The sequence below is a fragment of the Protomyctophum parallelum genome (assembly GCF_964188405.1).
Source record: "Protomyctophum parallelum genome assembly, chromosome: 2".
NCBI classification, from domain to species: domain Eukaryota; kingdom Metazoa; phylum Chordata; class Actinopteri; order Myctophiformes; family Myctophidae; genus Protomyctophum; species Protomyctophum parallelum.
In genome coordinates, this window is record NC_139699.1 from 51,831,980 (window position 1) to 51,956,979 (window position 125,000).

General features: G+C 42.2%; 3 protein-coding genes across 5 annotated transcripts; all 3 read right to left on the reverse strand.

Moving 5' to 3' along the window:
- Positions 1-1,699: 1,699 nt before the first annotated feature.
- ppm1g (protein phosphatase, Mg2+/Mn2+ dependent, 1G) lies at positions 1,700-21,549 on the reverse strand. 3 transcript variants are annotated; one of them, XM_083793183.1, is made up of 14 exons: positions 21,437-21,549; positions 20,759-20,901; positions 19,935-20,004; positions 19,491-19,576; positions 16,825-16,954; positions 15,260-15,371; positions 14,733-14,932; positions 13,082-13,263; positions 12,248-12,370; positions 11,540-11,642; positions 10,706-10,837; positions 9,019-9,148; positions 8,613-8,712; positions 1,700-4,075 (listed from the first exon to the last, which is right to left on the reverse strand). In XM_083793183.1, the coding sequence occupies exons 2-14, from the start codon at positions 20,867-20,869 to the stop codon at positions 3,875-3,877; spliced, it is 1,680 nt and encodes a 559-aa protein (XP_083649309.1). In that variant the 5' UTR covers positions 20,870-20,901; positions 21,437-21,549; the 3' UTR covers positions 1,700-3,874. The 3 variants fall into 3 exon arrangements, with proteins under 3 accessions (XP_083649309.1, XP_083649311.1, XP_083649310.1); XM_083793185.1 differs by having other exon boundaries at positions 12,248-12,357; positions 13,075-13,263; XM_083793184.1 differs by lacking the exon at positions 21,437-21,549 and adding an exon at positions 21,078-21,317.
- Positions 21,550-26,775: 5,226 nt separating this feature from the next.
- Positions 26,776-30,412, reverse strand: LOC310855201 (uncharacterized protein). The gene is made up of 3 exons (XM_083760126.1): positions 30,225-30,412; positions 28,565-29,401; positions 26,776-27,192 (listed from the first exon to the last, which is right to left on the reverse strand). Exons 1-3 carry the CDS (start codon positions 30,391-30,393, stop codon positions 26,903-26,905), a joined length of 1,296 nt encoding a protein of 431 aa, XP_083616252.1. The 5' UTR covers positions 30,394-30,412; the 3' UTR covers positions 26,776-26,902.
- A 29,006-nt stretch (positions 30,413-59,418) lies between these two features.
- On the reverse strand, positions 59,419-119,577 carry tspan15 (tetraspanin 15). Its single transcript, XM_083760127.1, has 8 exons — positions 119,435-119,577; positions 108,391-108,576; positions 104,951-105,025; positions 98,807-98,902; positions 79,198-79,314; positions 64,191-64,241; positions 63,665-63,781; positions 59,419-60,425 (listed from the first exon to the last, which is right to left on the reverse strand). The coding sequence occupies exons 1-8, from the start codon at positions 119,531-119,533 to the stop codon at positions 60,249-60,251; spliced, it is 918 nt and encodes a 305-aa protein (XP_083616253.1). The 5' UTR covers positions 119,534-119,577; the 3' UTR covers positions 59,419-60,248.
- Between the last annotated feature and the right edge of the window lie 5,423 nt (positions 119,578-125,000).

Genomic DNA, 125,000 nt, shown 5'->3' on the forward strand with positions numbered 1-125,000 from the left:
CCTACGGGTCCATTTGATTTCATTTAACGCCCTCAAGACAAGAGTTACATTATTGCTAAACATCTGCATTACTAATTTACAAGTAGTCTACACAATTAGAGAATGTAGAAGAACTGTTATTTTGATCGTTTGCCTGTTCTCTCTTGATTGTACCAATACAGCATGCAGGAATTGTAGAAAATCTTAACCAACAACAAAATATTCTACGTTTTGTGTCTGAGAGGCTAAATTGCATCAAATGGTGATCTGTGGCGTGGCTAAATTTCAAATGCAGAATAAATAATGGACCTTAAATTTATATGATTGAATACTCAAAATGTTGTTCAATGTTACCCAAAAACGATACAACACATACGACTGGATACACTTTAAACCCTAATAGTGAGTCAGTCAGTGACAGTCCCAACATTCCAGAAGTAGGGGAACATTAAGCAAAAATAGCAGATCTACCAGCTTGAAAGTAACTCATTAAAGGGTTAGTTCAGATTTTTGTCTCCACCAGGCCGAAGGCATGGGGAGAGTATGTTTTGCACTCCCGTCCGTGTGTGCGTGTCCTTCCGTGTGTCCGTTACCAGCTAATCTCCGGCACCGTTGGCCTGATCCATGCCAAACTTTGCACAAACACTCCCTATGCAAACGATGAACTCGGCTCTGCGGCTGCCCCAAAGTTTCCGGCCTGTTATAGCACGACCAGGAGGCCGACTTTTGTAAAACACATGTTTAGCTATTACTCCTCCAGATTTTGTCAAAAAATCCCGCAAATCGTTACACCGTATCAGTCATGTGCTCAAGACGGATCTGTCCGATATTTCATATTCCATCTTAATTGGCTAACATTGGCTTTCAAAGTTTGCAGGACTGGCACGTTTTGAACAAAAAGCCTCAAATCATGAACGCAGCGTGCAATTTACGTGAAATCTTTCACGCACTTTCCTACTAGGTTGAGGAATATAATATATCCCACCCTTTTCACTACTTAAAGGACCACTTCACCACTTTTCAACCTATCTTCATTATAAAATGGTAACCGTCTCACGAGGGCTGTGGGCAGTTCAGAAACCTGTCCACCAGTGACATCGATAGGGAATTCAAACTAATAGAAACGGCAGGCTTTCTAATCCTTAAGTTGCAATGCGAAAATGGTACATTTGTAAAGAAATCTTGTTTAAAAAAACCTGCTTAACGATGGCACTGGTGCAGTTTCTGAACCCACAGCCCTCCTATGAGACAGACTAAGTAGAAAAGAATTGTGCAATTTTAGCATTAGTGAGGACCTATTATAATTATGAAGATAGGTTGAAAAGTGGTCCTTTAATTATATTCACCAAAACCAGACCAGAACTCCCACCACAGGACTCAAGCAATCAATTAACTAATTAACAATTAATACCTTTGCAACCACAATATATGAATGGCATGTATTTCCTACAGTTTTAAGTCAAACATTTTTAACTAATCCTAACAGATAACTGGTGATGGAAAAGCCAGGATTTTTGTCTGCGGCTGCCTTAGGATACCTCTAGCTTTGTAGTCAACATTCAACATAGTCTTATTATACACATTTTTGATGTCTCACAAGCGGTAACGAGGAAAGTGCTTTTTAAGTACATTTCAATTCACAGGCTTGCCAGCACAATCTCGTCTCTGTAGTAGCTTGGTCATCTTACTCGGATTGTCATCTTTAAAGAAGCACACGAGATTTGGGGGGTTTCATTATTTAAAAAAAAAAGTTATTTGTATGTACTTACATACTGGTGTCAAAAGTGTATGCACCAAAAATGTCACAATTACAAAGAAAATGCATTTACTTTTTCTTCAACTACAAGTACTAAGAAAAAGAAAAAAATATATATGTACAGAAAGAATGGCATGGCAATGAGACGGTACATTAGAAACAGACTCACAGTCACACAAGAAATTTTAAATGGGGTTTGGGGGGCAGCTGTTAAGTGTTATCAGTTGCGCTACTTTTTTGCAGATCCGAATGGAAATCAACCGATAATCACCAGTAGGTTACTTATCACTCCAATGCAATCAAGCCAGCAGAATCGCCTGACTGGCTGCGATTAGGAAACGTGGAGACGTCTGTTGGGTCGTGTTGTCTGACAATTACTAACCCTAAATCTACGGCCACGTAAGTCAGTTTCACAAGTTATCGCTTCGGTGGCAGTAATTTAACTTCCGCGTTTCCTAATCGATTGCATTAGTGATAAATAACCTACCAGTGATTATCGGTTGACTTTTAGAGCAGTTCCACTCAAACATACATTTTGTATACCTTCTCCACTGTTCAGATAGCATCACAAATCTTATGATTCTTACACATCAGAAGCTATATTACCATGTTCCACACGTTTACAAAAAGGGGGTTTATTCAAACGAGTCTAAAGCACTGACTCAACAGTAGAGCACGTACAAATATATTTTTTGAGTGGAATTCCCTTTACATCTATTTTTTCTTAATGAATCTTTACAACAGAGATGAGAGGAAAATGAGACATGCAGAGGGTACCGGCCAAGGGTGACAGGCTAGCTATAGCTGTGAGGCAGTGGTTTCATGACATAACATGTTTACAAGACCACACAAGACTGGGGATCGAGTTTACAGGCCTATATCTCGTGTCCTTGATGTCAAGTGTTTTTTGGAGGGAGGAAAATCATAGTAGCCTTTGGCTATAGGAAGAAATATCAGGACAGCAGAAAGCGGAAAATAAGAAGCATATTAATAGTAATCTCTTGTGAAGTGGATGGGATGTGTAACTATGAGTTTGACGTCCCCTACTCCCACATTTTTAGGATTTAAATGAAAACCAACCAAAGAAATGGCAACAAACTATACCTGCAGGGCTAGTGCACAAAATCCTTCAGCTTAGTTTCATAAAATGTGTAGGACACAGCGTCCGATAGCTGGGTATACATTTTAAATTCTAACAAAATCAGAGTGCAATGTCTTGGTCCACAAGAATGTACACAAATACTCTGCTCTTTCCCTGTAATGACACAGATCTGTCTACCTACTACCTTTAGCTCATGTCACAGCTTCCATCTTCACACATCTTGTGTTCCATGTGTTAAACATTCATTTGGGGGATGCAAAGTGGCAGGCACAAGGGAGGGAAAAAATAAACTAAGAAATGGGTTAAAAGGTAGATGGTGTCCATTTGTGCCTCAGTCCCCGACTAAATGAGCACCCAAATACAAAATAGAGAAAAGAGGAAGCGGCATATGCACAGCGAGGGTTACTCCAACATGTGCAGTTTTTAAATTGGCAAGATGTCACTAACCTGCACCCACTGTGCAGTGTGTGCACGCCATAACCCAAGACAATTATCCAAAAGAAATGCATGTGAAATGTAAACAGAAACTGGAGACATGCATTTACAGCAGTCTCCACAATGTGTTTACAAGCATGCAGGTAACACTAGTTTTCTTAGCGTTTTCTTTTATGTGCTTACATACACATGGAGATTTGTTTGTCATTCCAATTTGGTATATTGAACCGGCCACTGAGTAGTGGGCCTATTCAATACTAGCCAATGAGTGGCAGGTCTACCTGGTCTCTCTCTTTTTTGGTCTCTTTACAATGCTGCTTCTTCCCAATAACACCAAAAAGAAGAGAACAAAACTACAAAACAAAAAAAAGAAAAAAAAGATGAGGCCTCTTAAGTGAAAATGCACCCTAAAAGAGAAATTAACTCAAATTCATTTCTATAACCTCAATTGATTAGGTACTCATAGGAACAGCATAAGTGATAATTATATAGATTTTAAGGTGGATTTATCCTGAAGAGGCGTAGATTTAATATGAACAGAACACGTGTGGCGTTTCTTGGGCAACGTGAGGCTAAAGCAGCTCCATCTAGAACAGTTTCTTTTAGTCACATTTAGCCTTTTTGTTGTCATTTCCATTTGCCTCTGGCTCTATCGCCGCGTCCTCCTGCTTCCTCTTCCTGTTGTCGTCTGATTGGCTCGGAACTGCAGAGGGGTGTGGCCGGAAGGTGACGATCATGGAGGTCATGTTGTCACATCCTGTCCCATCTCCTGACGTGTCAGGGGCTAAACAGTGGTCCAGCAGCTGTTGGGGGAAGGAACGACAATATTAGAGAGCAACGCATAGATGCAGCCTTGCGTAAACTGTATCTATTAAAAATATCCCAACATCGTGTGTGTGTGTGTATACACACTTTTATTACGATACTTGGGGGCCAAACATCCCCAGAACTATCGAGGGCCATACATCCCCACGAGTATAGTTGAATTTGAGATGTGGACATGTTTATGTAATTAAATCGTTTTGCCGTAATTATGCAATAAATTGTTTTGCCGTGTCCAATAAGCCAACAAGGTAAATATGCTGCTACAGGCTTAATTTATGACTAAAGTCAATACATTGTGAAAAAGGTGTATTATTTCAGCAGTAAAATAAAATGTTTGCTATATGGCTGTGCGACATTTGATCACAAGTGAATTAAAGAGTAAAAAATAATTCAATGTCACAAGTCAACTGACTTGTGACATTTATTTAGGTTGATTTGTAATGTGTCTTTTGTCCAGAACATAGGGCTGCCCGATAAATCAAATTTTTGGATTTGGACAAAAAATGAAAATCAAAAATAGTTTTTCCCTTTAACTAGGGTATTTACGGTAAATCTCTCGCACTTGCGGGGCTACCGTAGTTACTTCCTCCTCCCTCTGCCGTGCAGAGAGAAAACTGCCACAGGGATCGATAGGAATGACGATTTAGTTGCTAAAGAAGGCAAGACAATGTCAGTTCCGACACACTCGCCACTCAGTCCCTGTGGGAGACGGCAGCATGAGTGGCTTGTTCCAGCGCCTGGAGAATGGACACGGGCATAGCAGCGTGTAGCCCCTCTCGGAACCCTCCGTAAAGCTTTTCTGAAATTTGGATGTCACTTTGCGTAGGTTCCCTGTGCGTATCTATATTTTCCGTATGGGAATGTTGGAACGCGGACATAAATATCCTCGGTAACATGGAGTTTGCGCCGTTTGACGTCTTCTTTTCGTTTGCGTTATTCTGAAGGTGTCAACTATAAGTACCTATACATACCGCTGCGAATTCTCTTGTGTTGCGGAAGCCGTTAAGTATTTTTAATCTTTGTTTGACCGATTTGGTCGCTTTGATTCTTCTTGTTTATTTACCGTTTATTGTACCGCCTCCCGCTGCGGGGTTGGCTTGTGCCGGCTACGTTCCTGCCTCTGATCTGCTCTGTCATAGCTATAGCGCCACTAGCTAGCCAGATAGGCGGTACAATGAGGTGTCAATAAACAAGGAAGAAGAGAAGAATCAAAGCGACCAAATCGGTCAAACAAAGATTAAAAATACTTAACGGCTTCCGCGCCACAGGAGATATTTGCAGCGGTATTTATAGGTACTTAAAGTTCACACATTCAGAAGCCCTCACACGAAACAAAGTGCTCAAAGAGCGCAGAAGGACTTATCCGAAGGTGTTTACGTTTATTTATGTGTGCGTACCCGGTGGCAGGGTGGAGGTGGAATAGGACCCCATGCTCTGGGTCTAAAAAATGTCAGAAACTTCAGTAACATTGGGTTCTGCTTGTAGGGCTAAGCAGCGTGTAGCTCTGGTCCACAGCACTAATACTAATTCTACCCTAGCATTAGGGCTATGGACCAGAGCTAAGCGGCAAGTGGGTGCTGCTGCACAACATGCATCTTATCAATACTGTGTCCCGACCTACTGTCCCTTATTATCGTAAAGTCAGGTAGTGTACACTGTTTATTTTGTATCGAAGAGCCATGTGTGTCTGACTGTGTACGTCACCTCGGCTAAAAACAAAAGGGAAGCCCTGTCTTATGTTTCGCCGTACGACCTGTCGCAAAATAGCTGATCTGCAAGCTCACAACGTGTCACCTCCGCAACACGTTGTGAGCTAGTAGATCGGCTATTTTCAGCATGCGTAAAAATGGAGGATGAGACGTTCAGAAACTTTTGCCTTCACAGTACAAGCATCAGCTGTCACAAGTTGAAAAGAGAGATGTGGCATCATTATTTTTCACATGGCCCATATGACGAGACAGAATCAAAATGCAAAAGGATTAGGCCTACAAGGCACCTAAACATTAACCCCTGGGCTACAATTAACGGAAAAAACAGATTATTGGTAAAAATACAAACCTACCGTTAACGGAATGTCAATCAATGTCAGTTATCGGGGGTTAAACGAAGCAAAAATTTGCATGTTTTCGCTAATTCCGGTAATGTTGGATATAATTTACCAAAAAACGGTCGAAAATTAAAACACTATTCCTTCCCTCTATAACTAAAAATAAAAACACCTTAAATATTTGTATTTCTTTCATAAATACAGAATCTTTCACTCAATAGGAACTGCTCCTGTCACAAGTTGAGGATGTTATATGTCCATGTGTGGTCCAGCCCCAGGGAATGTATGAAATGCACATGCTAATAAAAAGTATTTAAATATTGCTTTGATGCTCATATTATTCTTAGGAAGTATTAAGTTGTTTTTATTAGCATATCTGCATTCCGTAGGGCTGGACCACACATGGACATATCATCAACCTGCATCGGAAAAAGAAAAGCGAATTGTCTGCTTTATCATTAAACTGATAAAATGCGCATATGAAATAAGTTCATGAAATATGCAGTAGGTGGTAAAGTTCTCAAAGTCTGCCCGAACCCTACCAACCCGACTTCTTTTTAAAAGAGTGTTATTATAATAAAAATAGCAATTCTGTTATTTGTGTAATGTGATCGTGTATACATGTATGTATTTATTATGAAGAGGGCTGCGCTAGGCGATTCACTTGTGACAGGAGGAGGACTGAAGACGTGGGTCGCATCGCACTGGCATTTCAGACTCGTACACACATGTCAAACCACGTGACTTCCATTGGAAAAGCATTGAGCCTGAGGCGGCCATGAAACAGACAGAACAGATCATGTCCGTCCGGCATGTGTGTACGAGGCCAGAGCAGCATGCAGCCTGCCCCGCAGTCCTGCACTGCGCGCAGGCAGTACAGTAGAGAGAACAGTGAACGGTGTGAGACTTGCTTGCTTGCCTTGCTACCGTTGGTTTCCCTCTGGTTTGCGCACCAAACGAGCTACTAACCACCAGTTAACTTGCCAAGTTGCCATATGCTTAAATATTTTATAAAATCAAATCGGATTATCACAGCTGAAGAAGCGTCAGGTTTTCGTCATGTTGCACCGAGTCTCGTTAACCCAGCTGGCTGCAATGAATAAAACCTAATTATTAATAAACGTCACCAAACGATCCATGGTGATATATAACTTACGCTACACGTAAAGCAACTTCACTTCAGAGGAAACTAAGTGAGGGAGCTGCAGCAGCTATTCGTGTTTACTCACCAGTCACCACCACCAATGTATGGAATCCATTAGAATGATTGGAAATGGAAGTTATGGAACATTAATAGCCTATTCTAACGTGAGTTACATACATCCTTTATTTCGATAAATCCGTTGATCTCCATTCTCACATTCTCACCTTCTCACTTTCACACTGAAACACGGCGCCGCAATTTAGTGCTGCTTTTTTTCCCTCTTTTTGTTTCTGTCTGGCTTCAGGCTTAACATTATGGTAATTTTTAGGGTTGGGCAGAGCCTCGGGCCGACACAGTTAGGGTAGGGTTGGGCCGGGCCATCATTTTTGGGCTCGTTGAGAACTTTAGTAGGTGGCACTGTTATGCCAGTAAAGTGAGGCTCATGTAAAGTAGTCCTAATCCATGTTCACATTTGATGCGCTTCTTGCATGCTCTCAGTTTAACGGACAGGACCCCATATACTGCACTGTAATCTGATCCCTGGTCAGACCAATCTACAGCAGCTAGCCCGCGGGCATCTGCTGCTTTCACAGTATTGACGACACCTACAGTCAAAGAACGTACAAAGAACGATTTGTTGTGTAATGCTTGTCTTAATATATTCGGGGCACATGTAGCATATATGTCGCGGGACTCGAGCATAATACTGGTCGTTTTTGATGTAAATTGATTGATTGCAGTTGCAAACAGTTGTGAATAACTTATTTCGTCGGCTATGTGTGTGTTGCATCCATACAGTAGTGATCCAGATATCAAAATGATCGGAGCGCCCCGATCAACGGGAGGATTCAGACTTCATATGGGATCTTTGAACACACTACACAATTATTAATCGGACGGGTCGGGTAGTAGTAAATTGGGACCATATATGTATCCACAACATCACACCTTCTCCCTCTCTAGCCACCCTCCCATGCACCGTTCACTCCACTGCCTCCCCATCGCTTTTTTATTTTATTTTCCAACTGTTCAAAAGCGATAAAATGCGAGTTCAATGCTTTCTAATTAAAAACCTTTTCCGCAAGTTTTTCCACACACTATTTGCGCATTTCCCTTTTTTCGAAAAAGCCGAAATCCGTCACTTTCAAGCGAAAAAGTGTTTTTGCTAAAAATGGACTTATTCACATTTTGAGGTGTTTTCATCCAGGAGATTTTGCGCAAGAGCACCTAGAGACAATGTTTTAAGCCACCAGGATAAGCCTGAATAACCCGACCATGGAAATGGCCCAGTCCCATGCCTGCTCTATAACATGGGATGCCTTACCTCTTCCACTATGGACGAGAGGGGTCTGGCTATGCCAGTGTGGTCTGGTTTGATCCTCTCACTGATGAAATCCACCACCTCCTGGCTACTTAACACATTCCTGTAACCAGACAGAGACAGGGTGAACATTTAGAGTTTCAGATTCCACAAGTCTAAAAACACTTCAGCATGACGATGACATCATGGTCATAACCATTGTATTTTAATTCCAGCATTTTCAACTAGCTTACAGTGTCCATGCTCGCAAGCATGATGCTCAAGTTGCTAAAACAAAAGCAGAAAATCATCCAATTTTTAAGCAGACATTTGAAAATAATTTCTGAGCTCAGATTCAAGCCCTAGGCTCAAGAGCTTTAACCTGAATTGAAACCTTAACCATTAGCAGTTCAAATTGATATCCACTCACCAGATGCCATCGCAGGCAATGACCATGAAGTCATGGTCCTCGTGGAGCGTCAGTACTTTGACATCGGGCATCGATGAGATCATCTGCTCCTCCGGGGGCAGTGCCTTGTTTCTCTTATAAAAGTGGTCACCTGCATGACGGACATAAAAAGAGAAATGCTCAACCTTTTTTTCCCGCCGACACTGAGGTAAACCGCCAAGGTAAACCACATATCAGTCCCGTCTACACAAGGTCTTTCCTTAACTCTGACAGTATACAAATGTAACCAAACGTTACAGATTTGTATGGGTTAATTTAGACCCCCCCCAGACTCCCCTAAAGGAACACTGACAGTGCTTGTTAACAGCGGGAGAATGCGAGCGCCACATTAATTGAATTGGCTATTGCCTAATCTCCCACTATCGCCGGCGTTTGCCGGTAGTTGCACTGTGAGAGTCCCTGGAATCCACTTTGAGAACCACTACTAGTGGCGGGTAATTGGCTGCAACCTCACGATGTATCATGATTCAGAGGCCACGATACAACGCTAACAATATACAATATTATACGTGATTCCAAATAATGACCATGTATTTACTACAAGAGCTCTTTCTTTATTTTGGTATTCAGACAGCCAGCAATGGGTAAACGCTCCCAAGAAATAGTCTCTGTGCAGTGTTTCCTGCAGGAAAAGGCCTTGGCATGGTGCTGGGCGCGGGGGGACCTTTGATTAATTAATTAATTAATTTGATTAATAAATTAAGATTAATTTGTATTATTGCTCTTGTATTGCTATTGGAGACACTGGGGGGACACTGGGGGACACTTGGGAGGCACTGCAGAGGCACTGGGGAGACATGGGGAGGCACTGGGGAGGCACTGGGGGGACACTGGGCAGGCACTGGGGAGGCATTAGGAAGACACTGGGGAGGCAATGGGGAGACACTGGGGAGGCACTGGGCAGACACTGGGGAGGCACTGGGGAGAAACTGCAGCCACTGGGGAGACATTGGGGAGGCAGTGGGGAGGCACTCAGGGGGACACTGGGGAGCCACTGGGCAGACACTGGGGAGGCACTTGGCGGAAACTGGGCAGACACTGGAGGAGGCACTGGGGAGGTACTGGACATTTCATATCACACACACTATGATTCTTTTGAAGCTTGGCATGGCGCGATTTATTTCAAGCATGGCGCAGCGCCATGCCAACAACATTGTGCAGGAAACCCTGCTGTGACGCATCTAGGGGCCTCAATCTGCATTCAAAGATTTTCCTAGAAGCTTTGTCATTGGTCGATTTGCCTGTCTACTTCCTTCCTGATAGTCATTTTGACCGGGTTTCTTTCCTCGACCAAGTTTCTAGGAACATCTTTGAATGCAGATTGTGGCCCCTAGATGTGTCACAGAGACACAGAGCGTTTTACTTATTGCTGGCTGTCTGAATACCCAAAAAAAAGAAGAAAAACATTAAAACATATTATTGCTTATAGCTACTTTAAGTATTGCACAAATACAATACAACACTTTCAGGCCCACAGAGAGCTTTAAATTAAAATAAAAGCCACCTCGTGGCCACCAAGTGACATACAGTACAAACACACAATCGATACAGCAGCCTCTATCGATTCACATATCGTCTGGAGTAATAGTATATATCGATTAATTGAACACACCAGACCACTACTCTACACCCAAATATGCAGTCATACCAATAGCCCTGGAGAGGTTGAGTCCTCCATTGACGCGTCCATCCATTGTAACCTTCCCTCCAGCATTCTTGATGCGAGCCAGTTCCAGCTCGTCCTCAGGCTTGTGGTCATATGACATGTCAACTGCCTTGCCTACAGGAACAGTCACACAATGGGTTTATCATCACATTTCATACGTTCCAACTCTCATCTCATGACCTAGGTTAGTATTAGGGCACATTATACATTTTGCCCTTCAATGACACTGTAAAATGCATCATCAGGTACTATTACACTAGGAAGATGTTTTTCAAAAAAAGTGTACAGAAAGTGTTAAAATTATGTTTTTATGTGGCCACACACACCAGTTCATTAAGTATACCTGGTTTTCACCTTAGCACCAACCTGTGTTGGACGGATGCACAGATATGGGGAATTAAACGGGTGAGCTTCATTTGTATTGGCTTTCATCGATGTGGGCCTCGACACGTCATCACGCAGTACGTTTTCAGGAAATAATTCAAATTCGATTTGTATGGACTTTTGATATAAAAATACACAAAAATTAGAATTTATGGCATCCATTGTTAGGTATGCTCATATGATGACCACGGATGTGGTCTAAAAGTGTGAAAAACGTATTTTTCATTTCACTACGCCTTTAACTCCATAGACGCATACAAAAATCACAGCACTCCATCTTTAAGATCGTTTGTTCATGCTCACTCATGCCACCATTAGTCGTTTGAGCACTTACTATTAGTATGTTTAAATGCCACGACTTGTTGACTGAAAGTAAAGTCCACGGGGACCGTTAGCAATATTTTTTGGAAGGTTAACCGATAGTGGTCTTACCTCGCTCAGACACCACGCAGCGAGAGTCCCCAGCGTTCGCCACAATCAGCTGCTTCCCTCGGATAAGGGCAACTACTGCTGTGGTGCCACTGTCTGAACCAGGCTGTACACACACACACACACACACACACAGAGAGCAGTTAACCACTTATAAACCCAAATATACCATAATTTGTTGTACCTTTTTTCCCCTCTATACCAAATCTCTTCACCGAAAATAGCCAATTTAAATTTCTCTTGATAGTTTGCCTATTTGCACTGAATGTTCGACTATCATGAGACTCATGGCATGCCCAGAATAGGGACGCTAGAGTAGTCAAGTAGAGATTAGATCAGTTAAACGCCAATGACGTCTACTGGACACAAATGACCACAGGACCTCTTGGTGAAAGTAATGACCATTCATGGATTTCACCCATCTACACTTCAGTTAGGAATGGCAGACTGTTTCATGGATTTCACCCATCTACACTTCAGTTAGGAATGGCAGACCGTTTCATGGATTTCACCCATCTACACTTCAGTTAGGAATGGCAGACCGTTTCATGGATTTCACCCATCTACACTTCAGTTAGGAATGGCAGACCGTTTCATGGATTTCACCCATCTACACTTCAGTTAGGAATGGCATACCGTTTCATGGATTTCACCCATCTACACTCCTACACACAGATCGTTCATCATGGAACTGGTCCATCTCATACATACCTCCTCCTTGCCGTCCATCCCGGGTAGGCACATTTCTTCTTCATCCTCAGAGTCTTCCTCGCCCTCTTCTGTATCCTCTTCCTCTAAGTCACTGCTATCACCCCCCTCCTCTTCACTGCCGTCCTGATGACAAAAACACACTTAGCTTGGTGTCCTGCTCCAGACAGGATGGTTGGTGAATGGGATGTTGAGCAAAATGAAGAGCAAAATGAAGTCTCGTCAACATTGAGACATTTATTTAGATTATGTGAATGGGGAACGAAATGGGTTAAAGATATCATATTATATAAGATATTATTCTGCTTCAATCACCAGACAGCACAGGGAGTGTGTGTGTGTGTGGGGGGGGGGGGGATGACCAAATGCTCTACCTGAACCATTAGCTAAATATCTAAACAAGCACAGAAATGCTGCTATCCCTTCCCTCTCCTAGACTCCTACCTAGAGTTGTCCCGATACAATCTTTTCAGACCAAGTACAAATTTTTTAATACTTGCCGATACCGAGTAACGATATCAGTATTTTTGCTGAGTAACCACACATTTTACCCCCCTTTTCTCATAGATGCAGATGGATCTCCGATATAAACTACTGCTTGTAGATCGGCTGTATTTGGCGATTTGCTGCAGTGTCGGGTCAGACTTGCTCCCGTTTCTGAGAGAAACGCATTCATTCAGCCTAGTGTCAATTGGATGTGTTGTTACTCGGGTCAAAGTACCGGGAGCCGGGTCAGAGTACAGAGTAAGAGTACATGAGGGCGGTATCGGTCGACGTACCTTTTTTTTTAAATCCTAGTTTTAAGTAGACGAAACCAACACTACTGCTACCCCTCACCTCTTCATCATCACTGCCCTCCTCCTCCTCTCCTTCCTCTGACTCATCACTATCATCAAAGAACACAGACTTGTCGTCTGCTGGAGCCTTGGAGGAAGATGAGCAGGAGGGACCTGCGTCCCCCCCCGCCTTGCCGGCCTTCGCCCCTCCTGCGCTGCTGCTCTCTGGACCAGCGGCTCCACCTAGAGAACATGGAGAGAGGGAAAGGTGTTGTTAACACTATACAACTAGAGGTGCTCCGATCAGGGATTTTGTAGCCTCTGTACACAGAAATCTATTTTCATTTCGGCCAAAAAACGAAAGCCTGGGGGAACAAGACACATTTCCTGGTCTAGGAGTGGGAGTGAACAACTGTGCAGAGGGGCGTCGCTCAAAAGGGTGACATCAGTTTTCTCTGCTGCCTTCTACCAGGGAGGGGGGTATGGGCTCAGATTGGTGAATTCATACAGCTCTTGCTCCATGCGCTACCTGCCCCACTATACCAGAAAGCAGGCTGACTGGGCCAGGCTAAGGTTTTTGGGACCGATCGTGTTTTTCTCACGATTGACCGATACCGATCTTGTGCTAAGGGGAAATTTTGAATATTTCTAATAGAATTATATGTCAAAACCCACATCAAAACTGTTCCTGTGTGTGGGCAGGAAGGTAAGAATGTTTCGGCCTGCACAAAGATGCAAAACAATATGCTATACATTTGATTTAATGACTTTTATACCACTTAAATGGTATTTGGAAATTGGTACCATTGGTAAGATCGGTTTCTCTAGATCAGGTAAATCACCGATCTAGTAATTTGGAATGAAAATTGTCCGATCACCAATCGTTGGCGGATCGATCGGAGCACTTGTATATACCCGTCTGAAAAACAGCAAAAAAAAACAAAACACACACACACACACACTATATGTAAAATATCAAAGCCTACCGATATGTCTGGGGAAATCTACATTCAGACTGTCCCAAAACACACTGTTGTAGCCCGTTCATTGGAGTTCCATGTCTCCAGACGACTAAGGTCTAAACTTTAGACTTTTCTAGGCAATGCAATGTATCCGTCATGGTCTGTGGAAATCAAAAAGATTGCATTTGATCCTCGCACATCTCGTTAAGGCCGTTACATTTAAGTGGTAGTAGCTAATGTGTGTCTACTACCGAGACCCCACGACTCACCTTAACTTACCTTCATGTGTGAATGCATCAGTGAATGCATCAGTGAATGCATCAGTTCCAGGTGCCAGCATACACGTTCCCTTTAAAAAGTCGGAGTTTGCCCGCCCCTCCGCCCCCCACACACTCTAGTATCATTGGAACACGCACACACTCTTTACCTCTCAGAAGCGTTTACATGGTGGTAGCGTCTCGGTACAAATTAAATCCTAAATGTGGATGGCAGAAAATCCACCAAGGACTTATGGCGGTTTGAAAATCCTCCTTTAAACACTTGGGAAATTATGGGAAATGATGCCACCTAGCGTCGGGGGGAGGAGTTAAACAGACATTCTCCATGTGTGAAAAGGCCAACACCGGACAATGTCCCGCACTGATCCCCCAGACATTTCCCAGTGTTCAAATAAGAAAGCAGCTTGTATAAAGACGAAAGCAGGGCTGTCTTTCGGTTTTACAGATTCAAGGTTTCCTTTGGACAGCCTACCTGAGGAGGAGTCTGCACTGCCAGAACCCCCTCCAGACGCAGCTCTGCGGCAGGCTCGCAACTTTGAGAATGCTTTCTCTCCTTCCTTCACCTTCCCGTTGCTCTCTTCCTCCACTTCCCCATTCAGACCTGGCTTTTTCGCTCCTCCTCCTTCCCCTGTGGCTTCCGGGTGAGGGCAGGAGGCCTTCTTGGCAGCCGCACTAGGAGCAGAAAGCAATGAGACTTAGCAGAACTAACAGAGCCTGCTCAACAGCAGCAGGGATGTGATTAGTGTCCAAAACCTTCTTGAATTAAACATAATAACCATATTACAAATTCTCAAAATGTCTGCCCTCCAGATAGACATAAACCTTTAACTATGAGATCCCATAAATCCCGTAAACAAAGGCAGTAACGAGGCAACAGTTTTCCAACAGATGACACCCCACTGTAAATATAGAACAGTACAGGGACAGACTACATGTTACGTTTGCCAAAAATAACCATCACTCGTCACAGCAGTTTTATTGAGACAGGCTCTGAATTACCTGGCTGCAGCAGCGTGTTTGACAGCGTTGAGGTTCTGGCCGTAGCGCACCAACAGATCCTCGATTGACATGGTGGCCTCCTCGTGAAGCAAAGCCGCCTCCTCCGTGTCCACTGCACAGGGAAAGAAGAGGGGAAGGAGGGTTGAGTCAGAAACATGTAATGTTAGAACTTAGACATGTTAGGGTTGTATGATTATTACTACTATCTTAGTTACTCCTGAAGATGAACAAACAATGAAAGTTTAAGCCTATTTTATTTTTTTAATTTAATCACAAGATAATGTGTTTAGGCTGTCTGTTCTCCTGTTGCCAACAAACAAAAAGGTCAAAGTCCTAAAGAATGATTGCTTCTGTCCCAACTTGATATCGTATGGCTGTTGATGGTAGAGATGTCACAGAATTGTCGACTGTCAAATCCACAAGGTGACACATCATTGTAGACAAACCTAAGTAATTGTTTCTGTGGTTTCATCAGCACAGTGCAGTACTAAAGCAGTGGCCTTGCATATACAGCAGATTTGCAGCTGGGGTAGTTGTTGACATTTGAGTTATAGTTGTCATGCGCGATGTTAACATGTTGCAGTCAGTGTGGGGCGCTGACGCCTGACGGTGAAGCAAGAAATGCAGAAAGAAAGAATCCCGCCATCACTGGACGAAAACAGTCGCTCAGTCAAACCACATCACCAGCTCGAGACAAGCTAGTTGGGAGTTTAGTCCAATGAGATCACGGCCCACTTTTAAACAGTCCATCAGTGCCAGTCGCGGACTCTGCCATGTCTAATCTCGTGTCACCCAGCCAGCCAGCAACCCACCCAGCCACACACATAGCTCCGTAAGGGAGTGGTTGCACCACTCAAAAAGTTTGAGAACCACTGTAGACAAATCATTAATTCACGAGTACTCAAAATATATTATATTTATGTATAATGTTATGCTATATTGGTATTTAATTGTCTACATAATTAAAATAGACAAGTTTTTATATGTATAATATGGATGTATGTGTGTAAGTATATGGGATAGTATTAGGGTGTACATATGTATACTGTTTTATTGGCATATTCGAAATAAACATGACAAACAAACACTATGGAAGAGAGCCTTAATTAGCATCATCGGTAAGGGATTTAGTTGAATTGCATGTCTGTTATAGCTTAGACATTACGCACGTTATTTATGACCAGCTTATTGTATACCGTCTGTAGATGAATCTGTACTCAATACCATGTGAACATGTTCTTGATCAATGATGATGAAAATATTATATATCCTGCAATTACCCTGACTACCAGTAGTTGATCACTACTAAAATGCAGCAGTTTTGAATGTACAAGCGCTCCCTCTCTCACTGGATGAGATGAGCATTTCAACGTTTTCTGTCACCTTATAAACAACGGATCAATAAGACCATCATCATAGTCTTATTTGTCTACACTCAGCGACACAGTATGGTAGCCTGGAAACCATAGAAATCTTTAATTCGCCCCTTGGAGATGCAGGTTCCAGACTGATATCACAGTGCTATTAGTCTGGCCATGTCAGGCCAACTGTATGGGTCCACTCACCGTCGTCCTCCTCTGCCACCGCCTCATTGGCTGGCTCTTCAGTGGGTCGTCCAGCAATCAAGACCAGCTCTTTGATCACTTCCTCGGTTGTAATTATTTTATCGATGGCAAGGAAGGCTTCCTCCAGAGCCTGAAAATAAAATAAACAGAGATAAACATACATATATACAGACAGCAGACATGGGACTAGGGCTGACCCCCAAAAAATCGATTAATCGACGTTCAATCGATACGCACGGGAAAAATTTGAAAAATTCAACAAAAAAAAAAAAAAAAAATCAAAAAAAAATGGCCGCTTTTGGTCCGCGAGACGGCCCCATTTGGTCCGCGAGCCATGCTTGCGCCTCGCAGCACCTCGCAACGCCTCCTCTTTTCGTGTTAAAAACAAGGAAGCGCACCACAGCTCAGTGGACATTAAATATAGGCTACCATGTTTTATAAGTCATATAAAAACATTACTTACACCCAAATGAAAATATAAACTTCACAGATTATAGATCACATGGAATTATAACAATCTGTTGAGTATTGCCTGAATAATGCCACTATAAAATCTAAACTTTTATCGACGCGCCATTGCGCTGAGAACCTTGTGGAGCCTGGCGGTGTAGGCTACATTATACTTGTGAGGACCTGCTTGGATTCACATGGTGAGTGCGCGCACCGAAAATTCAAAGATCTGCAATCTCATGCGCTGCGTTGTGCATATTGGCTGAGTATAATGGCACGAATGAAACTAGGCCTATAGATTTATTTTGGCGATGCGGAGAATTGATTTTGCCGTTGCCAGCGATATCTTTTTTTTTTTCTTGTCTGAAGACTGACCTGTTCCATCACTGTGAACTCCCATGCAGCAGAGCAGCTCCTACAGACCCAGACCAAAACACCTTTTCTCTTTGGCATTTAATTGCACCTGATCGTATTATTGTAATTATGTAGCCTATTTGCCTGTGTTTTTTCTTTTAATTATGTTTTTTTTGTGCGCCGATGGTGATGCTCCACTTGTTTCAGCCTGTAGGCCTACAGCACTTTGGTCAGCTTTTATTGTTTTAAATGTGCTATATAAATAAAGTTTGATTTAGGCCTATATTGGAGCAGGTGCTGGCAAATAACTAATTACTGTAATGCCATGCAGTGAAGTTGCGCAAATGTCAACTCAATTAGCAAGCGGAGCTGCTCTCATGCGCTCTGCACTGTCTGCAGAACAATGACTGCAGATATCTTCTTAAAGTTTACTTATTATGGTTTACTTTCAACCATAAACCATAATATGATTGACAAACCTTGGATTATAATTCTTCGACCAACAGCGCATGCAGCATGACTATGAGGTAATTTAACTATGTGGGATTTCTCCATCGGCATCGCATGTCGATAAAAATGGGATTTCACTAGTGGCATTATTCAGGCAATACTCAACAGATTGTTAAGTGATCTATAATCTGTGAAGTTTATATATTTTTTCCCATACGCACACTCACAGTCACATTAACTTTATGATCAATCAAATTAACCGTGGTTGATTTTATTTCTGACAAGTGTCAGGCTTGAAGAGTTCATTTATGTTACCGTTCGCTTACAATTGACAGAGGAGTTTGGATTATATATTTTTTTATTTGATGGAGAGGTAATGCCTGTTTCAGGCGCTGTTTAGTTGTTAAATAAAAGACCAATCCAATATGCGCTCCTCTCTATCTTCTGCAGCTATATCGCCGTTTTATTTTAAGCCTATAGTTCATTGGTCAGCCCTAAAGGCTTATGGTTTAAAATAAATGATACCAATCCAAGCATGCCTTTCTCTCCGCTATAGCGTTGTTTAAACCAAAGAGTCACTGCTCGCCTCGCATCGCACACCCCCCCCCCCCCCCCCCCCCCCCGTTGGGTTTTGAAGCGTCGAAGATCGAAACAAATTTATATCGAAGCGTCGATCATCAAAAACGTAATCGAAGGTCAGCCCTACCAGGGACCACACAACCATTCAGAAATACAGACACATAGAAGCAGTAACCATGGCATGCTCAATTCACCTTTTGACAGCTGCTGAAAGTTTGGGTACATCAACAAGGCAAAATGTTCTAAATTTCATTATGTTTCAAGTAGCATGTGACATGTCAAACTAAGGGGTTTTCATGATTTTGAATCCATTCCAAGCATTAGTTTTGCACGGAAAATACTCCTTGGGCTAAAAAACGGCCATAGCCGTCATCACAAATGTGCACATTTAGGCAAGTGGCTGTGGTCAAACTAGGGGATCTATGGCCAAACTTGGGGGTTTTCATGATTCTGAACCCATTCCAAGCATTTGGGGGCGGCGGCTCAGGGGTAGAGTGGCTGGATGGTAACTGCAAGGTTGCCAGTTCGAACCCGGGCTCCCCCAGAGTTAGTGTCGAAGTGTCCTTGAGCAAGACACTGAACCCCTAATTGCTCCTGATGTGCTGGATGGTGCCTTGCATGGTTTCTTCCGCCATCGGTGTATGAATGTGTGTGTGAATGGGTGAATGTAATGCACAATCTATGTAAAGTGCCTTGGATAAAGGAGCTATATAAATGCACCCTTTACCATTTGTTTTGCACAAAATAACACTCCTTGGGCTAAAAACAGTCATAGCTGTCATCACAAATGTGATGGGGGTCAGCCCATGTGGCTATGGCCGCATTTTTTTCACCTTTTGCAATTTGCCATCCTTGTAGGTCTTCTGCTCCTTGATGACATCAGGAAGGTACTTAGAACAGTACAAAGCCACCTCCTCGCCTTTAGAGGACAGAGAAACAAAGTTGTAGGAGTCAACTGAAATTGTATTTCTCTGATGTGTGTGGACCTGTTAAGTTTAGTTGAACACATACTGGAAAGCTCGTCTCAAAACACAGTCACCATCATACAACCGGTGGAACTGCTCAGCTTGGTATTCCTAAACGTAACTATACTTAAACGGTTAAACCTAGCTAACCTTATTCCTAACCTTAAGCCAAGTAAAATGGTGCCAAAACCTAATGCTATAACAAACTTAAGGAGAGTATTCCAGGTACCATTTGAACAACTTTTAGAATGCAGTTTATGGGACATTTTTGAAGTACAGTACAGAAAACGAGTGCATGTGTGGCTATTTTACCTCCATGGCCATCATAGACAGAAAACATGGCCGTCTCCTCGTCAAGCTCTGGGATACAGTTATGAGCATCCTGTTGGGACACAAACAAATCTGTTGACTTTAACATACAGTCAAGTTAGCTGTAAACATGTTGTATAACTTGTTATATTGTTATTGTTAAATAACTGTTCATGAGCCTCAATTGTGTTACTACAGACATGTCTAAAAAATGCCTTTGCATTTTCGGAAATCACCTGCTGTATCTAAACGGTTGTTATCCCATTAAGAGTATTAAATGAACAAACATGTCAACTGCAGCCATGTTCATGAGTTACCCTTTTCATTATTTATTCTGCATTTGAGCCACAGACCACCATTTGATGACATTTAAGTACCTAGATCTCAGACCCAAAACTTGTGTTATCGTTGGATAAGATTTTCTCCATAATTCCATGCTGTATTGATGCCAACATCATCTACCATTAGGAGAGACAGGCAAATGTTGAACAAAAGAACAATTATTTAACATTCTCTAATTGTGTACACTTGTACATGATTTATAATTTTACTCTAGAGAACATATATAATAATAAACAATAAATCAATCAAATGGTTTAATCTTACATTCTCAAGAGTTAAAGATATATAACAAACCACACCAAAGGGTCGGATTAGGACAAAACCGTTTTAGGGTAAAACACAATGAGTTGCATTGGTGTGGTCTACCCAACCCGACCCTTTGGTGTGGTTTGGGCTTTAAGGTTCATTTGGTTACCACCATTTAGCTCACAAGGGGACCACCTGGAACCCCCTCACTAGTTGAAAACCACAGCTCATTCATTCACCTCCATGGAGACCCTCCAGCCCTGCATAGCAGAGAAGCCGTAACTCATGATGCTGCTGCCGCCATCGGCAGATGTTTTGGCCGTGTTGGGTTGCGACAGATATGCCCCCATGGTGGTGGTGGTCGGCTTCTATGGCTTTCAACCTGGCGAGGAGGGAGGTGACAAGAAAGGGGGGGAAAACCGCTGGACTTTTACTCGTATTTCAACAGAGGCACAACAACACCAGCAGCACCTTTCTTTCTTCCACGCTATCAAAAAAGCCCCGGTATATACTTAGTTTGCGCGACACCGGCCGGCGAAAACGAAGTACAAAAATCACCTTTTATAAGCGCAGTATTGTTTGACAATGGACTGCGTTTCGTTAGCCCCGCTTGCTTTAGCAGTGTTGCTGCTGCTAAATGGCGTTAGCGATACATCAACAAAGTGGAAGCAGGCAGCAGCAGGCAGACAGTCACTAGCTAACTACCAAGCTAGCTTGAAAAAGCTAACCCGGCAAGGCTAAAGTTCCAAGTCGTTCCTTGTATGCCAGCCTCCCTCCCTCCGCTCATATCACAATGGATCACAATGTTATTATTAAATAAATAAATACAACAAAAAAGATGTCGATAACCCAGGCCGTTGCGAACCCAGCCCCGCAGTTCATATATAGTTCCTAGTTCCTGAGTGGGTTATTATTACCTAGAAACGATTGTGCACGTGTGAAAGCAGCAGCAGCAGCGATCAACACAGAGCTTCCACTAAAGACTCAAGAGACAACCCTGCACGCAACGTACGCACGCAGCGTATATTCTTTCTACGTCCGAGCATAGACATGGTAACGCCCCGTCTCACTATGATTGGCCTACCGAGATTGCCGCTCTTGCCTGTCCTCCGAGATGCAACCGTGGTGGGAAATAATACAAGTTGGCCTACAAGTGAATGGCAACACGCGACAGTAATTTGTAACTTTAATTTTTGTAGAAAGTAGAAGAGGCAAAGTAATATTGTTTGTGCCGTTTGCTTTGATTGAATAATTGATTGAACACGTAGGCCTACGACTATGATTTGATTTGGCTGTGTTCTAAATTAAAGTGTTAGTGTTGATTATCGTGTATTAATCTAAACTAACACTAAACTAATACTACTCTACTAATAAAGATCAAGGGAAAAGTAATTTTTTTTTTTACAGTACAATAATGTTTAAAGTTTACACATGTATACAAAAAACAGCCTGGCCAACGGCATAAACAATATTAGTTTACCTCTTCTACAAAAATAAAAGTTGCTGTCGCGCGTGCCAAGCTGTCATTCTCTTGTTGTAGCTATTACATATCGTACTTGACTTGTATTATTTATTTATTTCCCACCACGAAGTAACCTCGCGCAGCAGACTATCCAGCATGTATCTTCCACCTCGGAGACACCGGCTGTGTCGGTAGGCCAATCAGAGGCAGCCGGGGCGTTACCATGTCTATGCTCGGACGTAGAATGCTCGGACGTAGAAAGAATATACGCCTACACGCAGCACAGAGGAGAGCACTGGACAGGAGCCCCTAGAGGAGGAAGTGTGAACTTAAGCCCAGTGTTGCCAGATTGTGTGAATCAAGCAACCGGCTCTATGAAAACATGAAGCCCAAAATAAGCGAAGAATTGGAATCCCATATGCTCCCACCGCCGTTCCAGGATCCAGCCATATTCTGATTGGCTCCCAGGCAGGCATAGTTTTTTACTGAGGTTAGGTCTTAAGGTTAGATTTAGGTATAGTTTTACTGAGGTTAGGGTTAGAGTTAGGTTTAGGTAGTTTAGGCAGACTGTAGTTGCAAAAACGATAACTGTCAATCACAGCGACTGCCAATCACAGCAGGGTTTCCTGGAGCTGCGATGGGCATCCATCCATCTTCAACCGCTTATCGGTAGTCGGGTCGTGGAGGCAACAGCTCCACGACCCGACTATACCGCAACAGCTCCACCACAGACTTCTGTCTCCACAGCAACATTAGTAACTTAATTCTGGGGGTTCCTGAGGTGTTCTCTGCATATTTTAGAGATGTAAACCCTCCAGCTCATCCTGGTCTTCCCAGGGGTCTCCTTCCAGCAGGACGTGCATCAAGGACCTCCCTAGGGAGACGCCCGAGAGGTGTCCTAACCAGATGCCCGAACCAACAAAGCTGGCTCCTTTCCTAGCGAAGAAACAGCGACTCGACTCCGATGAACTTCTTACCCTATCAGCCACCTGTCTGAGAAAACTCATTTTGTCTGCTTGTATCTGCGAGTGCAGTACATAGGATATTTGAAAATCTTGACTTGAATACTTTTTAAACCACGTACAAAGGTCTCTTAAACGGATTTCAGATAATGGTCCATGTGTGTAGGACGTTTCACGCAAATTGCTCAAAAATCGAGGCAGAAAAGGTATAAGCATTTTTCAAACTGCTCAAAATGGCGGAAAACCTGAGGGGGAGCTTACTGGTCAAAGTGACAGAGTCAAGGCACATGTGTAAACAAGTGCCATGGTTTTTGGACAAACTTCTTTTTTTTTACTACCGATTATTTTGTCGATATTGGTCCAAAGTTTGTGTGTAGAAATGTTCGTGAATTTGAACTGTTTCATATAATTCAAAATGGAGGGAGATCCAAAGGTCAAATGTCAGCCACGTAAGTTGTTCGGCATGAGGAGACGCATGTGTGTAGGCCTATCGACGTTTTATTGCGGACAGTGACGAGGACGTCCCACATTAACATATGTGGATGTACTCAGGAACGATGTGGCAGGGCTCGTCTAAGGACGACCTCCTAGTCAAAGGCTTCATGAGTTATGCCTGTTCAAAGTTTGCATTTACAATTGAGTGATATAGCGCCACCCAAAGCCAATGGTTGTGGGCTTCATGTCCTCACTGTTTGGCATAGCCCTCTACCATATTGCCAAGTTTCGCGAAAAACTACTAAGAATGGAGAAAGGAAAAGAAAAAACCAAGCAACCACAGAAAAACAAGCCCAAATTCACTTATAATTAACGGACATGGCAACACCGAGTGAAGCTCGTCTCGCGCGACGTTAATAGCAGATGTACAAGCTCACGTCGCGTCACATTCATCTACGAGTTGTGAACGTGTAGATCTGCCATTCTCATAACTTGAGCGCATGCCTCTTGGATAGAAGATTTTTTTTACACATCTTTATTTACAATAAAGAAAACAAACAATTAAGTAGCAGAGCAGATCTGTACTACTTTCAACTTGGCATCCCAAAGTGAGTTCGACATCCCTGCCTTACAGAGTTACCGCTAAACTTTTCAGGACTTTTCTTTTTACTATTTTGAAAAACATGTTCTAAATAGTAGTAAAATGCCTAAAAGGTTTAGCGGTATTGGTAAAGGCATGATGTCAGCTCCCTTTATTTTTGAGGGGCGCTCACCTCACCTCACATTTTCCGTAACCCCGGAGGGTCGTTGGGGCACCACAGACGATCTGTTGACCAGCTCTCTCCATCCCTCTCTGTCCTCGGCAGCTCTCATTGCCTCACTGCAGAGTTTCAAGTGTGTCCATTCTCCGATGTTATCACTTCCCATCTTTTCTTTTGTCTCCCTCTTCTCCTGCCACCTCGTACGGTGCCTTGCAGGATGGTCTTTGCAAGGCCTGAGGATCTGGTGATGTGTCCATACCATCTCAGTTTACGCTTTATGACAGTTGTCAGAAGGTCATCATGTGGGCCGATGGCTTGGCTGATCTTTTGCCGTACTTCCTCGTTTGTGACATGTTGGGTCTAGGAGATACCCATGAGTCTTCTGTAAAGGGGCACTAGTCCCTCCTATACACAGGTTTAATGTTTGTCTTTAGTTCAAAGTTTGTTTTTGTAAACGCATTGACAATGAAGGGAAAATCTACGTCATAATGTGTCGTTTATGTCATATTGTCTGTTTATTGTTAATGGCGTTTAATGTTTGTGTTGGCACCGTTTGTTTTACATCACCATTACATCGCCTAATCAACATGAGTTAGACTTTAATATATTAGCGCCCCTCACTTCACACAGGTGTGATTTTTGTTACTCTCCTCTGAGTAAGTACGGGCCAGAGGCTCGATGGCACCACCCGGTTGACCCTCTTAAGCCACGTGGCGCACGGGATCCGCGACGCCTGGGCTACTTGAATCCTCAGCCGCAGACCTGGCAACGTGACCACTGACCAGGTGGCGGCAGGCCGAGGGCAACATCAGCCCAGATGTGGGCAGCGGCCTCGCCAGCCCGCGAGGGCGCTCGAGGGCGAGGGCATAGCCGGCGCCCCCCCCCCCCCCCCCAAGTACCCAAATAACCCCCCAGGCACAGCCTGAGGGTCTGGGGCCGGTGGTGGGCAGATTTTCACAGCAGCACCTGAATTACTGGGCAGACCATGCCAGAGATGCATGGGTCGTTACAACAATGTCCCAAGGTTACAGGTTGCAATTCCGCCGCCGACCCCCACCACCTTCACGGGTCAGGGTGACTTCAGTCACAGACCCCGTGAAGGCCCAGTGTTTGTCTCAAGAGGTGACCAAGCTCTTGGACAAACGAGCAATAACAACGGTTCACCCACGTTCACAGAACGAGGGGTTCTACTCCACCTACTTTCTGATCCCAAAGAAAGATGGGTCTCTCAGCCCTATACTAGACCTAAGAGGGTTAAATGTGCACCTCAAGGTCCTTCCATTTCGGATGCTTCGCACAGTCGACGTCCTACAGGCTATCACACAGGGGGAGTGGTTCACCACAATAGACCTCAAAGATGCCTACTTTCATGTGCCCATACATCCAGAGCACAGAAAGTACCTCCGCTTTGCCTTTCAAGGCAAAGTCTACCAGTTTGCCGTTCTGCCGTTCGGCCTGTCTCTGGCTCCCCACATCTTCACAAGGTGTATGAGGGCAGCCTTAACGTTGCTATGCCTGTCGGGAGTGAAGATACTTCCCTACCTAGACGATTGGCTCATTTGCGCCCCCTCGTTCAGGGAGGCGGAACAGGTGACGTCCAGAGTCCTCGCTCACGTCGAGGCACTGCTTGGGACCTGCCTCTGGTCCTGCAGGCACTGAGCGAGGCGCCCTTTGAGCCTATGGCTGGGTCGTCCTTGAGCTCTGTATCGATTAAGACCGCCTTTCTGTTAGCGGTTACGACAGCTAAGCGTGCGAGTGAGCTCCACACATTTTCTATTATCCCCGCATGCCTTCGGTGGAAGGCTGGCGGGACTGGGGTCACACTTTGGCCAAATGTGTCATTTTTGCCTAAGGTTCTGCCCCCCGATTATGTTAACCAGGCACGTTCCCTTGCACGTTCTCGAGGTTCTATCGCCTTGATGTGGCCTCCGGATCCTCACTGACGTCGGCGATCCTGCCACTGGCTGCTATGGCAGTTTAGTAGGTGGGTTCAATTCCTCGTGACACTTCTGGTATGAGTCATCCACTATTGTTTACTGCCTACTGGCAGTCAGTAAGGAATGAAACATAACGCAAGTTACGAATGTAACTATGGTTATGAGAATTCCTGGATGACTGCCAGTAATAACGGTCACTCGGAATCTTTCAGGGCGAGAAAATTCTTAAGAGGCCGGGTGTGGGCTGTCACGTGCTTATATAGCCTACCGGGACGCACGGGCAGCCTACACGTCACATGACTTTGTTTATATTAAGACTCGACCTGCGCGGAGCGCGAGAGGGCATATTCACTATTGTTTACTGCCTACTGGCAGTCATCCAGGAATTCACATAACCATAGTTACATTCGTAACTTGCGTTGTTTGACTTACCTACAATCTAAAGAATGTATCAAGGTCGTCAGTAAAACGAGAGTAAAATCCTCATTGCTCAATTATTAATTTATACATTTGTAATTGTAACTAGTGTGTGTGAAAATGCAACCAAATTAACCTGAGTTCCGTTTGAAATAAAAGATTGGTGCAATAATTTGAGATTTCACATAGTCAGGTGTCTATGCAGCAGGTATATTATACACACCTCCAAATATCAATCTTTGACCAAACTTTTATTGGTGTACAAGGTTTCTGTTGCTTTGGATGCAGAATCATAGCCTGGGTTGGTTCCAGCCTGAATCGTTCCGTCAATCTGTTTTGTGAGTAGTGAGTGACAAAAAAAAGACTCATAGAATGCAGCGATTCAGGCTGGAACCCAGAATCCATTTATTTATTGAACATTTGGCAGAGTTTCTGTGTGCTGTAGTGTTTGGTGGAGCATCCCTTTGTGGTGGTGGTCTGCAGTATGCCTGGCAAAGACCTTCTTGCCGTTCTGTGCATACACAATGTTCTTATTACAAATCTTACACCAGGCCATACCTGGGATGTCTACCTTTGCTAACCACACATCATATCTCTGCCCTTGTGAATCGGTCTCTTCTAGCCACTGCCACCTCCACTTGTTCTTTAGGCCACGTTCCAGGACAGCTGTGTCAGCGTTCTTCTGCAGATATTGCATACCTTAAAGCAAAAAACAAAACAAATGACCTAGTGCCTCTTCATAATTTAACAGAAATTGGGATGGGTATCATTAGGATTTTGTTGATACTACTACTCTTATCAAAACTCCTTCTCTGTTTATCAACACTCTTATGACTTCTATTTTCATAATACATATAATGACCATACAAGAAGCAAGTCTTTGTGTTGTATATTGCAATTACACTCTTCCTGTGCAAATCATGATGCACAATGGTACTGTATGTCCACTGATCAAAAATGTATCATTCAATATGTTCAGATTTTTGAGTGGTGCACACCACTCCAATGACTGGCTTTGAGTGTGTCTATGTACAGTATAGTATGTCTGTTTGACATATGAACATCTGCAATACCGCTGGGTGAAATCTGAAAGTTTGATGGGGCATTTTTTACACGTGAGTGCAGCTAGAACTTTTCCATTGCATCTTATGAGAGGCAGGGTTCTTCTGCTGCCGGTATGCGCGTGCATGCTGTTTCTTATCAGTGTGACGTCGTCTGTTAAGGCGTCTACCGTATTCACACTGACCACTATAACTACCAGCAAGACGCCTGAGGGCGAGAAGCGTGTGTACGCATCCGAGATCTAAGAGTGCACAGTGTCTTGAGTGTACAGGGTTTGATGAGGGCCCAGGTAGGGCCGGGCCTAAATTTTCAGGCCTGTTGAGAAATTTAGTTTTCGCCGGCTGCCGGGCGCGGCTGCACTAATAACTTTGGGGCAGGCCCATCTAGAGTTTAAATGGACAGGTAGTAGGTAACTAGGTATCAGTCAAAAGGGAGTCATCGAAGAGGAAGGATGGATGGTGAAGGATCAACATATGGAATGTCAGAACAGGTCAGCTCCATATGGAGATCTAAGGGTTTGAGGTGATGTAGAGATGTATCTGGCCAATATTGATGTCACGAGGCATGACCATATATGGGGCGTGAAATGCACGATTTCATAGTTAACTGCGACCTGTGGTCGCAATAACAATAAATACATAACTAACAAAACCGTACAGTACAGTAACTATCACAATAAAAGTATATTGTTGCACCGCTCAGTTCACACAGGTGTGATTTTTGAATCAGGCAACACTAAAGTTTCTCTCCAGCATGGCAGCATGGGTCTTCATGTGAATATTTAGATGTGAACGTCGAGTGAATTTCTTATCACAAACACTGCAACTGTATGGTCTCTCTCCCGAGTGAGTTTTCATGTGGCGTGAGAGATTAGACTGAGCACTGAATTTCATACAACAAACAGTGCAACCGTATGGTTTCTCTCCAGTGTGAATAATAGTGTGCTTGAAGAGATCTGACTTCAGCCTGAAACCTTTACCACAATCAGTGCAACTGTGTGGTTTTTCACCTGTGTGGATCCTCATATGGGCATTCAGATTTCCAACTTGTGTGAATCCTCTGCCACACAAACTACATGTATAGGGTTTCTGATCTGAGTGCGAAATAATATGAGTCTGCAAATAGGACTGCTGAATAAAATGTTTCCCACAAATGTTGCAACTGTATGGTTTCTCTCCAGTGTGCGTCTTCATGTGACGTGACAGTATGTACTTATGCCCAAAGTTTTTGTTGCAGACACTACAACTGTATAGTTTCTCTACCAAATCTCCCAGTTGCTGTGGTTTCTTTGTTTTCAAACATGTCTTATTATTGCTCCAATCTTCATCACTGCCACTGTCTTCACTCTCTACAACAGAACGCCGTGAAGAAAAGGACGAACAGTCACTGATTGGTTCTATTTCTTTGCAGCCTTCTTCATCAGGCTCTGTTTTGATCTTGTCAGTTGAAGTGCTAGGTGCAGGGTCACATTCTGCATTTTCTTCACTTTGACATAGAGGTGGGCACTGTCTTCCATCTTCATCAAGGTCACTTTTTAGACTTTGAGCATAAATTATATTGAACATGGAGTCTTGGGCATCAACATTCCCTGACTCTTGAAGCTGCTCTGCTGCCTGACTGGTCCAAAGTTCCTCCTGTTCCTCTTTGATCTGTGGAGGTCCTGGATCCTTCTGGTACACACAGGATGTCCTCTCCTGTGGAGGTCCTGGATCCTTCTGGTACACACAGGATGTCCTCTCCTGTGGAGGTCCTGGATCCTTCTGGTACACACAGGATGTCCTCTCCTGCATGCAAAGCTGCTGCTCGTGGACAACATCCTCATCACTAACAGGAAGCAGAGGAGGGGCTGGAAGGAAAGTATAACAAACCAAAACAGAAATGTAGCCTTAAATTATACACAATATAATTTACTGGACAATTGGCCAAATACACAACAGGTAGGCTAGAAAGCATAGTTACGCTGCTGAAGATATTTCCATCTGGATTAATAAAGTATGTGTATCTATCTATCTAAAATATTTTAATTTATTTTTAATTAAAAAAAAAGGAGATCAGATTTTGATTGTGAATCAAATATACTTACTGATATTTAGAGGTTCACATGTATGGTTAGAGAGATTACGCTACAGCTGCATTGCTGTGCAGCCATTCATTTGGCATCCCTGGTGATTACCTATCATTATGGTCTAGCCCAGTGCTCCAAACAACAGTAGATGGACAAGCTTTGAAGCTTATTAGGCTATGCTTCAAATGAGCATGTAGATCTGTAGATCAAGCTCTGGCTTGATATCAGGCTTGAGCCCGCTTGACCCTCCCAAATAGATCATTAGGGTTAGGGTAATTGACTCTCCCAAATCCCAAATAGATAATTAGGGTTAAGGTTGACCTTGACCTTCCCAAATACATAATTAGGGTTAGGGTTGACCCTCCCAAATAGATTGGCCTACGTAGGCCTATTTAATAACTGTACAGTTATTTTGAGGGATGCAAAATGGCGCATTTTAAGGGATGCTGACTGTCGAATGACATGGAACAAAGTGACCATTGACTTTGAAGCTAACATAACGCTATGCTTTAGTACGTCGACGCTATTGTTAAGAATCAGAACCCATCCAAATTTAAGTGATGACACAAAAACTTTAAAACTACAGAATACACTTTTCTTGTACCTCTCCCTCCAGCAGCCAGCAGCAGCTTATTGTGTTGGCGTTCAATCTCCCGTTCTTCCTCATAGTCGACTAGCACTCTTTCAAAGAGACCAAATATCTCCTCAGCAGCCACCATCAACCGCTCGTTGACCAACGCTTTGAGGTCCGTTTTGGACATGGACATCATCATCACTGTACTGTACTGTACTAGTATACAGTAGGTAAAATAAGATGTCCACACTCCACAGTAGGACCGTCAGCCATGGGGAAATAAAGAAGAAAACAATAATAATGCACGGGGGAGGACTTCTTCTCCCACTCTATTAACGGGCTAGAGGGGTTTTGCTGCCATCTTCTGGTCTGGTTTGTGAGTGAGTGAGTGAGTGAGTGAGTGAGCCTAAATACAATCCCATTAGAACAAACAAAACAAAAAAACGATACCTACCTCTCGCAGGGGAGGATTATCCAACAGGCTTGTTGGGCCCAGGCCCAGGGGCCCCAGAGCTAGGGGGGCCCCTGAGCTTGAGCGTCCGCGTGACCACAAAGAGGCTCAAGCTCAGGGGCCCCCAAAAAAGGGGTAACAGTGACACACACAGTCCTTGTCACTGTTATTAACAATGGGCTTATTCATTTGTGTCAATAAAACCCCAAAAGTCCTAAACCATCATGATACATAACTGCAAGTGTTTAAACCCTCAGTTTGCATTTATTTGGCTTAGTTTTTGTCTGTTTATTATTTTTAAGCAATCCCTTGCTGTAAATCTGAATATCGCAGGCCTATATGTCATAATTGTTATGCGTACATGTGTACAGACAGTAGCCTATGCGCCACGTCGGGAAGAAGGAAAAAAAAGCTCCGGGGTGGTGGGGGACCTTTTGCATGGCGGTGGCCCAGGGGCCCATCATTTCTAGATCCGCCTATGACCTCTCGGACTAAACATCAGCAGCACAGAGAACTTCAACCAAGCTGACCTGAGAGACAAGGCAAGAAGGGTCTTCTATGCCATCAAAAGTAAAGAAACATACAAAATATAGACATCCCAATTAAATTTTGACTTAGATCTGGGGACCATTAGCAAAGCAAGACCTCAAAAAATCTGGGATAAACACAAAACCGAGACCCTATATTAAATTCTGCAAATCCATTCTCCGGACTAATGCAAACATCAAAATAGTGCATGCAGGGCAGAATTAGGATGATACCCACTCATAAAAAAAAAAGAAGAGAGCACTTAAATTCAATAAATTCTACAACCACCAAAAAGAAAGTGGCCCAGATGCATTCCATAACATAAGGCATTCACACACAGCGAAACTAGAGAGATATGCCCCCTCATCCAGCTGCTCCTGGAACACCAGATGGAAAACTCATTCTACTACACCCAATTATAAAACAGCAAAACGAAAGCTATCTGACACATTGGAAAGATCAACCCGAGTAAACTAGAATGATAGCTGGCCCTTAACAGAGAATACACTGTCTGTAGGAGAATATCTATAAGCACCATGACCGACCCAAAACAAAGAAAAATCTTGACTAGGTAGGCTACACGGTACAGACTCAGTGAGGCACACTGGCACAGTCTTGCGATTGAGAAAGGCCGTCTGTCTTCTCCCTAGAGAAGACAGACTATGCACCCACTGCACACACAATGAAGAGGAAACTGAGCTACATTTCCTAAACGCCTGTGTCCACTGTACCAAGACATCAGAGGCACATACTTCCGACAGATTACAATCACACAAGGAGAGCTTGAAAACATGACTAATGACAAAAAACTCCCATATCTGTTGGGTGAAGTACAACAATGTGCACATTTTCGCAGAATATGGCCCAGACTGGCCCACCACAACATATGAGTGAGTGAGTGAGTGAGTGAGTGAGTGAGTGAGTGAGTGAGTGAGTGAGTGAGTGAGTGAGTGAGTGAGTGAGTATTTTTTGGCTTGGGCATATGTACTAATCTGGTGTTATGAGTCTGACACTTCTTGGCCAGAAGATGGCAGCAGATGTTTGATTTATTTTAGGCCCAGTCTACTAGAGGCTTTGCCTTTTTACCAGGCTGCTGCCATGGTAAATAAAGGTTATTAAAACAATACAGTGTATAATTTGTTGAAAGTTATAAAGGTGTTGGATGACACTGTTCTGTTTATTGCGACCGAAGGTTACTATGACAACCTGCAAAACCGTCATTCGGTTCGTCGGTCACACCTCCATATATGGTCACGCTGGTGACCAGGTGACCTCCATATATGGTCACGCCTTGTGACATCACTCCATATATGGTCACGCCTCGTGACATCACACCTCGTGACACGTCACGCCACCATATATGGCTGTCTCCATATATGAAGATTGACACTGACCTCATCTAACCCTGGATAACCATACATGGAGAAGACATCGACCATCACCTAGATCTGCATCATCATCATTTTCAGATCATGGATTTCGCAATGCCACACCACTGACGCCAGACTTTCCGGTCCTTCATTGCCATCCCCAGTTCCTGCATACTGATCAATGTGTCCCAACTCCCTAGCGATGACTAGCGATCAGGGAACGACAGTTGTCTACCTCTGGTCTGCTTTGAGGCAGGATTCCAGAGAAGAAGGGAAGATATAACCTCTTGATCAGCTCTGTAGCAGTGGCCAGCTAATTGTGTTCTTCTAGATCGGACTAGTCAGTGAAGAAACACAGGGAAGGTTGCTGTATATTAGAGAAGTCGATGGGTGGCTCTTCCAAGAGAGATTTTGCACTCTCAGTCATTAGAAGGTGGGTGTAAGTGCCATCCAGCCGTTTCTGTAATTTCTTTGAAAGTGTCCATGTCTCGGAGCCATAGAGTAGAATCGGCTCGACGGTCGTCCTAAATATTTGTACTTTGAACTGCATATATGGAGCCGGCCAGCAACACTAGATCTGGCCTCAAACCTCAAACCCTTAGAACCCCATATATGGAGCTGACCTGTTCAATCCATATAGTGATCCTTCCCCACCCGTACTTCCTCTTTGTTGTCTCCCTTTTGACTGATACCTGTCCATTCAAACTCTAGAGTTATTTGTGCAGCCGTGCCCGGCAGCCGGCGAAAACTAGAGTTCTCAACATGCCAGAAAATTAAGGCCCGGCCCTACCTGGGCCCTCATCAAACCCTGTACACTCAAGACACTGCCCCCGCTGCTACCCTTAGATCTCCGTATATGGAGCTGACCTGTTCTGCCATTCCATATGTTGATCTTATTTGTATGTTTGTTGATCATATCAACAAACTGAGCTAGATTGACAAAATAATTTATGTTTGTTACGTAGGAAGAAAACCAGGACAGGGCCGTACCAGACAAGCCTATCCAGTGCTCCAGACGTTGTATTAAAATGTAATTATCAATCGTATCGAATGCATCCAGAACGGATAATCTTTTCTTGTCAGCAGACACCCTAAGATCATGAATTACTTTTAAAAGTGCTGTTTCTGAGCTGTGACCTTTCCTAAAGCCAGATTGGAATTTGTTATGCACCTTATTGTTCTGTAGAAACATCCAATTGATGCATTTTTCTAAAACCTTGCCCAGAAAGGGCAGATTAGAAATAGGTCGATATAGTTACCCAACACAGATGTCACAGACAGTATGGGCCTAAGCACAATTTAGATTCCTGCACGGACAGAAGAAGCTGTGTTTTACGTCATTTTCAAGATTTTAGACAGCTGGTGGATGGAAAAGAAGCTCCAAGAGCGTTTCCGGGAATCTGTCCGTCGCGGCAGTCAGCCGCGGGGGTGGAGCTTCTTTTCCATCCACCAGCTGTCTAAAACGCCGGAAAGACGCCTTTGGATGCTGTATGTGGATTGTGCTGTGTGTGGGCGTCGGCTTTCCTCCCAGCTTCCAGTCAGTCACCTCTTTGCACTCAATTGACACACCTGCCGGCCATCAACTCATCAGCCCTGACAGTATTTAAGCCAGATCACTGTACAACCTTTCATGGTAGTAACTTGTCTCTAAACCAGTGTATCCTGGTGTCCTAGTAGTGAAGTTATAGTTTAGTAGTATTCCAAGTCTTAGTTCCTAGTATTCATAGTGTTTTGCTCCTGTGTGTTTCCTGCAACTCAAGCTCTTCTCCTCTCCTCCAGAACCCAGCTCTCCTGTTCATCCGCCTGCTTGTTGTCTGCCTGCTGCCTGGCTGCTCTTCTCAGCATTCATGTTTGTTTTATGCTACCTTCCCATTCACTTATTGTGAATAAATACCTTAACTTGGTTCCTGTGTTTGGCTCTGCTTTTGGGTTCAACTTTCTGCATACCATGACAACAGAGGGATCAAGATTGTGTTTCTTGAGTAAGGGCCTAACTACAGCCGTCTTCAGTGAGTCTGGAAAGATGCCTGATTGTAGAGAGCTGTTTACAATTTTTAGGTTATCTCCAATCACACTGTCTAAACCTCTTTGAGAAAGGTGGTGGGAATTGTATCCAATGAACAGGAGGATGATGTCATCTGTGATATGGTTTTGCGGAGTTCGTCTTCATCAATTAAGTAGAATGACAATACAGTAGGCTCTCCCTGGAGAGATCTACCCTGGCACCATTAGCTGCTGTTTGAGGGTTTATGCTAGCAGCAGCACCATTCATAATAATAATAATAGTAGTTCCCTTTGTACACAAATTAGTTCTAAAAAAAATCACAGCCATATAAGGAATTGTTGGTTCAGAAATGGGGCTTCTGTTCTGACACATCCTTTGTTTTGGTAAAGGACAGAAGGTAACATACCAATGAGGGGCCCACAGAACGCACGCATGCACGCACACACGCACGCACACAGAACAGAAAGCAGAACAGTGATGTCATGTAAACCTCATATGTCATGGTATCATGATTCATGACACATGCCTCCATAAGTCCATGCCACCAGTGCGCGCTCTCTCTCTCTCTCTCTCTCTCTCTCTGCAAACGCCATGCACAGTAAACAGTACCACTGTTTTCCACATCTGTGCATTGGAAACATAAAACATAAAATGCTGAACTACCAACACACATAAAAGTACATAAAAAATATCAGATTCATGTCTAGATGGCCCTGTTCAATGTACCTGATTGGGCTGATTCTACAAATGCCTTCTAAATCACTAGTTCTTAAACGTTTTCGTGCCATGGCCCCACAAATATATGATGTGTGTGTGTGTGTGTGTGTGTGTGTGTGTGTGTGTGTGTGTGTGTGTGTGTGTGTGTGTGTGTGTGTCATAAGAGAAGATTTGTGTTAAGTTGTTCAAGAAATATCACACTTTCAAGATATTTCAAATATAAGCTCACAGTGTACTGTACCGCTGTTGTAAACCAATGTTCTAAATCTTACGAATTGAAAACGTACGTTGTCTAAAATGACATTATTGCTTTCAGAGTATTACAAACTTCTTAAACAAAATAAAAACTTAAATTACTATAGCTGTTCCCAAATCAAACCTTAGTGTTGCACCGGTGAGACGCTGGTGTATTTATTAGGCTGTAAGTAGAGCCTAGAGGCGCTGACCCAGAGGAACGCCTTAGCAGTATAGGCTGGAAAATTAGATGCACACGCACACACACACACACACACACACACACACACACACACACACACACACACACACACACACACACACACACACACACACACACACACACACACACACACACACACACACACACACACACACACACACACACACACAATAATCAAATAATGGAACAAATAACTGTATCCTTCAGTAACTACTGCATTGGTGTGGTGGTGACACAGTGGCACTCTGCCTGGAAATATCTGAACATCTAGACTAGAGGGTATAGTGGGGCCCATGATGAGTTTATAAAGTGGGATATTGGAGAGCCAGAGTTCTAGCTTAGCAGTGATGATTACACAGAGGGTGAAGCTTTTCCCCACTATCTATATTTATATTCTCCCTGCCTCCTATAAAAGGTTATACAAAGATTACGATAGAAGTAAAGAGCATGAGGCACAAAGAAAGAGGGGAACAAAATGCAGAGATGAGGGATAATTCAAAAGTAAGAGTGACAGGGGGAGAACATAAACTAGAGACAATTTGAGGAAAGAATGACTGAAGACTGAGGAAAAAAATATGGTAATTCATTGGAATAACTTGGCCTTTTTATCTTTCTACATATTAATGACTGAGCTAATTAATATACACAGACACCTGTGCCTTATTCACTCAGCCACAGCTAAAAAAAAAGGCTCTGAGGCAGACTGGAGAACTGCTCCCATGAGATTGATGTGATTTAAATTGAACTTTGTTGACATAACAGAGGCACAGTATTGAAATGCTGTCATTGGTGAAATGCTGTCGTTGGTGAAATGCAAATGGCGCAATTGATTAGAAGTGATTAAGAAGTGAAAGCTTTGTGAAACTTTTGACTATAGCTTGGCGACTCTCAGGGAATCAGATGCAATCTATGGCTAAGTCAGTAAGTATTTATGCTCAATAAATATAGTATATTATTATATTATATATTTAGTTCATTCCCGGGTAGGGAATGAGGCATTACCCCAGGTGAAGGAGTTAAAGTATCTCGGGGTCTTGTTCACAAGTGAGGGGAGGACGGAGAAGGAGATCAGCCGGAGAATCGGAGCGGCAGGGGCGGTATTGCAGTCGCTGTACCACACTGTTCTGACGAAGAGAGAGCTGAGCCAGAAGGCAAAGCTCTCTGTCTATACCGAGCAATCTTCGTTCCTACTCTCACCTTTGGTCATGAAGTGTGGGTCATGACCGAAAGAATAAGGTCGCGAATACAAGCGGCCGAAATGAGTTTTCTTCGACGGGTAGCCGGCATCTCCCTTAGAGTTAGAAGTGAGAAGTTCAGTCACACGAGAGAGACTCGGAGTAGAACCGCTGCTCCTTCACCTGGAAAGGAGGCAGCTTAGGTGGTTCGGGAATCTGGTTAGGATGCCTCTCGGGCGTCTCCCTAGGGAGGTCCTCGACGCACGTCCCACTGGGAGGAGACCCCGGGGCAGACCAAGGCGCAGTTGGAAGAAACTGGCCTTGGAACGTCTCGGAATCCCCCAGGAGGAAGTCACTAATGATGCTCTGGAGAGCGAGGTCTGGAGCACTCTGGTGGAGCTGTTGCCCCTGACTACGGATAAGCCGACTACGGATAAGCCAGCCACCCGTCGAAGAAAACTCATAGATTAGCATAATTAGCTAATTATTCCCCAAAACAAGAAATTATTATAACTTTACTTTACTTAACGTAGAAAGGTGATCTAAGAGTCTAAGTCTATGTTTGTGATGTTTAGAAACATCTACACTACACACTACAGCCTCACACAAAGCATCAAAAATAGCAGATCTACAAGCAATTGAAACGTGGCGTGAAGCGACACGTTTTAAGCTTGTGGATCTGATTCAAATTCAAAAATCGCAAAAGTATTGCGATTTTTTAATTTGAATCCTGAAAAGATATAGCTACTGTAATAGATTCTCTCTCAGTCCATCAACAGATGTACTGCCCCACCCCCGCAGCAACCTTTGAGTTTTTATACTGCATTATTATACTGTAGACAGGTTGCTGCCCTCCTTTTGATTTGAAAAGAAAAAAGGCTTATAAGCGAAGATAATTGTTTTTTTGTTCAGGGTAAATGCAAGTCCAGCAGGCCCACAGCAATGTGTTTCAAGTTCAACGCTGTAATTCAGGTAAGCGGCCATGTTTGACCCTGCCTCATGGGCAGCAGCATTCTTCATGTTCATGCATTAGATTAGGCTACCATGACCCTTGTTGAACTGTTTCTGAACAAAAAGGATTGGGGTTGAACACATTGAAGTGGGTCAAGGCCAGGGATATTCTGACCAGGACAGAATTCTAAATGATAAAGGAATAGTGTTTTATTACATAGCAGAATCCAATAGACAGTACTGTAATATTCTATACCATGTATTTCAATATATTGGTTGTGGAATAGGGCATACATAAAGTGAATGGCAAATCGAGCGGCAAAGTGAGAGGCGAAGTGAGTTTAACATTGTTTAACGTTGTTAATTAGATAGGACTTTTCTGTTTGGATGAATGGGCAGTCAGAAACTATTCTTTTTCCACTCAGTAGGCTTTCCTGCATAACTTCCAGGTTTGATGATGATGTCACGCACATACCCTCTATTCATAGACAACGCCAAATTGAAAATAAACAAACAATAAAAAACAGCCCCGAAATAGCTAGGTTGGTCAACATGACCTTTTTCAGTTCGTAGAATAGAATGGAACACAAACACAACGTTCACAACACAACACACAATGCCAGCTAACCAAAAATAATAATAAACAAATGAGGAGAGTGTATTATTAAAGGGAAAAGATGGAGCAGACACTATACAGAGTTGTGGTTGTGAACACTGTGTTCTCCTATCAGCTGTATTTGCTCTGCAAGGTCAACACTGACATGTGGCTGTCACACGACGCGTGCGTGCGTGCATGTGTGTGTGTGCATGCATGCGTGCGTGCGTGCGTGCGTGTAGATTTTATAGAAGGCATTGTGGAGGGTAGATTTTATAGAAGGCATTGTGGAGGGTAGATTTTATAGAAGGCATTGTGGAGTGTAGATTTTATAGAAGGCATTGTGGAGTGTAGATTTTATAGAATTAATTGTGGAGTGTAGGCAGGCAGGATGGAAATTCCAACAGCTGGAAGTTTCTCCTAGCTAGCCTCCAACCACAGCAGTCCTTTATTGGGTCTTCATGATTTGTGGTTTAGTGTACAGGTATAGGGATGGGTGGCCCTTTTTTATCAGTTTCTTTGTGTTTCCTGTCGAGTAGGTACTGTAAGATATGTACTTTTGTTTGTTTAAAGGTAAGCAATAAGCATAGGATTGTTGTTTTCTTTGTCCAGCAGCTCACCCTGAGGAGATTTACCTGACCTTTTTACCTGTCTGTTCACAGGTTGTGTTAAGACGTGAGTCCATTTTTATGTTGCACCTGGTGACCCCTAGGCTGGGTCGTAACGCAAACCATCTCACAACTAGGCTACTATATCTCACATATTTATATTTGGTAGCCTGGGGCAGAAGTTGGTTGTGAGGTAGTTAGCGAAGTACTGCTCATTATCAGCTATAATAGGAAGTCACTCAATTTTGTATCCATGATTGATGTCTGCTGTGTCTGACAATTATGTCAACTAATACTGTAAAAATGTTCTAGTTCTAAACTTCTACCGTCTCTAGGCACTGGCTGTTCTCTTATTGTCTTGCTGCATTGGCAATTTATTTGTTTAACAGGGACAATGCACATTAAACAACAAGTCATTTTTCAAATCCATGTAAATGGGTCAGAGTTTGCCAGAAGCAAATTTTCATCTGTATTCTCTGAACAGGCTCTTAAAAGTGATGATAAAACAATCCATACAAAAACATAATACAAAGACAAATAAAATTATATACATTTTAAGTACTTTTTAAGTACATTATAAGTACTTTTGAACTATATGGCAGTGGTAACGGTAAGTAGCCTGGTTTCCAGCCCATAGACCCCGCCCACTCCACTGAGTCTGACAATCAGGCTAAACGGTATAAGTGATTTTAATGTCTGTTTGTAAAGTGATCCTATAGGTTTTAAAGTTGTCAGATTTGTCTGTCCACATACTGTATATAGGGAGAGAGAGAGAGTCCAGGCGTTTATTTTTCTTGTGAAAACGAAACGCCTGCGGCTCTGTAAAATCTGAATCCCCCCCCCCCCACCCCATTTCCCCTCACTGTATATGTATCTTTTCCCTTTTTGCTTCCTGTTCTGTTCTTTAGCTACATAGAAGTGTCTATTTGTATGTCTCTAAATGTTTTGATGAATTGAACAATGTGGACCCTGTTGTAAACAAGTGTAATGCTTAATTGGGTCGTCCACTCACAGTTAACAGTCTTTGTATTGAGTTTGTGCTTAAAATGTACTGTAAATTCTACAAACTGTTAATAAATATTTCAATCAATCAATCAATCCTAGGCTACTATAGCACCTTAACTAACGTTCACACAGTAAGTATATCATATACACAGTATACATCTATGCTCACGCACATTTCTAAATAACAACACGATGGGAACTATGCAAGAAGACGAATTTCACTATTCACAATTTGTTCGTGTGCACGTACGCATATGTGTATGTATGCACCCAATTAGAGAATCGCCCAATAGAAATCCCCCCTAGGGATTGGCTCTGTACCGGTAATGGTAAGTGATGGAGCCATTTCGCCTTTCTTCTCTCTTCTGAAGCCCCAGGTATTCCTTTCTCTCTCTTTTCATTGCACCTATAACATCCTCTCTACTGGTGGGGAGCTCAACGCACAAACCATTATGTGCGATGTGTGTGTGCTGGTCATGGGCAGGGGGTAGGAAAAGTGCGTTAGTGACATTGACCGATTGACGTGTCTGGGCCAGTCTGGCTGATAATTAAAATGTCACCACGCACGCACGCACGCACGCACACACGCACACGCACACACACACACACACACACACACACACACACACACACACACACACACACACACACACACACACACACACACACACACACACACACACGGCTCTTTAACCATCACCCCCAACTGTGCATGTACAGTCACTACAGTGAGTCAGTGTAACGGTTTCCATAAGAACTGGTCACCAACTGATATTCCAGAATCTATATGCACTACATCAAGAGCGTCACACAACCCACACACTGTGACACATGCTTGCACAGCTTGACCTGTACTGCAGTACATACGTACTCCCCTCATTAACACAGATCATATCTGCCCTGCTGTTGGGCCCAGGGAGTCAATCCATTACATTTAGGGACCTGTCCTGCATTACATACTGTACATGTACTCCCCTCATTAACACGGATCATATCTGCCCTGCTGTTGGTCCCAGGGAGTCAAACCATTGCATTTAGGAATTCAAATGGCAGTACTTCTTCACTTCCCCCTATATCTGTGAACCATGACACTTCTTAGGGGCAATTCCCTTTTCCTTTGTTCCTTAAACTTGGTCTATTTCTCTGCATTTACATCCTCATTTGAGGAAGATGGATTTCTCCTTTTCCACGTGAACATTTATAGCATCCATTTTTGGCCGTTAGTTGCAGGGTTCCTTGCAGTCTAAGGATCCTTGACACGACTAACTGCTGCTGTCTTCTTGACGACAGCAGGTTGCTCGACAGACTTCTTCTTTGCCTCTGTTGCTTTCGCCTTCTTGAAAGAAAAAGCACACACTTTATTGCCCTCTTCTGGAGCCTCCTCCTCTTTCCTTCCATAGTCCCTTGCTTGCGTGTTTTAAGGTGAGCATTTCGAATGACCATATGCTGAGCTGAGCTTTGACCATGTACCGATTCTCAGTTGCTTCCTCCCACGATGCGCTGGGCCATCCGCACCACCCGAAGAAGGGTTTTCCATTCGCGACTCGCAAGCAGTGCAGTTCCCATTCCAAGCTGTGACTGATGTATATTTCTGTACCAAGTGACTCATGTGTGTAATAGTATAGCAGCGATGGTGAGTGGAAGAACAGGAGTCAATCAGCAGCTGAAAATAGGTTGACTGACATGTACATGTGTCCAGATCTTAGAGTATATATGAATAGAGACGGCACCCGGAGGAAACCCTGAGGCGAAATGGACATAGTGGCCGAATTTGGTATTGCAGCTCGAGCCAGCGCTGGTCCGTTGACTATCATTCACAAATGAATGAATTGTATGTGTGTGAATTATATTTTAGATTCTGTTATAGTGTCTATAGTTTGCTCATGGTTCGACACGGCAACTCATTCGCTTTAGCTCACTCGGTGGTGTCTCACGTGGCTCAAGTTCACTTGAGACGGCGGGCCTCCGTCGCAGTCAGAAACTATACTTTAGGCGAAAGGCACTAGGTGAGAAGCGGGGTGTGATTTTACATCCACAACCAGTATAATAGGCTTTCGAATGTCGCCGCTAGGACTCAAAACTGTGATTTAATAATCTGGCATGGGTCCCTTACAATGAGGTGTGAAAGACAGGCTCAGTTGTGTATGAGAGTGGATGAATCCAGTGGCTAATGTGAAGCGCAAGAGACAGAGATTTTGTGTAAATTTGTGTTTTTTTGGCTTTCTGTCATAAGCAATTACCCATCATCCATTGATCCGTACAGGTATAGTTACAGACCAACCCACCACTCAGAATGCGATCCAATTTCCCAAACTGTTATGTGGTAATAAGTTATAACTCAGAAGTGAAAGTAAATTAAGCTGTAATGGGATCATTGAATGTGACAGGCTTGTGCATTATCTTTAAAGATGCGCCGCATTGCCTACACTTTTAACTTAAAAAGAAAAGAAAAACGGAATCCATAATGCAATTGTTCATAATGCAATTGTACCACAGTAAGCCAAAGCGAACTGAGTGTCAGCGAAAACAACTGGCTGACCTACACTGTGTTTAGCATAGCTGTATGACACAATTTATTCATTACTTTTTACTGTTGTTTTTTCTCTCCGTTTGTACCCCCTTGGTAATGTTTATTGTACTCTTTTTGTTTTGTTGCCTGTTTTCTGTTTGTTCAGGGACTACGGATGGAAATAGCATCCTACTATAAATGCGCCACGTCTCTGCGTGTCTGTCTGTCTGCGTGCGTGTGTGTATGGTTGTAATGCATATAACTCGAGAACCGTTTGCCCCACCGACTGTGTGTGCAGTGCCCGGTATCGAGTCGGTCGGACCCACGGTTCTCCAGAACCACTCAGGCTCTGCCTAATCAGCATAAGTCCCCTCACCTGTGCAATTCCCAGCCTCTGCCTCAGGCAATTGATTGCCATCATGCGATGGCAACCCCACACCTGACACACTACACTTTTCACAGTTAGTATGCACTCTTCAGGCACAGGCAGACAGACAGATACAGAGATCTCCATATACAGTATGGGCACAAAAGGGCTATGACAAGTTGACAACGGGTATTATTAGGTTCCCAAGTTGCCGTTCTCAAGTAGGCCGGTGCATGCCGACGAGCACGTAGCCTACAGGTCTAGTCCTTGCTAAATCCGACAAATTTACATTGCACTGAATGTGTGTTCATTAATATGTGCTGTCCCGTCCAAATAAACATATAAACTAAACTAACTGACTGTTCAGGAACTGTGTCAAGTCATGCGCAGTATAGTTGCTACCAGATTCAGTGTGTGAAAGCCTGAGATACATGTTCTGATGTTACAATTTACAATTTAGGCATTTAGCAGACGCTCTTGATCCAGAGTGACTTGCATTTAAGCAAAAACAAAAGCATAGCATACATCACATAATAAAAAGTAGTTATCATGAATCATGTATAAACTAAGAACGTAACAGTGGAGTATCTATGTCAACTATAGATACTTTACTATATTATATACAATATACTACATAAAATGCAATTCTAGTGCTGTCTACGTAACGAGCTATAAGTCTGTCTAAAATACTATCTACGTAAGTCGACATAAAATGCTATCTAAGGGGCTAGGCTAGGGCAAGTGCTACAGGCCATGGTGGAGTCTGAAGAGGTGGGTTTTCAGACTACGGTGGAAGATTGGGAGTGAGGCTGCAGTTCTGACTGTGATGGGAAGTGCATTCCATAGTTTTGGAGCCAGAAGGGAGAATAATTTGGGACGTGTGGGGCGTTGTCCCGGCGTTTTTAGTGAAGGTACCTCCAGCTTCCCTGCGTTAGCTGATCTGAGTGCGCGGGAGGGTTTGTAGGGTACGATCATACTTGTGAGATATGGGGGAGCCATGCCTTTGGTTGCTTTGAATGCCAGCATCAGAGTTTTGTATTCTGTGCGGGCAGCGACCGGGAGCCAATGGAGGGAGCGGAGAAGGGGGGACACGTGTGAGAATTTTGGCTGGTTGAAGACCAAGCGAGCTGCGGCATTTTGGATCAGTTGGAGGGGCTTAAGTGCACATGCCGGTAGGCCAGTAAGGAGGGAGTTACAATAGTCAAGTTTTGACAAGACTGTTGTCTGGATTAGGAGCTGGGCTGACTCCTGGGTGAGGAACGGTCGTATGTTATGGAGTGTAAACCTACAGGATCAAGTGACAGCTGTGATGTGTGTTTTGAACGAGAGCTGACTGTCCAGGACAACACCAAGTTGCCTGGCTATCGGGACAGACTTTACCAGGGCGTTGTATGGAGATAGTTAGCTCCCGCATAGGGCAGGACTTAGCTGTAGTTCCTCTGAAGTAATAAATCTACATTGACCTGGAAATACGGGACTGTTTATTCTATACATATATTCAGTGAAGATTTCACAATACTGATGCTAGATAAACCCAGGCTTGTTTCCATTTCATGTAGACAAAACAGGAAAGGGCGCACACCAGTGTTGGTGAGGTACTGGCCTAAGGCAGTAAATAAGTAATGCCAGCTTAGGAAATCAACAATGGCATGCCATTGTTGATTTCCTAAGCTGCAGTCTTGGCAGACATTGTAAACAAAGTGGAAATGCTAATTTGGAATTATACAAAGTAGGTTGATACTGATGACATAACACAACCAAATCAGTTGAGCTGTTCCTGAGAGCAATTTCCATAAAAGCCCCTGTATGATGAGTAAGCCTGATTGTTCAAAATTGCGTATTTGTTGGGATAGAAAACACGTAAAGGAGCGCAAAAAACACCAAAATGTTTTGAAAAGTTGAATTTCATGTTGTAGGCACTTTAAGATATTTGAAAAATAATTAGATAAATCATAGTGTAATCTGTTGGCTTCATGTGTTGTCTTGGGGATAGGCTGTTTTCACGAGGCTCATTCCAGACATGAGTCATTAGCAGGCAGAAAGTGGCCAACAATCTCACTCCATTAATGAATCCATCTCCGTGTTGTCATTTAGCTGCAAGTTGTGTCCCACGATTAGAGCCTGATTCACCTTTGACCCGTTTGGATAGAGCTTATTGTAACAATCTCTTGTCATCCATTCTTGTGTCATTCTCCAGACTTAATATTTGATTACTTGTTCTCAGTGTTAAAAGGCCAGTGACAGATCAGATAGATGGCCAGAGAGTCACCAGACTAATGAATGAGGAATTAACATTTCCATGCCAAGAACCCACAAACAGCCACAGCATCTGGCCTCTAAACCTCTACCAAAGTGTCATTGCACTTTTAATTTATTTCTAATTCCAACTTTCACCCCCAAATGTATTGTATCCTTAAAACTGAAATATATATATATATATATATATATATATATATATATATAGCAAATTAGCTCCACTTTGAGAGATTCTCTCAGTCTTTGCATACCCCTGCAGTATTATAAAAAAATTATAATAATGGATATAAATATTTTTGTTAAATGGTCGCCACTGCCATGACCAATTGGTCGAGACGGGGCGAGACGTTTTTTAAGGGCGACCACACCGTTGCATTGGTGTGGTTGACCTTAAAACGGTTTTGTCCAAGAGTGGGAAATGCCCGGGACCGGATGGTTTCCCCGCTGACTTTTATAAAAAGTTTTTTCACAAGTTGGGCCCATTATTATTGGATATGTTTAATGAAGCGTTTGAATCGGGTTGTCTTCCACAGACTCTTAATCAGGCCTCCATTTCCCTTCTGCTAAAAAAGGGCAAAGACCCCCTTGATTGTACGTCCTATCGCCCAATTAGCCTATTGAATGTAGACTTTAAACTATTGTCAAAACTACTGGCAACACGCCTAGAATACCCTCTCCAACTACTGATTTCTCCAGATCAAACGGGCTTTATCTGTAACAGACATTAATTCTCCAACCTTAGACAGCTGTTCAACGCCATTCACAACTTCCCCTCCCCCGACACCCAGGAGGCGTTGATATCGCTTGATGCCGAGAAGGCGTTTGACCGTGTTGAGTGGAACTACCTGTTCTACACCTTAGAACGGTTTGGTTTTGGTGAACGTTTTATCTCCTGGGTCAAATTGCTGTACTCCTCTCCATTAGCCTCGGTTAGAACGAACAATGTTCAATCTGAATACTTTACGTCTACAACGCTCGACTAGACAAGGCTGCCCATTGAGCCCACTGTTATTACTAATCCACATATCACCGGTATATTTAGGTTTGGGTCGGAGTTAAAGGTTTCTCTCTATGCAGATGATCTCCTCCTGTATGTCTCGCTGCGCTTACTACTCTCAATTCATTTGGTAGAATATCTGGATACAAATTGAACTTGAACAAGAGTGAACTATTTCCTGTTAATAGAGCCGCCAGGACATACCCTCTTCACAACTTCCCCTTTAGGATTGCTCCTGATGGGTTTACGTACCTTGGAGTTTATGTCTCGCGTGAATATGACGATCTATATAAAACTAACTTTGCTCCCTTAATGCAAAGAGTCAAAGAAGACTTTGACCGTTGGTCTTTGCTCAACTTATCCGTGGTTGCAAGAGTTAACACTGTAAAGATGAACATTCTCCCTCGATTCTTATACTTGTTCCAATGTATCCCCGTCTTTCTCCCCCTGACCTTCTTTAGTAAATTAGATAGTATGATACCTACAGAGGCCCAAATCTCTTGAGGGAATGGCTCTGCCTAACTTTAGATTTTACTACTGGGCCTCCAACATTAGGATTTTCCAATATTGGATCTTATATGAAATAGCGGAACCCCCTCCAACGTGGTTAGCTATGGAGGAAAACTCGGCTGGTCTAGTGTCACTGAAGGCTTTAACATACTCTCCCATTCTCTCCTCAACAGCCCTGTACACTAAAAATACTATTGTTAAAAAGACTCTAAAAATATGGATCCAATTTAGACGCCATTTTGGATTGCACTCACTCTCTATTAATGCCCCAATAGCAGCCAATCATATTTTCCATCCCTCTTTGATAGATGGTGCCTTCTCAACCTGGAAAGGTCTTGGGATTTATACTTTCAAGGACTTATATATGGAGAAGGTCTTTGCATCCTTTCAGCAACTCTCATTTGAATATACACTTCCCAAACAGAACTTTTTTAGATATTTACAGGTCCGTAGTTTTGTTCAGAAAACATTTCCCACGTTTCCAAATTTACCTAATGACTCTGTTATAGACACCCTTCTGACTCCGTTGCCAAACTTGAAGGGTGCAATCTCATGTATTTATGATGAGATTTGTTGTTTGCGCCCAGAGTCTTTGGATTCATTAAAGGCTCGTTGGGAGGTGGATATAGGAGAGGAGATAACTGAGGAGGTTTGGGATACAATTCTACATCGGGTACATGGGTCCTCTATTTGTGCGAGGCATGCTCTTATTCAATGTAAATTACTACACCGTGTCTACTACACCAAGGCCAGGTTGTCTAGAATATATAACGATGTGTCTCCTGAGTGTGATAGATGTCGGCAGGCTCCCGCAGACCTCATCCATACGTTCTGGCTCTGCCCTTCTCTACACAAATATTGGACCGATATCTTCAATTCCTTATCAAAGATAGTCGGGCAAAGAGTGGAGCCCACACCTTTGGGGGCCCTGTTTGGTGTTTTTCCCTCAATACCGTCGCTCTCTAAACCAGAGAGGGATGTTTTGGCCTTTGTCACTTTGTTAGCGAGGAGACTAATTCTGACCAACTGGAAATCGCCCACTTCCCCTTCTCACACTCATTGGGTTAGGGACACCTTGTACTGTGTAAAACTGGAGAAGATTAGACACTCCTTGAATGGTTCTTCCGATAGGTTTGGGAGGATATGGGGTCCATTCTTTCAATTCATTCAGAATTTGAATCCGTCTCTGCTTGGGGATGAGTGAGGTCTGCTGGACTTTTGTTTTAAAAGTAGCTTATACTGTGATTGGATTGTATGGATTGTATTGTATTGGAGTATGGATGTATCATGTACCTATGTTTTTTTATTTTTATATATAGGATGTTGTGTACTGTTTTGTCTGTTTTTGTCTGCCTTTTATTTTTCAACTTTTACTGTTCTTGTATTTAAGGTTAGTTTGTCTTGTTTTCTGTTGTCCTTTTTCTTTGGGGGGAAAATTTAATGTCTTCTTCTTTCGTGTAACGTTAGAGGTCCAACTCGGTGTCGTGGAGCCACGCCCGCATCTCTGGTCCCAGGTCAAAGAGGCCGGCCTCTGAGGGCGGTCTGTGTAAGGGGCAGGTGAAGATGACATGGTCGGCGGTCTGCTCAGGGGCGCCGCACTCACATGCCGCACTGTCTGCCAGTCCCCACTTCTGCAATGATGCATTGAAGCACCCAACCCCAGTTCTTAAGCGGTTCAGTGTGGTCCATTGCTTGCGAGGAAGATCATCTCCTCCTATGGCGCCAGCTCCTGGATCCCAGATGAACCGATGCATGCGGGAGGGCCCGGCTGACTCCCACTCCTGCTTCCACGCTGCTAGCCATGCTGCTAGCCATGCATCTCTGATCTCTGGAGATGGCCTCAGGGGTGGCGTTGAGCATCTCCTGTGCTGCCCTGTTGTAGGGGTGACGAGACCTGAGTCTGCTTGGAGGCGCTGGAGTTGTGGTGGTGCCATGCAGGATGTGCCAATCCTGCTTTTGGGCTTTCCTGGCCAGGACGAGGGTGGCAGCTTCCCGTCGGAGGCCGGCCGGAGCTATTCCCGCAAGGACTGGCAAGTGGGACACAGGGGTGGGCTTCAGGCATCCCGTAATGATCCGGAGGGCGTTGTTGATTGCCTCATCGACCTTTCTTGCATGTGGGCTTCTGCTCCAGACTGGGGCGCAGTATTCCGCTGCTGAGAAGACCAGGGCTTGGGTGGATATACGCAGCGTCTTAGCGGAGGCTCCCCAGGTTGTTCCAGCGAGGCGGCGGATGAGTGCAACCCTAGATGTCACCTTGGCCTTGAGACCTTGAAATTGAATGTGTTTACTCTTATGTCATACTTGTGGGGTTTATTTAAGAGAAGCTGTTAATGTTAATTATTCTTTTTCAAACTCTATCTCAATAATGCTTCTGTGAAAAAAACCAATAAACAAAGTTATTTAAAAAAAAAAACGGTTTTGTCCCAAGGAGTCCCTACTGGTGTGGTTTGGGCTTTAGAGCGCCCCTCACTTCACACAGGTGTGATTTTTCACAAAACATTTTTTATGTTATATACAATATATTTATACAGTCTTAGTCTTAGTCCACTGCCTAAATATCAATCTGACCTTGACGCTTTTGTGACGCTTCTGGCATACATACCCCGCTTCACATTCCCGTTGGATATCTGACATACTGTATTTTTTTAAATTGGAAAAAATGTAATATACATTGCGTGGCTCAATCTCCAAATTCAGTAAAGCATGGCAGCCTTTTCTGTCTCATGTTGACCGCCTTACACTTCTGCCCCCGATTGAACCTGAATAACTGTCGCCTGACTAGCCAACCTGTCTTGTCTGGATGATGTTTGTGACCATGATCTGCTTTGTATATTGACTATATTGAAGTGCCTTTTCTATCTCATGTTGACCGCCTTACACTTGTGCCCCCGATTGAACCTGAATAACTGTCGCCTGACTATAGCCAACCTGTCTTGTCTGGATGATGTTTGTGACCATGATCTGCTATGTATATTGACTATATTGGACCGTGTGTCCAACACCGGGCACTGCACTTCCTGTGGGGGTGTGGAACGCGTGTGTCAAATTTAAAGGGTGGGGCGAATGGTTCTCAAGTTACTTGGATTACAGACATACAAACGTACAGATGTAGAGACTTGGTGCATTTATAGTTAAATGTTCCACCACTGGGATTTCTTGATATGTTGTTACTAACATTTATGAAACAAAAACAGTTGAAATAGGTCATTAGCGCCCGTTTGGTACAATTCTTAAAGAATAGAAGGTGGTCCAATTAAAGGCCACATTATTTGTGGTTTCCTGCTGTCACACTGCAGACTGTAGCAGACACCATCCATTCCAAATCTTATTATTTAAGTCTGTTGCAACCCGCAGTGCTAAATGTCAGCATCAGGCTAGACTGACAACCAGACTAATGACCAACACACTCCCACAGGCGTAGCGCAGGTGTGTGTGTGTGTGTGTGTGTGTGTGTGTATAATTCACTGGTTCTCAACATTGGGTCCAGCAGGGACCAGACTGTATACTGTTGACTGGGGTCCCAGAGAAGAATATGGTATCAAATAGGGGTCTGTGGCCTAATGCATGGGGTGCTTGAAATTCAAAAGGTTGAGGATCATTGGTATAATTCATACATGCCTAAAATGACTGTATTGTAGTTCAGTCAGGACAACTCATGATTGTGATTGTCCTGGATGGAATATAAAATGAGCAATATATTTATTAAGCTTTGGCGATTCATTGGATCCGTTTTTGAGGGGCGCTAATACAGGCGCTATATACAGGTTTAATGTTTGTCTTTAATTCAATGTTTGTTTTGTAAATGTCATTGACAATGAAGGGAAAATGTACATCATAATGTGCCTCATTACGTCATATTGTCATGCTAGACATATTTAGTACTCTTTAAACTTTAAGCAGACAGCAGCGCAGCAGTATCAGTGTGTGCAGCAGCAAACAAGCAAGCAGGATGAGCAGTGCAAACTTCCAGTTTAAATAGCCGTTATGAAGATGTAATGAGTGTGTGAGATGTGAATGAGAACGTGATGCTGAGGAGACCCAATGAACGTCAGCTGGCAACTGCACTGAGTTTCCTGACTGAACTTGCTCTGCTCTTTGAAATTGATGTGTATGAATGTTTGCGCTCTTGTAGGTATGTATCAGACGTGTTACACGGACCTCTAGTCTTTGTGAAACTAGCCTTGGAAACCACAGGCGTTACTAGTTTCACTATATAGTGAAACTGACTTGAGTTACTGTTACTCAAGTTAACTGTAATCAGACTGTGTGCCCCCTTCAACAAATCTCTCTCTTTGACAGAAATAGCAGTATTTTGAGCTTCGCAGGAACGTTTTGTTCATAATATGATATAACAACATCCAAGAGGAGTCAATGGAAGCTTTCAAGGCCGAAGAGTTCAAGGCCGTTGCTCTCCCCATGTCCCCCATATATGGGGACTAGGTTGGCGGAGGGTGTGCAGAGCCCAGGATCACATCAGATAATTGACACAGGGGTGAAAAATGGGTTACAAAATTGTGTGATAAAAATTATAATGAGCAAGAGGAGTCAATGAAGGCAGAGCATCGAAACGACACTACTTTAACATGGGCTCCAAACAGTGGACAAGATTGTGCTAGCACACAGGTAATTAGCATTACCATAATCTCCCTGGAACTCTCTTGGTGCAATGCCTGAGGGAAATTCATCTGCCTGACCTGAGAAATGAGAGGGCAAGTAACTCAGAGCCCTGAGATGTGGCTTGCCTGTACTAGTGGGGCTAGCTGCCCCTTTAGTCTGACAGCTCATTATTCTGTTGTCCGACAAATTATAGGCTAGTGTGAGGTTATGGCTTAAGGCGACTGCATACTGTACTTCACAGAGAGTCCAACGGAACACAAGCCTTTTTTCGGCTGGCCTGTCTGGAAGAAAAAAAAGTCACACCCGTGTGAACTGAAAGAAAATCTGCCAAACGATGATGAAAAACGTTAAAGCATTTTGAATTGGCATGCCTTTTTTCTAGACAATTTTTTTTGCCTTTCCTTGCCCAATAGTCATTGTGAAGTTCTCCTGGCACTTATACTTAGCCCCAACCATTAACCATCACATTTTCACATTTTGGTCGTATGTCATACGTCTTAACATTGATGTAAGAGCAATTGATTGAAATCTTTATTTCAGACACACTGGGTCCATATACAAAACAAAGAAACAAGACACACAATAAAAACACAGAGATAGCCTTTAAGTAGCAGACTATTTTCACTCCAAAAGGTCTATATAAATTAAAAACATATAACATATAAACAAAATCGCTGCCGCATGTATATGGCCAGTTAAGTATAGTTTAAACAGTGAAAGTGAGTCAAGTCTGAATCATATGAAATCGTTTAAGTTTTTCATGGCATTAAATGGCTCCACTTTTAACTCTAGCCTATTGTTTATTAGTTGGCAGAGCTTAATGGGAAGATTGATTAAACATGCAAACATGATTATTGTATAAGAAATGTGCACAGCACCTTTTTGGTGCACATGTTTTAATAGCAAATTGATCTGGGCCGGCATTCCTCTCTTTATACACAAACATTTGTCTTTGAAAGAAACTCTCCCTCGAGTCCCTTTCCTTTACAGCCAAAGTAATTAGAAGAGGACCCTTTAATTGGCTGTGGCCTTTCTGAATTTAATTAGCTGTCTGACTGCTCTCATTATGCATGAGCTAATGGTGAACACAATGACAGTAAATTTGAAGTAATTAAATGGAATTCAAGTACATCAAAGTAGCCTGTGGATTTATTCAGCAGCAGTATGTTGGCCAGAAGAATTAACTGCCGTTTAAACTTTTAGGTCTTGCAGACACTTTAGGACACAGCTTGTACAAAGGAAGGATACATTTAATGACAGATGGGATGCGTTCAGCATTTTCAATACATCTGGTGATTTAGGCTACCATATATGGTACACCCGTTTCCAACTACATCAATGCATTGAAAGGGACAACATCATGTTCAGAGCATTGGATGCTCTCAGCTGGGCTGCATTCTGTGCGGTTGATCATCACGGCTACTATTTTGACAGCGATAATGCATGATACATGATTGACACTTTCAATGAATTGGTGGCATTCAAATCTGCAAAGTATAGTGACAATTTGGCCATGGTGGGTGGGGAAGCGTGATGTAGAAGGGTGAAAGAAACAGCATTGTTCTTTTTTTAATATCTTTTTATTGGGTTTTTTTTAACATTTTTTCCCCTCCCATGTGGGGTCCTTATACATGTCACTGTCAGCATATACATTTGTTGATACAGTACGTACGTCTTAAGGCACCCCTCATTTTCCTCCCGTCCACCCACTGAGCCCAGAAACAGCATTGTTATCCAGTTTCCTTGTTCACAAGATGTTATTTAGATCAGATGGATATATGCTTTTTCTTGTCCAAGATGCTAAGTATGTTATTTAGACAGGTGCTAGGTTCTATGTCTATAGGCTACCAGCTGGCCTTATACTTACTTACTTAGTAGCTCCATTGTTTCCTTGGCACTGACTCGATTTACTTGATCACTACTTGATCGCCAGACCAACGCGCAACCAACCTGTCGTGCCAATAGGGCTGAGCCCTGCAGGCTGGGTCTTGGCTGGGGGCTACAATCACCCCCCCAGTCTTTGAGGCGCTTCTCACTTCACACCGCGGACTGCTGCACACGATGTTCCTCATGTCCCTCACGAGAGGATATCACGCTTCACGTCCTGCCAACTACGCCAGATTGTAGCAATGTGCGGAAAGCGGGGATTGAACCCGGGCCTCCCACTCGCCAGACCAACGCGCAACCTGTCGTGCCAATAGGGCTGAGCCCGATTGGCAGGGCTGTTGCAGGCTGGGTCTTGGCTGGGGGCTACACAAGACTGAAACCAATACATATTCTTTACAGTTACTAGTACATCTACCGTACTGTCTGCAATAACTACAGTAGACAGTAGCAGTGATAACAGCTCAAAAAGCAGCTGTAGCGGCGGTTTCCTTGCCATTATATTTTATTTATTTAGAATTACCATTGCAATCTGCTTTTAACGTTTTAGCTTCTGCTGAATCAATAGTCTAGCTCACTCACTGCACCACCTGGATACTGTTAGCCTGTTCATCCAGACTGACATCAGTCTTTCTGAACATTTTAATAGTCGGACCAGGAACATTAACCTAAAACAAGTCCATTAGAACAGGCTGAGTGAATATAGGATCAGGCTCAGGGGACTTTACGTACGAGAGTGGACCGTTTGTGTTTTTCTACTTTGTGGGCTTCCAATTTCCCTGGGAGAATGGAAAGAGATAGTTGTATGTTGAGTTTTGTATGTACAGTATTTGTGTTTCATATTTGTGCTGAGGTTTAACAGAAAGGCTACATTTGGCTACAAGATGTGCCAATGAGATAGGACCAGACCGCTCAATTTCACAGATGTGAAAGCGTGTGGAGAGGTGGATGGATTGTATAAACTCTGCCAAGCAAGACACACTATATAAACAGAAACAGACATGCATGCACGCACGCCCACACACACAGTCACACAGAGATCTACAGGTGGTGGCAGATTGATGCTGTGGTGCAAGCCAGATAAGAGTGTACTATGGTTTGTGTGAGTCGTTTGTGGATTTTTGCATGCAGCAGTAGAGGATACCACCTCAGGCTCCTATCGAAGAGAAACCAGTGGAGAGGTGTGCAGATTTAAGTACCATGGCATGGACATGCACTTGTCATGGTCAATGCACACCGAACACTGTGGTGAGGAAGTCTAGGCAGGGCCTGTACCATCTAGGACTACTGAAGGACAAGCAGTCGCACAGAAGGTCGGCACAGGGGTAGAGTGGCTGGTAGAGAGGCCAGATGAAAACGTGAGGTTCCCAGTTCAAACCGGGCTCCGAGTTAGTGTCGAAGTGTCCTTGTGTGTGTGAGAGAGAGCGATAGACGGGTAGAGCGAATAAAAACTTCTGAAAGTCACACAGACAGCCAGGTCCGTCCTTCAGGCACTCGTTCGTGACAAGGATTCTGGAGGGAATCGAATATAGGCCTATTGCAACATACATCCAGAACCAAAATGGTTCACTTCACTACACTGTAAAAATAAGCCGTAAATAAATCAATGTTTCCAGTTCTGGTTCAGTTTTCCCATATTGGTTGATTGGCGTGGCAGCATATTTAACACATGAAGCAAATAATGGAGAGATGACACACACACACACACACACACAATGTACCTTGGTCTTTAGATCACTAGAATCAAAGGGACACATCTGCATCACTTATATTTTTAATACCTTCAATCATGAAAAAAAAAGAAAAGATATTGTCTACTCTACAGTACTTGTTTTCCAAGTGCATATATAGCCGTTTTCACTCAATGGGTTGAGAGCCACTTAACAGTGCAATAAAAGCTTTGATGAACACCTATTGTTTCCCCATGCTGAAAAAAGCACTTTAAATGAACGCACCTGACAAATGGCCTTCACAAGTGGCTTACAAAAATTATAATAACTGGGCTAAAATATCCGGGTGACAATTCAAACTTTTACAGAATGAACAAAAACAACTTTGGGATACATCTGTTAAAGCTCTCTAAAGTTTGTAGAGAAAAGGCCTTGTGTGCACACCTACAAGGACAGGTGCGTAGGAGCCGGCAACCAAATGCGAATCATGAGAAGAAAAAGGGTCCCGCACACCGTATTCACTTATAGAGCAGTAGTTTTATTCAGATGACAACGTTTCGGTCTAAACGACCTTCATCAGGTATCTCTCCAAAGGGAAAAAAAAGGAAAAACAAATATTTTGGGTCTCTTAAGAATTTGATGTCACACTTACTAATGTCAGTGCAGTGTAGGTGCAGAATACATGTGCCTCTGTTTTCTGTTTAGTTATTGAGGAGGAAAAAACAGCAATGGACAATTAAATATAAAAGAAAGCTATTCCTTCTAAAACTCAAAAGAAGGTCGCATCTGCACTTTGGTGTTGCATGAATAATGGTGATGTAGTCAGTTAAAAAATTAAAAAACTAAATTAATGTCCCACTTCACACCAAGTAAAACAAAACACAATAAAACTCCAGTAGTACATTTTGTACACAGCATGCCTTCACACCAAGCAAAGGAAAACAATCAAAATCCAGTAGTACGCACATACAGTAGCATGTCTGGTCTGTGCTCTCATTCACAATTTTTTTCAATCTAAGGAACACACACACACACACACACACACACACACACACCTGAAATGCAATTTCTCGTCAGTGCCATTACATGGAATTACATGGAATGTCATGTCAGTTGTTGTGTGGTAAGAATAATGTGTCCTGCATTTACTTTTGCACAAGCAAACCTTTGCGTTTAAATGCACGAGCATTTTCTAAGCTTTAAAAAAAAAGATACATGTGAATGACAGGGTCAGTCCTTTTTGTTACATTGTTAAGGCGACAGACAGAGAAGCTGCCATTGATTTTGATTGATAATGTGGGAAAGCATGCCACTATGCAGAAGAAACAGGTACAGTGCCATTATGGGCACTTTGAAATGCACCGAAGCACTGGGCTATTTGAAAAGCACCGAAGCACTGAAGCACTGGCTAGTGGCTATTTGAAAAGCACCGATGAACTGGGCTATTTGAAAAGCACCGAAGCACTGAAGCACTGGGCTATTTGAAAAGCACCGATGCACTGGGCTATTTGAAAAGCACTGAAGCGGTATAACTGGTGGTTTTATAATAACTCTCGGGGGGTGGGGGGGTTATAGAACAAATGTTCTATAACCTTGCCATGGTGGAGTATGTCAAAACACACAATTATTTTCAATCAAACCAGACTGTGTGGGCAGTACATATAATCGCTGGCAGGCAGAAACATTGTATCTCTATTTTTTTCATAAATTAATGCCCCATTTAATACTTTGTGTGATGAAAACATAGCTGATCAAAGTGCCTGTGACACTAAACTGCAGTGTTGGACAGCACGGCAAGGTTTCCGCCCAACAGCGACGATATAGAATTCATGTAAAATGCTGGGTTTTCATACGTCTATACAGTGACTGACTTGACTCAACCTATCTTACATTGCATGGATCTATGCGGTAAATGCTTTGACAACATACTGTAAAAGTTTTTAAATATCAAATCATCTATAAAACTTCACTTGGTTCTACAGTAGTGGATTAGATCTGTAGTTAATCCAGACCTGTAATGCGTCTGTGTCACCTTAGCTTTTAACCACTTTAAGGATTATTTTAAACTTTAGCTGAAAAATTAGGAAAATGAGGCGCAAATCTTTGAATATATATTCTGTCACAGCAAACATTTTTAACTCATAGCTTTATGATTTTCAGATGGTACGAAAACATTAGCCACTTGAAACGCCCCCCCTATAGAGCGTTGCAGTCCCACCCGCTTTCATGGCAACGAGCGGCCCGGAAGAGAATTTCCCATTCATTATTCCCATAGACGTTTCAGAAAGTATTTATTTAAAGACCTTTTAAGATCGTGACAACTCATGACAATAAACACATTTTTTTGTGCCAAACAAATAATTAGAAAAAGGAAAAACAACATATAAAGTGTTGCCCTTTTTTTCTTCTTTCTAAATATTTGTTTGGCCCAAAACCTTATTTGTTCTCATGAGTTGTAACGATCAGAGTTGGCTTAGTCCGAGGCGTAAAGGTCTTTAAATAAATACTTTCTGAAATGTCTATATGGGAAAAATGAATGGGAAATTGTCTTCCGGGCCGCTCGTCGGGGGCGGGGCTGCGACGCTCTATTCTGGGGAGGAACTTTTACCAGAAATGGTTTATCTACAAAGTGTTGCCCTTTTTTTCTTCTTTCTAAATATTTGTTTGGCCCAAAACCTTATTTGTTCTCATGAGTTGTAACGATCAGAGTTGGCTTAGTCCGAGGCGTAAAGGTCTTTAAATAAATACTTTCTGAAATGTCTATATGGGAAAAATGAATGGGAAATTGTCTTCCGGGCCGCTCGTCGGGGGCGGGGCTGCGACGCTCTATTCTGGGGAGGAACTTTTACCAGAAATGGTTTATCTACAAATCTGCCATTTCCAGAGAAGAGTCACAGTATGTTTTAACAGCGGGCGACAGCCTGGCGTATTTTCCGAATGACATCATCCGGTGATAGCCAATCAATTCAGCTCTGTTTCACTAAGAACAGAGCTGGGTTTAAGTGGTTATAGGGAGGTAGTACTTACTAACCCTGAGGGTGGCTAGGGAACGCTGTGATGGGAGGTAGTACTTACTAACCCTGAGGGTGGCTATAGGGAACACTGTGATGGGAGGTAGTACTTACTAACCCTGAGGGTGGCTAGGGAACGCTGTGATGGGAGGTAGTACTTACTAACCCTGAGGGTGGCTAGGGAACGCTGTGATGGGAGGTAGTACTTACTAACCCTGAGGGTGGCTATAGGGAACACTGTGATGGGAGGTAGTACTTACTAACCCTGAGGGTGGCTGGGGAACGCTGTGATGGGAGGTAGTACTTACTAACCCTGAGGGTGGCTAGGGAACGCTGTGATGGGAGGTAGTACTTACTAACCCTGAGGGTGGCTAGGGAACGCTGTGATGGGAGGTAGTACTTACTAACCCTGAGGGTGGCTATAGGGAACGCTGTGATGGGAGGTAGTACTTACTAACCCTGAGGGTGGCTATAGGGAACACTGTGATGGGAGGTAGTACTTAGTAACCCTGAGGGTGGCTATAGGGAACACTGTGATGGGAGGTAGTACTTACTAACCCTGAGGGTGGCTATAGGGAACACTGTGATGGGAGGTAGTACTTACTAACCCTGAGGGTGGCTGGGGAACGCTGTGATGGGAGGTAGTACTTACTAACCCTGAGGGTGGCTATAGGGAACGCTGTGATGGGAGGTAGTACTTACTAACCCTGAGGGTGGCTATAGGGAACACTGTGATGGGAGGTAGTACTTAGTAACCCTGAGGGTGGCTATAGGGAACACTGTGATGGGAGGTAGTACTTACTAACCCTGAGGGTGGCTATAGGGAACACTGTGATGGGAGGTAGTACTTACTAACCCTGAGGGTGGCTGGGGAACGCTGTGATGGGAGGTAGTACTTACTAACCCTGAGGGTGGCTATAGGGAACGCTGTGATGGGAGGTAGTACTTACTAACCCTGAGGGTGGCTATAGGGAACGCTGTGATGGGAGGTAGTACTTAGTAACCCTGAGGGTGGCTATAGGGAACACTGTGATGGGAGGTAGTACTTACTAACCCTGAGGGTGGCTATAGGGAACACTGTGATGGGAGGTAGTACTTACTAACCCTGAGGGTGGCTATAGGGAACACTGTGATGGGAGGTAGTACTTACTAACCCTGAGGGTGGCTGGGGAACGCTGTGATGGGAGGTAGTACTTACTAACCCTGAGGGTGGCTATAGGGAACGCTGTGATGGGAGGTAGTACTTACTAACCCTGAGGGTGGCTATAGGGAACACTGTGATGGGAGGTAGTACTTACTAACCCTGAGGGTGGCTATAGGGAACACTGTGATGGGAGGTAGTACTTACTAACCCTGAGGGTGGCTATAGGGAACACTGTGATGGGAGGTAGTACTTACTAACCCTGAGGGTGGCTATAGGGAACACTGTGATGGGAGGTAGTACTTACTAACCCTGAGGGTGGCTGGGGAACGCTGTGATGGGAGGTAGTACTTACTAACCCTGAGGGTGGCTGGGGAACGCTGTGATGCTGATTGTGGATTTGTCCATGACGACACTGGAACCGAACGCTAGAGCAACATAGCACTGCCATTTTTAAAGACGTATACAACAATGTTAAAAAAATAACAAAACTAGATGATCAATTAGGTCAGTTTGGGTTGCAAAGACTGGTTTCTGTGCTGTGCCTTTAAGCCGATTGGGTCACAACACATTGAAAATGCACCTGAGCTAATGTGTATCTTCCTCGATCTGTATCAGTGCTGGAGCAACCACTGTAAAGAAGTCTCTCTTGAATGTTGTACAGTACAACGTAATACGGATCTTGAAATGCTATAATCGTCTGTGTCGGATGATCATGCTCTCGTCTTCGGACAAATGAAATGAGGATATAAAAAAAAGTCCAAACATTTCCTACGAGGAGTGGAGTCACAAATGGGTTGGTTTCCATGATCATCTTTTGGCATTTGTGTGCTTCATCCGTTTTTAATGAATAAAAATAGTGGCAGTAGTGAGGGGTTGACAAATTATGTCTTGTGCTTGACTTCACCCAGTCAGGGTGAAAAATTGTGTATTTCAACAGCATTTATTTCATTTGATGTAACTTTTTTTGTCAAAACGATACCCATCAAAAGGGATGTTATAGTAGGCTATAAAATTGCCTGCAGATCTACAAGCTAAATCCTGAGCTTGTAGATGTTCCATTTAGTCTATTTTTAAAAATGACGACATGCCCGACACTGGGACACCATGGATAAGTGGTTAACTGCCTGCGCCACCAGACCACAAATGCAATGCGTCTCAAGTGGAGGTGGACTCCTTTGTGAAATCTGTTCTTCATCTCCGCCAAGCCTCCGAGTTTTGACAAGACGACTAGTAGTCTTCAGGCAAACACATGCACCACCTGGACACACCGCTGTTCATGCCTCCGCTCTGTGGCCGTTGCTGTAATGGCTGTCCGTCAACGCCGTCGTTCATGTAGTGGCCGTACACACGGATGGCATCCTCTACGCGGGTGACATACAGCCAACTGACGACAACGCCAAAGAACTAATAAGAGATTGGAAAAGAGGCGAGAGGGATGAAAGAGAAGAGAGATACAGAAGAGGGGAAGAGAGAGAAAGAGAAGAGGGGAGAGAGAGAGAGTGATCGAGAAAGAAATGTAACTGAACAAACTAAACATTGGTTTACTAAAGAATAAAGATGCAGACATGCCGTTATGTCCTCATGTGGCTTGTCAATATAAGTCTGGGGGTGGAAAGGATAGATAACTGTGTGCAATATTATCTCTGCATTTTGTTTGCGTGACTGTGTGTTACAACCACTGACAGTGGTGGGCTTGCACACATGCTTGTTAATGATTCGTGGGATTATGACGACAAATTACCTTTCTGAATGTACTACTGCAGCTTGGTTAGTTTTGAATGTAAATGAATGTGGCGTTGTAAAGGTTTTTTAATTGTTTGTTGTAAACGTATTGCTTTTCTTTGTTCTTGTGTTGTCATTATTGTTGTTTGTGTAATCTCGGCATCATTGTAAATCAGTGTTTCCCTCAATGATCTCTCAGAGAATTTAAATAAAAGGTTGAATGAACACTCAAATAATCTTTGCTTAAAATTGGACGGAATGATTTAGTTCAAGAGTTATTCACGTTTTAAGAAGATGTGGAGCGATGCGATCGGTTTTGATATCAATAAATCTCCATCCTAAAATGTACCATGATCCAAAATGTATATAATAATCAATTTTAATATGTTATTTGGTTGACCCTCAGGATCATAAAAAACCTTGAACGATTATTATTGCAATTTATTTTGGGTTAAATCTTAGAAAGACTGGCTATATCAGTTGATTCTTCATATTCGTGAAACCGCCGGGATGATTTGTTTATGTTTCAAACACAGTTATTATAAGCGATCTAAGGTCCCGCTATGCGGATTATAATACAAATAAATAAATACACGAACCTGTGGATTTAGTGCCATCTAACGATATTGATGTCAGACTTCGGTGCTGAATATGTTGTCAATTATAACCACCACTGTAGCTATGCAATGGTGGCAAAAATACCCAATGTACAAACTCACAACACGTCACAATGGGACACATTGTAGATCGGCTAGTCATTTTTATTTTTATTTATTTTTTGCCTACATTGTCATGCCCAAATCCAGGCAATCTTATTGAGTTTCTCTCATGTAAACTTAAATTGTATTTAACTTCCACCCCCGACAGTAAGTGATGTTGTACAATTCACAAGTGAACTAGAGGAGGGGAAAGTAACTGGTTGGAATAACGTGTTCCTTCCACGCGTTACGTCCAACCAGGGAAACCCCCCCTGTCAGGTGTAAAGGAGCAACTTGGACACTCAAGCATGAAGGAAGCATGAGTTAAGTCCGTTGCTCTCCCCAGGTTGGCGGAGGGTGTGTAGAGGCCAGGATCACATTAGATGATTAACACAGGGGTGAAAAATGGGTTAAAAAATCGTGGGATAAAAAATATATTTAAAAAAACGAGTGAACTAGAAAAGATAACTAAAGTCCACTAACTCTGCTTCATTGGCTGTTCATAAAGTAAAACAACTCCCCTTGCCGAGCTGTCGTTTATCTTACCTTTTCAAGACATGCTACGTTTTTTTTATCGCTCCCCCGGGACACGTGTGCCGTGTTCACAGGGATGTTTTTTTAAATTCACATGGTGTTCCTGAGTTGTTGCCTTATGAAAACAGCATGGCTTGCTGAAAAACACAGCAAAAAAAAAAGGACTGGCGGAGATAAATCCATTTCCATGAAAACAACAGACGGGGACCGCGGATCAGGATGAGATTTTTCAATGGCCTCTATTTCCGGAATTTACTGTAACTGGGAGGACCCAACAAACACGTGCAGAAGGATCTCCCAGTTCCACTTATTTACTTAAGTACTGTACTTAAAGGGACATTTCACCGCTGGAAGAAACAGCAGTCACTCAATGTTAGTCGTATTTGTAGTAAATAACAGTAGCACAATTAGAAATTTGCACCCTATGGCCAGAAAAAAAATTAAGTCCGTTTGACTAGGGTTTGAATGGATTGCTGAATTGTGCCGCGCTACGAGCTTGTAGATATGCTATTTTTGAAAAATCTTGAAAATGTGGCGCATATCTTTGAATATATATTCTTTCACAGTGAACGTTTTTAACTCAAATATTTGCTTCTGGGGGTCCCTGAAACAACACATTTGCAGATGGGGGGGTCCGCGGCCAAATACAGATAATTCTGTGGGTCCTTGACAAGAAATATTTTGAGAACCGCTGACATAGAAACATGAGTTTTTCGGAAAACCTTTAGCATTTAGAAGACTTTTTTGTTTAGCCTTTTTCCACCACTACCCAGTTCCACTTCCTGAGAGTGTACCGTTTTAATAACGAACCTGATGCTTTAATTGCCTTGTTTGGTTGCTCTCAAGCCTCCCTTGTTCTGCCACATCCAACACGACTCTGATGCTTGGAACACTTGTAGCAAAGAGAATTCCTTTTAACAGAGTGGTTCCTTGTTTTACCAGGTGGCTTAACGAGTTTGTACTGTATCACTGCGTTACAACAAACAGGACAGTTGTGCAACATTCAAATACATATGGGGCCCTATTTTTACAACTATCTGTTATTGTGTCAAAAATGTTTTATTGTGGTTGCCTATATCTCATTATGATAGGTCAGTTACTTTTTATAGATTATGTTTATTATGCATTATAGTCTGACGTTTGTTTGTCTCACTGTTATGTCTTGTTGTCTGCCATGTCTATAAAAAAAACAATAAAAACTGAACCGGTAACAAGTTGTGAGCGCACACTTCGGCCGCAGTTCACTTGGGCCATTCATAGTCTGTAACGCATGCTGAGCATGCGGAAAGGCCACCTACGCCCATGCTCCGCACGCTGGACAAGACATACGCTGTATTGCTGAAATTTGACGGAAGTAGCGGGATTTTGGCGGAAGTACTGCTCAAGGAAATGACATTGACGCTTTACAAAGCTTCAATGTCATGTTTTGCGATGTGCACCGTGGCCGCGATATGTCACCACCCCTAACCCTGTGTTTGCAACCCAGCTGCGTGGTTCCTGTGATGCGATGGGCCGAGATTATACACGGAGCAGTGGACACACGACATTCACAGACAAACACAGAACAACAACAACAAAACCTGGCCAGCACGGAACACGTGGCGTTAGACCCGAGACCCCTCGAAGGGTCGAGCTTCTAGTATAATACTAAGGTCTTACAGGTGTGTGTGTGTGTGTGTGTGTTCATACCTGAGGCAGCAGTATGCCCAGCAGTAGCCCAGCCATAGTCTTATAGTTGTCCATCAGCCAGATGAACACAGCATCAGTACAGCCTCTGATGTGGATGATATCGACCACATCCAAACGCTATACGGTAGACAAAATGTCTTTGGTTGTAACTCAGTTAATAATAATAATAATAAATTGCATTTTCAGAGCGCTTTTCTATGCACTACGTGCCTACTCAAAGTGCTTTACAATGGTACATTCATTCAAGTGGCGAACAGTCAACGCCAGCGTCCTCACATTTCGAGATGCCAGTCGGCGGCCAAATGCATATAATTTTTGGGGGTCCTTGACGTGAAAAGCTCTGTGCACCACCTTGCATAGAAACATTTTCAGAAAACTGTCAGGATTTAGAAGACATTTTGTAGAATCTGCAGGTCTCGTGTCTTAAATGAAAGGAAGTCTATCTGTTGCATGGCGGTATAAGCCTGTGGGAACAGAGCCCTGCCTGCAGGGTGTTGGTGTACACCGTGAGTCATAGTAGTCTTACCTCCTTATCCAACACTTTGTATCCACACAGTGTGTTCACTACTTCATTAGGCTGGGGGAGAGAGAGAGAGAGGAATAGATAGAGGGAGAGAGGTAAAGAAAAGATGAGAGATGTTTAGGGAGAGAAGGGAGAGAGGGATGATTATTAATCCGACGGATCCATATACGCTTCCGCATAGTTAAGATTAGCAAGATGATTCTCACTGCAAACCCCCCCCCCCCCCCCCCCCCCAAAGAAAACACTGAAACATGGGTCACATTTTTATAGGTAAAACAAAAACTACAAATAACATGTCCCAAGTACATAGACCCAATACACAGTTACACACACACTCACACCACAGGGGAAATCGGTTCTCTGCAGGCTGTCAAGGCATGCAAAATCCAAACAGTGTTACAAAACTGCAGAACACTCAACACTGTTGACATTTGTCCTAGAATGTACATACCGGTATAACTGTGTGCGAGTGTGAGTGTGTGTGTGTGTGTGTGTGTGTGTGTGTGTGTGTGTGTGTGTGTGTGTGTACACGTGTGTGTGTAGTATGCACAGTGCACACACATGTGTATTACTGCTTACAGTTAATACAGTATGAACATTATGTATGAGTGTATACGCAGATTTGGAAAAGGTAATCCACGCTTTTATCTCGTCTCGTTTGGATTACTGTAACTCGATTTATTCTGGCCTGTGTAAAAAGGCTATATCCCGTCTCCAACTCGTTCAGAATTCTGCTGCCAGACTGCTAACTAATTAAAAAAGACGGGACCACATCACCCCCATTTTAGCCACCCTTCACTGGTTACCTGCTGCTAGTTACAGAATTGATTTTAAGATTTTACTTTTTACTTTTAAAGCTGTAAATGGTCAGGCTCCCCAGTATGTCTCCGACATGCTGGCTCCCTATAAACCTACACGTTCACTCAGGTCCTCAGACAAAGCCCTCCTTGAGACCCCCACAGCCCATCTGATCACAAAAGGTGGCAGGGCATTTGCAATCCGGGCTCCCAAATTATGGAACGCCCTACCTATTAATTTAAGACTAGCAAAATCTGTGTCATGTTTTAAATCCCATTCTATTTTGTGTGTATGCTTTCATGTTGTCCTTGCTGTCATTCAATGATATCTTGTTGTAGCTGTGACTACGTTGTTGTTTTTTACCCTGTTATGTAAAGCACTTTGTGACTATGTCTTGAAATGTGCTATATAAATAAATTCAATATCATTATCATTATACAGTAAGTGTGTGTACTGTATATGTCGGCATCACCTGCCTTTGAGGTCAGCCAAGCCTGACTTTGAGCTTACGGTTTTCCATAATCAAACATGATAAAGAGGCAATCTCTTTGGCACAGTGGCATGACTTCTGACAGCATGCAGACCCTCGCCTGCCAAGGATTAGCGGGAGGCAGACAGCCATAAAGGAACTGTTGGAGGACTGAAGGTTAGGTGGAGGAAATGACTAAAAGTAAATTACTAAAAGATTTGAAAGAATAAATGAAATGTTTGTGCACAGCAGGTGGGGGGGGGGGAGCTACATTCTGTTAAGGGGACAGTGCATGGTGCACAGACAGTGGCAACACTCGCATGTTTAGAAAGATCGACAACTGTGCACACAAGTGGGGTTAGAAGGTAATTGGGCAAGTCAACAGACTCACGCTTCATTGCATTAATAAGAAGAAACAAGAGGTGAACTTGAATTATACAACAGGTCGTTTCGAGGAAGCAATCCGATTGGTTAAAACAGCCTTCTAGCCGTGGTTCAAACGAGCACCACTCCACACCTAATCAAAACAAATAATTCAGCTGCTCTGTTCTCCCAGAGCGCAGCAAACTCAGTGGCTAGGCTAGCTAGTTTATTGGGACATTTGTGGTCGTAGTGACTACATCTGTCAGCGATTTTCTTAGTTTTAAGGGTAACTGTTGTATAATTGCAATATTACACTCGAGGGGGTGGTTTAACATCATTAATGCACGCTTGCGATGTTGTATAAAGCAACGCAGAAGTAATATTGCTTCTATCAACAAAAAGATACAGGCTAAATTAACAGTTCAAGGTCCTAGTAGACTCACACATTTCTCTACTCGTCCTCCCACTTTATTTTTTACAGTTGTTTGAAAATTGGAAAGTGGAAAATTAGAAGCCAATTCCAACCTACTAGACATTGTATAACGATATGTACAAGGTACATTACAGAGCTTTGTTCCCTCAGCCAAGACGACGAGACATACTGTACTACATTATGCATTTTGAGATGAAGGACCTGCATAGATTGAAAGAAATAAAAAAGGCAAAGAAATAGGCGAGGGAGATGATTAGTCCTCTAGTGGATGATTAAGAGAGAGAGAGACAGACACGAACCGGAAACCTTCCAATTCCAGTGAATTCGAATGTTATCAACCGATAATCACCAGTAGGTTACTTATCACTCGAATGCAGCAGGCTGGCCTGGAGCTTGGGCAGCAGTAATTTCACTTCTGTGTTTCCTATAACCGCAGTCAGGGGATTTGAGTGATAAAGTAACCTACTGGGGATTATCAGTTGATAACGTTCGAAGCGGGTGCCAATTCCCAAGCGGCCACTCTTGCTCCTGAGGCATTTTATCTTCCCTTTGTGAAGAGGTCTCCCATGTGTAATTGTTGTGTTAGAAATTGGTGAGATTAGACTGCATTGTGTGTTTGGCTGTGTTCGAAGGAGCCTCGGAGTGATTGAGTGAGTGAGTGAGTGAGTGAGTGAGTGAGTGAGTGAGCGAGCGAGCTGTAGAGACAGAGTTACACTTCCTAACACAATGCAAACAATGCTTTCCAAAATTCAAAACAAATTGCCCAGAATTCTGAAGTATGACGGAAAGGGAGAAATTACCACTCCTTCTGGGGGAACAGAAAGAATGTGCAGTTTTGGCTGTAAATTCCTGTCACAAGAAAAGGGACAGTCAACCAGTAGGACACATACATTATTACTATTAGTATGCCATCATGTTTTATTTACCTCAACACCTGCTTTATTTATTTCATTTCATTGCTATTATGTTGTTATGCCTTTTAATTATGTCATAGTTGTAATTGTGCTTTGGCAACAGTCATGCCAATAAAGCCCACTGAGGACAGAAAGAGACCTTAACTCTTCCAGATGGTGAGATAATAAACTGACCCTCAACAGAACATCCACAATAACAACCACATTTCCTTCTACCACTGACAAATACAGATTATGGGCCACATGGCCACTATTGGTTCTCAAGACTTCTCAAGAGATTGAAAGAAAGAAAAAGAAAAACAGGCCGTCACTCACAAGCAGACTTGGCAGATAGCAGCCACCGGATTTCTCTCTAAATAGTGCATACTGTATGTTCAAAATAATTCTATACAGGAATTGTAATGATGCTTATAGTACTACTATTCTGGAACCCTAATCTCACTACAGTATGTAATATATAGCTTCGCAGTACCGCCCCCGACAAAGCCAACTCGGGGCACATGGGCACAACAGCCACTGTGCCCGTCTGGGCATATAATTTTTCGAGGGGCACACGGCCAAAGAGAGGGTAACGAGGGCCATGGCCGCCGTGAAAACCCTGCCCTGCTTCCGGGGCTAGATTCATAACTCTAAAAGTGTACAAATGTATAATCAAATGAACCATTCTGTGTCCAGTGGGTTAACTTACATCTGTTTGACACGTGTGATAATGGTAAGGTTCGTTAATGGCAAATGACACAACTGTATATATACCTGGTGAGATCTACTGTTTTTCTTTTTCTTCTTGCTGCCGTTTATAGTTAGCAAAAATCACCAAAATCATGAAACACTAATACGAGAGAAAATTGGTGATAATTTAACTGAAATCCATGATTCGATGAAACAAAACTTAAAATCGTATGAAGATGGTCTGATGTTCAAAAAGATCAAGAAGTACAAGAGGGATGCCGCAGACTACCAGCAGGGCACTGTCTACGACTTCCTATGTGTTAAAGAAAAAGCCCAGCCCCCCTCCACACCTGAGAGAACCCAGACACCTCAACAGGCTGACACCACCACAGCTGAAAGTGACTTCCCCAGTGATTCTGACTCTTCCTGGGGCACCCAGCATCAGGCGGTGAGACAACAGCCAAAAAACGACCAGCGAGGGAGAGGCAGAGGCAGAGCAAGAGGAAGAGGAAGACGAGGCGTGGACAGAAGAAATCCAGACGCCAAGACCCGACCCAACACCCGCCAGTCGGTGAAATTCCTGTGATTAACCTCTCAAACAAGGTACTTAGTACTGCTCAAATTTCTGCTTTGTCGAAAGGACTAAGTTTTGTCCCTACAAGCACAGTTGACTCTTTTGAAATTAAAACTGATTTATTTCGTTTTTTTAGAAAGATTAAACTGAAACATATGTTTGGTAATTCTCAAACACAAGGATCAAATAAACCTGTGTTTAGAAACCGGAGTAAATTCAATCCTGGATGTGAAAATCCCTCCATCCAAACTTTTTGTAGAGTGGTTGAAAAAGATATTTTGGAAACATACAAAACTAATTTCTCTCATTCAAACATGAACCCTGATGAAAAAATGGCTATACAAGAACTTTCCAAGGATAATGACATCATTATCAAACCTGCCGATAAAGGAGGTGCGAAATGATCTTAGGGTGTCTGCTGACAAGAAACATGTATCCGTTCTCTTACTTCTAGATCTAACGGCTGCATTTGACACGATTGACCATTCAATTTTAATACAGCGTCTGGAGCACTGGATAGGCCTGTCTGGTACGGCCCTGTCCTGGTTTTCCTCCTACCTATCAAACAGAAGTTACTTTGTCAATCTAGCCGAGTTTGACTCAGACAAACATGTCATCAGTTCTGGTATTCCACAGGGCTCGATTCTTGGCCCTCTGCTTTTCTCCTTGTACATACTGCCATTGGGCGAACTCATTACCAATCACGGAGTCAATTTTCATTTCTATGCTGATGATACCCAACTATATCTTTCTGTGGCTCCAGATGATCCCTGTGCTTTAGACCCGCTGTTGACCTGCCTGTCTAGCATCAAATGTTGGATGAGTGAGAACTTTCTCAAGCTAAATGAGGATAAGACAGAAGTTCTCATAATCGGTTCTAGTGAGCAGAAAGAATCAATAATAAGCAGACTGGGCAACCTAACTGTAGAAACTAACAGTACAGTAAAGAACCTGGGGGTTATTATTGATTCTGAATTGAACTTTAATTCACACATTAATCATGTCACCAAGATTGCCTTTTTTCACCTTAGAAATATTGCAAGAATCAGAGCCTATTTGTCCTTGGACGATGCAAAAACGCTAATCCACGCCTTTGTTTTTTCTCGGCTTGATTACTGCAATGCACTTTTTTCAGGACTGCCTAAGAAAACAACTGACAGATTACAACTTGTCCAAAATGCAGCAGCCAGAGTTTTAACTAGAACTAAGATGAGAGAACATATTACTCCAGTTTTGGCATCGCTGCACTGGCTTCCGGTTGTTTTTAGGATTGATTTTAAAATTATTTTACTTGTCTATAAAGCTCTCAATGGTCTCGCACCTTCCTACCTACATGACTGCCTGCCTAAATATGTCCCAAACCGCCCCCTAAGGTCTTCCACCGCCGGCCTGCTCGCTTTGCCCCAAAAAATGGCAACTAAAAAATACGGGGAAGCAGCTTTTTGCTTCTACGGGCCGTCGGCATGGAACAAGCTCCCACTGTACCTTCGTCAGGCAGCCTCTGTAGACATTTTTAAAGCTCAGCTCAAGACCCACTTCTACAACATTGCCTTTAATTGATCTTATATTTTTTATTTTTCATGTCCTCACTGTACTGCATTACTGCTTGTTTTTTAATGTCATTGCCTTGCTTTTCTTTTATTCTCCATTGTTCTGTAAAGCACTTTGAGCTGCATTTCATGTCATGAAAGGTGCTATACAAATAAAGTTTTATTATTATTATTATTATTATTGTTGTTGTTGTTGTACAGAACATCGCTGATTATAAGAAAGAGGCCTACCGCCAGCTCAATGATGAACAATTCTACAGGAAACTTAAGGTTAATCCTACATCAGATTTCCAAAGGAAAATTCTAGATGTCACAGATAGGGCATTAGCTCTGGACTGGATAACAAAAGATGAACATGATTTTCTTAAGTGTGAATACCCTGTGATTCCTGTTTTTTACATGCTGCCCAAGATCCATAAAAGTTTGACTGAACCCAAGGGCAGACCCATTGTAGCCTGTAATGACTCCCTTTTGGAACCTTTGTCAAATTTTGTTGATCATTTTATTAAGCCATATGTTCTTAGCCTTCCTTCATATGTTAAGGACTCCACTGATGTCATTAATAAAATCTCAGAAATCAAAGATCTCCCCAGAGATACTATATTGGTTACCTTAGATGTAGAAAGCCTCTATACAAATATTTCCCATGAAAGAGGACTAGATGCTTTAGGCTTTTATCTCCAGGATCGCACTGACCTCCCCCCAGTGAATTTATCTGTGAATTAGCCTCTCTAGTCCTTAAACTCAATTTCTTCTCATTTATTGGGGACTTCTATCTACAGCTAAAAGGCACATCCATGGGCTCCACTTTTGCGCCAGATTATGCCAATCTATACATGGGTTTTTTTTAGTACAACTTTGTTTTTAATCCTGAAAGAAATCCTTTCTGTCAGAAAATCCTTAAATGGTACAGATATCTTGATGATGTATTTTGCATTTTCCAGGGCAAAACTGAAGAATTGGTAGACTTTGTGTCATTCCTTAATGGTGTTTATCCTGATTTAAAGTTTACTCTTGAATATGACTTGCAACGAGTGTCATTCCTAGACATGTGGATAGAGCAACAAAATGGAGGCCTCATCACTACCCTATTTAAGAAAAAAACTGACCGTAACACTTTTCTTCTAGCCAGTATAGTGCTCACCCCAAAGCTCTAAAAAATGGCTTACCAAAAAGTCAGTTCTACAGACTAAGACGACTTTGCCATTCTGATAAAGATTACATAGAAAAAGCCCTGGAAATGAAAAAACGCTTCCAAGAAAGGGGCTATTCTAGTAAATGTGTTGATGATGCCTACCATATTGCTCTAGATACATCCAGATCTGTTTTATTGACAAAAAGTGTAAAAAAGGAAAAACAATATTCAGTTTCCTGTATCACTACCTACACTCCCCAGGCCTACATGATTAAGAGCACAGTCATGAAATATTGGCATATTTTGACATCAGATCCAGCTCTCACACAACATTTTAAGGATCCACCTCTGTTCGTATATAAAAGAGGACCAAATATACGGGACAAATTGGTTAGAGCCAACATATTGCCGCAACCAAAACAGACTCTCCTGGCCCCCCTTAAATCAGGCAATTATCCCTGTGGCAACTGTGCCCAGTGTAACACCACTTTGAAAACTAATGTCTTTAGACATCCCAGAACAGGTAAAGCCTTTCCAGTAAAGGGTGTCATCACATGCAACACAAAAAAAAAAAGTTATATATTTGTTAAAATGCCCATGTGATAAAATCTATATTGGTAAAACTATCCGTCCCTTAAAACAAAGGATCAGTGAACATAAAAGTTCAATCAGAAGAAAAGATGAAAACTACCCCGTAGCCTGTCATTTTGATAATCACTCTCATCCTATCTCCTCCCTTAGGTTCCAGGGAATAGAGCAGATTAATCTTCAGAGGGGGTGATGTCGACAGAAGGTTATGCCAGAGAGAGCTCTATTGGATCCACACTTTAGAAAGTTTACAACCCTTAGGTCTCAATGTAGATTTCGATATGAGTGTTGTTATATAAACAGATGACAAAAGATTACATTTGCTCTTTGCTTTATGATGGCTATGTGCCTGATGTTTGCATTCAATTGCATTATTGGCTTTTTTCTGTTTTTTGTTTACTTCTTTTGTAAATATCTGTAATGTTTTTTCCTTGTGATGTTTTTCTCTTGTCTAAATGGACACTTGGTGTCTTTGGGTGCCTTGTAGTTTCTTTGAGAACTACAACTCCCATGAGTTATCATTCAAATTGAAATGTTTGACATAGGTGTGATCAATCATCCAATCAAATGATGAACATATATATCTGTCCTATGTCACTTTTTGATTATGCCTGAAGAAGGTCAGTAGACCGAAAGCTTGCCAAAAATAAACTGATTGTGCGCAGATCTGAGTGTGCGGAGCTTCCCTTTATTTTTCCTCATACTCCTTTTGTGGCTCCAGCACCTCCCTAAAGTTTTTTTCAGCAGATGAGCGGTGGTTCCTTCTCTATTTTTGCCGTTTATAGTTACAAATTGAAATTGAAATTGAAAGAACCAGAGGGAATGGAGGAAACAGATCTCAGAATGAGAAAACAGATAAGATGATTAGGGTAAACAGAAAGAGAATAGATGAAAACAGACAGCTTTAAATCTCCCTCTACCAATTCCTGTGCTTGCGCTATAGCTGCCAGACAGCAGAATAACAAAGACTGAACAACACTCAGTGTGGAGCACCTCATCATAGAGCCCCAGATATCGAGAGACACCACACACACACACACGCACACGCACACACACGTCAGAACACGTCAGCTCCCTATATGGAGATGGAGGCGTGATGTCACGAGGCGTGACCATATATGGAGGTGTGACGTGACACAAAGAAATGCAGAGAGAGAGAGAGAGACACACACACAGACAGACAGAGAGAGAGTGAGAGACAGAGAGAGACAGGCAGAGGCAGAGAGAGAGAGAGAGAGAGAGAGAGAGAGAGAGAGAGAGAGAGAGAGAGAGAGAGAGAGAGAGAAAATGGAATGCTATTTATAGTCTAGGACCTGGCTAAGATATGTATGCACTTCATTTAGGAGAGAATATCGCAACTGTTCTTGGCTAATAGGACCGCCGCGAACAACTTGGGAACAATTCTCTATCCGGGTCGAAATACCAGAAAATCAAACAACTTGGCAAATGGCAACACAACTACAATACAGACAATACAAGTCTGCGTGAGACGTTTGGGGAATAGAAGGTTACCGCAATGACTCGAAAATTGCGCAGAGGAAAAACGGTAAAATGAACTGCTGTGAGCGCCGGTCGGGGCACATGGGCCCAACGGCCACTGTGGCCGTCTGGGCATACATTTTTTCGAGGGGCACACGGCTAAAGAGAGGGGCAACGAGGGCCATGGCCGCCTTGAAATCCCTGCCCTGCTTCCGGGGCTAGATTCGTAACTCTAAAAGTGTACAAATGTATAATCAAATGAACCATTGTGTCCAGTGGGTTAACTTACATCTGTTTGAGACGTGTGATAATGGTAAGGTTCGTTAATGGCAAATGTCACCTGTATCAACTGTGTCATTCTCTAAACTTAGTGAAGTTGTCTCTCAACTCTTAACATCATCCTGCCCTACAGATGCTATCCCCACACACCTCTTTAAGGAGGTCTGGGAGACCATTGGGTCCATGCTATCATAAATAGCAGCCTCAGGTATTGTACCAGCATACTTTAAAACCGCAGTGGTGACACCCCTGATAAGGAAACCTAGTCTGGATACTTCTATTTTATCTAACTACAGACCCATCTCAAAGCTTCCGTTCATTTCTAAGATCCTTGAGAAAACGGTGCTGTCTCAACTCCAGTCTTTTTTGCAGCTAAATAGCATTTTTGATGTTTTTCAATCTGGATTCAAAGCATTTCACAGCACAGAGTCAGCGTTGTTGAGGGTTTTCAATGACATCCTATTGGCCACCGACTCTGGGGACTCTGTGATCCTACTACTCCTAGATCTAAGCTCTGCATTCGACACTCTTGATCACAATACTCTCATATCTCGTTTTGAGCTTTGTGTTGGTGTCAGAGATACTGATTTAGCCTGGTTCTCTTCCTACTTATCGGAGAGATGCTTCTCTAAAGATTCTTCTTTATTTCTACACGGTTGGACTACTGTAATGCCTTGTACGCTGGTTTAAACCAAGCCTCCCTTGCTCGACTCCAGCTAGTCCAGAACTCGGCCGCTCGTCTACTCACAGGTACTCGCAGACGTGAGCATATCACACCTATCTTGGCCTCCCTTCATTGGCTCCCTGTCCGCTTCAGAGTGGATTTTAAAATTCTTCTATTTGTCTTTAAATCTATTAATGGTCTGGCTCCTCTTTATCTGTCTGACCTTATTGAGGTCTATACTCCTCCTAGGTCACTGCGGTCTGAGGGCCAGCTAAACCTCAGGGTCACAAAGAAGACCTGCATAAAGTCCAGAGGCGACCGAGCCTTTTCTGTTGTAGCCCCAAAAACTATGGAACGCACTCCCCTCCCATCGAGACTTTTAAATCTCGCCTAAAGACCCACCTCTATACCTTGGCTTTTAACCCCGCTTGAGTTCCTTCTGTCCTTGTATATGTTTTGTCTCACTGTGATGCTGTTGCTTTTCTGTTGTTTTTCTGTAATGTGTCTCAGTTGTTTTCACTGTTTGTACTTAGTTTTCTCGCTGTTGTTTTTCTGTGTTTAAATAAAGTGGATTGGATTGGATTGGATTGTATACAGTATATACCTGGTGAGATCTACTGTTTTTTTTTCTTCTTGCAGCCGTTTATTGTTACAAATTGAAATTGAAATTGAAAGAACCAGAGGGAATGGAGGAAGCAGATCTCAGAATGAGAAAACAGATAAGATGATTAGGGTAAACGGAAAGAGAATAGATGAAAACAGACGGCTTTAAATCTCCCTCTACCAATTCCTGTGCTTGCGGAATAACAAAGACCCCCCCCCCCCCCCTGTCATAATGTTTTGTTTTTTGTTTTTTTGTTTTGTCTGCCTGTCAGTTTGGTAAAGTATGTCTTTTGTAAAGGTTTGTAAAGTAAGTAACTGTACGTGATTTTTTTTTAAACCAATACAAATATTAAAACACTGCCAAGACTGAACAACACTCAATGTGGAGCACCTCATCACAGAACCCCAGATATCGAGAGACACCACACACACAATGTCAGAGCAGGTCAGCTACCTATATGGAGATGGAGGCGTGATGGCACAAGGCGTGACCATATATGGAGGTGTGACATGACAAAGAAATGCAGAGAGAGAGAGACAGACAGACAGAGGCAGAGAGAGAGAGAGAGAGAGAGAGAGAGAGAGAGAGAGAGAATTGAATATTAGCTCTAAACAGAGAATACACAGTAGCAGAATACTTGAGCACAGTAACTGACCCAAAACTAAGGAACACATTAAATCGATAGACTCAGTGAACAGTCTTGCGATTGAGAAAGGCCGCCATAGGCAGACCTGGCTCCCAAGAGAAGACAGACACACAACGAGGTAGAAACTGAGCTACACTTCCTAACCGTCTGCCCTCTGTACCAAGACATCAGAGACATATACTTTCCACGGATTACAATCACCCAAGGAGAGTTTGAAAACATGACTAATGACAAAAAACTCCCATATCTGTACAACAATGTGCAAACACAGCAGCGACATTTGTGAGCTGCTGTGACAGGAGAAGGATGTCAAATGGAATACAAGCACCTTAAGGAATACAAACCATTGTGTGTACACTGCTTATCAAAAGTATAAAGCTAACGTCTCCTATATGGATGTGTGTGTGTGTGTGTGTGTGTGTGTGTGTGTGTGTGTGTGTGTGTGTGTGTGTCAAGGTTATTATAGTTAACTATAACTAACGAAAAAACGAAAACTAGAATTAAAAAAACATTTTAGTTAACTGAAACTAAACTGAAACTAAAATAAATTAAAAAACGATAACTAAACTAAAACTGTATTGTGTGTTCACAAAACTAACTAAAACGAACTGAAATGATAGACAAAATGGCATTCGTCATCGTTTTTTTTAACAATATTTATATGCCTTACGGACATTTAGAATATAAACCTTTTAAATTAATTCGGTACTTTTCCTTATTTCCCGAGCCGTTTTTACGGCACTTTTCAGCACCGTAAGGCAGCAAAAACTAAAACTAAACTAAAACTAAACTAAAACTAAACTAAAACTAAACTAAAACTAAGCATTTTCACAAAATAAAAACTAAACTAAAACTAGCAAACCCGCTCTAAAAACTAACTAAAACTAACTGAATTAGAAAAAAAGATGTCAAAACTAACTAAAACTAAACTATAATGAAAAAACCCAAACTATTATAACCTTGGTGTGTGTCACACACACACACACACACACACACACACACACACACACTGTATATATATATATATCTCTGACAGAAAATGCACAATCTTTTTTATTGTTCCACAAGATAGTATTACCCAAAGTGCTAATGTAACACAGCTCTGTTTACACCTTTATTTAATTCCTATGTATATCCGATATTTATTTGTAAATACATTGTTTTATTTTGATTGTCTTGTTCCACTTCTGCTTTGGCAATGTAAACGTATGTTTTCTCATGCCAATAAAGCTCCTTTGAATTTGAATTGAATTGAACTCCCCCATCCCTCAACCCTCTCTCTCACTCTTTGAGAGAAGTCGCTGATGAATAAAAACCAGCCTGTTTAAAAAGCAGCTCAAGGGCACTTCCACAGTAGCTAGGGGATTTCTGATTATTCCCAGAAAGATAATGCCCTCCTTTAGACAAAAAATAAGAATGTTTCCACTTTCCAATGAGTTTCGCAATACAAAATGTAATTTTCAAAGTAGTACTGCTTAAATCCCAAAAGGTATAAAATGCAGACTTGCAAAGAAAAAGATTTCAAGGCACTCCGTCTTTGGTCAAAAAATATAAGTTGATTTATTTATGAGCAAGGCAACAAGAAAAAAAGACCAACGTGTTTCAACCTACAAGGCCTTCGTCACGGTCCAAGTACGTCCCAAAGGGACTTATTGTTTTTGTATTTTTTCTTCTCCTCCTTCTGCCAAAAATAGCAGTTCTGTGAAGTCGTTTTTTGGGAACCGTGGGAATATGGTAGAGGGCCATGCCAAACACCCGCCATTTTGAATTATATGAAAAACAGTTCAAATGTCTTCTCAGGATTTTTTTAATCAAAATGCACGAAAACTTCTAAACGTGAACCTTCGACCTATACGGACAAAAAAAATTGGAGATTTTTTTTTTAAGTGAAAAAATTAAGTTTTTATTAGCCAATGAAAATTCTTCTTCTGGCCCCAATACATGCATGCAGCGTCATATGCTTATGAAACTTTACACTATGGTAAAGGGTCATGCCAAATAGGGTCATGCCTCATTTGGCCAAGAGCCGTGGCACTTGTTTCCACATGGGGAACACATCTGTCACTTTGACCAGTAAGCTCCACCCTCAGATATTCCGCCATTTTGAGCAGTTTGAAAAATGCTTATACCCAATTTTCTGTCCTGATTTTTGAGCAATTTGCGTGAAACGTTCTACACACAATCTATGGAAACCACTGAATTTTGCTGTTAACAATGGAACAACCGATTGTGTCCGGATAGCTCAGTTGGTAGAGCTCTTGCCTTTGGAACACAAGTTTATGGGTTCAAATCCGGGCACCGCCAACTCAGTGTATGAGTCTTCAATAACCCTGCCCCTATCCCACACAATAAAAACCTAACTTGTCACAATGACATGGACTTCATTTTCTCAAGTTCAGTCTTCCATTTTTCTATGGCTTATTGTGCATATAGAGCGTTGCAGACCCGCCCCCTACCAGGGCCCAGGAAATGATTCCCCGTTCATTTTCCTCATAGACTTTTCAAAAAGTATTTATTTAAAGACCTTTTAAGCGTCGTACAAAGCCAACTCTTGTTGTGACAAATCATGACAACACAATTCTTTTGTTGTTTTTCTTCTTTGTAATTATTTGTTTGGTCCAAAATATTGTGTTTATTGTCATGATTTGTCACAACTCGAGTTGGCTTTGTCCGTGGCGAAATGTCTATGGGAAAAATGCATTGGGAATCATTTCCTGGGCCTGGCGTAGTCATGAAAGGGGGCGGAACTGCAACGCTCTATTGTTCTTATTGCCTTCCAGCTTGGAAGCTTGTAGCTATATTTCTATTTATGAACTAAATGTAAAACAGACTAGGATCGCGGACGACCCGATAGATAAGTGGATAGGCCAAGTCACCGGTTTGTTTGTCAGCCAAGTCTTTTGCTGCATTTCACTCCCTTACTCTCACCATGGTTCCCGTCCTCAGAAAAGCCCCCCCCACCGCCTCAAAAACAGACTTGGAGTGTATCATAATTCAATTATTATTTGAAGCCGCCTTTACTTTAAAAAAAATAAAATAAAAAACAGTAAAGAAATCAAAGCCCCTCCATTCAAGATTGAATCAATCTTGCATCAATTGGACTGTTTTTTGATAGTTTATTCAATCTTATTTAATTTACTCTTTTGGATGACATCTTTTGGATGTGTAGCAGATGTAGAAAGGTCTAGGATGGAGTGAGAGCCCTCACAAGAAACAATCTCACACAACTCAACAAAACATACAGTACACAACTGTATATGTTTCGTTGATTGGTGTGAGATTGTTTCTTGTCATTGTTTGTACCTTGTGCCCGAGGCACAAAAAAATAAAAATAAAGAACAGATGAACACGTTCATACCCACTGTCTGTAGTGGTGAACGTCTACCATTCAGCAGACCATTCCCAGAGCAACTTACAGGTGTGAAAGCTAGAAGATACAGTAGGTTCATGGCATGAACCTAGGAGTCAATAATGACAGGATAAAACAGCAACAGCTAAAGGGCAGAGCACTGTGCTTCAAAGAAACCAAAATGCCAGGTAAACCTGGCATTCGTCTAAACCAGTTCTTTTCAAACATTTTCATGTCAAGGTCCATTATTTATTGAGCATTTAAGCCACGTACCAACATCTGGTGACATTTAGCCTCTCAGACTCAATGGTACCATCCATAGGAGAAATAACTGGCAAACGTTGATCAAAATAACAATTCTCTCTAATTGTGTACATTTCTTGTAAATTAAGTAGTGCAGATTGTGTATTAGCAGCAGTAGTAATAATAGCAGTATAGGCCTACTAACAGTACTTACCTTAGTTGAAATACAGCAGGAATAGGGAACACTACTTACTTTAGTTGCAATACAGCAGGTATAGGGTACGCCACAGGCCAACGGTCCTGGTGCTGAACAGTTGTGGTACATGTTGACTTCCCAGTCCTTAAATTCTTGACCTCCACAACATTTAAACTGACGACAAAGAGAGAGAGAGAGAGATGAATATCATACTGTCTGTCTGTCTGTCTGTCTGTCTGTCAGAAACACAGCATTATCTCCTCATTGCCTGCACCAATCACTCCCACTTTTCACACAGGCATTGACCATATGAATATGGAGGTCTTAACGGAGCCATTTTTTCGATTTGACACATTAATTATTAATAATGAATTTATTAGTGAATTAAAAACGCACCGGGCGGGGGGCAAATATTTCACAACGGGTAAGGGCTAGTATATATATAATATAGCGCTTTTGCTCAAACCGCTTAACAACGGTTCATTCATTCATACTGTACATTGGGAGGTGAAACGGCGAATTGTCGAGTCAAGCTTGCACCGACTCATTGCTAGTGTTCAGTGTTTTGCCCAAGGACACTTCAGGAGGAGCCGAGATTCTAAATGCCGACCCGATGCCGATCATTGGACGACCTGCTCTACCTCCTGAGCCACAGCTGTCCACAGAGAGAGAGAGAGAGAGAGACACACACAGCAGGAAGGGAATGTGATAATGAGATACAGAAGAGCAAGACCAAAAATTGAGGGAAAGGTGAGTCAAAGTGAGAGAGAGAGGCGGAGAGAGTGATCACTAAACCATGTTTATTTTTTTCCTCTACTGTTTTGTGTTGACATAGTCGCCGAGAGTAATTTGGGCTGTTGGTCATCAAAACAAAAATTTGCATGCAAGGAGTACAGATGACATTAAGTGTCCTTGTCAGCTGTCGAAAGGAATGATTATGCTGCAGGTGTTGATTCTTCATGCTGAACGTTGGGACAGGGATGGATTCTTAAAGGACCACTTCACCACTTTTCAACCTATCTTCATATAATAGGTCCTCACTAATAATCTTGAAAAAATTGCGCAATTCTTTTCTATTCAGTCTGTGGCCTAGATTTTGAAGGTGCGTTTTACCATGTGGTAATACATAAATTGGCCTCGCTCTGCGCACATTCGTATTATGAAAGGCATATCGGCCCGTGTTGAACGCACACACATATGGCATACGGCGTTCCTGAATATTTTAGCATTGTGGGAGTGTCCATATGTTAATTATTTTCGCTTTGCGCAATTTGCTATTAAGCCCCTTGACCTAAAAACACTCAGCGCATAACGATTAGACGTGGGTCTGACCACCTCATAAACGCAAAAAGCACTGTTTGATTGTACACTTGAGCGGCTCTGGGAGGCTGCTAGAGTGTTGCCATGTCTGTTTATTATAAGCGGCTTCTTTTTCTATAAAGTTGCTTGTAAATATTGGTAGTTGTACTATTTGTGGTTGCTTTTCTTGTTTCTAAAGTGGTTATTTGGGCTTTTCTCCTAATGTTGTTTAAACCAGTGATCCTCACACAGCACATTCCCATGTCAAGGATCCCCAGATGAATGCATTTGCCCAACTAAGGACGGCTAATCCAAAAATTTTATAAAAAATGTCCAAGATTATACTTTTGAAAATAGCAGATCTATACCAGCTCACAATGCATCACATTCATTCATTAAAACTATGAACTCTGACTGCAGGGGGATATATAATGATCATTATAACAATGTGCAAGAAAATATTTAAAAAGAACTTTATATTTGTGGACAATCAAAATATGTTTTTTTATTTTAATGTGGCGTCATTAAAATTAATCTGGATATGGCAGACTCACTATCTAGAAAATAAAAACATGGCACTTCATTTAAAATAGGTTACAGACCCCTGTTATATGCGCTTCTTTTGGGATAATATTTATAGACCTATTTAGTTGTTTCTATGGGACATGGCAACAGAGCTCTGCTGCGCAAAGAGAGAGGCTTTCTTTGGTAAAATGTTGAGATTAGAAACGGCCATAATTCTTACATTTCTCAACCTTTAAAAAAAATAAAAACATCTCCATAATCCTTGGGAAGGTTGCTTTCATACGCTGTATCACACCCGATTCTTCTTCAATAAAATGCTACCAGTGAACTCAGCGAAGACCATACCATCGGGGCCACAGCATTACGCAGCACGCATTCAACTCATTCCTTCGTCGTGACTTGAATGAAATAAAATATAATAAACGTTATTTTACTGGTGTTTTTCAATAGAAACAAATAAAGAGCGTGTGTAGGCTACTGTGTGCAAGTGCAACAGTGCATATACATGCATGCACTAGGCTATATTTCTTCCGTGTCGGGATGGTGATTGAGCTCTTCAAGTTCACAGCCCGTTTGTCTTTCATAAAAAAACGTTGATATTAGCCTATAAACACTCATGGTTCTCTCATTTCTCAACCGTTTATTAAATGTAAAAATCTCCATATTCCTTAGGAATCTTGCTTTCATTCGCTGTATGGTACATGGTTCTATCGTTATCGAATTAAACAATATCAAACGAACTTGCATGTTCGGGGGTTAGACGATTCTGGGAACATTACGCATGGATTGCAAATTTGCCAATATGCTGCTATCTACTCGCAGTTCCATTCCGATCTGAAAGGTATAGGTGGGTCTGTTCTTTTGAGGCATAAAGGTGATAGCATGCAGTGCAATAGGAATAATTAACCCAAATGTGACAAAGTCATGTCATGTCTTCTATGGTGCCAGCCTGAAGAAATGTAATACCACGATCCCCAAAGTGCGCATTCCGTATGTGACATCAGCTGACTGGTAAAGAGAATAGTACGGACATGTTGATTGGGTACGTCTCAAACACGCCTTAAACACACCCATGACTAATTCAAGGCCGTTTTGCGCACTCCACGGGGTGTCGAAAGCGCTTCTTACCATGCCCATAATTGTTATATGACATTCCACACGCCCCCACCTCTTAAAACTGTAATATTATATGTAATATTGTTCCACTTGCATAATCGACCCCTGTGTCTCATAGGAGGGCTGTGGGCAGTTCAGAAACCGTCTTCCAGTGACATCATCGATGGGGAATACAAGCTAATAAAAACTGCAGGCTTTCTAGTCCTGAAAAGTTGCAATGCGAAAATGGAAGCCATCGTTCTCACGATAATGAAAATCTAAACATTTTTGTAAAAGAATCTTGTTTAAAAAATAATCTGCCTAATGATGTCACTGGAAGACGGTTTCTAAACTGCCCACAGCCCTCCTATGAGACACAGACCGAGTAGAACAAAATCGTGCCATTTTATCATGATTATTAGTGAGGACCTATTATATGAAGATAGGTTGAAAAGTGGTGAAGTGGTCCTTTAAGAGAGTTTTATTTGTCACGCACTCATACAGGTCACGTACTGTACATGCAGCAAAATGTTGGTGATGTTCTGCAAGATTTCTCCGCTCCCTCCATTGGCTCCCGGTCGCTGCCCGCACAGAATACAAAACTCTGATGCTGGCATTCAAAGCAACCAAATGTATGGCTCCGCCATATCTTACAAGTCTGATTGAACCCTACAAACCCTCCCACGCACTCAGATCAGCCACTTGCCCTAGCTCCGAAAACCTTACAGGCGTATGCAAAGGCTCAACTTATGTAACTTAGATAGCATTTTATGTAGACTTATAGCATTTTATTTAGACATAGCACTCTAGTTACTAGAGTGTTATGTCGACATAAAATATACTAGAGTCTAGTATAGAGTGTATGCACATGCATAAAGTCAATGGCAAATTGAGTGGCAAAGTGACAGGCAACTGAGTTTAACATTGTTTAATGTCGTTTAAGGCAATTCAATATGACTTTTCTGTTTGGATGAATGGGCTGTCAAGGCCAGAAAGTAGTTTTTAGCCACTTAGTAGGCATTGCTGCATTACTTCCTGGTTTGATGATGATGTCACGCGCATACCCTCTATATACACACACACACACACACACAGGTCCATCTCAATGAATTACAATATTGTGTAAAAGTAAATTTTCTTCCGTAATATAATTCAAAAAGTGAAACTTTCATATATTCTCAATTCATAAAGTTGAAGTATTTAAATTATTTTTGTTTCAATCAGTACAGCTCATGAAAATCAAAAAACAAATCCTATCTCAACAAATTAGAATATTTTACGAGACATGTATGGAGTCAATACTTGGTCTGGGCTACTTATGAACAAATTATTTCATTATTTATTTTAATGTGGCATGGAGGTGATCAGCCTTTGTCACTGTTGAGGTGTTATGGAAGCCCAGGTTTGCTTTGATAACAGCCTTAAATGCATTTGTATTGTTGAGTTTCATGTCTCACACCTTCCTCTTGACAATACAACCTAGATTCTCTGTGGGGTTCAGGTCAGGCCAGTTAAGCACAGTAATACCATGGACAGTACACCAGTTACTAGTAGTTTTGGCACTGTGGGCAGGTGCCAAGTGCTGCCTGAAAAGGATAAACGGGCACAGGGCTTTCAAATAGTGTGGCAAGATGTTACGTTCTTAGATTACGTATGATTCATGATAACTACTTTATGTACAGTATTGATATATTGCCATGCTTTTTGTTCTTGCTTAATGTGAATCGCTCTGGATTAAGAGTCTGCATGCTAAATGCCTAAATTGTGAATTGTAATAAAATAATTTAGTTACAATCATGTCAAATTAAGTCTGCCTGCCAAAGGAACTTTAACTTTCAGACTGGAGTGGTGGATCCACTTTTCCTGGAACAACATAACACCACTTTTCACACGGATCCTCCTGGAGATGGCCTAGGATTATGCCAACCTGGTCTACATGTGTTTTGTGGATCTGGAGAAGGCATACAGTATGACCGTGTCCCGTGGGAGACACTGTAGGAGGATGGGATGAGGGCCATGCAATCACTGTAAACTGCAAGCGAGATATGTGTGCCCGGCAGTAAATTGACTCTTTCTTGGTGAGGGTTAGTCTCTGTCACGGCTATGTCTGCGCATCGTCAGCAATCTTGTTTGTGATCTTGAGGTGCAATGATGGATGAGAGGGTTTACAGTTGGGCATTTGCAAAATGTTTACATGAGGAGATCACCTACTGGCCTGGCACGTACTGTATAAAAAAAAACACAGCTTGCCTCTGTGCGTTACTAACCCCGCGTCAACAGGCTTTCAGTGCATTCCTGTTGGTGCGTTTACACGGACAGTTGAAACGATGCAAAGCGCGTTGTGAGTTGATGTGGAGCCTGCTTTTTGCTGGTGTCTTTTAAGCTGACCTACAAGCCCACACTGTGTTGCAAAAGCGGCTGTGGTGGGCTTACAAATCGCCGGGGGCGGAGCTACATACAGCTGAACTGAACTGCACTGCATAACAGTAACGGCAGATGAGACGAAGCAGAGTAGCCAGGTCCTTCATGTTTCACGTTCGCCGTTGTCATACCGTAAATTCATAATTATATAAGTTTCTCAAACATAACTTTCAAGTGAACTTTATGGAAACTTTAGGGAGAAGTCTTTCTTTCCTTGCTGCACTGATGTGTGATTCAGCGTGTCACAGACACTAGCAGTGTGCACTGTGCACAGCATGCACTCAAACTTTGTTGATCATGCGTGACGTGATGGAAGCATTTGTGTTAGCAATCGCATTGGTAGACTTCTTCATTCTTCTCTAAAATTCTAACACACACATTATCAGTACATAACAGCGGGCGGCCAACGGCGAGCATCGCTTGAATTTCATTGGCTATTGCCCAATCGCCCGGCGACGTCGCCCAAAGATGAATTATTTTTATATTTTCGGCCGACGTTCCCCCGCCCACTTTTCGACCATCGCCTGTTCGCCTGCTATCGCCTTTTTTTTTTTTTATATACTTATTTACCCAGGGAAGTAGCTGAGCACGGGTGCTCATTTTCAGCAACGCCCTGCACATAGAAACACACAGACAGACACACACACATTAAAACCTGGGAGCTGACCAGTACAACCACAGTCTTATACTGTTGGCCACTAAGCAGCTCCAGGGGGAGCAGTTGGGGGTTCAGTGCCTTGCTCAAGGGCACTTCAGCAGTGTTGGGTGAGTGATGACAATCACTTCCCCACCCAGATTTTTCTATCGCCAGTAGTTGCCGGGTCCCATTGACAAATAATGTACAAATAATGTACAAATTCGTCTGGCTGTCGCCCGCTGTTAAAACATACTGTTAGTGTCTTGAATATCAATCAGCTGCTTGTCTCCTAAGATTCTAAACTCGTGTCCAACTGATGCCAGGGGGGCTTTAAAGTTTGCTCAAACAGCCCACTTCTCTAAAAGTTGGCAATTATTTGTATCCATTTTAATCCCAAAAGTAGTCACTATGTCCATTATCCCTCCTCACACCTCTCTCTGTTGCCTCTGCTATAGTACTAGGTAGTAGTATCAGTGGCCCACCAGCCAGTGAGGAGTCCCCACTGGGATAACAAAGTGCCTCCATCCTAATCCTCCCAACATTAAAAGTAATTTCCATCAGACCACGAGTTCCAGCAAAGTAATCCATGACTACAGAGGGTTCTGCTTGACTTGAGTGTCTTGAGACAACTTGTTGTGATTTGACACTTTAATAAATTTGAATTGAATTGAATTCATGACATTGACATTCAGTCCTCTGCACCAGAACCAACACGTGGAAACTCAATGACTTGTTTTTTTCTTCTTTGAATACAAACTCTGGTGCCCACATTAGCGTTTGGAGGGTTGAGAAATCTGATTAGATTGTTAATGAAACAACACTTGGCCGTGGAAAACTAAACGATGCCGAAAGCCAAGTTTTGAGCGGTGCACAAACTGCACATGTTCAGCATGGTAACACCAGCCAATATTTCAACTATTCAGGTTATGATGAATAATTCTTCATTCAAGGTTCATAACAAGAGCCAGTGGTGGAAAAGAAGTACTAAGTAGTGGTATCAATACTGCAATATGGAAATACTCTGTTACAAGCAAAAGTCCGGAATTCAAAATTTACTTGAGTAAAAGTATAAAGGTATTGCATCAAATTGTATTAGTACCAAAAGTACCAAAAGTAGAAAGTACTTACTGTGCAGAATGTCTGATTTCAAATGTATATTTGTTGTTGTTGAAAAGAGCAGATTTACAAGCTCACAATGGGTCACATTGCGACGCATTGTGAGCTTGTAGATCAGCTATTTCCAAAGGCCGAAATGTACGGTATATAGGACTGAAGTGGTTAATGCATGTTTTGTAATAATAATCCAAATCTACAATGTAACTAGTAACTCAAGTTTTTAAATAATTGTAGTGGAGTAAAAGTACAATATTTGCCTCTGAGATGTAGTGGAGTTAGAAGTAAAGGTTTTGGTAATTGGAATTACTCAAGTACAAATACCTCAAAATTGCACTAAAGTACAGTACTTAAGTAAAAGTACTTAGCAAGTACCACTGGCAAGAGAAAGATAGGGCATCGTAGAAGGGCTGCCAATGTAACACAGGCTTCATTGGAGCGACAAATCAATTTCAATTTCATCAGTTCAAAACATAAACCAAGTTAATTAATTGGATAGCAAGCTGAACCCTTCATTTTAAGAGACAGAAGAAGGGATACAGGCAGGTACAAGCCAAAAAAAAACATTTTAAGATAAAAGTTTATGTTACGTACAGTATCCGGCTCATACCCATGCTCACTTATAACCTGCACATATCAATAATTTCATTGTACAGTTAAAGTAAAACATATCCTCTAAGAAAATACACGAATGCATGCATGGGCCCAGTTTCTTTACTGCGTATCTGGTCAATCAGTGTGACCTACAGTATGTGTATGTATACTATACAGTAGGTCTATGAAGAAACACTGCAATCAACCTGTTTCAAAACAATGTCACACAGTTAACAGGGGCAATAGACAACATTCAGTCCAACTTTCAAAACACCTCTGCTACAGTATATAAGGTTAGCCATTTCCCCGTCACATCTGAGTGACAGCAGTGATTTTGTTTGCAACAGTGCCTGTATTTTACCAGCAAAAACATTTGTATAACTTGCTAACAGTATTATACTTGCATGAGCAGTGACTGCAAGCACGCAAGACTAACTTTAATCGATCGAAAGAACAGAGGATACAAACTAAACAGTTTTCTCATAATTTCTCTCCCCCTAACTCATTCATTATCATGAGGACGTGTGGGTTAACAGGTGGAGTTGGCAAATCGGTTTCTAGCCTAAAGTCCAAAATGACATACCGTAATTTCCGGACTATAAGGCACACCTGAATATAAGCCGCAACAGCCAAATTTAGGGAAAATCCCAAATATGTACAGTACGTATACAAGCCGCACCGGACTATAAGCCGCAGGTGGCCCCCTAGTGGCCGTTTCGTTAGCTCAGAGCCTTAGATGTCTCTGCGTTAGCTGTAAAAATCCATAGATTAGCCGCACCGTTGTATAAGCCGCAGGGTTCAAATCATGGGTAAAAAGTCGCGGCTTATAGTCCGGAAATTACGGTATCTTGAAATGCAACTTTCAATCTCTTCGCTTGGACAAGCCAACATAATGTATTCTCAGAGCTTTGATGCATTTTTGTCACTGAACAGTTTTTGGTACATATCTACAGACAGCATATCACATGTTTCATGCACGCTCTCTCACCCATCAACTTATACGTCTTAAAGCATGCTGGCTGGCTGTAGTTTAAGTCCAAAGTGACTCAAAGGCACTCTTTGTTTAAACCAATGCTCACTCGACCACAATCACTGTTAGAACGCTCTCTCACTCTATGCTCTCTTTTTTACTTTGTCAACATCATTGTGATATCCTAGTGCTTTGATTTCTATCATTTTCACAACAGGGAAAATGTCATTCCACCAGTACATGCCAGTATAAACATTACTTGGAAGCTTGCCAAAACCAAAACTGCCACCACACAAGATCAGTGCCCATTTTCGCATTAGATGGATATCAAAATTTCCACTATACTTCACAGCACTAGTGCACTTTGGATATGTGAAAACATGGTAATACTAACGCAATGCCTGCTAGAGTGCTATGCAGTGCTATTAATCCTACTCCCGCCCCACTCCCGCTGGATTTCTCTGACCACTCCCGCAATCATTTCATTTTGACTGCCCGCAGTGACTGCGCGTTTCCGCCACTCCTGCCCGCAACAAAAGATTAAGTCCCATTTTGTCCCGCACCATCCCACAATTTTAACTTTTAGTCTCGCTAAACCAGCAATATTTCCATTGAGATCGAAAAGAAAATACATTTACCCAAACAGTTGCTGAGATTGAGGTGTGCACGAGAGAGGGGTTGTTTATTTGTGTGAGGAGTTGCTCACATAGTCACAGATAGAGGGAAAGTGTTTATATTTGGCCCGCCACACAATAATGCATATACTGTAGGGGAAACACCGCATTGCACCACCCAATCGACCCAAAGCAGTTTATAATCTATTTAGAGTGCTGACCACTCTGTGGTCATTCACTAAGACACCAGTGTCCATGGGAGGAAGAGAAAGTGATGGAGAAACTAAGAGAAAGTGATGGAGAAACTACATGAGAAAAATGGTGCATTTATAATGGTGCATTTATATAGCGCCTTTATCCAAGGCGCTTTACATAGATTGTGCAATACATTCACCCACATTCACCCATTATATACACCATGCGGCGGAAGCCATGCAAGGTACCAACCAGCACATCGGGAGCAATTTGGGGTTCAGTGTCTTGCCCAAGGACACTTCGACATGTAGACAGGAGGAGCCGGGATTCGAACCGCCGACCCACGGATCATTGGAAGACCTGCTCTACCTCCTGAGCCACAGTTGCCCAGAAAGACAGAGATACTTAATTTATACTCTTATCGTACAATGCTCTCCCGCACCAAAAACAGCTGATCTATAAGCTCACAACACGTCACAATTCGTACTTATAGTTCTACAAGGTCCCCGAGGATAGTCCACAATTTCCCTCTACACCAAATATAAATATTAATACATTAATATTTTCTCCTGACTGTTCTCCTGAACGCGCACTAGAGTACATAGAGAGAAACAATGAATAAATTAATAAATATGCGGCTGCTCTCTTTGACAAGCAGTGTGATCAGTATGCTTGCATAACTCTCCTTCTCATTGGCAAGGTTTCACTGGGCAGGATTTCCAAGTGCCAGCTTTGAACCCAAAGGAGGGTCACAGGAAAGCATAGTAATTATAAAGTAGTGTCCAAACGTGGTTGGCTGTGTTTCCAAAAACCTACAGTGGCTGTCATTAAATAAGGTTTAATAAAACATTCTACACTCGTAGGTGATAAAGAAAATGACATTTTCGTTTGAGGGTGGCCTTGACTGGGTGCCCTTATGCTATCTTAATTCGGTGCTTGCTTGATTACTTTATCAGCTGAAATGTTCACCTACTGTATCTCATCACACAGCTGCGCAGTTCCCACCTGGCATTTCTTACATTGCACACTAATTTATCTGAGTGCTGTAAGTGGTGGATTCCTGGGCCCTGGTTTATTGTGTGGTGGTATAGTCATGATTATTATTAGAAACCTAGGTATTACACCTACTATACCTGGAAATATCCAGGCAGGATGTCTAAAACACCACAGCAGATATGTGTTGTGTTGCTGCTAATGGTCAGCAGGTACACTGCAGAGTAGGAGGTTCACCCCCCTCCTTTGTGCCAGTGGCCATCAAGCTCCACAACTAAGCCCCGAGGCAACATTCAGTTTTGTTCATTTGTTATGGTTGTTGTGAAGATGCCCGTTAAGGATAACTGCTGTAAATGTTTCATTGTGTTCAGTTTTACCACTCTCTTTCCTCCCACCACCAAATATTTTATCTGTCACATCCCATAGTAGAACAAATGCAGTCTTCCCGAAATAATACTGTTCATTTCCATTCTTCTCAGCTGTGGGTGGAAAGAAACTCATTCTCCAAACTCTTCAGAGGTCAATTAGCCCAACTGTAGCCAGTAGCGCACACAGATGGCTGCAGTAACTCAATGTCTCGAAATAAATTGCCTGCTGACTGACTGAGAGAACAACCGCAATAGAACTGAATTAAAGGAACGACAAACAAACAAACATCAACGGACTGTGGATGACGATGCAGACTGGCTTGCACTTGAGGTGTAACACAGCCTGGGGCTCAAAGGCTTTAAAGGAAGAGCTATTTTCTCTCTCAGCAGGCTGTCGGAGCCCTCAACACGGCGGGAGCTGTAATCATCTGTAAATAAAACAAGCATGCTTTGAGTTGAGTTCATATAGCTCCTGGGCGGCGCTAGCTCAGGAGGTAGAGCGGCTGGCTTTGCGAAACGGAAGGTCACACATGGTCAAAGTCACATCTATTATATCTGCCAGTGGTAGTACTACAATTGCAGCTCACTTGTAATTTAGAAAATGCTACTATCAAAATTGGATTACGCTTTTTTGATTAATTTTGCAATTTCCTTGTGTGAGCAATAAAGGCCACATTACAGACATTCTATTCCAATTCCTAAAGACAAAAGGGAGCCATCGTTGGACACAGATCTGGGACATAAATGTCACCTCTCCATTGCAACACAACGAGAGGGGCGGTGAATGGAAAAGGTCAACCACACACACACACACACACACACACACACACACACAGAGGACGAGAAGCGTGCACACATCCGCCTCGTTGACGGCAGATGGTATGGGGGGGTCAGACCAACATGGAATGAATTCTGTACCGGCCATGTAAGGAGCATGTCTTGAGTGTACAGGATTTGGTCAGATCAACATATGGAATGTCAGAACAGGTCAGCTCCATACAGTATAAGGAGATCTAAGGGTGGCAGCGTGGACATTCTCTTGAGTGGGTTTGATGACATCAGGGATCACCATATATGGGCTTAACTGCGACAGCAGGTCGCATTTACTATGACATCAGGGATGGATGTCACGTGATGTCACGATGACCTGGGCACCATATAGGCCTATGGGGGCTTGCCTGGGGTGACCAACCAACACACACACTGACGGGAAATGCGATATTCCATAGTTAACTGCGAGCTGCGGTCGCAATGACCAAGTCAACCAAAGTGCTGTACAGGTTAAAAGAAAACAAAGAGGAAACAATATAAACAGATATTAAAATACAAATATAAACGGGCATTAGAAAACAAGAGCAAACAGACATTAGCAGGCAATATAAAAGGCACAAGCAAGCAAATATTTACCCCAGCGAGGGAAAGACAGGGTTACCTCAGCTGTCAAAGGCCAAGGAGAAGAAGAAATAGGTCTTGAGCAGGGATTTCAAAATATCTGTCGACTGGGCGCATGATTCCAGAGCCTGGGGGCAGCCGCCACAAGGTTAGGACATAAACAATAGCCACAGGCAGTCTATTCTTCAGGCACATGACACAAATCATTTGGACATTTTAATGTGTCCGACCTGCATGATGCCCATCATCACTGCACTAAACTATAATTACATAAGCTGACAAATAAGCTGATGAGTTTACCAAAGGTTGCTCAGGGCGATGGACTAAGACATGTTGGAACTACCCCATCCCTCGCTTTGATCATCTACTGTAGGGCAGGGATTCCCATAACCATGAGGTAGGCCTTGAGCATTGAGCTGCAGAATTCTACTTGTTTAGTAGGTAGTGGGCCGCTGATGGTATGGTGTCAAAACTTATCAACTTAATATGGAAAACCTTTTGTTTTTCCAAGGCAAACATGTCATTATGTCATCAATCGAGTGATGTAATGTTTTTGGCACCTGGCAGATGTGTGTATGCACTTAGCTCTGGTCCATAGATGGCTATATGTGGCAGTAGGGGAGACCGCTCTTCCACACACCACACTGCACATTATCAATCATTTACAGTCCTCAGTTCAGGACAGGTCGGATCAGGGATGTCCGCAACTCCGCATGCATATCATGATACAACTGATATAATATCAATTATTGATCTCTCTCGCGCACACACACACACACACACACACACACGGGGATTGTGTTCTATCTATCTATAAATATAGGCTATCTACTGTCTTTCAACTTTTGCTATGAGGTTCATCTATAGGCCTACATGAACGCAATAAACCAATTGAAATGATTCCCTCAAATAAATCTTATCTATATGCCATTGGTTTATCGATTCAGAACGCAGCAAACCAATCACAAAACACGGGCAACATATTGCATAAATAAAGGTATGATTCAAGCTACCGACAGACACACACACACATACACTGATACACACACACACACACACACACACACACGACGACCGGCTGAGAGCGGACTTCTCCTCCCCTCTTCTCGGCGAATGTTTGGCCACTTTGGGGGGAAAGTGGGAAACTCTGACACCGGTTGGAACTATATTGTTTAATTGTTTTTCCATCTATCGATCTATATCTGCTAATTCATCAACCGTGTGTGTGTGCACTGTTTAGTCCACATTCAGCGACGTATAGCGTTCTGGACTGGCCAGTAGTCCGCATGAATGGCTTCGATGAGAACTGGGGGGGGGGGGGTGAATGCACGATCAATTCTCCCCAGAAAAAGTGTCAATCCAATGGGAACACGGAACACAACCTGTTTTCACCGCTTCGACAACTTGTTTCTCATATAAACTTTAATTTCTATCGATAAAATCGGCTATGGTCTTGCCAAATATCCTTTCATATTTCATATAAAGCCCATATTTAAAAAGTTTATTTTTTTATTCGGAGATTCCAGTCGCACAGCTTTCGGAGAGGAAAATGTTTTTGTGAAATGATCTCAACTCCGCCCCCTCAAACCACGCTGTGCTCTGATTGGCTACACGCAGCTTTTAAAAGCTCCAGCGTTTCAAAGCAGCTTTAAAGTTAAGTTTTGGTGAGAACAAAAGCAAAGCAAAAAAAAAAAAGCTGTTCATTCCAAGCTTCAAAGCTCAAAAGCTGCTCTGCATAGAGATAACATGGGACCACGAAGCCAAAGCAGAAAGCTAGCTTGTGCGGTGGGAATGGGGCATAACTGCTTCTATGATTCTGGCCTGCATTAAGGCTCTGCTACTTTCACTTTTAAATCTCACATGGAACTCAGACGAGCCTCTCCTCTTTAGCGTAAATAAAAAGAACATTTTTGCTACTCACCAAAAACAAAGGCGGGTTGAAAGCCTACTTTCCTTAGTGGGAGCACTCTGAGCCCCCCACCACACATATAAACGGTACTTTTTGGCCAGAAACAGGATTTTTTTTCACCGGAGGAAAAATATTCTCTGAGGCAATTTTCTGGGCAATATCGGTAGAGGGCACATTAGTATTTTTTCCCCCGGTGGAAACAAAATCCCTTAACCCATTCTGACCTGAGATCAGATTCTAAAAATGTCTATTACATCCTGACAGTTTCATTATTAACCCATTCTGACCTGAGATCATATTCTAAAAGTGTCTTCGATTTTTCAAAAATAGCAGACCTACAAGCTCGTATCGCGCCACTCGGTGGCGCGATATGAGCTTGTAGATCTGCTATTTTTCAATAGCTAAAGCATAACATGATGCCAACACCAAAATGGGTGCCCGGTCAGAATGGCTTAAGTACCGTTTATACGTGTGGTGGTGGGAGCTCAGAGTGCTCCCACTAAGGGCCGATTCATACTCCTATTTTAGAGCCGAATAAAAGTTGGTTCGGCTCTGTAGAGCCTACAATGTGAGTGTCATTTGAGGTTCGGGGGGGCGGGTACCGTCCTGAAGTCGGCTCTTCGGTGCCACTGAAAATTTCTGACGAGCCGAAATCATTTCGGCACTACAGCGCCGAAACAGCAGTAAAATAGGAGTATGAATCGGCCCTAAGGAAAGTAGGCTTTCTAATGACACAACGCGCCTTTGTTTTGATGAGTAGCAAAAACGTTCTTTTTATTTACGCTAAAGAGGAGGCTGGTCTCTGAGTTCCATGTGTGATTTAAAAGCGAAAGTAGCAGAGCCTTACTGCAGGGCAGTAAGGATATGGACCAGAGTTAGTATGAACTATGCATTGTGTATATGTATGACAGTTTTTTGTGACTATGACGGGGGGCATTGAACTCGTGTTTGGGAGGGGGGTGCAGTGTTGCGTGCTGAATTAAAAAAAATGCACATGTCGTCTATCATTTTCAATGAAAGCTGAGCGAGCACTGGTCCTCTGAAAGTGATACAGTTACACACAGTGGTGTCATGCTCGTAGAACGCAGTACCACACCGTGGTATGAAAATAATTGTGACGTGCACAGGTACGGAACGGAACGGTGCATGCGCATGCACGCTAGAACACATCCCCCTAGATCAGGGGTCCCCAAACTTTTTCCTGTGAGGGCCACATAACTTTTCCCTTCTCTGATGGGGGCCGGGGTCAGTTTGTAACAGAAAAAGTGTGACGATCGCAGGGGTGCCTAAACGTAAACATTTTTTTTCCCCAGAAAGCCACACATAACCAAATATTAATAACCCGTGCACGTACTGTACATACAGCACTACAGGGCTGCATAGTGCATGTACTGTGCATGCAGCAGTGCCAGGGTTTCCTGCACAATGTTGTTGGCATGGCGCTGCGCCATGCTTGAAATAAATCGCGCCATGCCAAGCTGTTTTTTTTTTGAGGGGCCTAGTGAATCATGGTGTGTGTGTGATATGAAATGTCCAGTGCCTCCCCAGTGTCTCCCCAGTGCCTCCCAGTGTCTCCCCAGTGCCTCCCAGTGTCCCCCTGAGTGCCTCCCCAGTGTCCCCCTGAGTGTCTCCCCAGTGTCTCCCCAGTGCCTCCCCAATGTCTCCCCAGTGCCTCCCAGTGTCCCCCTGAGTGCCTCCCCAGTGCCTCCCCAGTGTCCCCCTGAGTGTCTCCCCAGTGCCTCCCCAGTGTCCCCCTGAGTGTCTCCCCAGTGCCTCCCAGTGTCCCCCTGAGTGCCTCCCCAGTGTCTCCTCAGTGCCTCCCCAGTGTCTCCCAGTGTCTCCCCAGTGCCTCCCAGTGTCCCCCTGAGTGCCTCCCCAGTGCCTCCCTGAGTGCCTCCCCAGTGCCTCCCCAGTGTTCCCTCAGTGCCTCTCCAGTGTCCCCCTGAGTGCCTCCCCAGTGTCTCCCCAGTGCCCCCCTGAGTGTCTCCCCAGTGCCTCCCAGTGCCTCCCAGTGTCCCCCTGAGTGCCTCCCCAAGGTCTCCCCAGTGTCTCCCAGTGTCTCCCCAGTGCCTCCCAGTGTCCCCCTGAGTGCCTCCCCAGTGTCTCCCCAGTGCCTCCCCAGTGTCTCCCAGTGTCTCCCCAGTGCCTCCCAGTGTCCCCCTGAGTGCCTCCCCAGTGCCTCCCCAGTGCCTCCCCAGTGTCTCCCCAGTGCCTCCCTGAGTGCCTCCCCAGTGCCTCCCCAGTGTTCCCTCAGTGCCTCTCCAGTGTCCCCCTGAGTGCCTCGCCAGTGTCCGCCCAGTGCCTCCCCAGTGTCTCCAATAGCAATACAAGAGCAATAATACAAATTAATCTTAATTTATTATTCAAATTATTTGCTCTCATCCAGTGCTAATGAAAAATCCTATATTTTGGCTATATTGCTTGAGGCAGGCGGGCCACATAAAATGACATGGCGGGCCGTATACGGCCCACGGGCCGTAGTTTGGGGACCCCTGCCCTAGATTAACGCACAGTCTCATACACGGCTCCAGTAGGCTAGTGCTTCGGTGTTGTTCTGCACGCAACAAGAATGCCTTCTCCTCCATCAAAGAAGAGATCCATCATCCATCATTCATCCAGAGATTCATCCAAACGGTTTTGTTACTGCAGCGCAGTAAAGAAGTTTAGTCTACTTTACTTTAGTCTACTTTTGTGTTTGTGTGTCTAAAGCTCTCCTACACTATGAATAATATAGGCTTACGCTTATATCAGGTGTTCTGTGTGCAAGAGCACATGTAGGCCCGTGCATGTGCCATGGTACAGAAGAAAATGTAATCAAACCCGTCGGAAGTGAGTTGTACTGTACTGTACTGTACTGTACTGTACTGTACTGGCCCTCCTCACTGGTCTGTTTATCTGTGTCTGTGTGTTAGGCTGTGCAACAGTGACACTGGTGGTGGTGAACAAACGCTAGAACGCTATTTTCGTGCACAGACACAGGGACACATAGGGACAGACCCAGGGAGGCAGGGACACAGCCAGCCACACACATAGCTGTCTATAGGAGTCAAAAATCACCTTTACACCACTGGTTACACACCAAAGTTGCCAAAGTAAAATAGTCTAACTTTTCCTCTGTGATGAGCGAGGTAAAGAAGTGTTGACTGTTGAGTGAGCTGTACTTGAAAAAAGCTTTTTCACAAAACATGCAATAAACCTATTGGTACTGCAGGCACTGTCCACATTGCTTTTGATTTGATTTGATTTGTTTGATATATTCAAGATACAGTTCAAAAAGAGCAGTACAGAATTGTCAGGATTGTCAGGAAGAACATGCGTTAACTAAAATCAAAATAATAAGGACATTACAACGACACTGTCATAGATCAGTAAACAAAACAATACATAATAAATAGATAAATACAGCACTATTCTAGCTTGCCCATCAGCCAGTTTTTCAACAAAAAATTCAAGGACTGGGCAAATTTAATTTCCCTTGGGATTTTGTTCCAATCCTCCACCCCTGTATATTTAAATGAGCTTCTGCCTACCTTATTTTTTAGGTTTGGTGGTTTAAGATCAGCTACACTCGCCCTTGTATTCAAGCTATGGGACTCGTTGACATACGGGAAGTAACGTTTAAAATATGTTGGGCATTTTTCCTTTAAGATTTTATAGACCATAATGAATCTCAGTTGTTTTATTCTGCCTTCGACTGGAAGCCAATTTAATTCTCTAAAGTGGTTAGCACCAATGTGGGTTCTTGGGAAGAGATACAGAAGTACCCGCATTAGTTTATTTTGTGATATACTGCTGTACCAGGTTAGGCATGTGTAGTCAAAATGACATTGGACTAAACCATAGTGGTTCTGTCTAGGAATGTAGTGATCCTAGCTAGGAACTTAGTCCTTGCGTGGATCTTGCCAATAACTGAGTGAGCCATCGATTCACTGGTCATGTTCTGGTCTAGTGTGCAACCTAGATAATATGTGACGGATGTGTTCACCTGGAGTTTAAGTCCGTTACTCCGTTACGTTAGTTTGATGATATAGCCTCAAGAAATTGAACCAGAGGGGAAACTTCTGGATTCACCGCACACTCTTGAAGTCTTGATGTACTCGTGCCTCCTGGTCTTAATGGATTGATTTTATGTTCCATCCATAAGTTGTTTAATTTGTCTGTTTGATTTTCTTTCGTTATGTCACTTTTTGTCCATATACTTTCTCTCCGTAATAAATACGTTTGTCTCACAAAGTTAGATAAAAGGTTTCTAAAATGTCTAACCAGAGTATCCACACTCACAGTCATGGTATGATTACACGTTCAGCATCCCTAAGGTCCTACAAAATAAATTGAAGGTTGATTACTAAAACGTCCCAGAACTCATCTCCTTCCTGTTCATTGTATTAGACTTGGTTTCACTTATCAAATAAAGTATGGTTCACAGGATTGTAAATGATGTGAATCGCAAATATTTATGCAATTACTTTTTCAGGGTTAGTGATGGATAACCACTCCGCAAGAGATACTTCCACAGACTTCAAACCAGTGTTGTTTTCGTCGACTAAAACAATGACAAAAGATGTTTGTCGACTACCCTTTTCCACGGACGAAAACTAAATGGAAACTAAATTAAAACTAAGCTATGATGACTAAAACTAAGACTAAATATACAGACAAATTCGTCAACAAATAAAAACTAGACTAAAATGTTAGGAAGGGACTAGTGGACAAGAGATCCAGTACAAGTCATTTTACACTTGGTTGCATGCTGAAAATAGCAGATCTACAAGCTAGACGCGTTGTGAGCTTGTAAATCGACTATTCTCAGCTAGAGTAAAATCAGTCATTACGACGCATCAAGACCCGCCAAAATACATTTTAGTCGACTAAATCAACTGTAGATTTAGTCGACTAAAATCTTATGATATTTAGTCGACTAAAACTAGACTTAACACTAAAACATTCCAGGTGACTAAAATGAGACTAAAACTATGTAATGTAATGTAAACTATTCAAGACTCAAACTTGACTAAAACTAAAATCTAAATCTGCTGCCAAAAACAACACCGCTTCAAACCATGCAGGCTTAAAAGCTGCATGGGAAAGGACACATCTACAGTATGCACAGCAGCAGTCTTTTGGTATGGGCTGCCAGCAAACTTATCAAATCAATTAACATTATGAATGGAGGATGCTCAATACCAGCTGGTCGTGATTGTAATAGTATTTTGTTTATATGAAAATGTTCTTTATATTGCTTCAAGTGTTTATATCCCTTCTGCTAACCCCCTCCAGGGCACACATTTACATCAATAGGACCACAGTGAAATTTGCTCTTGCGCTTTTTTGTGTTTTCATTTTGACTTCTGTGTGCAACATAATGTTTTCTGGTCAATACAAAAAAAATGTAAAGGTCTGTTTAGTTACATTTGTACAATCTCAACATGGATAACACTTAGTATTTTGCAATTCCTATTTTTGTTTGCCCCAACAATAAAATAAAAAAATAAATCTCATAAATGGACAAAAACGGGATGAATGGGAAGCGTTTCGCTCTACCTTTTTCTGCACAAAGTCCATGATGTTTTTGAAGTCCAAATCATCGTAGTAGTTCACCATGCCTTTACGGATTTGCTTATTCAATAAGTCCACTGTCTGTGAAAGACAAATAGACATTTTTGTTAGATAAGGACAAAAAGTTAATAATTTAATATATCTTATTAAACAGTTCCATCATCTCAGACAGAGTTGAAGATGAAGCAGACAGATAAGACGACATAGCAGTGGTTAAATAACTTCATTCGTGCGGTTACAATTTTGATATGGTTTCCACAACACGTCCATCTTGCAATTAAGGCTCACAGCAAGGCAACAGCAGAGGATGATAGGAGTGATGAAATAGCATACTGCTGCCATTTGTCTGGAAATATTTGTCAACTCCCTTGCCTCATCATTCAAGGTGACCACTGAGCCAGAATATAAAACAGAATCTGTCCACCACACTATGAAAAATAAACATTTGCACAAAGAAACATTCAAGTACATTTGGATAAACCTTTACTCCACTAGCATTTCATGTTCTTTTTTTACATAATTTTTCTCTAAAGTACTCCAATATTGCATTCCTCCAATTTTGAGGCATTAGCACTCATTCTTGAGCTGGACATACAGCCGATTTAGATTCAGCACTATACCCATAGAAAACTTGTCATACATTAACACTATTTGGCTTCTGGGATTTTTGGAAATTTGACCATACTAATGTTCTTCCTACTGAACTAAACTTTTGTTTGTTTCACTTTCAATTGTGAGAGAGGGTATACTCAAATTAGGCTACACCATGTCTTGCAAAATTTAAACAAAGGTATTTTCTGGTACATTGTGCTCTCATATACGGCAATACTATCAATCATTAAATCAGGGAACATAAACACCTAAATAAAACACACCCGCAATTAACATTATTACTTTCAGCTTCACTTATCTGTGTCAGGTAATCAACGCAATCCCAAGAGTCGCATTACACTGGACCCCAGAAGGAAAGAGAAATAAAGGCAGGCCTAAAATGACATGGCGTAGGACAATCGAGAAGGAGCTCCAGCAACAACATCAGAGCTGGGGGACCATAGAGAAGATGGCCAAAGACAGATGCAAGAGGAGGAACTGTGTTGCTGCCCTATGCGCCAGCCGGCGTAATGGGGATAAGTAAGTACGTTTCAGGTAAATGCATTTACCTCAAACAAAGAAAATGGTCCAGTAACCTGATACTGCTCTGGGTGAAATGGTCAGGTATGGCCTTTTTAGATTAAATTAACAATTCAATTAATTCAATTAGGGGTCCACAAATATAATGTATTGCCAACTAAGTGGCCTTTCTGACTTTCTTTACTGCTTTCCAACGAACGTATGATTTCTCACCTTTTTAAGTTGTTTGTTCTTTAGGTTATTCATGATCTGAATGAGAACAAACCTGTTAACTTATTCTGGATTCTAAATAGACCTCGGTGTGATGAGGCATGCGTTTGTATAAACACAATAAACTGCAAACCTCTCTGCTAACCATGTTAGCAGGATGATTGGCTTGTATTGGAGTCAGAAAGGTAACAAGATGACACGCCCCGTTTCTGTTTTCCTCCCAGAATTTTCCCCAGTGAGGGGTGGGAGAGGCTGGACAGCAGACGGCTGGACTTTGAATTTCTCTAACTATAAACTTTCATGACAGCAGACAGCCCAAGTACAAATATAATTTATGAAAAGCTACTACATTGAAGTCTGTTCACAGAAGTTGTTGTAGGCTATGTGGGGATTATCTGACGAGGTACCATTTGAGTGTGCAAAACCTTACATACTGTATACTAAATTGTTTATAGGGTCAATATAAGTAAAATAATATAGCCTTTCTACAGGAGTATCTTCTTATATTTTTCCAAAAAGAATACAAACAGTCAATAGCATATTACAAAGTTATCCCCCTCACTGGTGACAATTCCGGGAGGAAAAACGGGCAAGCACCGGGGCGAGTCATCTGGTATTCGTCAGAAACAGGGAGAGACATACAGTACGCAAGTTAAAAGACATAGCAAAACAAAGAAGACAAATGGCGAGCAGTCAGTGGTGTAAAGTAACTAATTACATTTACTTAAAGGACAACCAAGGTTCATGTTTTAGGTTGTTATTAGAGAAAGTAAAAGATGAATGTTATATTTTGTTTATTTGCCGCTTTATTTTGTTTGAACGATTTTAGCTATTTTTGACATATGGGCTAAATATGTTTTTTAAGTTTTAGTATTACAAAATGTTATAGCGATTTATTTTATTTTATTATTTACTATAATATAGTAAATAATAAAATAAAAGAAATCGCTATATCTACTAGACCCCCAGGAAATTACATCTGGCCACAAAAGATCACAGGATCTACTGAATGTGAAGGGGGTACTAGGGGGCTGCCATACTGCGCTGTAGGCTCAATATGTCAGTTTGTCACCTCCCCCTTCACATTCAGTAGATCCTGTGATCTTTTGTGGCCAAATGTAATTTCCTGGGGTCTAGGACGACTAGTAAATAATACGAATAAAAAAATCGCTATCAAATTTTGTAAAGAAATAAAATGAAAGGAAGCATCAAATGAAAATAACACGCATCTTTTTTTCTCTAATAACAACATGAACCTCCACTACATTTCAGAGGCAAATATTGTACTTTTACTCCACTACAATTATTTGACAACTTTAGTTACTTTGTAGATTTTTTTTTTATTACAAAACATACATTAACTACTTCACTATATGCATTTTGGCCATTTGAAAATAGCCGAATGTGTCGCGTTGCGACAGTGAGTATTTCTACTTTTGGTACTTTAAGTAAATTTTTTATGATACTTTTGCAGTTTGACTCAAGTACATTTAGAATGCTGTACTTTTACTTGTAACGTTAACTTGTAAATTGTATTGTAAATTGTTGAGTAGTTCTACATTGAAATATTGCTACCTTTACTTAAACCACACAGGTAGATAGACTGTAGACAAACAAAATAATGAAATGTATAAACTATAAAGACATGGTGAGAGAGAGACAGAAACAGAAAGGAGAGAGAGAAACAGATGAACAAAGGGAAGTAGATAGCTCCATCTGTAGATATATCATACAAATGTAAATCAACCCTGCTCTTTGAATTCATTAACTCTGAATACATTATACTGTCCCCTGTGCTTTGCCTAAATGGAAAATCAGTTGATAGAAACCATTTGATAAGAAACTGAATTCATGTATGAAAATGCATATGCCAAATGTATTATGCATCATGTTACTGCCTCAATGGGCTTTTATCCTGTTAAATTGTGATAAAATGTCATAACTATTCATGTGCGATTGTGTCGCCAAATTACTCAAATGACTCCTTACTGTCGAAAAACATTATGAGTACCCATGGTCCATCCATTAGTAATGACTAGAATTTTGCGGGCCTGTGGCCCGCTCATCCTAGCGCTTCCTTGATGCAAGGCAAATGGGAAGAAGGCAATAGCGGGAGGGCGATGCGAGTGCTGTACTGTACCCCTTTGTATTGCACTGTACTGTAATGTTGTCCTCTGTACTGTACTGTACTGTACTGTACTGTACTGTACTGTACTGTACTGTACTGTACTGTTATTGTCTCCACCAGGCCGAAGGCATGTGGGGAGAGTATGTTTTGCACTCCGTCCGTCCGTGTGTCCGTCCGTTTGTGTGTCCGTCCGTCCGTCCGTCCGTGTGTCCGTGAGCAGCTAATCTCGGCCACCGTTAACCCGGTCGATGCCACATTTTGCACACACACTCCCTGGATGCCAACGATGAACCTCTGCCCAAAACTTTCCAGAACGGCCTGTTATAGCGCCACCAGGAGGCCGCTTTGTGCAAAACAAGTTTTTGCACAGTACACCTACAGATTTTGTCCAAACATCACGCAAATTGGTACACAGTCTCTCTAGAGCCATTCAACGAAACCGGTCTTTTAGATTTCTCAGACTCCATCCTGATTGGTTAAGATTGGCTTCAAAAGTTCACAGGAGTGCTCAGTTTCAAACAAAATGCTGCAAATCATGAACACATCGCGTGATTTCCGTGAAATTGTGCACCCACATTCCCACTAGGCCGAGGACGAAATGCCACATGAACAATTTCAACTCAGACTCAAGGTGGCGCTATAACTGGCCGAAAAGTGTTTTTACCTCTAACTGCACGGATCTGTGGATAACTTTGTATGCCAACTCCCTAGAGGCCAAGGAAAAACCTTTGCCTGGAATTTTTCACATCTGCTCTTTATAGCGCCACCAGGAGGCCGACATATGTAAAACACATTTTCTATTATTACTCCAAATTCCACGCAAATCGGTATACACTATCTCCATAGTCATGTGATCAACACTGAGCGCCACCATTTCCCATCTTCCATCCTGATTGGCTAAGATTGGCTTCCAAAGCTCACACGATTCGTCCATTTCGAAAAAACGCCACAAATCACAAACACAGTGTGCAATTTCCGTTAAATTATACACGCACATTTTCACTAGGCCGAGGACGAGATGCCACAATTTTTTCCTCAAAATCAGCCTCACGGTGGCGCTATAACAGGCCAATTCCTGTTTTTAGCTATAACTGCATCGATCTGTATACAACTTATGTATGCACACATGGAAAAACATTGTACCTGCATCCCTCCAACACGAACCTCCGGCCCAAATCTTCCTCAACCTGACCTGCCCTGGTGGAGACCTGTGCCGATTGGCACTTTGTCTAGTTAGTGTTGTTATTATTATTGTTGGTTATTATTATTGTCTAACCATTAGACGTGCGATAACATCAACACGGAACAATAGACTAACGACCCTCGGCCATTGAAATGTTAATGCTTAGATGCATGCAGAAGAGGCTACATTTCGCTCCCTCCAGAAAGACTGGAGCGCGCAGAGCGCAGCCACATGCACGTAGACAGCAGACACATACAGTCCTACATGTCACGACCTAGCCCAAACATTTAGATTCTCGTAGTCCCGACCCAAACACGTAAAGTAAACGTGACGTTGTTGTGATTAAACATAATGTGCCACGAAAAATAGCTGTCCAAAATAGCTGTCCATAGATGTCCAAACATGATCGCCTCGTTCGGCCAACAAAATATATCTCCCTCCCTCCACAGAAGCGCAGTGATGCCTGATTTATTCTTCGTCGTACACGTGTTATGCTTGCATGCTGAAAATGGCTGATCGACAAGCTCACAACGTGTTGCGTCCGCAACGCGTTGTGAGCTTGTCGATCAGCTATTTTCAGCACGTGAAAATAAGCAGGCTGTGAGAACTGAGACCCTTCACAATAAAAGCATGCAGCTTTCACAAGTTGGCCCATAATAAAGACAAGGAAAAGGATTAGGTGGCATTTCACATTGCATATGAGCAATTGTGCTGTCATGTGTGTTTTTATTTTATTATATTACTTTTACGTATATATTTACTTTTACTATAATATATATATATTTAATATATATGTATATTTTATATATACACCCCCCCCCCCTTCCCCCCCTAGGTGTTCCCCGAGATTTTTAGGCTATGAAAAGTGTTCCCTGGGACAAAAAAGGTTGGGAAACACTGTATTAGGGTAGCAGGATGACATCAACATGACTGCCTTATTCAGAAATAATAATGGCAATAATAAAGATGGGGAGGCCCTAGCGTTGGAAGAATACCACCTTCAGAGATTCCTACTGTATAAAGCACAACTTATCACAACTGACTGACATCATTTTTTGGATGCGTCTTCTTTAAGGAAACCTCTGTCCACATGCTTCTCCTCAGCGGGTTGACCAATTTATCTCAACTTGCACACAGGCATATGCACAAAATGACAAGGCAAGTTTTTCCTTTTCCCAAAATGTAAGCAGTTTATTATTATCATTTTTGTATCAACACCGCTTTGGCAGTTTTTGGCCTATGCCTATGGGATCTGTCGTCATGGTTACATTACAGCTCTTGGTGCCAATAGCGTTGGCCTGTAGATTGGTTACTCAATTAATGTAAATATATTCTGAAGCTCTTCGTTAACTTTTAACATGGTATTGCTTTCAATTCCACAAAGACAGAAACAAAAGCTTGTAATGAATCCCACACATCATGAAGTCAATCTCTGTAACCAGTCTTTGGATGGAAGAACAGTTGAATGAAAGCCTACCTGGTTGCGGAACACCAATGCAAGGACTCCTCCCAGCAGCTCCAGAATCAGACACACGGTCAGTGTGAACATGAACTACAGTAGGGACCATTGAGAAAACAAATCAGAAAAGGGTTTAATAGAATCATAGAATGCAGAAGACTGAACCAATCATATTCTGGTATCATGTACTGTCTCCAAGAAAAGACGGAAATAGAAGGCCCACTAACTACCTAATAAACGCCGGGGTCTGAGTCCATTTTGCATAATAAACGCCTCATCCAAATTAATGCCAAAATAACGCTTATTAAGTTTAAAAACTTAATAAGCCTCATTTATATTTTGTTTCAGCTTGCAGATCTTCCATTTTCGGCGCGCCACTCATCGTGTCTACAAATAGAGGTCCTCACAAGTATAGCTACACAAGTCCTCCGCGCATCCTAATTGTAATTCAACTCGTGCCGATTGTTATAATTCAAAGTGACATATACTCTGTGAAGTTTCTAGTATCATTGAGTGAATAAATCATGTTTTTCTTTATATGACTGTATTGGATTTGGGGCTCTTATGAATTTTGCCAACATTTATGCGAGGGGCATGGGGGCTCAATTTGTTTCTTAACATCCATAAATGATGAATCCACTGAGAAACATACCTTCGCTCTCCACGGTCACGGAAGTGTCAGAAATAGGTGACCATTTTCCATTTTGTCCATAAATCACTTCCTGTTTCAGATTCCTTTGGGCACCCCCTCTTGGATGTATTAATTAGGGCAACCCATGAGCCAAAATTGTATGCTTCTATGTAGGGATGCACCGAAATTGAAATTCTTGGCCGAAACCGAATACCGAATATAGGAAACAGTTGGCCGAAAACCGAATACCGAATATCCGAATATGATTAATATTATACATCTTTTTTCCTACCATTGCTGTCATGGCCATACCTTAAAGCTACCTGATTTATTTAAAATAAATGATTATGGCAAAACTTAACTTAAATAATAATCACTATTATGAACATTTATTCAGCCCTTTTGAATGCATTAATTGCATACACTATTCGGTGATATATTTTCTGCCTATTCGGGCTGAAACCGAACATTTTCTGAATATTCGGGGGATAACTAGTTAAAATAGTATGTTTATACAGAGTAAGTACAGAATAAATAATCTCTCAATCACCGGGTAATGACTGTGACACAGTCCTGTATCTGAAAGGTCAGAAATGCAGTCCTTGCAACCACAATGTTTCCAGCCAGACAGGTCTAGTCCAGAATGCCACGTAAGCACTATAAATACTTTGTTGTACAACAAATAGCAAAGATTGTTGACCTACAAGCTTGTAGATGTTTGGAACATTTGAAAGATTTAGAAAGCTTTTGCCTATAATGCCATGAGTTTGATTCTACAAATGTTATATTATGGTTATGGCAAAACTTAACTTAATAATAATCACTATTATGGATCCATAAAACATTTATTCAGCTCTTTGAATGCATTAATTGCATACACTATTCGGTGATATATTTTCTGCCTATTTGGGCCGAAACCGAATAGGCCGAAAATGCATATTTAGACATTTTCTGCCGAATATCTTCTGCGGCCGAATATTCGGTGCATCACTACTTCTATGAGATTCTATAGGCTTTTTGAGCAAATCGCCTGTTTAGGTGGCCATTTCTAACTTTGTCCATAATTCACTTCTTGTTTAAGCTTTGTTTTGGGAACCCCACCATATATGGAGATCATATCTCTTTTTTAATAATGTCTTTTTGAGGAGTGCTAGCCCCTCCTATGCCCAGTGTGTGTTCATTCATAGCAATGATTTCATTGGCTGATCACCCCATAGCGATTTGATTGGCTGAGCAAAGTACATATTGAAGATAAAAGTGAGGGCAGAAAAGTGAAGACGGAAAAGTGAGGACACAAATTGTTATTGTCCAGAATGAGATGATGTATGATGTTGTATGATGAGAAGAGCGCTTAACCTCCTTCCAGGAGAAAGTCTCTGGACTGAATTTCCAAAAATCATTGACGTGCTGCCTCAGACGATGGTTCCAGTCACCAAGTATGTACAGCTCTCCATTGTAGGTAAAGGCTGAATGACCATTATGTCCATCTGGAAGAGGACGCGTAGAAGCTATGTTTAGCCAGTGGTTGGTCTCTGTGTCGAACACCCTGATGTTGTAGTTGTACTCACCATCCTCGTCCCCTTGGCCCCCAAATACAAACATGCGTGACCCGATGATGGTTGCAGAGTGATGTGCTGAAGCAGGTGGTGCAGTGTCTCTGGTGTTAATTGAAGACCAGACCATCGTGGCGTGGTCCAACTTGTGCATGGCATTACTAGTCAGATGGATAAACATGACCAAGGATAAACATGACCTTCCCCGAGACACAGGTTGAGTGGCCGTACCATCCCCTCTGGAACAGTCCCAGAAATCCTCGGCTTGAACCATGTGCGAGTGTCCACATCAAATGCATGAAGCACGTTGTTGCAAATCTCATTATTCATATCCAATGGCACGGTGTTGAAGACATACACGTTGGCGTGAATCTCTGGAGCTTCACTATAACCTCCAAACGAGTACACCTCGTGACCCACAGACACTGCAGTCTGAAAACCGCCCTCATTTAGTGCTACTCTCAGATCAACTGTCCAGTGCATCGCACTCATCAACTGACCTGTAATGAAAAGCTCTTAAAGAATGCCTGTCCCTGTACCGCTTCACGCTCGCAGCTCCCAAGTTGTCCAGGTATGCGACTCCGCTTGACCTTCATTATACTGTGTCGGCATGACGACGTTAGACTCAAAACGAGTCAGTGGGTTCCATACGTGGAGCTCTAAGTCGATCACTGCTCATTACGGAGTTTTGGGATAAAAATGATGTCCTAATATGGAGTCCGTGAGGTTGCTCACTGACCTCATGAGCAACTCCTCCGATTTTGAAGTTTATATGCTGTGCGATCTTCCTGCTCCTACCCATGTCTAGATCTTTATGGTCTCCTACCCATGTCTAGATCTTTATGGTCTCCTACCCATGCCTCTGGCAAAAGTGTTCATAAACGTGTCCACAAATCAGCTACCCTGGAATCTTATCTTAAAGGCCTGAAAACATTCTTATTTCAGAAGGCCTTTTTGTGTTGAACTGTTGTGTTAGCGATGTCAGCAATGTCCTTTTTGGGCATGATTTCTTTTTTAATACCGGTATTAACCACTTGACTTGCCGTGTTATGAGCTTGGACTGGAGATGAGCTAGAGACATTTTGTATTTAAAGCGATCAGTCCGACGATTATCGAGATATGTGAACTATACAGACACACACAGACAGACGGACGGACAGACAGATATTGTGCATTTTTAGTATGATTGGTGAAACATTAGAAATATTTGAATGGCTTGGAATTCAGCAAGATATTGTGGGATATAAAATAACCAAAACAGAGGATAAACTCACCACTTTCAATAGAGTAAGATTATCCCTGAGTGCAGCCAGAACTCCTATGAAGGACACGATGAACATGACGATTCCCAGCACGATCAAGATGATAGCCGGGGCCAGAAACACTCCCTGTAACTCCCTGTAGCGTTGCCTCTCCACCTCAGCATAGATCCCTATAGCCAGGATGAAGCCACCGATCAGCTGCAATGTGAACATTTTAAGATGCTGGTTAATTCTTTTTGTTAAAATGCACTCAGATACAGTATATGAACGAATTAGAGGTGCTCCGAACATGTTTTTTGGGACCGATCCCGATCACAGACTGTTTTTACTACGATCGGTCGATACCGATCTTCTGCGTAAGGGTAACATTTGAATATTTCCAAAATGATTATGTCAAAACTCACGTCAAAACTGTTCCTGTGTGTGGGGGGAGGAAGGGAGAATTGTTTAGGCCTCTCAGAAAGATGCAAAACGAGTCCTGTATCTGAAAGGTCAGAAATGCAGTCCTTGCAACCACAATGTTTCCAGCCAGACAGGTCCAGGGGAGGAAGGGAGAATTGTTTAGGCCTCTCAGAAAGATGCAAAACGATATTATACTATATCTCTGATTGACTTTTCTAGTCACTTACATGGTATAAAAGATTGGTTTCTCCAGATCGGGTAAATTGCCGATCATCGATCGAGTCATTTGGAGTGAACATTCGACCGGAGCACCTCTAGAACAAATCTCTAGTCTATATAGTGGAAAACTGTAATATTCAGAAAGATGTGACAACTGGAAATCAAGGATTATTAGTATATTATTATAAAGATCATATGGTTCATTTTGCAATCTGCCCAATAGATTATGAAAAATATGTTGTGTCCAAACCTGACATTTTGGCCAGAAGGTGGCTCTCAAAGTCGTATCGACTGATTTATAATTTTATATACACAGTATGCGAGTCCACCTGTCTGTTTGAGTCTGTCTCGGTTTTATATTTATCTCTGTGAGTCCATCGTTAATCTAATTATTCTTGTATTTGGAGGTGGATATTTGAGAGATTTTGTTCTATGATAAATGTAATTATGGCAGCTGCATGAACCAAGAAGAATAATATCCATTGCCCGATTCATTTCTGAGAATTGGGTAGACGCTGTCCCATTGTGGGTCCTTTGGGATTACATTTAATGACTAAATCAGAAAGATATATTACAAGAAAATGCAAGGGATCATTCGCTTTATCCTTCCCCCCCCTCTGCCACTCAGGTGGAAGAGCGCATCACCGCATGCCTGGCTGACATCTCACAGTGGATGTCCTCCAACCACCTCAAACTGAACCCAGACAAGACTGAGCTTCTCTTCTTCCCAGCTAAGTCCTGCCCTATGCGGCAGCTAACTATTTCCATAGACAACGCCCTGGTAACGTCTGTCCCAACAGCCAGGAATCTTGGTGTTGTCCTGGACAGTCAGCTCTCGTTCAAAACCCACATCACAGCTGTCACTCGATCCTGTAGGTTCACACTCTATAACATACGACGAATTAGACCGTTCCTCACCCAGCTCCTAATCCAGACAACAGTCTTGTCAAAACTCGACTATTGTAACTCCCTCCTTACTGGCCTACCAGCATGTGCACTTAAGCCTCTCCAGCTGATCCAAAATGCCGCAGCTCTCTTGGTCTTCAACCAGCCAAAATTCTCACATGTCTCCCCCTGCTCCGCTCCCTCCACTGGCTCCCGGTCGCTGCCCGCACAGAATACAAAACTCTGATGCTGGCATTCAAAGCAACCAAAGGTATGGCTCCCCCATATCTTGCAAGTATGATCGAACCCTACAAACCCTCCCGCGCACTCAGATCAGCCAACGCAGGGAAGCTGGAAGTACCCTCACTAAAAACGCTGGGACAACGCTCCACACGTCCCAAACTCTTCTCCCAGCACTATAATTGCATTGTATGTAGTCATAGCACGTCATAGTACATATGTATAGCATAGTAGTATAGATGTATAGTTTATATGTATAGCTTCATTATATAGATATTCCACTGTTACTTTCTTAGCTTACGCATGTTTCTTGATAAATGTTTTTATGTGATGTATTCCCATGCTTTTTTGTTCTTGCTTAATGTATGTTGCTCTGGATTAAGAGCGTCTGCTAAATGCCTAAATTGTAAATTGCTTTGATGGTGCAGACATTAAAAGACAATTGGATAATTTACAAATAGATCTTTAATGAATTGTTCTAGAGAAGGAGGCCTTAAACATCAAGCAGCCATAATCTGTTAGCCTGGACAAGAAAACATGGGTGGGTGAGTGAGTTAGTGAGTGACAAACAAAACGCATACGACATAAATTGACATATATACCTGTACATATATTCTATCTTCCACACCACACTGTACCAATAAAAGCAGGACATAATTACTTTAAATTCTGACTTTGACCGTACTCTGACCTGCAGTAAAGGTCACAGAATGACCACTGTTATCGACTATCATGAAAACAGCGTTGCTCTGATCAGCATGCTAGCCAGTTGATAATAAATGCAGAGGCAGCTTGCATGGCGATGTACAGTGAAAGCATGCTGCTAGGCTACAGTATGGCACGCCCGCACGCAAGCGTCGCACGCACACACGCACTCACGCACGCACAACGTCCTTAAGTCTGACATTACAACTCAAATGCGCACGCACACAGATATTGACTCATTTCACACTTAATAAGCTTCCTTTAATGACTATAAGACCATTTCAAACTGTCGGTCACAGCCAGGGTTTTTGGTTCTCCACATGAAAAATGAAAGCTACCACCGTTTAATGAGCCGGTAGTGGATAGGTCGGTGACATGTATGTTTTATCGCCTTATCAAAAGAACTGCGATACATTTTTATGATCTTGGGTCCTACTAGTACTTTTACCAAACCCTCGGTCACACGGTGAGTCAGATCTCATGTCGAATATCTGAGATATCGCTCAGATCTCAATACTTTGAATCCAACCAAATCCAATCCAAATCCAAAATAGTCTTCAGTAGGTCTAACAAATGTTAAAAGCAACCACAATCAGTTAGTTACAGGTACTACTGTACAGTAAACCCTACTGGAGGAAACTTAAGGAAACAATTTATAATAAAGTGCTGGTAATAAGCATTAATAAACAGTTAATAAGGCACTTATAAGTGCTTATAATATTATTTAATAATACGCTTTTTATTAGTATATAATAGCATTGTAATCGTGTTTGTTAGATTATAAGACATATATAAGCACATGTAAGACAACAATATACATATATTATTGCTATTTTAATGGAATTAGGTGCATCTATTCTATGTGGGGGGGGGGGTTCTATCTATCTTTGAAAAAATAGAGGGATATTTGCAGGATATTTGCATGGAATTAGAGACGGGGAGGCGGAGGGGCGGGGGTGCCCTGCCGCGAATAGTGTAGAAACGACGAATCTTGTATTATTTGATGGCCATCCTGCCCTGGCATTTGTGCCCTCACATGACATGACAAAATCTAGTAGTGGCAAAAGGTGTGTCCAATTGTAATCAATCAGAATGGATTCAGAAAATGATTACAGATAGATCTTGATGGATCACATTACTACAGAGATCAGGCGGACCAGAAATAAGGAAATGAAGAAGGAAGGGAAGGAATGAAGAGAGGAACACTGAGTTAGGAGTTGTGTTTAGATTCCACCATGGTGTGTGTCTTTCCTTACATGTCCTGGCTTGCTTTCAGTTATGCTACTAGCCACTGGCTGTCTGCCAGCCCACCCCAAAGACACTTCCATTCAACAAGAGGAGCGCACTCCAAACCATTTACTTTTCCTTTTTAAACAGAGCGACTAAAAATCTTAGTCTCTACAAGAGAATAAGTCAACAGTCGTGAGTTACAATCATAACAAGTACCATTGTTGATCGTTCGTTAATGTATACACAAATCTTAACTAGAATGCCAGAGATAATCATACCAGGGATAATCGGAATAACACAGACAATTCTGTTTTAGGGTCCATTTTCTCTTCAGACTGCAGATGCTTCTTAGTGAAAGTACGGGTGATTAGGCCAAGGTTATGTTATTACAAGACCCTGCGCTCACTCAAGGCCCCACTTAGCACTGTTAATGTACTGTTAATGAGTAGATGCTACATACTGTAGGCATGAAGGGCTGACATTGAAAAGTAGCTCTGAACCATCTAGTAGTCCTACAGTACTAGGCCAGAAAGGAACAGGGAGTCAGGGACTAGGTTGCTTCACCTCAAAGAGACAATTGTGACACATTGTTTAATTCAGTGGTTCCCAAACTTTTTCATGTCAAGGACCCCCAAATTGACATTAATTAGCCCATGGACCCCCATTAAAAAATATATGCCAGGGACCCCCATAAGAGAAGATCTTTACGGCTCTAGCAGTGATTCTCAAACCGTTTAATTCCAAGGATCCCCAGAACCACTGTTTTAATTCATAAGTACATACTTTTTTACCAGCTGCTATGCGATAGCAAACTGAGTCTTTTGTGTGCGTGCGTGCGTGCGTGTGTTTGTGTGTGCGTGTGCGTCTTTTGGGTTTCACTCCAAAGCCATGAGAACTTAGGTCACATTCATACCAGAGAGCTTTGCTGCGATTAAAACGAATTCTGCTGCGCATTTTCAGAAAGTGCACTTCGTTTGGCAGGTGTGAAGGCTCATTCGAATCGTAATGCGTATCAAAGAACCGCATTATACTCCGAGCAAAAACGGGGGTTTCGCTTCGCTTCCAATCGCAGTTGATTACGATTCGGTGCAGGTGTGAATGCAATCCGCAGTAAATAAAGGAAATGAAGCAAACAATGTAGCGGGTGAGGAGCTGAACACAGTTGGAGACGGAGAAAGCATATTTTACGCAGCGCAAAGATGTCCCGTTACCGTGGATAGACGTGGTCGAATGAGGAGACTGAAGCCCTGATCGAAATGAGGACGAGTACATTAATCAATTGCTTAAGAAAACACAAACACTGCAGTGCAGTGTAATAGTATTATAGCCTACAGAATATTCTGTCTGTCTGTGCGTGCCGTAAACATGGAGTGCTGTCACTGTGTGGGGAATAGTGGGGAGTAGGAACTTTCATCTCAATAAACGTGTAAACATTTTGCGCTGCTGTCTGTTATATCAGTGCGCTCAGCGCTGTGCCTGCATGCCCAAAAGAACAGTGTGTGGCACTGTGGCTGCGTGCGTATAGTGAGAGAGAGAGAGATAGAGAGGGGTCCAGTCCCAGACGGCACGACACATGCATGTTATGAGTATAATTTTATCACAATAGATTTCACTGTGTTGTAGGCTGTGTTGTAGGCTAGGTTTATGAATGGAACACATTGATAAAGGTCCCCCCTGCTGCGTTTCCAATTGCTACGGATGACAGTGTGAAGGCAAACCGCAGCAAATTAAATATGCAAGAATCCCAAAATCTCCGCCCATACGCATGAGTCTACCGAAGTATTAGGTGAGAATGTGACCTTAGTGGCTGCATACAGTACAAGAGGAAATTGGGAACTTCGTTGTGAACTTTGTATTTCTTGTTCTAATATGAAACCAGCAGACATTTCTATGTATGTGCGCACCGCAAATATGCCCCGCCTTAGAGAATTTTGGTTCCTACCTAGACTACTGCGCTGAAACTGACACAGAGGCAGTTATAGCGGACCCCAGCAGATAATAACAATGCAGCTGGTAATTAATTAATTTAATCAATTCTTGTTAAATATATAATTACCAGAAAGACGCCCTGAGGGTGGGGTCGAGCTGAAACAACAGAGCTTCTTAATACGGCACAGTTGAGAAGCAGGAGTTAAACTGTATTAATCAGATCTTCATATATGGAGCATATCTTGAGTGTTTGATGAGGTCAGATCAACATATGGAATGTCAGAACAGGTCAGCTCCATATGGAGATCTAAGGGTGGCAGCTGGGGCAGTGTCTTGAGTGTACAGAGTATAATGAGGTCAGATCAACATATGGAATGAATTCTGTATTGGCCATATATGGAGCGTGTCACGAGGTGTGCCTGACGGACTGACTGGCAGGTTTTAGCGTGACTGACTGACAGGTTTAGTTTTGTTTTCATAGTAGGACCAGACCATATGCCCGCTAGTTCAAAACTACAGATCCATGTGATTGTCATGTGGGAAAAAAAAGGTAATTCACCAATGAAAATAAAATGACATGGATTATCTAACTCTAAGCTCCAAGACACTTTACTGAGTTACTGCATTATGTCATACATACTAAGTCAAATCAGGGCAATAAAAGATATACTGTAACAGTCTAACAGAAACGGATATGGCTGCAGCTAACCTTTACCAACTTTGTATTATTGTCTGGCTAGTGGCTATACCAATCTGGTTCATTGATTAGGCTGATCATATTCATCTTTATTTCAGACTCGGGGTCCATATCACATACTAAATGACATAACACACGATACATAATAAAACAACGTATGAACTATGAAGACTACCGATACATTTATTGAATGATAATTTTCCTTCAGTATCCTGTGTAAATAAGAAACTGTCAATTAATAATAATGTACATTTCTGACATGTTACAGTAGGTCTTGATAGCGTATTGGTATTTGACACAAGCCTACAGTAATTATCCTTCCCAGTCATATATCTATCCACATATATAGACCAGTGTTTATCAAAGATTCGGTTATCATTTAGATCCTGATTATAATGTCAAAAACATGTCCAAGTCACCAGTATGCTGAATAACCCACGATGGACATGAGGTATGCAACCAATGGATATGGTATATTTTACATGAAAGTTAACTGTAAGCATAACTAATAACTGGAAAACCAGACTGGGGTCATGAGAAAAACAATTTCAAACATCTTGGTAGAGAAGACTTCAAGAGCTATACAGTTTGTTGCTGTATAGCTGGTTCTGTGACTGGCAGCATGTTACACAGCACAACAGGAAAGGGCCCTGGATGGAGTAGTCTACACATTACACAATAATTCAATTAATGAACTATAGGTGTCACATGGGACGGACCACATCAGAAATGTGAACCTCTATGGGGACCTACAACAGGTGACAGGTCACAGTCTCAGACAAAGTCATAGAGAGAAGGATGAGGCTGGCACTAGGGATGCTCCGATCAGGTTTTTTGGGACCGATCCGATCACCGATCTCTTGATTGGCCGATACCGATCTTGTGCGAATGGGGAAGATTTGAATATTTCCAAAATTATTATATGTCAAAACCCACTTCAAAACTGTTCCTGTGTGTGGGGAGGAATGGGAGAATGTTTAGGCCTGTCACAAAGACAAATTAGTAAATTGACTCTATGGGAGGCAACCCAGGGGAGAGCCAGGACGGGCAAGAAGCACACCACCTACGTAGATGCACTGCGGCTAAAAGGTTCAAAATAATGAAATTCAACTTGCCATGGCAATAATTATGAGAAGTAAAGTATAATGACACAGGAAGGAAGGGAGTAGAATGTTTGACTGGGCAATTTCTAAGTCTTGGGTTAGGCCTAGAGTCAATTTATCTCCCAGACTCCCACCAAGTTTATTTTTATCTACGCCAGGCAGATAGGCCAGAAGACAAAGAATACGATCTTGAGCCGTAGGTCTGAATTTTTATTAATGGTTTTCCTGTATTCCTTGCATCATAACAACTTTTATTTAGCATTTTCTGCAAAAGACACTTCTTGCTATACTACTCAATTTTGTCCATCCCGAATGGAATGGACAAAAAACACACAAATGCTTCAAATGTTTGTTGCATAAACATACAGTGGAATCACATGAGAAGCCACTATACAGCGCATACCAAAACCACTTTCACTTCTGTCCAGAACCACAAATGCAAAAAGTTGTCATAGAAACGCCATCCTTGTCATAGAAACCTGTGGTGCACATGTAATGAATAAATTGAGATTGAGCTGTTAATTAAAATAAATGATACAAAATAATAATAAATTATACACCTTCCATTTACCAACTAAAATATTACACCTTAATGAGTAGCCTAGCTCTAGCCTAAGGACACTTTTGGTGCTTAGCCTCAAGGTAGACGCCTCCTTCGGCTCTGCAGGGCGTCTGCCCCAGAGTCTGCCCCTATGTGCGTCGTAGAAGGGGACGTTTGATATGCCAATCAGAGGCAATGTAAATGTTTGTTTTCTCATGCCAATAAAGTTCATGTGAATTGATTTGATAAGTCCCAGAAAAGACCAAAGGTGTGATTGGCCACTACTCACTTTGAGTCATGGCAGCGTTCCTTTCGCATCCCCGCATGACTTCGGCCCTCCCTGCGATACAGGTCGCTCCAATGAACATGAAGATGCCAATGAGGCATCTATTTTCTTTTATATCTATGCTTAGCCTTCCCATGGGAAAACACAGGATGCACCGTGGGGTTGTTTACATCCTCAGTAGCTAGCCCTAATGTTAGCATCCTGTTCTGGAACATGAAGGGAAATTGTGGGACATGTAGTCAGAATATAATGGAGCCAGATTAGATAATATCAGCTATGGAGAGACTGAGAGTGTGATAGTGATCCTGTATACCAGGGACCTTTGTCAGTAACATGGTAAGGAAACTGATCTACCAAAAATAAATTAGAAGTGAGATTCTAAAGTATCTGGGCTATGAAAAGTTGTACAGTTCAGTTCTGATGAAGCATCTTGCATGGTGTCATAGACCATTTAGCTCTTCATTCGGGTCTCTGCTAATTCCCATCTCAAATAAATTCTCCTGTCCCCCCAACCATTTCACATCCATCCTCCTCTATTTAATTCCAAAAATGTCAGGCATTTCACAAATGCCTGAAGCCTATAGTTTTCATTGTTGTAATGATGCTCAATAATAGACTTAGCCTGACACTGAATTTTCATTTTGTTTCACTTCATTTTCTTCCTAATGTGCGTGGCTAGCGATTAAGGGCTGGAGCTAGGCAACAATAGACCATCTATCTGCCCAAATATAGAATCTCTGCTATCTATGCGCTCTGTGAGAAGAGATTCAGCTCTATGAATGCATAGTGAAAAATATTGGTTTCATACAAGTGATAAGGTTTGTGATTAGATTTTAAAATGAAAATGTGTTAAGACTGACTGAGGCATATATATTACCAAAATAAATTGCATTTGACTTATTAAAACAAGACATACCCAACCCCCCCCCCCCCCCCGCCCGTATTGTAGTGATGGGAGGTCAGAGGGTTCGAGTTGTCTGATCTGATGCTAAGTGCCCTTCTGCTTTCATAGAAGTGATGTGTCGAACAGCAATACTTTGACTAAAAAACTCATTACAGTGTTTGACACTGACAATGAGATAAGTTATATTTTTGTGATATTTGGGCTTTTTCTTTTGTTTTGCAACCTGACTGAGAACTCTCTGTCAACAAAGGGCATTTCACCTCAGCATTAATTGTAACATAAATAAATATTTATCAGAAAGGGAGGGTGATGAGATAAAGTAGACCTTTAACCCTCTAAGACCCAGCGTTGCTTTTTAGCAACAATTTTATTTAATTTCATTACTAAATTATTATAATTATTTTCTGTTCTTTTTTCACCTAAACGTCATCAGTGATGTTCATTGCAATGCCATTTCAATGCCATTGGTCATGATATTTGCATATAAATACCCCCCACAGAGGCTGAAATTCACACAAATTAAAAATGTCTGGACTCTGTGCGATTTTGAACATTTTTTTAACCTAAGACTTTTTACCTTTACCCTAATAAAAGTAGGTAGAATAATTGTAATATATGTTTTTTTGTCATCATTTATGTCTAGAACATGTTTTATTCATTCTTGTGAAAGATATCCCCCAAATGTGAAATATTAATTTATTATATTATTATATAATTATTATATAATTATTATACATTTTCCATCAAACTTTATTTTTTTATTTTTTTTAACATATGTTTTAGTGTCAGTCCTAGTAGTACAAAGTAGTAGTAAGGTTGAAATCTATTTTTTGCAAGTAGAAATTAATGCGGGTGTTAGAGGGTTAAAGCATTTACCATTACTTATAAGAGTGTGCACCCTAGCTGTGCTTAGCATATAGTGTCTGAAAAAAGTAAAGACACGTCAGAGCTCTGCAGGACAGACACCTCTGGCCTGTGCTTCAAGGGGTGCCCCGACCAACGGACTGATATGGATCGGATAATAGATTTGTGATATAGTATAGATACAAGTCGTATCTGCTTTTATCCATGTTCACTTGCTGTTCATATTCATATCACGTGGACCCATTCATTTTGGGATATGTATCCTGGTAATCATTAAAATATGCCATTCCTTAAGGTCCCATGAGTTATGTACACAGTCTGTTTATTGGACTTTAGATAACCTTTGAACCAATACCGACGCAACAAGGGGGACAGCTGTTTTGCTTTTCGGTTTCAACGTGACGAAACTAATAGTGTGGAGCCGCAAAAAAAAACCTGTTTGTATTTCTGTCCCTCCCTATGTGTTGACAGTGCATACAGGCAAGCACAAGTTACAGGTATAGTATAGGAGTCCACTGCAGAGGGTGTGTCACTGTGGCTGTTGCAAGATAAACCCACACACACTCACACATGTCTGTAGTGTCAAAAAACAGTCTAAAAGAAAAATAAATATCAGTCGTCTATCTAGGGCACACTTCAAACAATAGGCCTACCTGTCGATACACACACACACGTGCACACACACACACACACACACACACACACACACACACACACACACGGTTCCTTATCTGGACTGGACAGTACAGTATCTCTCTCTCTCTCTCTCTCGCACGAGTTCTCAAAATAGCCTCTCTCGCTCGACTTTGGTCTACAAATACTGCCTACAACAAAATAAATAATGCCGCAGTCACGCAGTAGTGGAACGCACACACATAGTCGCACATACTGTACGTGTGGCTGTACTGTATAACACGCCCCAGCCAGTCTATCTGACTGTCCCATTGCCGCGGCTCGCCCGGCCGGCTGGAAAACGCAACTTGTGGCTGGCTGCGTCTCTCTCTCTGTGTAAATAAAGAGCTGTTTAAACACCGTTTAACTCTATACTCACCCACCAGCCGATGCCGTATCCAAAAAGGGTGAATTTGAGGAAGACGTAGGAGCATCGCTGGCAGTATCGCACGTCCTTGTCGTCACTGTTGTGGGCCATTGTGTTGTTTTGTTTTGTGCTGACTGACTGACCACCATCCACTTCACTTCGGCAGCGGTTATACTGTTGAGTTGACAGTGACACCGTCACTCTACTTCCGCGTTGTCATCGACCCAACAGCGGCGGCATGCTGCACACACCTGCTCTATATGTGGCTGATGGCGCTGTCATCACAGCTGGCTTGGCATAATTATGGTTGCATGGTGAATCATGAAACTGCTATTTAATTATAATGCAAGACCGCGTGAGTGCGTGCGTGCGTGCGTGCGTGCGTGGACAGACAGACAGACAGACAGACAGACAGACAGACAGACAGACAGACAGACAGACAGACAGACAGACAGACAGACAGACAGACAGACAATAGATAGATAGATAGATAGATAGATAGATAGATAGATAGATAGATAGATAGATAGATAGATAGATAGATAGATAGATAGATAGATAGATAGATAGATAGATAGATAGATAGATAGATAGATAGATAGATAGATAGATAGATAGATAGATGGATAGATAGATAGATAGATAGATAGATAGATAGATAGATAGATAGATAGATAGATAGATAGATAGATATGCACCTGCCACCTGGGACGTACTGTATCTTTACTTACCGGTAACTAAGTAAGTACCAGTAAGACACCTGACACCACGGGTAAGATCTTAATTTTCGGGAATCGGGCCTGTTGAGAACTCGGCTGCACTATAACTTTGGGGCAGGCCCATCTAGAGTTTAAATGGTATCAGTCAAAAGGGAGACATCGAAGGATGGATGGGGAAGGATCAACATATGGAATGTCAGAACAGGTCAGCTCCATATATAGAGATCTAAGGGTTTGAGGTCAGATGTAGAGTTGCTGGCCAATATTGATGACATCAGGGATCTCCATATATGGGCTTAATATTGATGACATCAGGGATCTCCATCCCTGATGATGTCACGGGAGCCGTCCCAGAGGGGAGGTACTGTCACAGTCACAGACTTTGCCCATCTAGATGTTGTATTTCTGTTATGTTCCACTTGTTACTTGCGCAAGCAGAGCGCGCAAGTAATAATTTCGCCCGGTCTTCGTTCACCGTGACAGCCAACTCGCCATTTGATGTGTATGCAAAAAAAACAGCAAATCTGTGCCTGGTTTGCTGGGACCAGATCACATAAATGACCATATGTCTTACGTCATCATTTAGAGGGTTGGCTGTCACGGTTTTTGGCGCAAAGTAACCACAGTATACCGCTAATCAACTTACAACTACATACTCTATATAGTATATGTATATGTATACGTATGTCTTACGTCATCATTTAGAGCTAGTCATACGTATACTATATACATAATCAGTAAAATAAAATAGCAAATTGTGCCTGATCTGCTGGGACCAGAGTACGTGGTGTGTGTATATATATGTATGACTAGCTCTCAATGATGACGTAAGAAATATGGTCATTTATGTAATCTGGTCCCAGCAAACCAGGCACAAATCTGCTGTTTTATTTGCATACGCATCAAATGACGGGTTGGCTGTCACGGTTTTTTGCGCAGAGTAACCACAGTATACCGCTAATCAACTTACAACTACATACTCTATATAGTATATGTATATGTATACGTATGTCTTACGTCATCATTTAGAGCTAGTCATACGTATACTATATACATAATCAGTAAAATAAAATAGCAAATTGTGCCTGATCTGCTGGGACCAGAGTACGTGGTGTGTATAATATGTATGACTAGCTCTCAATGATGACGTAAGAAATATGGTCATTTATGTAATCTGGTCCCAGCAAACCAGGCACAAATCTGCTGTATTATTTTCATACGCATCAAATGGCGGGTTGGCTGTCACGGTTTTTGGCGCAAAGTAACCACAGTATATATACCGCTAATCAACTTACAACTACATACTCTATATAGTATATGTATATGTATACGTATGTCTTACGTCATCATTTAGAGCTAGTCATACGTATACTATATACATAATCAGTAAAATAAAATAGCAAATTGTGCCTGATTTGCTGGGACCAGAGTACATGGTGTGTATATGTATGACTAGCTCTCAATTATGACGTAAGAAATATGGTCATTTATGTAATCTGGTCCCAGCAAACCAGGCACAAATCTGCTGTTTTATTTGCATACGCATCAAGTGGCGGGTTGGCTGGCACGGTTTTTGGCGCAAAGTAACCACAGTATACCGCTAATCAACTTACAACTACATACTCTCTATAGTATATCTATGTATATGTATAAGTATATTTTAATTCAGTTTATATACCTTTTTATTCATCACATATCAATGATTTATTTTTCTTTAAAAAACTAAAAAGGGATCCAGAATATATCTACATCGATAAAAGTGTATTTCTTATATAGATAGAAACTTGAACCATACTTAATAATACTAGGTGTTTATATGCATAAAGTAGGTAGGTAGCAAATAGTTACATCTAATAATTTCAAACGTTCCTTCACAGAGATACTGAGATTTGACAGTTTACAGCGGTCGAAAGTACTTGCGCGCTCTGCTTGCGCACTAGTTGGCCATTTATGGCCTACTAGTGTGCAACAAGCAAGTATGCACTCGACAGAGTGCAGTTCTAGTTTTGATTCTATGTTCTGCTTATCTAGATGTTGTATTTCTATGTTCTTTGTTCTAGTTGTTTTGGTATATGTTGGCCCAATCCCAATGGGAATCCCAATCCACAATCTGCGAGGGTTTGAGGGATGTCCCATTTGAAATCGGTAAATCAGTGAGGGCTCAGCCCCGCCCCTTTATGTGCCCTTTGCCAAAGTCAGCATCGATGCTGACTTTGGCTGACTTTAGCAAAGAAATTACCCACAGTTCATAGCGTTACCAGGGGAATGAGGGGGATCCTCCAACTGTCAATCATTTAAGTATGCAAATTAGTTATGTATCGCAGTTAGAATGTCAACAAACACAATAGTGCTTTCTCACTGTTCTCAAAAGGAGACGGAAGGAAGGATATAGGGCAGGCTATATATTTAATAACAATAATAATAATAATAAGGGAAACATGATGAGAAATGACTAATGAGCAAAGTAAAATAATATGGAAATGAAATGTATAATGAATATTATTATATATGAATATTACAACCCATATCACACAGGAAAGTGTATTTATGAAACTAATAATAAAACGATAAGTTTAAATACTAAAATAGACGTGATAGACATGTATAAATAGGCCAAGCATGTAGGTAGACACTGGCTGTGAATAAGGACAGTTTTTATAAAGTGATGCAAAGTGTCATGATTGGCGGACTCATCTTCAAAGTGCTGTCCCATTTCTTTCACAACAATTTGGAGCCCTTGCAGCCTCTCACCCTCAAGCACTTACAGCTGAGGTCATTAAAGTCAATGAGGGTCCAGGGCTCAGGGAGGCAATTGGGATTGGGCCAGTTGTTTCTCATGTGAAATCAGCCCTCATGTGTATATTAGTCTTTTTCCCCAGTCAGTCCTTGTCGAGTCATTGGTTGGTGTCAGTTCAGTTCATCATGTTATTTTGAGTTATCTGTCTCTGTTCACCTTTATTACAACACCCAACCATGGTCACCCGTCCTGCTTTTGGGTCCTCACCTCACCAGAACGTGACAAGATCAAATGAAATATACTTATAAGAGAGAGAGAACCCGAGTTTAACAACCAATCAATCAAACAAATTAATTAATGCTTTGCCCTTTTCAATTTAATCACTATAATTGCCTTGAGAGAGTATTCATAAAAATACATCTACGTATGCATTGTACTGTAGTTGTTCAGTACTGCATGTTCTCTGTGATGAATGCATGCAATCACTTTAGCACTACTTCGAAAATAATAGCAGTTATATCTGTTATACAAGCCCTGTGAGCTTATATACTATTTTCGAACATTGTGTTTGCCTATGACATGCACAAAATAGACGGCAGGTTGACAGGGGTTAATTTCACTAACTGGTTTCTTCTCACAAAAAAAGAAATAAATTATGTCACACGTTGTGAGCTTTATATATATATATATTTTAATAGCCAATGTAAAATATATGGATAAAGTGGTTAAAATGATCTTGATGCTGTAGATAAACACACCTGAACCCCCCAATGACCCCTGGGGGTCCCCAGACCCTGCTTTGAGAAGCACTGGTATAGACAGTTGTAGAATTATGTACTCAATCTAACAACTAAGATCTTCTTCGCTCATGGGCCTCTCTGGCCATGGGTCCAGTCCACGGCTTGTGTATCAGTTTGGGCCCATCTTTGAAATGAAATAGAGAACCATGCACTGGCTTACAATACATTATCTGAATTCTTCCAAGAGGGGCTTAGTTTCAGATTGGGGCAGAGGTGGGACAAAGTCCCTATGTTGCAAGTCCAAGTCGAGTCTCAAGTCTTTGCTCTCAAGTCCCGAGTCAAGTCCAAGTCAACACAGGCAAGTCCCAAGTCAAGTCCAAGTCCTGGACTTTTTGTTTCGAGTCCCAACCAAGTCCTAAGCATTTTGTTTCAAGTCCCAACCAAGTCCTTACATTTTGTTTCGAGTCCCAAACAAGTCCCACCAAGACATAATACTAATTAATGATATGTAAAGATTTACATAAATCATGAGCATTTTCCACAATTTGCATTTATTATTAAACAAGGGTTCTGGAGTCCACCAACAAAATGCAGATACTGTACTTTTCAATTTCCTCCGTGAGGACAGGGTTTAAAGCATCACTCTGTACAATGGGGTGGTTGAAGTTTGTCTCTCTGCTCTTCTATTGAGCCATTTAGATCATGTCAAAGGTCATGTCTCACCGAGACACAGGATCTGACACAAATTCAATGTTTCCCCTGAGCAAGCAGGCTATTATTATTACAATGGTAAAATGTCATTACTTGCACTGAAACCGTGTTCAAATCCAGGGTAGAAGAGGAATGTGACATTATATACCAATACCAAACCATTTTACATGTCATACAAAAGATAATCAGATAAACTTAAATAATAAGAAACTTAAACTGTGCACAAAAATAAGGAAGACATGCTCTAATTCACTGTTCCAAAACAGCAACGACGGCAGGAGTGAAGCCGGTATGTGTTTGTTTATGTGTAAACACGTGGAACACAGGCGACGCTAGTACACAATGATTAAGGTTACCAGTTTAAATTAACAGAAATTAAAAGATGTGTCCTGTTTTGAACTGATACTGATACTTTAATGTCGGGGAATCAATACGAATTACAAGGCGATTTATGTGCTGTCCTCCTGTCTCGTTGTTGTTGTGTTACCGTCAATGGGACTGTGAGTTTGTCAGCGTTGCCATGTATCGTGAGAGAAATAAGCAAACCGACCAAAAAAGAAACAAGTCAAAAACAAGCAATTATTTTCTCCAGAACGTTACACTTTTTAAACATTTTAATATTATTTGGGCTTGCTGTAAGGCAGGGGTCCTCAACTAGAAATGCTGAAGGT

Coding starts and splice junctions, on each gene's coding strand:
- ppm1g (XM_083793183.1), bottom strand. CDS start 20,869: ATGGGGGCATATCTGTCGCAACCCAACACGGCCAAAACATCTGCCGAT. Junction 14,933..15,259: donor AAACACGCTGCTGCAGCCAG/GTAATTCAGAGC, acceptor TTCTGCTCCTAG/TGCGGCTGCCAAGAAGGCCT. Junction 11,643..12,247: donor GGATGGACGGCAAGGAGGAG/GTATGTATGAGA, acceptor GTGTGTGTACAG/CCTGGTTCAGACAGTGGCAC.
- tspan15 (XM_083760127.1), bottom strand. CDS start 119,533: ATGGCCCACAACAGTGACGACAAGGACGTGCGATACTGCCAGCGATGC. Junction 108,577..119,434: donor GATACGGCATCGGCTGGTGG/GTGAGTATAGAG, acceptor TTCACATTGCAG/CTGATCGGTGGCTTCATCCT. Junction 63,782..64,190: donor ACAAAGTGTTGGATAAGGAG/GTAAGACTACTA, acceptor TCTACCGTATAG/CGTTTGGATGTGGTCGATAT.
- LOC310855201 (XM_083760126.1), bottom strand. CDS start 30,393: ATGATGATGTCCATGTCCAAAACGGACCTCAAAGCGTTGGTCAACGAG. Junction 29,402..30,224: donor GCTGGCTGCTGGAGGGAGAG/GTACAAGAAAAG, acceptor CTTTCCTTCCAG/CCCCTCCTCTGCTTCCTGTT. Junction 27,193..28,564: donor CCATATGAGGATCCACACAG/GTGAAAAACCAC, acceptor TTTTGCTTTAAG/GTATGCAATATCTGCAGAAG.